Here is a 142775-nt window from a genome sequence, read left to right on the forward strand (position 1 = left end):
CCCCAGCTCTGCCGCTTACTAGCAGTGTGACACAGGACAGTTTCATTAACCTAAAGCCTCTGTGAACTGACCTGCAGAATGGCATTATTACCAGACTTGGGTCCAGACGAAATGGGGTGATGTGTTAAATGCTTACCACAACACTGGGCATAAGTATTCAGTACATATTAGCTATTATTATTGCCATTTTTCCCTAAGAAAGTCAGTATTGGAAGAGCTGCTAAAGTAACTCAGCACCCAAATGTACTACATATAAAATATTTTATTATAAAAAGCTCCATTGCATGGCATTTCAAAAAGAATAGAACATTTCCTACAGTTTTCCTTTTTTTTTGGCTGTTACACAGAAGAGACTAGTTAAGTGTACCAATTAAGACTATTATGCATCACATGCCTAAGTTCATCAGGCCTTAAGCCCTCAAAGAACCACAGCATCAGGGGCTCTGCGAGAGCAGCCACCTGAGCCTCACCGCTTAGTTCACAAAACAGCCCTGTGTCCTTTCTATAAAGCCAGGTCGTATTTCCTACCCACAGTTCAGGACTCCAGCGTAGACAGCACACACAAAGCTTGTTTCCTTTTTGAAACAAAACAGCTCTATTAGAAGCAAAACAAACAACCACAATCTAAACCAGCCAGGAGGAACCCTTTCCTAGCTGGAAAGGAGAATGTGTCGCCTGTGATTTGGAGTGAAGAGGATGGGGAGATGCCTGTGTCACACCCTTGAATGTGGTCCACAGATTCACCAGCTCCAAGACAGCATCTCCTTCCAAAGCACCTGCAGCAGGAGGCTGTGTGGGGCAACAAAGTCACTCCTGATACAGAGAATCCCCCCACCATCCAAATGGCTCCGTGCACAGCTGGCCCCTCCGCTTCTCAACCGTGGCTCACGTGGCTTTGTTAGAGTCTTGGGGGCAAAAGGTGTGAGAGACAGGAGGGACCGTGGCTCAAGTGGGGCCATTCAATCGGGTGGCCGGGTGTCGGGGGCCTTCTCCTGGACTTCGTCATACTGCGGTGGAGGAGTCAAAGGCTCTATCGAGGGAGGAGGGATGTTTTTGTCCGGGAGGTTGATCCTAAAGTCTTTGAGGTGAAGCTTTTCAGATTTAATCCTTCGAACTTTCAGTGGTTTCAGTCGTTTGGCCAACTTAGAGTTCTGCCTGTCAGGGGGGTTCCCAGGGCTGGCCTCCACATCAGCCCTGGTGGATGTGGGGGTGGTCTCATCAAGCCCCGTCAGTGACTCATAGGACGGGAGAGAGATGCTCAACCTCGGGTTCTGCTCCTCTCCCCTTGCTTCTGAGTAGTTTGTGTTCATCACTTCCTCGTAGCTGGGGACATAGTACCTCGAGGCAGCCTCCTCCTCCTCCTCTTCCTCCTGGCTGCAAGAAGACACACAGACAGGGAGAGTGTTAGCCTGCACACAAGTCATTCAAAATCCCAAAGAGATGGGCTCCAAAGAGTCCACACACAGCAGCCTTGTAAATAACAAATGGGTCTTAGAGGCAATAAAAGCGAACACTGCAAGTGTTTACTATGAGCTGGGCTCTCTTCTAAGTACTTTAACAAATATGAACCAATTTCAGACTCCTGACAACACTATGAGTTAAGTACTATTCATGCAGGACAGGTGAGTCCCCAAACTGGGGCTTAGCTTGGGAGGGATCTTGGCTTCATCCAGAAAGGAATTCAAGGGTGAGCCAGTGATGTTAGACCACAATCCTTTTTTTTTTTTTTTTTTTTGAGAGAGTCTTGTTCTGTCGCCCAGGCTGGAGTGCAGTGGCACAATCTCGGCTCACTGCAAGTTCCGCCTCCTGGGTTCATGCCATTCTCCTGCCTCAGCCTCCCAAGTAGCTAGGACTACAGGCGCCCGCCACCACGCCTGGCTAATTTTTTGTATTTTTAGTAGAGATGGGGTTTCACTGTGTTAGCCAGGATGGTCTCTATCTCCTGACCTTGTGATCCACCTGCCTCGGCACCCCCCCTCCCCAACAAAGTGCTGGGATTACAGGCGTGAGCCACCACACCCAGCAGACCACAATTCTTTTTTTTTTTTTTTTTTTTTTTCTTGAGACGGAGTCTCGCTGTGTCGCCCAGGCTGCAGTGTAGTGGCCAGATCTCAGCTCACTGCAAGCTCCGCCTCCCAGGTTTACGCCATTCTCCTGCCTCAGCCTCCTTAGTAGCTGGGACTACAGGCGCCCACCACCTCGCCCGGCTAGTTTTTTTTTTTTTTTTTGTATTTTTTAGTAGAGACGGGGTTTCACCGTGTTAGCCAGGATGGTCTCGATCTCCTGACCTCGTGATCCGCCCATCTCGGCCTCCCAAAGTGCTGGGATTACAGGCTTGAGCCACAATTCTTTATTGAAGGGCACTACTCCTTGTGGAGAAGGGCTAACTCATAGGCAGTACACCCAGAGTCAGCCACATAGGGGCTCTTGGAAATTGTATTTATACCCACTTTTAGTCACATGCAAATTAAGGGGTGGGTTAATGCAAATTGAGGAGCAAGCTATTTAGAACTTCCTAGGAAAGGTCACTTCTGGGTCGTTACCATGGAAAGGGATGGTAACTGCTGGGTTGTTGTCATGGCAATTGTAAACTGTCATGGCACTGGTGAGAGTGTCCCATGCTGATGAGCAAGGAGGGCAGCCAGGGATCACCCTCATTGCCGTTTGCTGGCTTTGGCTAGTTTTTTGTTTTTTTTTAACCTTATCTCATCTGGACCACATCCTGTTTTGGTCAGCAGGGTTATGACCAGAAAACAAGTCCTGCCTGTTTTCTATCTCACTATTACTATACCCAATTTATAGATGGACTGAGATACATCAAGATTAAGTGACTTGGTCAGACCTTTAGGAAATGGGAGGGTAGGAAGTGAACACTATACTCTCAACTACTCCACCGTGTTATCTGGGCGTTAAACCTCCTTTGCCTTATTTGAGCCTTTCCCACTTAGCGACATGCTGGGTGAGCTATTCCAATGCTCAGCTGGGTCCTTTGGCCAAAGGCAACACAAAAATGTACAAATTTGCAACCAACTTTCAGTAAAATGGTTGTTCCCAGGTAGAGAAAGAATATCTGAAATATAACATTTATGTGTGTCTCAAATTATTCTGTCATTTTAACTTCCAAGTTTATCCCAAGACTCAAAAAGATCAGGTCCTCTCAGCCATAGTCTCATTTGACTGTTGAAAGAGAAAACCAAAAAGTCAGGATATTTTCTACACATTTGTCAGAATTAACTCCAATAGCCACTTTCCAGGACCCTATACTTGAACCTGTGGAGTGATCATGGCCAACATCAGAAACCTCAAAGTCTGCCTTGGTTTTCCTCCCACCCTCCTTTAGGAATGAAGTCAAATGTGCTCACAGCTAGGGTGGGGAATGATGAGTGGTTGATATTCCTTCTTTGTTCTTTTCTATATTTCTCAAATTTTCTAGAATAAGCACATGTGATGGTTAATTTTAGGTGTCAACTTGACTGGCCATGGTTGCCCAGATTAAACATTGTGAGAGTGAGGGTGTTTCTGGAAGACATTAGCATTCAGCTCGGTGGGCTCTGTAAGGCAGATTCCCCTCCGCAGTGTGGTGGCACCATCCAACCCACAGAGGTCCTAGATAGACCAAAAGTCAGAGCAAGCAGGAATTTGACTCATTTCTCCCTACCTCACTGCTTGAGCTGGGACATTTCATTTCATCTTCTCCTGCTCTCAGCCTAGGATTTATACCCTCACCTCCCCTCATTCTCAGTCAGGCCTTCAAACTCAGAATGGATTATACCCCTTGCTTTCCTGGCTCTGCAGCTTACAGATGGCAGAGTGTGGGACTTTTTGGCTTCCATAATCCCGGGAACCAATTCCTCATAATAAATCTCCATTTAAAAAAATATATATCCCCCTGGTTCTGTGTCTCTGGAGAATCCTGGCCAATACAGCATGTATTATCTTATCGGAAAATGAGTTTAATTTGGGAATTGTATTTATACCCACTTACACCCACTTTCAATTACGTGCAAAAGTAAGAAGTGGGTTAATGCAAATTTACCATGGAAAGGGGTGGTAACTGGTAACACTGGAGGGCATAAATCACTTCACTATAATGAGATTTTCTTTTTTCTTCTGGCGTACACCCACAAATGGCATTGCTGAATCATGTGGTAGCTCTATTTTGAGTTTTTTGAAGAACCTCTAAACCTCTCCATAGTGGTTGCACTGATTTCCATTCCCACCATTAATGTACAAGGGTTTCCTTTAATCCATATTAAATTAAGAACAATTCTTAATTTATAAGATAAGAAATGCTTGTAGAAAATTCAAACAACACAGAAACATCTAATGAAGAAAAGAAAAACATCCCGAATCCTTCTACCTGGAGGCAAACCACTGTAACATTCTGGTGTATACCCTTCCTGCCCCTCTCCAATCCCACAGCCACAACATTTGATGGGACCAGAACCTGACCAAAGATGCTGTATTATATCCTCCCATTCTCACTGTTGTGAATATGGTCCCACATTAACAAATATAGATCAACAGTGGCTGCATAGAACTCCACTGAACAGGTACGTCATCATTTAACTCGGTAGGTGGTTTTTTAGATTGTTTCTAAATTTTTGTTATCCTAAACAATGATCTGATAAATATACTGGTACAAACTATTTTGCACTTGTGGGACTGTCTCCCAGGGATAAACTCTTATAAATAGAATCAATATGCACATCTTCAGTACTGCCCTTTATGGTGAAACTCTTGAGAAAGTTTCTGTCAGTCAACATTTCATCAGCAATCCATCTTCCCCACAACTCTCCAACAGTAGGGGTTGTCTATCTTGATCAATATGATAGGTAAAAAAAAAAAAAAAAAAAGACATCCTTTTGCTTGCATTGCATGACTAATGAAGTTGAACATCTATTGGTTGAACATCTATGGAATATTCATAACCTTTGTCTGTTTCCTATTGGCATATTCATGTTACATATTCATTTGTGAGAGCTCTTTTTATAACAGGGATATCAACTATTATCATATGTTCCCCAATGTATCACTTATCTTTTAAATTTGTTGGTGGCATTTTTGCTTAAATGGAAAATTGCTTCCCAGCCATTTCAAATCAAAGCATACACATAGCATGCTGGAGTGAAGGGACAAGAAAATGTGCTGGCCACCCCAGGCCTCCTTCAGCGACCCTGGGCAGGTCAAAATGTTGGTTCACTTAAGAGTAATGGCCTCCAGCTCTATCCAAGTTGCTGCAAAAGACATTTTTTTTTCTTTTTTTTTTTTTGAGACAGAGTCTCCAGTTTGTCGCCTAGGCTGGAGTGCATTGGCGCTATCTCAGCTCACTGCAACCTCCACTCCCCCGGGTTCAAGCGATTCTCATGCCTCAGCCTCCCAAGTAGCTGGGACTACAGGTATGTGCCACCATGCCCAGCTAATTGTTGTATTCTTAGTAGAGACGGGGTTTCACCATGTTGGCCAGGCTGGTCTCAAACTCCTGACCTCAAGTGATTCACCCACCTTGGCCTCCCAAAGTTCTGGGATTACAAGAGCGAGCCACTGCACCTGGCCCAAAAGACAGTATTTTATTCCTTTTTATGGCTGAATAGTATTCCATTATGTAAAAATATTGTAATAAAATTTTTAAAAATCTTGGTTTACCTGTAATCCATTTGTGCCATGCTATTTGGGAAGCTCTGGTAGAAAAGTCTAAAGTTATTTGTAAAATGATAAATTGTTTTGACAGAGCCTTCATGGGCGAACATGGGATAATAAAGCCTTGTAGATGACAGTCTTTTCACCATGGAAAAGTGTGAGCATGTGCGTGCATGCGTGCGTGCCCATCCCAGATCCGGGAAGGGAAGGGGACAGTCAGGCCTCACCTGTCTTCCTCCTGGGCGTGAGGCCCAGCACCTGTCGGGTGCTGGACATGGGCCAGGTCCTCGCCCTGCTGCTGCTTCCTCTTGTCCCTGATACTCAGGCAGATGGAAAGCAGCAGCAGCATCACCCCGGCCCCGACCAGCACGTAGGCCACGGAGAAGGTCTTGCTCTTGAGGATGCCGCCACCCACCTCGGTCTTGTTGCTGCCCTGAGCTGTTGGCTTCTCAGCCGCGCTGAAGCCGGGTACCAGGTTCCACATGGCCATGATCACCCCAAGGACCAGCATCCCCAGGCCGATGGCGGTCAGTGCATAGTGCGAGCCGTTGGCCTTGGACTGGGCCATCGTGTCAGTGGGAGGAGGGCGAGGCCCAGTTCCAAGAAAGAAAATAAATATATAAAAAGCAGTAGTCACAACAAAAACCCCTTAAATGGACTCCACAAAATCTCTCGCCCCACACTAGAAAAATATCAGCTGAACTCCTGCGGGATGGTTCCAAGCAATCGCGAGGCCTCCCGTGTGGATGGCTGTGGCAGAAGGGCCTGGAAGGAAAGCAGAAAGAGCAGAGAGGACCATCAGTTACGATTCCAGACACTTTGTGAACGTGGCGGCTCTGCTGTTGAAGGAGTTAAGCAGCAGCACCGAGCACGCCGGCTCTGACTGGGCTTCGCCTTTGATGCATTCCAGATGTCCTACGTGCTCAGGCTCCTCGTGCCAGGCTGCAAGAAGGGAGGCCGCCCCCGCTACTCCCTGAAAAGGAAAAGCCAGACCTTTCCCTGCAGGAGGCCAGAAAGGTCAGAGCTCAGGTCATTAAAACACTGTGTGGAATTTAATGAAGTGCAGTAAAATCTCAGCTCTTGCTGGAGGCTGCTGGGAGAGTGAGCGATGGGATGAATGGGCCACAATCGATGGTTGTAACAGACTCACCTGGGGGACAGGGCCTCAGCTAATGGTATGACCAGGCCAGACAGCCTACTGTCATCTGTTCACCACCCTCAATGGCTCCCTATTTCCTGCAGGAGAAAATCCAGCTTCTTAGAATGATGCTGCTCATGGTGGCTTTAGCCTGGCTCCTGCCTCTCCTACTGCATCTCTCAGCCTGCCTTCCTTTGCACTACCAGCCCCCAACCACCCTCCAGAACTTCTGCATTTCTCTGGTCACCCACAGCTCAGATGACCCTTTCATGTGCTCCCCAAAGCCTCCAGCAACCACTGTGGTGAGTCTCTTCCCATGACCACATCATCATCATCTCTAAGCCTGGCACACAGCAGGGACTCAAAAAATGTTTGCAGAGTTCACTCCTGTAATCCCAGCACTTGGGGACGCCAAGGCGGACGGATCACGAGGTCAAGAGATCAAGACCATCCTGACCAACATGGTAAAACCCCGTCTCTACTAAAAATACAAAAAAATACAAAAAAAAAAAAAAATTAGCTAGGTGCTGTGGCATGTGCCAGTAATCCCAGCTGCTTGGGAGGCTGAGGCAGGAGAATTGCTTGAACCTGGGAGGTGGAGGTTGCAGTGAGCCGAGATTGTGCCACTGCACTCCAGCCTGGGCAACAGAGCAAGACTCCGTGTCAAAAAAAAAAAAATGTTTGCAGAGTCAATGTTGGATGAAATGAATAGAGGCGACATGAAGCCACGGAGCAAGACAAGCTTCTCTGAAGCCACATCGAGTTCTCCCTTTGTTAAAGGTGACAGAGGCCTGCACATTCTTCCTTTTAGCTCCTGTGCCCAGCTGGACAAAATAAACCTTCTTTCCACGAAGCAGCTCAGAGACCCTGCGCTAAAGGGAGCAGCCAGCGGTCCTGAGATTCCACAGTATTCGTTGGTTCAGAGTAAGCCAGAGAAGCAGTCACTTAAGGCTTTAGGTTAGAACATTTTCAAGGACTAAGGAGGAGGAGCAAGCAATGCCTCTTGCTAAGTCGCTTCCCCATACATTATTCCTGTGACAGGAACCTTTGCAAAACAGTAAAATTTACAAGATGTTTAGCTGGGCAAGGTCTTGTTTTCAATTCTGCATTCTTTCCAGTCTCTCCAAAAGGATGACTGACCAGGCTGCTTGAAATCTGATGCTGCAAAGATATTTTCTTGTGGAACCATGAGTTTATCTGAAATTGGCCACTTTGTTAAAAGATACTGTAAAAATATTTGAAACAACATCCTTTATCAGCTTGAAGTCTGTTCCTTCTTTTTTTCACTCAACAAATATTTCTTGTGCATCTAGCTACCTGCTAAGCAGCATGTCAGGCACTGGAGCAATAGCAGTGAGCAAGTTAAGGATTAGTAGAGCTTCTAGGCCAGCAGGAAAATGATCTATAGGGAATACCAATAAAGTGGGAAGGAAGTACAGGAACTGTGGGATTAGACAGCAGTGTGTCCTAGCTCAGGGCGGTGGGACATACAGAAAGCCTATGTGGGAGAGGAGTCCCACTGGCATAATTGGGCCTGAATCCTGAATGCACAGCACTGTGTGTGTGCGCGTGTGTGAGTGCACTGGCTCTGCTCTTGAAGGAGTTAAGAAACAGCACCAAGGTACACTGGTGCATGAACACATGTGCATGCATGTTTATGCACACATAAGCACATGTGCATGCATGTGAGCACCTATGTACCTACGCATGCATATGTATGGCATATGAACAGGTTGGTATGGGCATGTGTGTGGGGTGCAGGGCATTGAATAGGGATCCCAGTGCAGACAGCTGCGGTAGGACGGGATGGGACTGTACACAAGGATATTTATTTCTTACAGTATCACTCATGGCCGGCAAAAGGAAGGATGGGGGCTCTGGCAGCCTTAGGAATGCACCAGTTCTGCCAAATGGATCTGCGCCAAGGTCAGACTCGGTGGATGGAGAAGTGCACAGCCAGGGGCTTGTGCTGGAAGCAGGAGTGATGAAAATACCACGTTCTGAACCCCTGCTAAGTGCCTGACAGGCAGGCCTTGTACCTGGGATGCTGGGAGTGTGTCTGGCAGACTAGTGATTTGAGCCGCTTTAACCCCCTCCCTGCCTGCTTTCATCCATTCTCCATTCCAGCTTTGCCTTATGCTGTACAAGAGAAAGACAAGCTCCAGATGTGAGTCATGGGCAGAGATAAAAATGTCAGGATTAATATTTTCTTTTTGTCTGATAAACTGTCAGTGATTAAAAACAGGTGATAATACTCAGTGTGGGGAAAGGTGTTGGGATGGCAATTTCAAGGCATTTTTTTAGATGGCAAATTTTGGCATTTATAGAACAAAAGTTTCAAAAATGGTTATGCCCTTTGGCTCTGTAATTCCAACTTCTTTTTTTTTTTTTTTTTTTTTTTTTTGAGATGGAGTCTCGCTCTGTCGCCGGGCTGGAGTGCAGTGGCCGGTTCTCAGCTCACTGCAAGCTCCGCCTCCCAGGTTTACGCCATTCTCCTGCCTCAGCCTCCGAGTAGTTGGGACTACAGGTGCCCGCCACCTCGCCCGGCTAGTTTTTTTTTTTTTTTTTTGTATTTTTTAGTAGAGACGGGGTTTCACCATGTTAGCCAGAATGGTCTCGATCTCCTGATCTCGTGATCCGCCCATCTCGGCCTCCCAAAGTGCTGGGATTACAGGCTTGAGCCACCGCGCCCGGCCTGTAATTCCAACTTCTAAAAATCATGTACAGAGATGTTCATCACAGCTTTATAGTGATGAGAAGCTAGAAACTACTTCAATAGCCAATAATCCAGATCAGGAACCATAATAAATTATGGTTCATGAATATTGGTTAATTAATAAATTATGGTTCATGAAATTATGGCTTATGAAATTATGGTCTCAAAGCGCTAATATATTTTTAAATCAAACAACAAGGTTAAAACAACAGTATGTTCAGTGTGATTCTAATTTTTAAAAAATTATCTATACACAGATGAATATATGGGGAAAAGCCTAGATGATTGTACTTACATTGAAATGAAAGAGACAATGTATTTATATATATATATACACGTATGTAAAAATCCCGGGCAGGGGGCCACCTTTCAGACTTGTACCAATGATTGCTTCTGGGGACGAAGGAAGCTTGGAAAGTGTATCCTTTACTCTCTCTTTCTCTCTTTTAAATTTTCACAATCTGATTGTATTGCTGCAGGGTAGCATAGCTGAGTGGTTAAGAGTGAGCTTGGGGCCCAGGTTTCCTGGGTTCAGATCCTCACTCTATTCCTTCCCAGCTGTGTGACCCCAGGCAAGTTACTTAACCTCTCTGTGCTTCAGTTTCCACAGCTGTAAAAGGGAGATAAAAACTCTCTAGTACCTACCTCATAGGGGAGTTATGATAAATTAAACAATATACGTAAAGCACCGAGAACAGTATGTGACCAGCACAACAGTAAGTTCTTAAACAGACAAAAAAATTGTTATTTAATGTTATTTAAAGTTTGTATTCTCAATGGGGTAAGATCACCCACAAGGGGCAAAAATTGTTTCTTGGGGACGGGATGAAAAAAATCTTGGCTATTACAATGGTTTGTGGCCCTCCGCAGGGCCACAGAATATAAATAGATACACAGGGCGTCCTTGGCATTAAATTTTTAAGTATTCCAGAAAGAATGTCTAAAAAGACTTCTCAGGGAGGGGAAGGTGGGAGAAAAGGTTGAGAAACACTATTGAATGTATCGTACTAAGTTTCACAACACTCGAATTATATATGATGATGTTTATAGTTATTTTCTCTGCGTGATGGGATTAACCATGATTTTCGTTTTCTTTTTGTTACTGGGAGAATAAGAATTAGAAAACAGAAATATCTATGTGTTGCTTTCCTAAAATAGTTTCGGTTTTTTCAGTTGATGGCAGGGTTACGTGTGCAACGGTAGCGTAAACTTGTTCTTCAAGTTCAGCCCTCTCTTTGGGGACCACGACCTTGATGGGTCGATCGGGTCTGTAGAAGCCCAGCTTCTAGTGGGGCAGCTGGTCAGCTGTTTGTCCCGTTCCTGACTTGTTGACCCTGGACAGCGCCCAAGCTATATTTAGCATCGTGTTCTTTTCCTTTCAAAAATATGGAAAGAAGCTAATTTTATGCTTAGAGGATTTGGACCACACAGCTTCCAGTATGTCACTAAAACACAGTAGGCTTTGTGGGCAGTCTGGGGTCCTGGCTTGGCCAAACTCAACCTCTAGACCCTGGGGTTGGCCCCATCACTGCTCATGTCTGAGGAAGCCCTAAGGGAGACATGAATGATTCTATATCTGAGTTTTTAAAGAAAAATTATTAACCAGCTAGAGACGTACCTACCTGTTGTTACTTGAGGAGACTCAGGGCAGGCCTGAAGGCAACTCTTCGTGCTAGAGTCTTGAGTTAAAGATCCACCTATAAAAACCACAGAGATGCAGCTTTCTAAGTAAGCTGTGAGCATTGCAATTGGAGTTACATGTTGGGGAGGCATGTGTTTTCTTTTTTTTTTAGGGGGAAAAGGGCAGGGTTAGGGTAGGTATCTATGCAAGACAAGTGGTACCAAAAGAAGCCAGAATTCTGTACAAAAAATATGAGTTGCAGAAGGATGACAACATGGTAGCTAACATTTATCAAACTCTTTCATGGTATTACCCATCTTAGACATGTGCTCCAGAGAATATCAGAGGAAACACTCTCAGGTCATCTTATAAGGAATGTATATACCTTGACACCAAAACTAGAAAAGAACAAGGCAGGAGAGGAAAATGACAGGCAAGTCTGACCCACCAGCCTAAACAAAAATCAGCAAATGGAATCCTTCTTTCCCTCCTTCCCTCCTTCCTTCCCTCCCTCCTTCCTTCCTTCCTTCTTTCATTTCTTCCTTCCTTCCTTCCTTCCTTCCTTTCTCTCTCTCTTTCTTTCTTTTCTTTCCTTCCTTCCTTCCTTCGGAATTCCTTCCTTCTTTCCTTCCTTCCTTTTCTCCTTTCTTTCTTTTCCTTTCTTCCTTTCTTTCAGTCTCACTCTTTTGCCCAGGCTGGAGTGCAGTGGTGCGATCTCAGCTCACTGCAACCTCCGCCTCCTGGGTTCATGCAATTCTCCTGCCTTAGCCTCCCGAGTAGCTGGGACTATAGGCACACACCCCCAGGCCTGGCTAATTTTTGTATTTTTAGTAGAGACGGGGTTTCACCATGTTGGCCACGCTGGTCTTGAACTCCTGACCTCAGGAGATCCGCTTGCCTCAGCCTCCCAAAGTGCTGGGATTATGGGCGTGAGCACCCAGCCCAACCATATTTTTTAAAAAGATAACACATCATAATCAAGTTGGGTTTATCTCAAGAATGCAGGGTTTGGTTCAACATTAGAAATTGGTCCCAGGAGAAAGGATAAACCACAACAATGTCACTCTGTGGACTATTACGTACCCAGCAGTGAAGGTGAGTAAACTGCAGCTGCGTGCACCAGTGAGGATGATCCTGACAAACATAATGTTGGACAGAAAAGCAAATTGCAGAAGAACACACACTGCAGAAGTCCACTTAAATAAAGTTCAAAACCAGGCAAAACCAAACGATATATTGCTCTATTTTTGTAGTATTAGGAAGAAATGCAAAAACTATAAACTAAAATTCAGGACAAATTCAGGCTACCTTCTGGCCAGGGACAGTAGCTCACACCTGTAATGCCAGCATTTTGGGAGGCCAAGGTGGGAGGATCACTTGAGATCAGGAGTTCGAGACTAGCCTGGGCACTAGAGTGAGACCCTGTCTCTACAAAAAATAATAATAATAATAAAAATTAGCCCAGTGTGTGGCTCACACCTGTAGTCCCAGCTACTTGGGAGTCTGACGTGGGAGGATCTGCTTGAGCCTAGGAGGTGAAGGCTGCAGTGAGCCTTGAGCACGCCACTGCACTATAGCCTGGGTGACAGAATAAGACCTTGTCTCAAACAAACAAACAAACACACACACTACCTCCTGGAGAAATGAAGAGTGAAGAATGGTACTGGAGAGGGGAACAGTAAAGGGGATACGAGCGTTTTATTATACTGTTCCTTACAATTCACATATATCTTATATATATTCTTTGGAATGACTGAAATAGTTTGTAACAAGAATGTCCAAAAGCCCATCGATGTGTATGTATTACTCTTAGCATAAAATCCAAACTCCTCGGCCATGACCCTCAAGCCCCACCAGCCTGGATGAGGCTCCTGTCTTGCTGTCCCAGCTCATATCTCTTGCTCACCAGCCCTCGGTGGTTTCCCTTCTGCTCCTCAGTGGCACCAACTACTTCCTACCACAGGGCCTTGGCACTTGCTATACCTGCTGCTTGAAAACACCCTTCCGCCCGTCTCTCTTATCTGGCTACTTATTTATTTATTTCTGTATTTAAAATTTTTTTTTTTTTTTTTTTTGAGACAGAGTCTCGCTCTGCCCCCAGGCTGGAGTGCAGTGGCCGGATCTCAGCTCACTGCAAGCTCCGCCTCCCGGGTTCACGCCATTCTCCTGCCTCAGCCTCCTGAGTAGCTGGGACTACAGGCGCCCGCCACCTCGCCCAGCTAATTTTTTTGTATTTTTAGTAGAGACGGGGGTTTCACCATGTTAGCCAGGATGGTTTCGATCTCCTGACCTCGTGATCCGCCCGTCTCGGCCTCCCAAAGTGCTGGGATTACAGGCTTGAGCCACCGCGCCCGGCCTAAAATTTTTTTTAAAATTATTTTTGGAGACAGGGTCTTTCTTTGTCACCCATAGCTCACTGCAGCCTTGACCTCCTGGGTTCAAGTGATCCTACCGCCTCAGCCTCCCAAGTACCTGGGATTACAGGTGCACACCATCACACCCAGCTAATGTTTTAATTTTTAATCGTTTTGTAGAGATGGGGTCTCGCTGTGTTGCCCAGGCTGGTCTTGAACTCCTGGCCTCAAGCGATCCTCCTGCTTCGGCCTTACCAAAGTGCTGGGATTGCAGGCATAAGCCACCATGCCTGGCTATCTGGCTACTTTTTAGTAGAGACCTCTGTCTCTCAGCTCAAATGCCACCTCCTCAGTGAGCACCTCTCTGGCCACTCAGTGGAAATGCCCCCTCCCTCACACAAATGCCCCCTCCCTCAGGGGACCCAAGTATAGCCTGGTTCCTTGCCTCTCCTTCCCATGGGTGATGATAATGCATTGCAGTCAGTAATAATCTCATTTCTGCTTTTTTGTTGGCTCCCTGTGTCCCCTACTGGAGTATGAACTCCCTGAAACACAGTTCTTGTCTGTCTTGTTCATTGTCTGCTCCAGTCCCCAGCACCGCATGCCAGGAACTTACCAGGTACTTAGTAGATATTTATAGAACAAACAAATGAATATCTGGCAAGTTTAAAAGTTTAACCAATGTCTCATACCAATGAGGGGAAAATCCCAGTCCAAGTCTGAAGGGGAGAGGATTAATAAAAGCTAACTTGCAGGAAGATCTGGATACCCAAATCCTGTATCCGTATGCAAATAATTTGCTGGCAACATGAGAAAAATATGCAGAATAAATGTGATTTCCACTGTGACCTGAGAAAGTGACTGTATCAGTATTCCCGGGTGGGGCCAGAGGTTTCAGCAGTTGCTTGGCGTTTGCAGGTGAAAGTCAGCAGGGGAACATGGAAGCCTTTAGCTTTACCGCTCCACGCTGGGTGGAGGCTCTTTCCACTCCTGTGCATACCCTTGGCCAACCAGAGCTGGCAGGGAGGGGCCGTGCGCTGGGTGTGGAGGAGGGGGGGCCGGGGAGGTAGACCCAGCTCCAGGCATCAGAGTGGCTGAGACCTGAGTGGCGCCATCACAGCCAGGCACATCTGGATTGAGTCTCCATGAACTTGAACATGAAGACAACCGCTGAAATAAGATGGGACAACGGAAGGCAGTGCTGCCCCGGCCGAAACGGGGTAAAGGGCCCAAGCATTGATGGCTGGGCCTTCCGCTGCCTCTTCTCGCTGAATTGCAGAAAAACTCTCCAGGACACAGTTTAGAAACCGGGAGTTGGATCTAGACCCTCACGCGGGCCACTGAGCTCTGTGCTGCGGCCCCAGAAGGTGCAGTTGCAGAAGCGGCCCGCCCAGTTGGCTTTAGTGGGAGGAGGGCTTGCCAGTCGGAGGCAGCTGGCAGTACTACCAACCCCTGCGACAAAGGAGCTCCTTGAGCATTCTCCCTGCACCAACCTCTTCCTGCCAAGCTGCATAATTGGAAAAGGGATCCCCGGTTCCACCGGGCTGTGCTACATTCACATCACAAAGGACAGATTCAGAGGGGCTCTCTCAGCCAAGTTTCAGCCCACAATCACTTTTGTCACAATTTCCAATCCCAGGCAGTGGGGGTAGGAAGAAAGGCGCTGAGCCCCTGCTCCTCTCCTGCCTGGGAGGGAGTTTCAGGCCACCTCCCCACGGACCAAGGTCAAAGGGTGTCAGGTTCCTGTTTCAACAGAGCACCAGGGATCTTTTAGACTGTGCACTCAGGAAAGACAAAAAGCAATGTGCAAATGAGGCATAAAGGCAGGGAAGCAGGGAGGAGGGCTGCCCAGCTGGAGAGAGCTGATGGGAAAAAGAAGAAAGGATGTTAAGTGATACACAAGGCAGGGTAAGAAGCATAATGGTAACAAGAATAGCAGTCCCTGCAGTAGCTATCATGAAGTCAGCAGCAGCTGATACTCAGCATGAATCAGGTACATTCCTAAACTCACCCGATCCTCATGGCCACCCATCAAGGAATGATCCCGCCCCACCATCTCAGAGTCTTGGACAGGGTAAGTAATTTGCCCTGGGCCACACAACCAGTAAGCGGCACCAACTCATAATCAAATCCAGCTGACTGTGAAGTCCACCTGTGCCTGCACTGTGCAGGTTCCCACCAAGCTGAGTCCCTGGGGGCCACTTTCTGGGCAAGGCACCCAGGTTCCCAGAGGTGTCTCAGGACAAAAGTGCGACGGGGTGACAGGTAAAGTTTTCCCTCCCTCCCTCCCTCCTTCCCTTCCTCCCTTCCTTCCTTCCCAGAGGTGTTTCAGGACAAAAGTGTGAGGCGATGACAGGTACATGTTCCCTCCCCTCCCCTCCCCTCCTCTTCCCTTTCTTCTCTCTCTCTTTCTTTTTTTGACAGGGTCTTACTCAGTCATCCAGGCTGCAGTGGCATGATCATGGCTCACTGCACCCTTGACCTCCCAGGTTTAAGCAATCCTCCCACCTTGGCCCCCAAGGAGCTGGGACTACAGGCACACACCACCATGTCCAGCTAATTTTTGTGTCTTTTGCAGACAAAGGGTCTCGCTGTGTTGTCCAGGCTGTTCTCGATTTCCTGGGCTCAAGCGATCTGCCTGCCTCAGCCTCCCAAAGTGCTGGGATTACCAGGCGTGAGCCACTGGACCTGAACATTTCTTTTAAAATGACTTGTTGAAAATTTTTATTTAAACAATTCCCGGTCCCCTACTGTATGCCAGGGACTTTGGGGGATACAGAGATGTGTGAGACGGACTTTTATAATCCAGCAGGAAGAGAGGCTATTCTTCCTAACAGAAGGGAAGTCAGAGTCAAAGAGTCAATGTGTGTTGAATGCCCATTCTGTGCCAGGCCCTCTGTGGAGCTCTTTACATGCATCATCATTTAATACTTATTGCTTCTATTTTATAGATAAGGACACAGGTTCCGAGAGGGAAAGTAATTTATCTAAGGTCACACAGTGAGTACAAGGCAGGGATAGCGTACGCCTGATTCTAAAACCCATGCTTTTAAACAGCAAGTAGCACTGCCAAAATGGAGCATGTCTGAAAAGCTTCCAAAAAGAGTGACGGATTCAATTTGAGGAGGGCAGGGAGAAGGAAGATACACACGCAGCTCTGTGGGGCTTTGAGGCCTCTGTGGCCTCCTGTGGGTGGAATTTGGGGGTAAGAGAACGAGGTATTCCAGGGTGAGGGCTCAGCCTCAGTAATCCCACAGCGATGAGAAAGTGGGCATCTTCCAGAATATGTCATGGCTTGCAGAGAAAAGAGGCAGCTTCCCTCCCCGACTCCAAACACGAGATGTTGGTGAATTGTATAAAACCTGACATCACCAGGGTCCTTGCTCATCCATGTAAGTGTTGGAGAAATTAAGGAAGACAAGTTCATCCTGAAGACTCCAGGGACCAGAAGCAGAAGCAGCGAGCTCATGAACCACACGTCTTTTCTTGAGGAGCTTGACATAGTGTCTTTCTTCTAAGCAGGTGGCTCGTGTCCAGCCTTATTTAGAAGGCTGGCACGGGGGACCCAGTCACGTGAATTCAGTATTTCTTGGGAAATGTGACATCTCACATTTCAGAGTCTTCCTCTGCCAGGATAGCACTGAGGGATCCAGATCTCCTGTCCCTGTCAGCCCAGTGTGAGCCTGACACCTCCAACCTTCTCCAGGCTCCGGCCATCGGTGTCTCTGGGGATGACAGCAGCAGCCCCCTGACCCTGGCAAACAAGGCTAAGCACAGGCTCTGACCACCAGCCAGACCCCCAGTACTCTAGTCCCCCAACCCCCAGCACATAGTTAGAGCACTGACACACCAGGCCCTTTACACAATTTAGCTCATTTATCCCACCCAACAATCATGTAAGGGAAGTACTGTTATCCCCACCTCTGTCCATTTTATCAAGGAATACGCTGAGGCACAGAGGTAGAGAAACTTGCCCAAAGTCTCAGCTTAGTAAGTGGCAGCCCTGTCCACAAAGCCCCCTTGTTTAGGCCATCCTCACACATGGAGCAGCAGAAAAGCCAGCCTTTCCACCAAGGCAGGGCAATATTCCCAGCAATGAGGTCTCGCTCTCTCATCCAGGCTGGAGTGCAGTGGCGTGATCTTGGCTCACTGCAACGTCTGCCTTCTGGGTTCAAATGATTCTCCTGCCTCAGCCTCCCAAGTAGCTGGGATTACAGACGTGTGCCACCACACCCGGCTAATTTTTGTATTTTTAGTAGAGACGGGGTTTCACCATGTTGGCCAGGCTGGTCTTGAACTCCCGACCTCAGGTGATCCAGCCGCCTCGGCCTCCCAAAGTACTGGGATTACAGGCATGAATCATCATACCCAGCCTAGGTGGACAACTTTGGAGGCTTAGCCCTGGAATCTGAAGAGTGGGAGGATTGGGGGCCTGGAAGAGAAGTGGGAGCCTGTCCCACGTTGCTGCCTGTGGTCAGTGTTCCTGGCAGCCAGCCAGGCTCGTGTGAACCTCGGCGCCATCTGGACTCAGCATTTGTCCTTGTGTGACAGGCAGTTCTGGACACTGACTGGATCCATTTGGTTTGTCTTCCCCAAGAGGCATTTTGCAGCAAAAAAGTAGAGAAGGGCAGAGATGAGAATTTATCAAATCAGGGACTGCAGAGGGTGCTGGTGAGTATACACTCCTCCTGTCATGCCGTAGGACTGGGAACCGGGGCTCCAGATCAGAGGCCGGGTTTGTATCTCAGTTCTGTAACTTAGTAATTACCTAGACAAGACAATTCTTAGGGCTCTCAGTCTCAGCTCTGTCATCTGTACAAAGTGAATTTTACTGGGATCTACCTCCCTGGGTTTATAAGTGACAAGCTCAGAGTTTTGATTACGGGTGTTTATTCATTTACACAACACAGTATTAACTGAACACCTACTATGGACCAAGGCCCGATCTAAGCACTGAGAATATAGAAACAATCAAAACAGACAGAAGGCCTTGTCCCCATAGAGCTCACATTAGAGCCTGTGGTATGGTAGAAGGTAATACAAGCTAGAAGAAAATAACAGAGCTGTGGGTAGTGATTTTAAAAACAGGCTGGGCGTGGTGGCTCATGCCTGTAATCCCAGCACCTTGGGAAGCCGAGGTGGGTGGATCACGAGGTCAGGAGTTCCAGACCAGCCTGACCAACACGGTGAAACCCTGTCTCTACTAAAAAAAAAAAAAAATACAAAAATTACCCGGGTGTGGTGGTGCATGCCTGTAATCCCAGCTACTCAGGAGGCTGAGGCAGGAGAATTGCTTGAACCAGGGAGGCGGAGGTTGGAAGTGAGCCAAGATCACGCCACTGTACTCCAGTCTGGGTGACAGAGGAAGACTCCACCTCAAAAAAAAAAAAAACAAAACAAAACTGTGGCCAGGTACACAGTCACCAAGAAAATGATACCTGAGCAGAGATTTGAAGGATGTGAGGGAGGAATCACGTGAATACCTGGGGAAGAACATTCCAGGCAGAGGAAGGAACCACAGAGCCAAGGCTCAAAGTCAGGAGCCTGCCCAGCAGTTTCCAGGGACCATAAAGCTGAAGAATCCATGAGTGAATGCATTGACCCAATGCCCTGCAGACAGAAGCTGCTCTAATTGTGCCAGAAATCTTTTACAGGCCTGTGGAGGCAGATTCATCTTTACAGAGGCCCAGAAGGGGTCGGAGACTAACTCAAGGCCATTCAAGTTAGGGGCAGAGAAGAAGCGGGGTCCTGCTCAGGGTTCTTTGCTGCTCACCACCCCGTGTTTCCTGGAATTTGGGAACAGGCATATGGGAGGCTGAATCATGGTCTTCAAAGATATCCAGGTCCTAATCAAAATTTGTAACTTTTAGCCTATATGTAAAAAGTGCCTTTTTGGGCATGATTAAGAATCTTGAGATGGGAGATTACGTTGGATCATCCAGGTGGGCCCAATTTAATGAGTAGTATCCTTATAGGAGGGAAGCGGAAAGGTCAAAGGAGGAAGCAGGAGATGGAATCATGGAAGCAGGAGGATGTGAGGAGAGAGTCACGAGTCCAGGGATGCAGGTGCCTCCAGGACCTGGAAAAGGCAAGGAGACACATGCTCTCCTAGAGCCTCTGGAGGAACCAGCCCTGCCCACATTGTGATGTTAGCCCCTGAAACTGAGGTTGGACTTCTGGCCTCTAGAACACATTTATTGCAAGACAATAAATGTGTGTTGTTTTTAGCCATGAAGTTTGGGGTACTTTGTTATGGCAGACCCAGGAAACTTCTACAGGTGGTGTTCCCGTTCACACCTGTGTATGGCGCCTACCGGCGCAGACTGTTTACCTACCCGATAGTTGATTTGATTAGGCACAGTTTCTCAATCCTGATAAAACCAATCGCTTGGTGAATTAGGCGCCCTTTCCTCGTGTGGCCAGGTTGGAGGGAGGCTCAGCATGGCAGTGCTCCTCTACCAAGTTTACATTTTAACCCAGGATTCTGCTAACGAGCCAAGTTTACACTTGTTCTAACATTGCTGGGACAAAAAAAACCTGATAAAGGTATTCTCATGCTTGAGTCAGCAGGCACCCCACTTCCTGGGGGCTCAAAACTGCACTTACAAAGTGCTGACGACAGGACAAGACTGACGTTTATTTTAAGTACTCATTATATGAGGGCTTTTAAGCCAAAACTTGAGGTACGTGGAGCAGCCAGCCAGCCCTCTGCAGGCCCATGAGTCCTGCAGAAGCAAGCCCTCCGTGTTCCCAGACTTTTCTTAGACCAGCTGTGATTCTGGAGATTAGGACACCGTTTGAGAAAGTTTGTCCTGCCCATATGTGGACATTTTCTTTTTTAGCCGCAGCAATGCTATCGCTATAGAAGAGGTTCCCAAACCTGCTGCCAAGAGCTCTTTTGGTATTGAGCCCAGCTCGCCCCCCTCCCCTCGCCATTCCCTGTTCCCTCGTCGCCACTTTATACCTGACTTCCCTACTTGAAGCATGTAGCCAGAGCTGCTTTCTCGAGTCCTGGGTTCCCTTCCTGCCTCCGATTTTCAGGAAGTCACTTGTCACACTTGATTCTTTTTCCACCTGTTACATTTTGGAATTGTGGCATCTACAGTGAACATTCTCCTAAGCTCCTACAAAGTGCCAGTGCTGGGTGCCTTTCATGTCTTTATTATTACTTATTACTTATTATTACTATTAATTTTATATATTCTATTTTGTTTTTATTTATACAATTTTAATATTCATTATATATTTACTTTATTAATTTTATGTATTCTGTTTTGTTTTTATTTATAAAATTTTAATATTTATTATATATTTACTTTTCTTTTCTTTTTTTTTTTTTTGAGACGGAGTCTTGCTCTGTCGCCCAGGCTGGAGTGCAGTGGCCGGATCTCAGCTCACTGCAAGCTCCGCCTCCCGGGTTCACGCCATTCTCCTGCCTCAGCCTCCCGAGGAGCTGGGACTACAGGTGCCCACCACCTCCCCCGGCTAGTTTTTTGTATTTTTTAGTAGAGACGGGGTTTCACCGTGTTAGCCAGGATGGTCTCGAACTCCTGACCTCGTGATCCGCCCGTCTCGGCCTCCCAAAGTGCTGGGATTACAGGCTTGAGCCACCGCTCCCGGTCTATATTTACTCTTCTTAACAATCTATTATGAATATTATTTACTTGATATAATCATAGTCTAATTTCTCAGTTATTTATTATCATGCTTAAACTTCCCAAGCTGATGGAAAGGTTTCTAGAATAAGCCCCATTTCACAGAAGAGGAGCCTGTAGTTAGAGAAGTTAAGAAAGTTGCTCAAAGTCACACGGTGAATGCTGCAGCGAAGAGTCAAACTAGACACGACTCACTCCGAACGATTCGTTTTATCAGGATGAAGGAACTGTGCCTGATCAAACCAACTACTGGGTAAGTAAACAGCCTGTGTGCTGGCAGGTGCCATATACAGGTGTGAGGTGCCTGTGGCATACCCCACTGCCCAGCGCCTCCCAGGCCTCCCACTCCCATGAGGAGACCCTCCCCAGGCTGCGGCTTCCAGAAACTCCCTAGGTCAATTTCAGTCTCTGTGGTCAGGAGATACAATTCCCTGTTTTTCTTAGTGTCGTTTTCCCGTCATAAGAACCAGCTTCCCCAGTGTGAGTCATTCAGTCCCCTGCAACTCTGATACTCATCTGGATGTGTTGTAAATAATTGACGCTGAGATGTTTAATCATAAAACTGGAATTAAGGTTAAAACTGGAATGCAGGGAAGGGGACGGGAGGAGAGATTAAGAGTTTGCATTAGTTTGCTAGGGCTGATATTATCAGCACCACAGACAGGGTGGCTGAAACAAGAGAAATCTATAGGCTGCAAGTCCAAGATCAAGTTGGTTCCTTCTGAGCAGGGTTGGTCCCTTCTGAGGCCTCTCTCTGTGGCTTGTAGACAGCCGCCTGTTCCCTGTGTCCTCATGTGGTTGTCCCTTTGTGTGTGTCTGTCTTAATCTCTTTTTTTTTTTTTTTTTTTTTGAGACAGAGTCTCACTCTGTTGCCCAGGCTGGAGTACAGTGGCATGATCATGGTTCACTGCAGTCTCGATATCCAGGCTCAAGCAATCCTCCTGCCTTAGCCTCCTGAGTAGCTGGGGACTATAGGTGCATGCCACCAAGCCTGGCTAATATATAATATATTATTATATAATAATATAAATATATTATATATATATATATATTTTTTTTTGGTAAAGATGGAGCCTCCCAGTATGGCCCACGCTGGTCTTGAATCCTGGGCTCAAGTGATCCTCTTCTTACAGGACACAAGTGATACTGGATTAGGACCCACTCATATGACTTTACTTCACCTTAATCCCCTATGTAAAGGCCTTATCTCCAAATGCAATCCCATTCTGATTACTGGGGACAGGGGGCTTCAACATAGGAACTTGGAGGGGGTGCAATCCAGCCCACGTTTGCTTCGCTTAGCCCCTTTCCCACTGTGTAATAAAAAATATCTACCCTGGACCGAGCGCTCACAACCTCCGTGGTATTGCTAATGTGTTTCACACATCACCTCCCAGCAGCCCCGAGAAGGAAGTGCTATGGTCCCCACTTCACAGAGAAGTCAGGGCTCATCAGCACACAGGAGGGAGCTAAATCCCACCTCTGTCCAGCGGCAGTTAGGATATACTATTGGTCTCATAGGGTTGAGGAGTGAGTGTGTTATCCACGTGGAGGGTTATCCAGCGGAGTGTTTGGCTGGCTGTGTGCAGATACCACAGGGAAAGCCACATCATTTCAGAGCTGGAGGGCCCTGGTGACAGAGAAACATGAAGATTGGGGAGATGGGGGACTACGGCAGCTGAAGGTCAGGACCGTGGCATGCATCTGCTTCACTAGCTGCTCCCTACGCGCCTCAGAGCCTCAGTTTCCTCATCTGTGTTTGGTGCTGCCAAGACATGATGCTGCAGGAAAAAAGCTGGCGCTATGATTCCCCCGACCCGTGGCTAGCCCACCCTCACAACCATCTGCTCTCCTGGGTTTTAAAATCTCTGTGAACCGGCTGGGCGCGGTAGCTCATGCCTGTAATCCCAGCACTTTGGGAGGGCAAGGCGGGTGGATCACCTGAAAGTCAGGAGTTCGAGACCAGCCTGGCTAATATGGTGAAACCCTGTCTCTACTTAAAATATAAAAAGTTAGTCGGGCGTGGTGGTGGGCACCTGTAATCCCAGCTACTCAGGAGGCTGAGGCAGGAGAATCGCTTGAACCCAGGAAGTGGAGGTTAAAGTGAGCAGCGATTATGCCATTGCACTCCAGCCTGGGTGACAAGAATGAAATTTGTCTCAAAAAAAAAAAGAAAAAAAAAGTCTCCTTGAACTAAACAAAGACACAATGGACTTTCTTCACAGCCAGCATGCCATTCAGAAGTGGTCTCATTGTCTATAGAGAAGCCCTGGTGAAACTTAAATGCTGGAAAACGATTTCACAGGGCTCATTGGACACATCTTGGGTGTTTTTCCCTCTGCCACATCAATCTGTAAACACCAAGCAGGTCCCAGCTAAGGGCCGGAAATGGGGCTGACCTTCTGAGGAATGCACCAGAGAGACCTGGCCGAGGTGAGATGTCACCTGTCCAGTACAGCTCACCTCCAGGCACAGTGAGCCTGCTGCTCTTTCCTCCTTCTCCCTGTGCTGGAGGGAGAGAAAGAAAAGACAGCGTGCTGATTCACTGGTCTGACGTTTCCATTTGGTCAGCAGGGTGGTTTAGTTTTGCCGATTGACCAGGTGGGGTGGCTCATGCCTGTGATCCCAGCACTTTGGGAGGCTGAGGTAGGCGGATCACTTGAGGTCAGGAGTTCAAGACCAGCCTGGTCAACATGGTGAAACCCCGTCTCTACTAAAAATACAAAAATTAGCCAGGCATGGTGGCGGGCACCTGTAGTCCCAGCTACTCAGGAGGCTGAGGCACCAAGAATCGCTTGAACCCGGGAGGCAGAGGTTGTAGTGAGCTGAGATCACGCTACTGCACTCCAGCCTGGGCAACACAGTGAGACTCTGTTTCAAAAAATAATGGTAATACTAATTTTGCCTATTTGTGGTTCCCAGTATCCATGTTCCCCTTCCTCCATAGTAAGCTGATGCTTGGCTGTCCATGACTTCCTAGAATAAAGATAGCAGTACCCAGCCTGTTAGGCAGTTCACTAGCTGTTGCATGTGACTAAGCAGGGTGTGTAAAGCGGGTGGGGCACATTCAGGAAGGGAAGCATTCTTAAATGAAGAGACATATCTCCGCCTGCTTCCCACTTCCTATTGGTTCTAGTGCAGATGTGATGGTTGGAGCTCAAGCAGCCATACTGGGGTATGAGGTAGAGAATGGCAGAGCAACAAGACAGAAGGAGCCTAGGTCCCTGAGGATCACAGTGCTGCCTTTTCAGCCTTGGACTGCTGACCTCTGGACTCTGTTTACATAAGAGAAAAATAAGGTCTATCTTATTGCATCTGATTTTTCTTTTTTCTTTTGTCATGTATAGCCAAAGCTAAGCCTGCCCACACAGGCTGAGAGGCCCACAATTGTGGGAGGAAAGGTGGCAGCTGGCTGGATGCAGATACCACAAGGAAAGGGACATCGTTTCAGAGCTGGAGGGCCCTGGTGACAGAGACACGCCTAGATCAGGGAAGTGGAGGGCTATGGCAGCTGAAGGCAAGGACCCTGGTGTGCATCTGCTTCACTAGCTGCTCCTTCCACCCCTGAGAACCTTGGTTTCCTCATCTGTAAAATGGCAATAATGATACCATCCTGACGAGAGAGTACACAGAGCCTGTGCCCATAATCGGAGCACTGGTCACAACACACGCTTGGCAGGAATGAGGTGAGTGATTCAGTACGGGGCTTTTGGAGAGAGCCTCAGCCAGAAGCAGGGTAAGAAGATGGCCTGGGTAAAGATGCAGAGAAGGCCTCTTCAGTCAGCGAAGCCAGGAAGCCCTGAAAACACAGGGTCCGAAGGTCACAGGAGGAGGTGTCCAACACGGAGGGGCACCGGTCAGTCTCAAGGGCCCCAGAGAAGTTGAGAGGATGCTGCTGTTTTACCTGCCCAGCAGCCACTCCCATCCTGCTGGGAACAGTGCCTGGTTTTCCTTCTTTAGGGCCCTCCCCATTCTCAGTCCATACGGTTGACCTTGATTCTGGCTCAAGGTTGCAGGCACATGCCCAGGCCTGGCCAGTCAGGGCGTTCCCACACTCTGAGGCACAGTGATAATTTCAAGATGGAAACGTAATCCACGCTGGGCCAGTGAGTTTCAAATTTCAACTTTCCCTGGAATTGCTGAGAAAGAGACACTCCTCCATTGCACATGCAGCTCAGAGTGGCGGGCAGAGAAAGCCTGCCAGGGAATGAATGAACACAGCAAAAAGCAGAACCAAATGACAGGGAGTGAGTCCTCATGACACTGTTTGCAAACTTGGATCCCGCTGTGTCTGAAGAACAACCCCTGGAGTGCTCAGTGCTAAGAGCTCATTCATTATATTGAGTTTTCTGTCCCCTGCATTTGAAAGAGTCCTAGAATGCCAAAACTAGAAACTGAATTCTAGTGAACACTTATGTTTAGAATTCTCCACTACATCTCAGGGCCAACTAGCTGAATTAATAAGTGACTTGAAATTATGTTGTCATTGTTTTTTAATGCACCTACTTGTTCACAAATCTCTTTAAATTGGAAATTGGGAAAACAGTTTTTTTGAAATGACATATAAAATCGGATGGCCATTCTGGTACCAGTCTGGAAGCACTTAATTCAATAAAATTAAAGGGTGGGTACAGTGGTTCATGCCTGTAATGCCAGTGCTTTGAGAGGCTGAAGTGGGAGGACAACTTGAGGTTGGGAGTTTGAGACCAGCCTGGGGCAAACATAGAAAGACCCTGTCTCTTGTTCTGTGTGCTGGTGGCACACATTTGTAGTCCCAGCTATTCAGGAAGCTGAGATGGGAGAATCACTTGAACTCAGGAGTTTGAGGCTGCGGTGAGTTATCATCACACCACTGCGCTCCAGCCTGGGTAACAGAGTGAGACCATGTCTCTAGAAAACAAAGTCTCCACATACCCCATCACAGTGGTATGCTGGTAAACTGGCTCTCTCTCCCTCCCCCTCTCTCTTTCACATGTGTGCATGTGCACGCACGTACACACACACAGATGCATACACACACAGCCCAGATTTGTAGTGATTGCCACTGCCCATCGCTGTGGTGTAAATACTCCCATCACAGCACTATTGAGCTACTGACACAATGTCACTGAATTCGGAGTAGGGAGGAGATGTGCACAACTGGCTGTTGCAAAATGGTCCAAGCTCACTCTGGCCCTGTTGCAAAGTAGTCCAAGCTCACTTTGGCACAGCACGGCAGATCTCCACCTGAGTTCACATCCCACACAGGGGGCGTGGGTAAGGCTGTCCACTGCAGATGGCTGGAGGCAGTCTGGGTGTCTCTGAGTGGGGGATGGATGGGTGGATGAGCTAGGTGCACACCATGCAGTGCCGTGCAGTTGTCAGATGCAGTGAGTGAGAGGCACACACAGCAAAGTCACCGGAATGAAAACTCAGGGCTGAGGACTGCCTCCATTTTTTAAGTGAGGGGGAGGGAACTTTTTGCCTTGAGTAAGCCACTGAGTTGCAGGCCTCTGAGGACCCACACATAATTGATACTCTCAGCACATCTCAGAAAAAGTAGCTCAGCCAGGACTGCTTGGGCTTCTTTCCCACAAGCCACGTCTCCTGGGAATCCTGCTGGGTCAAGGCCGAGGGCAGTCAGTTGGGCAGCAGATGCCGTTAGGAGCTGGGCTCTGTGCTCAGGCTGCTGGAGTCTGGAATCAGGCTCAGTACCCACTAGGTGTGCAACCCGGGGCCAGCTCTTCCCTGAGTCTCAGAATGGGGGCCATGTGAGGACAAAGTGACATGTGATGTGGCAAGCCCCAGCAGGTAGTAATCTCAGAACTCAAGGAAGAATCAATGAATCAAGAGACTCATCAAGGGACTCAGAGAAGGAGCTAGAACATCCTAGAGAATGAGGGCAAAACCGGTTCCTTTGAAGTAGCCTAGAGAAGATGAACGAGGGTGGGGGACTCATGGGAACAAACTTTGGGGACAAGCAATAAACTCTGTGGGACTCTAGATGTGGTCAGTCTGCATTGGGATGTGCTATTAAAGTGTAAAACACACACCAGATTGCCAAGGCTTATCAGGACAAAAAAAAATCTCACTAACATTTTTATATTAATTACATGTCGAGATGACATATTTTGGATATATCAAGTAGAGTATATTATTAAAATTAATTTTCCTGTTTCTTTGTCATTTTATAAAAAGATATGGTTACCAGGAAATTTAAAATTATATATGGGGCAGGCTGGTGCGGTGGCTCACGCTTGTAAGCCCAGCACTTTGGGAGGCTAAGGTCAGCAGATTGCTTGAGCTCAGGAATTCGAGACCAGCCTGGGCAACATGACGAAACCCCATCTCTACAAAAAATACACACACAAAAAACTAACTGGGCATGGCGGTGAGTGCCTGTAGTCCCAGCTACTTGGGAGGCTGAAGTGGGAGGATTGCTTGAGCCTGAGCAGCGGAGGCTGCAGTGAGACGAGATTGCGTGACTGCACTCCAGCCTGGGTGATACACAGCAAGACCCTGTCTCAAAAAAAAAAAAAAAAGAAAAGAAAAGAAAAGAAGGCCGGGCGCGGTGGCTCAAGCCTGTAATCCCAGCACTTTGGGAGGCCGAGACGGGCGGATCACGAGGTCAGGAGATTGAGACCATCCTGGCTAACACGGTGAAACCCCGTCTCTACTAAAAATACAAAAAAAACTAGCCAGGCGAGGTGGCGGGCGCCTGTAGTCCCAGCTACTCGGGAGGCTGAGGCAGGAGAATGGCGTAAACCCGGGAGGCGGAGCTTGCAGTGAGCTGAGATCTGGCCACTGCACTCCAGTCCGGGCGACAGAGCGAGACTCCGCCTCAAAAAAAAAAAAAAAAAAAAGAAAAGAAAAGAAAAAGAAAAAGTAAAATCATATATGGGTCTTGAATTCTTTCCATTTGATGGTGTTGCTGCAGGTGAGCTCTTGAATTTATGGTCGGGAAAATAAAATTGCTGGCTGAAAAAAGTGAAGTAGGGGATAGCCAATCAGAATGGGACAGAACCCAATATCATCCAGGGAAATGAGAAAGACACAATGTGCAAGACCACAGCCAACAACAGGCACGTGGAACATGTTAGGATGGGTGCCCTGGATGGAATGGGAGAGGGGAGAAAAGAGGAATAAAGGAATAACAACGAAAAGATAGGAAGCAGCTCTGTAGAGCCCACTAACAAAGACAAGGTACAAACTGAGAATTGCATTAACCTAGCCCTCTGCGCTGAGGCCCAGCACCTCTCCAAATCCACAGAGAAATGCTGGTTCCCCAATTCCACAGCAACAGGGAGCCACGGAGTCCACTGCTGTGGCCAGTGCAGTTCCAAGGGGCATGTGGCAGGAACAGACTGGTGGACAGAATGGGGGGCTGAGCTCCACCAGGTGGCCTGGTGACAATCACACGTGGCTTGCTGTGGGGTGGCCAGAGGGAACTATCTTTCATCAAGTTTCTGAGGCTTAGGAGGATAGGAAGAACACCTCACTAACATTTTTATATTAATTACATGTTGAAATGACATATTTTGAACATGTCGAGCTAAATATATTATTAAAATTAATTTTGCCTGTTTCTTCGTCCTTTTTAAAAAAGGTGTGGTTACCAGGAAATTTAAAATTATATATGGGCCTTGAATTCTATTTCTGTTGGAAAGTGTGGCTGCAGGAGGTAAGCTTTCAAGGGTGTGAATTTTTGTCATTTTTGTTCACTGCTCTCTCTGTCCAAGAACAAGCCTGGCACAGGCCAGAAGAGCTTAACAGATGTTTGTTGAATGAAGGAGTAGCGCAGCACAGTGGTATAGTGGAATTTGTTGTGTGAAATCAGTAGTTGGCTTAGCAGTAGAGTGGAATATAGATGGATTTGGAGTCTGTGTGATATAGATTTAATTTTGTACACCCCTTGGCAATGCACTTCATCTCCTCATCTGTTAAAAAGAAAATGGTGGCCAGGCGCAGTGGCTCACGCCTGTAATCCCAGCACTTTGGGAGGTCGAGACGATCCCTTGAGGTCAGGAGTTCGAGACCAGCCTGGACAACGTGTTGAAACCCTATCACCACTAAAAAAAAACCAAACACACATCTCTACTAAAAAACAAACAAACAAACAAAAAACAAAAATTAGCCAGGTGTGGTGGTGCACACCTGTAATCCCAGTTACTCAGGAGTCTGAGGCAGGAGAATCACTTGAACCCAGGAGATGGAGACTGCAGTAAGTGGAGATCATGGCACTGCACTCCAGCTTGGGCGACAGAGTGAGACTCTGTCTCAAAAAAAGAAAGAAAAAGAAAAAGAGAATGCTGTCTACTTCCCCAGCCACTTCTGAGAGTCCAGGTCCGGCACAGGACAGGCACACAACAAGCTGTTGTTGTCATTTGCTGTGGGAAGCCTGGGGAGGCCAGAGAACAGTGCCACAGGGCTGTTACCGTTCTGGGAGTGTGAATGATAACTCCAAGTTAGGTGCCAGCCTGTGATCTCAAGCAGCTGCTGAGAGGTTTATCCCAAGACAGAAGGGCCCATATCCATCCCACTGCAGGAACCGCAGCCAGTTTCCCCACAAAGACAGGCAGTGGCAGCCTGGAGAGGGAGGCCTAGGGTCGGCAGCAGGTGCAATTGGGGACTAAGGGAGGTACCTCCATGGGCCACCTGGAATGGCTCTAATTTAGAAACCCCCAAAGTGACAGGGCAGGCTGTTCTGTGGGCTTCTCAGATTCCTCCCCAGAGGGGCCCTCTGCGGGCTGCTATGCTGGTGCTGTGCCTTGGCGCCTCCGTGCTGGGCTAACAACCTCTGAGAGCACCCGCCCGAACGTCCTTGGGAGCCGGTGAGCGGCGGCCCTCATTGGGACCCTTCTGTGGGCCCAGGGGGACAAAAGTGGCTCTTAATCCAGCACATGCACAATGAAGCAAGTCAAAGGATTTAGTATGAAGCGCAGAAGCAAAACGTGACAAACAGCAAGCAGTAGGTGGTACACATTTGTGAGTGGGGCAGCATTTCCTTCTCCCACTGCTGCTGAGGTGGCAGAAATCAGTCGAATTCAATACGAAATGGAAGAGACCAAAGGTATTGGTCAGCGAATGAGGGTCCCAGAAAAGTTAAAAGTAGCACCACTGGCCAGGCACGGTGGCTTACGCCTGTAATCCCGGCACTTTGGGAGGCCGAGGTAGGTCAATCACAAGGTCAGGAGTTCAAGACCAGCCTGGCCAAGATGGGGAAACCCCGTCTCTACTAAAAATACAAAAATTAGCCGGGTGTGGTGGTGGGCGCCTGTAATTCCAGCTACTTGGGAGGCTGAGGCAGATAATTGCTTGAACCCGGGAGGCGGAGGTTGCAGTGAGCCAGTAGATCATGGCACTGTACTCCAGCCTGGGTGACAGAGCAATATTCTGTCGAAGGAAGGAAGGAAGGAAGGAAGGAAGGAAGGAAGGAAGGAGGAGGGGGGGAGAAAGAGAAAGAAGGGAGGGAGGAGGGAAGGGAAGGAAAGAAGGGAGGGAGGGAGGGAGTGAGGGAGGGAAGGAAGGAAGGAAGAAAGGAAGGAAGGAAGGAGAGAAAGAGAGTAGCACTGCCAAATGCTGTGTTCCAGATGCTAGTGTGATCATGCAGATTCTGGAGAGGGTTGGTGTTGCAAGAAATAATGAAGATATTCCACTTTCAAGACCAGCAGATTTTGACCTTATTCAATCAACTCCCTTTAACCCTTGGTGCTAAAAACACCACCTATGTACTCATGCTAAGTGAAGGACCACTAGATTTTCTGGATTTAGAAAGATCTCCTACAACCCCTGAAAATGAAGAAAGCTGTGCAGTCGGCAGACTAAAGAGAGCACGATCTATGAGTGAAAATGCTGTTCATCAAAATGGACAGCTGGTCGGAAACGATTCTCTCGGCCGGGTGCGGTGGCTCAAGCCTATAATCCCAGCACTTTGGGAGGCCGAGACGGGCGGATCACGAGGTCAGGAGATCGAGACCATCCTGGCTAACACGGTGAAACCCCGTCTCTACTTAAAAATACAAAAAATTAGCCGGGCGATGAGGCGGGCGGCTGTAGTCCCAGCTACTCGGGAGGCTGAGGCAGGAGAATGGCATAAACCTGGGAGGTGGAGCTTGCAGTGAGCTGAGATCCGGCCACTGTACTCCAGCCTGGGTGGCAGAGCAAGACTCCGTCTCAAAAAAAAAAAAAAAAAAGAAATGATTCTCTCCTCGTGTCGTGCGGCAGGCCTGCTCCCGCCACTTCTAATCCTCATCATGACGACGTCAGGTATGGCATTTCAAATACAGACGCAACAACTGAAGGGACATCGGATGACCTGACTGTTGTAGATGCAGCTTCACTAAGACGACAGATAATCAAACTAAATAGATGCCTACAACTTCTAGAAAAGAAAAACGAAAAACGTGCTAAAAGAGAAATGGTCATGTTATTGAATTACCGTAGCTTTCTGGCTGCTTAACAGCTGGCTCTGGTTTTGCCGCTAGAGTAACATCAGCTCTCAAAAATATTGTCTCAACAGCTGGAAATATGAAAGATTTGCAAACTTAAAAAAAAAAAAAAATTCCTCCCCAGAGAAGCAATGACTACTGAAAATATATTTGCATTTAGGATGAGTGATCTAGGCCGAGGAGGAGGAAGGGAAATTGGCAGTCATCTCACAGCCGTGCTCTGCTACTCATTAACATGAGGCTTTGGGCAGATGAAGGAACCTCTCTGGGCGTGAGTGTCTGTGTCTCTAGCATAGGAATGGCAGTGGTGGCTGCTCTTCCCAGCAGGGGCCTCCAGGGGCCAGGTGGAGTGACTCGGACCAGTGACTGTTCTTCAGCTGACTCTACGTGGGTGAAAACCTGATAAATGGCTATCTACCTTCCCAAGAAGGGCTGCGTTAATTTCATGTTGCTTCCCCAGCCACTTCTGATGTAGCAAACTGCCACCAACTTAGTGGCTTCAAGCAACACAAAGGTATTCTCTTGTCGTTCTGGAGGTCAGAGGTCTACAATAAAGGTGACCAAGGACTGTGTTCCTTCTGGAGGCTTCTGGGAAAAAATTCATTTCCTTCCCTCTTCCAGCTTCTAGAGGCCACCTGCCCTTGGCTGCTGGAACCTTCTTCCACCTTCAAAGCACATCCTTCCAGCTTCTGCTTTGGTCACCACACCTCCTTCTCTGACTCTGGCCTGCCTGCCTCCTCCTTATAAGAACTCTTGGGGGGCCGGGCACGGTGGCTCACGCCTGGAATCCCAGCACTTTGGGAGACCGAGGCTGGCAGATCACCAGGTCAGGAGATCACGAACATCCTGGCTAACACAGTAAAACCCCATCTCTACTAAAAATACAAAAAATTAGCTGGGCGTGGTAGCATGTGTCTGTAATCTCATCTGCTGGGGAGGCTGAGGCAGGAGAATTGCTTGAACCCAGGAGGTGGAGGTCGCAGTGAGCTGAGATAGCACGACTGCACTCCAGCTTGGTGACAGAGTGAGACTCTGTCTCAGAAAAACAAACAAACAAACAAAAAAACCAATAACAACAACAAAAAACTCTTGGCACTACATCATGCTCACTTGGATAACCCGGGATCAGGTTCCTGTCTCAAGAGCCTTAACTTAATCACACCTTTTACCATATAATGTAAATAGTCACAGATTCTAAGATTAGGATGTAGATCTTTTGGGGGTGGGGTAGGGGGCATTATTTAACCTACCACAAGGGCCACAGGCACAATCCTGCATAATTTAAAGGGAATTCACTGGCTTTTCCTGGACTGTCTCCCAGGATAAGATTCCCTGCCCCGGCATCTGGCGGCAGGGCTCTTGCAGCTTCAGGTGGATCTAGACAATGTGTGTCAGGTTCCAAGTTGGGAGGGGTACACATTTTATCAGAGGGCTTTCCGTTTTTAAAAGCATGCATCTTCACATCGTGCTCAGAACAGCTAACACGCATCAAATGCTTCCTCTGAGCCTGGATGACCTCATGTCATCACGAAGCAGCCACCACTGCCAATCCCATGCTAGAGTCACAGACACTCGGGCCCAGAGAGGTTCCTTAACCTGCCCAAGGCCTCATGTTAATAAGTAGCAGAGCACAGCTGTGAGGCAGATAGTGAGTCCAGAGTCCATCCTCTCAACCCCTCTAAAATCCTGTCTCTCACCTGCCCCCAAGCCCTGCTCTAAAAGAAGGAGTTTGTCATCTACACACCAGTTCCATGAACAAAGCAGTCCTTTATCTAAGGTCAGAAGCAGAGGTTTGCTTTGACAGAGAGAGGGAAGGGGACGAGGGGTTGTCCCAGGCCGTCAGTAGCAAAGACAAATGCCACTGTCTTAAGTAACGTGCCTTGGAAGACAGGGGTCAAGGCTGAATGCGGGAAAGGCCTCTCTGCCACCTTGGGTCAGCCCCTGCAATCCAGGGCTCGTGGGGCTGCTTGAAGCCTTATGTCCAGGAAGTCTCTGCCCTCTTTGGGCTCCACAGACGAATCTCAACCCACAGGCCTGGAGCCCTGCCCTGGTACCAGCCACTGAGCTGGACATTTTGCATGTCATCTTTGTAAATGGAATCATCCCAGCACTCCCTGGCTGCTGTCTCGTCCCTGCTGTAAGAGGAGGGAAGGGAGTGGAGATCACAGGCTCATAAACAGCACTGTGCAGATTCAAACCCAGATCATCCTCCTGAAAGCCCCATCGTGAGTGTTCCCTCAGGCCAGGAGCTACGCCAGCACCATCTCTACCCTCTGGGGTGTTTAGATCCAAACGATGAGCTAAGGAATTGTAACTCTACATGTTTAGGCATGGAATGGAGGCAGCCAGAGGGGTGAAGGCCAGCAAGGGTCAAGGCTGCTTCCTGAGCCTGGAGAAACTTCCAGGCTGAACAACCAGCACAATAACAATAGTAATGACAATGGCTGGGCATGGTAGCTCATGTCTGTAATACCAGCACTTTGGGAGGCCGAGGTGGGTGGATCACCTGAGGTCAGGAGTTCAAGACTAGCCTGGCCAACATGGTGAAACCCTGTGTCTACTAAAAAAAAAAAAAAAATAGAAAAATTAGCCGGGTGTGGTGAAGGGTGCGTGTAATCCCAGTTACTTGGGAGGCTGAGGTGGGAGAATCACGTGACCTGGGAGGCGGAGGTTGCCGTGAACCTAGATCACGCCACTGTACTTCAGCCTGGTTAACACAGCGAGATTCTGTCTCCAAAAATATATATAATGACCAAATATCAGCTGCTATTTCCTGAGTGCCCCCATGAGCTGGGCATGGATGGTTGGATGGTACTGCAGTGAGGGTGGGCTCTGGAGGGGCAGAGCAAAGCTGCTGACCTCTGGCTGTTGTCTCTCTCCAGACATCCATTCAACAAACATCATCTTTGTAAATGGAATCATCCCAACACTCCCTGGCTGTGATCTCGTCCCCGCTGTAAGAGGCAGGAAGAGAGCTGAGGTCACAGGCAGTGATGTAGAAGTCACCCAGGTCCTGGGGGACACAGCAATGGCATCTCGGGGAAATAACCCGGTGCCAGGTCCCCCACAGGTATGCCCTCTGTTTACAAAAGTCTAACACCAAATAGGAATGTCCCAAACAGGTAAACTGAGGAATGATTCTTGTTATCAGAAAAGAAGTCAGTGCAGGCAACCCTTCAAGTAGAATGCTATTGTCTTTCTGGAGTGTAAAGCTATCCAAGCCTGTTGCACACGTGATTCCCAACAAGGGCTTTTGGAGGCCCCGGGGTATGGCCATGCTGGGCTGGGTGAGCTGGGCTGCCCAGGGTTACCTTGCTGAGCACTCAGGTGATGTGGTGGCCATGCCATGTGCTTGCCTACCAGGCAGGGCCTCTTCCTTGCAGGTTCTAAGGCTGGGCGTGGTCAGGCCTAGCCAATCAGTTCTTCTGTGTTCTGGGGGGGTGGGGCTATGGCCCAGGCAGAACCAGTGAGGCTCAGTTCTTTGCTTTGGGGGAAACCCTGAGACTTCCTTGTCCCTCTGGGTTTGCAGGAAGGACGGGATGCAGCCTGGAGCTGCTGGTGGCCATCTTGTCATGGCAAGGGGAAAGGCTGCCTGAGGAGGGGACCAGCAGGGAGCTAACGCGAGCCGAGGTGGAGATTGAGAGAAACTCCAGAGGGTACCACTGGACCCAGAAATCCAGCTGGACCTAGCAATGTTTCTGTTGTATGAACCAAAAACACTCTTACACCTAATACAAATTTTTAAATGAAATAAGTGACTAAAACAGTAACACACACACACACACACACACACACACACACACACATCCCTTTTCTGAGGTCAGCTTGGTGCCAATAGCATGAGCAGCTCATGCCACCTGTGCCCATGCATCCTCTCAGCTTGCACAGTCAGGTCGCTCACACCTGCAAAATGGGGGCTCGGGCATGGGGGCTGATAGTCAGGGTCTGAGGGTTTTATCAGAGCTCTTTCCTTGGCCAGGGTGTTTTGAGGATGGCTGCTAAGATCACTCACGGAGAGAGGGCTATGGCCTCAGCAGTGAGGGAAGAAGGACAGAGTCCCAGGGCTGCAAGTTGGAAAACATCTAGGCCACTGCCCTAGAAGACGCCACCCCATAGAGAGGGTCATAAATCACCACCGTGGGAATGCCTCTGGGCTGTCAGCAGGAAATAGAGGGTGGAAGAACCAGGCCTGCCCTTGAAAACGTTATGGTCAAGGTTATGATCCATGTCCAGCAGACAGATACAGGAGTAAAAGGAAGGAAGCAGAGATGGATTGACAGAGCAGGCAGACAGTCCCTGGGGCTCCATCTCCTCCTCACGGGCTGCACATGGTGCTAGGACCTACAGACATCACCAGCCTCTGCCCTCAGCCTCCTACATGCCCAAGATGGGCAAAGAGAGAAGAAGCCGCAGTGAGACCACATGCTAGGGGCCAAGGGCAGGAAGGAACAGAGAGGCATGGACAGCACAGATGAGGGAAAAGCGAGCAGAAGTGCAGGGGACCCGCGGAAGTGCAGGGGACCCGCGGAAGTGCAGGGGAGGAAGAGATGAGGGCAGAGTGGTGGGAACAGGGTGAATTAAGATCCAGTCCCCTAGGAGGCATGGGGGCGGGGAGGATCCGACTTGGAGAGGGGTGGATCGGGGGTTGGGGGATAGGGGTGCTCTGTTGGAAGGAGGGTGACTCTGACTGGGGCCGCACACTCCCACTGGATAGCTGTGGCCTCTCTGGTCAAACAGCTCAGCCTCTGTTGTCCTGCAGCTGCTGGAGGGGCTGGCCCAGTGCAGGGTTTGTGTAGAGATGGTCCATCAGTCACACACAACTCCCCTCCAGTGGGGTTGCCAGGACACATGCTAGCCACCTCGCATTCCTCCCAGTGGTTTCCCCAAGCACAAAGGGGAGGAGGCACACAAGGAAGCCGGCCCGCTTCAGGATGGTCCCCCACTTTCTGCTTGGTCTGGACCAACCCCACACCTCACCGGGATACGGACTGCAAAGGCCTCCCCGGTGGTCTCCCTGCCCCCTGGCCTGCCGTCTCTCCACTGCTCTCAGAGAGGTCCTTCCAAAAGGCAAATGTGACCATCCCACCCTCAGGCAAGATCCCTCCATGGCTCCCTATGCCCCCCCAGGATACAGCCCTGCTCATAAGGCTCTTCATGGTCCTAGTGCCTGCCACTCCCCTCAGGCCTGGGTTAATATCCATGCACAATCTCATTTAATCCTCCCCACCACTCAGTACACAACCCCATTCTACAGATGTCTTAAGTGAGGCTGGGAGAGGCTAAGTAAACTGTGCCCATTTCCCACATCGGCAGAGTCACCATTTTCCTCATCTGGGGTCAAAACCAAGGTCATCTATGACCCCTGGCTCTCCCTCAATCAGAGTCAAGTCACAAACATCCATTAGTCACAAATGCCCATCTCTTCCCCCTTTTCTGTTTTCACTGCTGCCATTCTGGGGTAGACTCTCATTCCTCACCGTACCTACCGAGCTTCCTTCCCCGTCTTTCCTGTCCATCCAATTCACCCAGCACACTGCTGCCATTTTGATCCTCCTGGAATAGCCATTTTCTATTTGATTACTCCCTGTTTAAGAACAGTCAATGGCTCCCCAGTGCCAAAGAATCAAAGACCAGACTGCCTCACGCCCTTTACCCCCAACCTGGGGGGTCTGGGAAAATAAGTAGGGAGGCTTCCCAGGGTACCTTCCTAAGCCTCTCAAGAGACTCCCGCCTCTCTCTACTGGCTGAGTGGGACAAGGGGGCAGTGTCCCTTCCTTGGGCTCAGGGCACTGGACGGCGGGACTGGATTTCAGCTATTGGGGCCCTCATTGCTGCCATGGAGTCAGCCTCCCTGACCTGGCTTGGGGTTCTAATGGGGTAGACATGGTTCTTTCCACTTGGAGATCTCTGGGGGCCTTTAAAGAGATGACAGCATGGATAACGGGAGGATGGCCACAGGCTGCAGCATTCCACGTGTAAGCTTGAACTCAAAGCTGACTTCTGCACAGCTGTGGTACCCACGATGGGTATGTGAAAATGACGCTCAGTTCAGCCAGTGAAAAGAGATTCAACTGGTCTTCCCAGACTACAGAGTTCAAGTTTGCAGACTGGCAAAATTCCTCGCATCTTTTGGAGACCACCTGTCACAGCACTTAGGAAGTACAAAGTTAAGAATGTTCCTTTTGTCAGCCATTGTAACCAACCTCACCTATAGACATGACCAAGAAAAAAAAATCAGAAACATAAGCCATAACTGTGCATTACACTGAAAACCTGAAATTAATATCCCAGTAAATGAAGAAGAGACTACTTATTAAAAGGGGATTTCCCCGCTTCCAAGCAGTCTTGGGCCTCAGTTTCCCCACCTGTACAGTAAGAACTTGGGTAGGACTATATTATCCCAACATTTCTTCCTGCACTGAAATTCTCAGGTTTCATGAGTTAGTCCCAGTTAGAGAAGGCTGCCTAGGTCACAAGGATAGCAAGTTTTGGAGGGCTCTTTGGAGAAAAGAAAAAATATCACAACTGATAGAATGAATACAGTTCTGGGCAATGTGGCAGTAACCTTCCGCATGGGGTAGGAATAGAACGGATTTGACAAAATGAACAGATGTCTTTTCCTATGGTGGGCTCAGGGCTCCTAAGTTTTGAGCATTTCCCAAGCATTACTTCACTGGTGAGGAGGCTTACAGGAAATCTGCGTATATGCACAGAACAAAGTCTGGACCATCACGCACACTGGGAACAGTAGTTATCTTTGGGCTGTGGGGGTCAGATGGGGGTGGGGCAGGCAGGACATTTCTGCCTTCATATACTTCTTTTTTTTTTTTTTTTTTTTTTTTGAGACAGAGTCTCGCTCGGTCGCCCAGGCTAGAGTGCAGTGGTGCAATCTCAGCTCACTGCAACCTCCGCCTCCCGGGTTCACGCCATTCTCCTGCCTCAGCCTCCCGAACAGCTGGGACTACAGGCACCCGCCACCAAGCCTGGCTAACGTTTTTGTATTTTTAGTAGAGACGGGGTTTCACCGTGTTCGTCAGGATGGTCTCGATCTCCTGACCTCGTGATCCACCCGCCTCGGATTCCCAAAGTGCTAGGATTATAGGCGTGAGCCACCGCGCCAGGCCGCCTTCATGTACTTCTACCCAAGGTTTCTTTACCCTGGCTCCACTGACATGCTGGCAGGTAATTCTTTGCTGGGGGTGCTGTGCTGTGCAATGTAGGTAGTGTAACAGCATCTCTGGTCTCTACCTACTAGATACCAGTAGCATCTTCCCAGCTGGGGCAACCAAAAATGTCTCCAGACATTGCCACATGTCCCATGGGAGGGCAAGATCATCCCTGCTTGAGAGCTACTACTCTATACTATTGAGTTTTAAAAAATTAAGATAAGCACATATCTTATGACAGATGGCTTTATTTAACACCTCAGCAAGTGTGGTTGATTTTACCTGTCCAGACGTCTCGAATCCACCTACTTCCTGCTTCTGCCATCACTACCACCTTTGTCTAAGCCACTGTCACCTGGACAACGATATCAGTTTCCAACCTGGTCTCTCCGCGGTTGCCCTGGCCCCAAGTCTTTACGCAGCAGCCAAAATGAGTTTCTAGAAGCACCCTTCAGTCATGTCACTCCTCTGTCTGGCTTCCTACTATCCTGAGAATAAAATTCAAACTCCCCCCTTGCCTTCAAGGTACTCTGCCATGCGGATGTGGATCCAGCCTCTGTCCTCTGTCCTCTGCTAGTCCTTGGCCACTCACAGTGTGGTCCTGCAGTGTCGGCAGCCCTGGGAGCTGGTTAGAAATGGAAGGCCGGGCACGATGGCTCACGCCTATAATCCCAGCACTTTGGAAGGCTGAGGCGGGCAGATCTCGAGGTCAAGAGATCAAGACCATCCTGGTCAACATGGTGAAACCCTGTCTCTATTAGAAATACAAAAACTAGCCAGGCATGGCGGCACACGCCTGTAGTCCCAGCTACTCGGGAGGCTGAGGCAGGAGAATCACTTGAACCTGGGAGGCGGAGGTTGCAGTGAACTGAGATCGTGCCACTGCACTCCAGCCTGATGACAAAGTGAGACGCTGTAAAAAAGAAAGAGAAGAGAAGAGAAAAAGAAAAGAAAAGAAAAGGAAAAGCAAGCAAGGGCCCAAAGCAAAGCAGACACTCAGGGCCACCCCAAACCTGCTGGACTGGATCCTGCAGGAGGCACGTGCACCTTCATGTTTGAAATGAGCAGCTGCGGCCCCACTGTCCTCACTGGCTCCTTCTCATCTGTCACTTAAATGTGACCTCCACAGTGAGGCTTTCCAAACTGGATATTTGCAAGTAGTTGCCCACGCAGTTCTCTGTCCTAGCATCTTGCTGGTTTTGGGCATAGCTATGATCACAACATGTAATCATCTTGTTTATGTTATTTGTTGCCTGTTTCTACGTCCATAGCCCACATCCCCGGTTTAGGCTCTACGAAGGCAGACACAGGGCAGATGGCACCAAACACATAGAAGCCATTCAGAAAATAGTATTGGAAGGAATACTACCTATGTATATTGTGCCTTTACTGTGTGGTAGTAAGTTTTCTTTATAAGAATTATCTTCATGCAATCTATAGTTATCTTGTTTATTCTTCATGCAACCTGCAGGTGAGATAGATACTATGTACGAGAATCTCCCTTTAAAAACATGAGGAAATGGAGGCAAAGGCACATAAAGTTTTGCAGCTGGTAACTGGCAGAATCGGGGTACCTGGGGCTGGGTGGGGAGTGATCTTGCTCCCATAACTGTACCCTTTACCTCTGCACGATATTGCCTTATTTGTAAATCAAGTAGCATATTACGCATGTGAGGGATGCATAACATTGAAAGGAATTTCCTAGTGAATGCTTCTATAAAATAAAGAATTCTGCTGTTGGGGGATATTTATCCCTTGTGTGCTTTTTTGGTAAATGACATCTTGGATTCCGAATATGTTTAAGCGAAGTCCATAGATCCATATGTTCCCAAAGAGTGTTGATTCTACCAGCAGATGTAAAAACAAGCCCAACGGGGAAGATGCTGGGGCTACTCAAGTTTAGAAGCCATTGGCTGGGCGTGGTGGCTCACATCTGTTATCCTAGTACTTTGGAAGGCTGAGGTGGGAGGATCACTTGAGGTCAGGAGTTTGAGACCAGCCTGGCCAACATGGTGAAACCCCATCTCTACTAAAAATACAAAAATTAGCTGGGTGTGGTGGTGGGTGCCTGTAATCCCAGCTACTATGGAGGCTGAGGTAGGAGAATCAGTTGAGCCTAGGAGGTGGAGGTTGCAGTGAGACGAGATCACGCCACTGCACTCCAGCCTGGGTGACAGAGCGAGACTCTGTGCCCCCTACTCCCCCATAAAACAAGCAGTGGATATTTCTGTGTCCTCTGTCAGGCTGACCTTCCCTCCTCACAGCCACCAGGTAAATCATCTTTCAGCTTTGGGGATCCAGTACCTTCCTTCTATGGCCCTTCTTGCCTGTCTTCTTTCTTGCTCCAAGCTGCCTTAGGTAGTTATTTCCAGAATTTAATATGCAGGACAACGCATTTAGATAGAACATGGGGCCTCAGTTTTGCCACTGAGGAACCTGAAGCTCAGAGAGGTGAAGTAATTTGCTCAAGGTCACACAGCCAGTTGTCAAGAGACCCAGAGCTTGAACAGTTCAACTCAGAGTGGTCCTGGTATACTGATGACCACATAAGCTGAAGCTTGCTGAGGCTGTGCTAAAAGCTTGCCTGCTTGATCTTACAACAGTCCCATTGGGCAGGCGCCATGACTATGTCCATTTTACAGATGAGGAGACTGAGGCTCACAGAGGAAGAGTGACACATTCTCAAGGTCATGCAGCCAAGAAGAAAGCGGGGCTTTGACTCCAGAAGGGATGCTCTATTATGTACTGGCATTCTGCTTTCAGCCTGGTGCAGTTATTCATTTATTTATTTATTTGAGATGAAGTTTTGCTTTTGTTGCCCAGGTTGGAGTGCAGTGGCGCAATCTCAGCTCACTGCAAGCTCCGCCTCCTGGGTTCAAGCAATTCTCCTGTCTCAGCCTCCCAAGTAGCTGGGATTACAGGCGCCCGCCACCACGCCCAGCTAATTTTTGTATTTTTAGTAGAGACCAGGTTTTGCCATGTTAGTCAGGCTGGTCTCGAACTCCTGGCCTCAGATAATCCACCCACTTCAGCCTCCCAAAGTGCTGGGATTACAGGCGTGAGCCACCGCGCCCGGCCGGTCACACGTTTTAAATTTATAAACTAGCCCTCATGGAGTTTCACGCGGGCAGCCAGACGTCACGGTTTGATGGTTCACCTTTTATTTTCGTTTTCAACGCAAAGAAAACAGAGCAGCTTGAGAAACCCATGCCATGGTTCCCACAACACAGGCAAAACACTAAAGCAAGCATACAAAATAAACAAATGAAAAGGTTGTTTGTTCACCTTCAGCCCCGTCTGGTCGAGTACCTGCTGCCATGACCCGAGAGCCAGGGCAGTGGGGTGGGAAGCTCATCGTTTACTTGGACATGACAGTAACCATCAGCCCGAATCTCTTGCAAGGGAGTAGAGCCAGATGGTTAGGAACTGAAGCCTGGGAACGAGGCTTTGAGTTTTTAAAATGAGAGAATCCAAAAGACAGTTTAATTTTAGAGCTTACGAGTCCTTGGACATGGTTCAAAAAGGCTTTTTGCTACACCTGTTGCCACATGCCACCTGGAGGCTATCCTGTCACTTCCTCAAAGGCATGAAGGACAACTTCCCATCCTACTGCAACCTAGAGCCCCACCGAGCTCAGTCACAAACCTAGAGAGGTGGGTGACCTCGCAGATGACAGCAAATATCAGCTGACAAGTATGACAGGTTTATAGTATGCTGGGTGCCGTCTATACACCTTACACCTATTGACTCATTCCATCCTCACTGTAGCCTGTTAAGGCTAGTATTAGCACTCCCATTTTAAAGATGAAGAAACTGAGGCTTGAGGCACTAAGTAACTTGTCTAAGGTCCCACAGTTGGTAGAAGAGGGATGCGAAATCACTCTTGGAACCAGTGCACACAGTCTTCTGGAAGGACAGGCTCTCACTCAGCCAGCAATGGATTCTCCATCCAGTCTGTGGGGGGTCTTCTGTATTGATCCCCATCCCACAAAGCTGATGACAGCATGGTGCAGTGAACAGAGTCGGGAGTTAAGCAGACCCAAGTTTCAATCCCAGCTCCTCCATTTTCTAGCTGTATGACCTTGGGTGAGGGACTTGACCTTTCTGAGCCTCGGTTTTTGCTCTGCAGATAAGAATAGCACCTTGCCTATAGGGTTATTATAAGGATTAAATTAGATAATAATAGCCAACATTTACTAAATGCTCCCCGTGCTAAAGGCTCTGTGAGGGAAGAAGTACGGCCACTGTCTTCATTTTACAGATGAGGAGCTGAGCCTCAGAGAGGTGAGGTCACTTATACAGAGAAACACAGGCAATCATGGAGAAGTGAGGGGCTCTGAGCTCTAGCCCCTAAGAATGCATCCGCTCATATAATTAAACACGCACCCAAAACAACCAGCACAGTGTCTATAACACAATAGCTCCTCAAGACACTGCCAAAATCATTATCTGGAGGGCTTCCAGGGAGACAGAACCTGATCACAGAGTGCCTGTCTGGTTCTGCCCAACGCCCCATGCCTGATGGATGTCTGCAGCCCTGCAAGTGAGTACTGGTCTCTGTTCCCAGCACGGTGGGCCCTGTGATGCCCGGCACATGGCCAGGATCTGCCTGGTGACTGAGGGTGCTTTGTCTATAGCTTAGAGCTGGTCGTGCTGACGATCAGGAGACAGCCCCGGTACCAGACTTTGACCCCCACTAGGTTTATGCTTAAAAACAGACTGATGGTAAATACTCGACAGTTGCAAAGACTCAACCATCCTGCTAAAGCCAGAAGAGACTTTAGCAATTAGTGTCTGGTGGTGCCCACCGCAGGCTGGGCATCAACACTCAGCACTTGCTGAGCATGGAGACGCGCGTGGACCACACCCTAGGTCTGCTGACTCAGTTGCCAGGGCTGGGGCAGAGGTACCTGCCCTTTACTTATTTGTTTACTTAAGATGCAGTTTATATATAGTAAAATGCACAGATCTTAGTGCACATTTAGATGCACTTTTGAGAACCACATATATTCATGTAACCACTGCCCAGATAGAAGACATTTCCATGACTTCAGAAAGTTCCCTCGCATGTGCATGCCTTCTTTCAGTCTACCTTTCTACCTTATTTTACCAGCAGTTAGTTTTGCTCATATTAGAAGGTTTTGCGTTTGTTTGTGTTGCTTTTTGAGACAGGGTCGTGCTCTGTCACCCAGGCCGGAGTGTGATCTTGGCTCACTGCAGCTTCAACTCTTGGGCTCAAGCCATCCTTCCTGTTTCAGCCTCCCAAGTAGCTGAGGTTACAGGCGTGTGCCACCATGCCCGCTAATTTTTATATTTTTTGTAGAGATAGGGTTTTGCCACGTTGCCAGGCTGGGCTTGAATTCGGCCTCCCAAAGTGATGGGATTACAGGCATGAGCTATTGCACCGGCCAGAAGTTTTTAGCAGTGGAATCACCCAGAAAGTGCTCTTCTGTTTGCCTTCCTTTGCTCATCCATGGTGTGGCCTGTATCCTGGTTCCTTTCCTTCCTTTAACTTGCTGAGTAGCCGTCAGCTGTGTGGCTGTATCAGTTTGTTTAGCTGTTGGCCTGCTGATGGACAGCTGGGATGTTTCCTCCACTACAGGAAATGCATGATGTCAGGCATAATGCTGCTATGAACCTCTGTGTACCAGTCTGTGTGAAAAAGGCAGATGTTTGCCTTTCTCTCTAGAAATACCCAGAAGTGCAATTGCTGGGTCACAGGTAGAACTGTTATTTTATTCGCCTGTCCAGGTGCCACAGCTGCCCAGTTGGGGTACAATTTCCCCGTCTGTTCTCTTTCAAGCCCCATGTCCAGATGCTAAGCCCCTGGAGGTTACAAGATCCGCTCTGAGTCCCAGAGGATTCAGTTTTCCTACTGAGCAGTCCCTGGGTCATTCCATATTTTGATTCCCATTTAGCTTTTGAAAATTGAACCGATTCTGGGTGGTTTGTTCTGACTAATGATGTCAGCTGTTCACACGAGGGCTAAAAGCCCATGGAGATAACACAAGGAAAGTTCTGGCTGCCAAGGCATCAACCAGGTTTCATGCCCCTTTCCCCTATAGTCTACAGACTGAACATCCTGCTAAATCGCATCATTCTCGGTCCTTCCTGTAAACTCTCCACTAAGGGATCTCCAGGGCACCAATGCTTATTTAGCAGAGGCAGTAGAGCAAGGTGGTTAGAGTCAGTGGAGATAAAATTCCAGGTCTATCAGGATGGTTTTAGGTAAGTTGCTTCAACTTTCTGAGCCTCAATGTCCTCATCTGTAAAATGGGCACACCGCCAGTACTAACTCATGATACTGGAGGATATGAGGTATATAAAATGAGATGGTAGGTGAGCAGCAGATGGGGGTCAGGAAGCAAAGGGAGCAGCAGTTTGAGACCCGGCCGTTATCTGAAGACCCCGAAGCACTACCTTGTGGTTTGCTAAACATGCAGATTCTTGGGCCAAATGAAGGACTTACAGAATCAGAATGCAGGGTAAGGCCCAGGATCTGCTTTTAATTAGCCAAGTGATCCTGATGCTCACTAAAGCCTCAGAGCCCTCATCCTGGGATGCGGACCCAAGAGGAGTCTGAGGAATCGGCCGAGCTCAAGGATACAGAGACAGGTGGGGTGGGAGGACCAGGAAGGGAGTTAAGGCTTGGAAGAGCCACCATGGGCAACCGAAGGGACCGCTTTACTCCTCCACCAAGCCTGTCTTCTGGCTCTGCCCCAGGAATCCCTCCTCCACCCCTGCTCAGCCAGCAAGGCTCCAGCCTGGCCACACAGGTCTCCAGCCACAAGGACCTCATGTGGCCTGGTGGGTCAACTCAGCAAAGTGCTAAATGCCTGTGCAAGGCAGGCATTATTGAGCTAGGGTCAAAGATTTTGGTTCTAGGTTCGACTCCCAGCTGTGTTACTTCCTTCCTGGTTGGGTGAACTTAAGTGTGTTATTTCACCTGGGCCATGAAAAGGGTTTGATAAGTGGTGTCTCCCTAATGGAGTTGCCAGGACTCATCAGCGCATATGGGTTAGAAGACTTTACATGATGTTAGGCACGCTATGCGCGGTTGTTATGCTACAGCGCTGGGCTTATCTCGCTACCTCTTTAGGGATAGGGATGGGGTTGGTGACCACTGATAACCTGGGAAAATATTCTGCAACCCATTCTCTAAGGCTTAACACCAGTGTTCTTACAGTTGCTTCATACAAGGATGCAAATCATGCAGTCAAATTTAAAAATCCCCCAAATCTAAAACAATCAAATGCTTAAGAGAAGCATAGAGAACGTCCCAGCGATGCACTGCACGCCCATCACCAACTAACCACAGAGACAGACCCTCCCTCCAGTCTGTGACCAACTGCCTTTGGGATCCAGCTGCTTGCTCGGGATGAGCTGTTCTCAGTCTGTGTCCTCTTCTGTCAAATGACCATCCCCATTGCCGCAGCATCTTCCACTCCCTGCCCATCCTCTCCGGCCCCTGGCTCCTTCCGACTTCCCCATTCCAGTGAAAAGGCGTATCATTTTCCAGGTGGCATTGAAATCTCAATGACCTTGGGTATTCTCTCCCTTCCCCGACTCCACCCTCTAACACACACACACTCTCTGGTTTCAAACAGGCAGCTCCAGGGCTACATCTGGCCCATGGAAGTGTCTTCTTTGGCCTGTGAAGTGTTTGTTATTTATTTTATGTAATATGGAGTAATTGCCAATATTGAGAACATGGGTGATCTCGCATGCAAAACTTAAAAATCTGGCATCTCTGGCCTAAATTCTCATATGGTGCTGAGTCATGGCTCTGTCTTAGGGAAGGGGCCTGGCACCCCACTTTGCCACAATCCCCACCACTCCCTGCTGCCTCCCATCTGGCCAGACTCTCCTTAATATCCCCTGCTGGCTCCTTTTAGCCATGTGCAACTCCTGCCCATATCCATGTTCAGTTGGCTCCCAAATTTGTTGCTTCCTTTTCCCAAAGTCCTTTTCAGTGATTCTTCCTGCCTCATCCATCTCCTTCTCACTTCTCAGGCCTGGCTGATGGTGGTAACTGACTCCTCTAAGCCTTCCCCAGCTTCCAGGCCTGGCCATGCCAACCCTCCAGCCACTGTGTCTATCAGAACTTCAGTGTCCCTCATAGTGCACAGGAAAAAGTCCCAGCTCCCCAGGGAGGGTATGAACTACCTCATCCAACCTGAATTCTTTAATTCCTTGAACACCCATTTTGTGCAGGGCCCTGCACCAGGCACCAAGGATCCAGGGTGGAGAAAAACATGTTCTCTCTCAGGAGAAGACCAGGGTAATATCCTGAACATGTCCAAGGAGGGAAACAGTCCTGGATCTATCTCCCAGCTTCTGCAGCCCTCCACTCTCTGTGTCTTGCCTTTCTCTCCTCCCCCACCCCATCCTGAAGGCCTCCTCTCCTTCGACATCTGGTTCTGTTCCCCTTTCTCCCAGAAGCCTCCGACCACAGCCAGCGGGGAGTGGCTCTCAAGTTCTGTTCATGCATGTCGTTTGTATCAGCCAATTGCTACTCGCCATTTAGAGTCGTCTTGAATGTGCTGGTTTCATTCCTGCCTTCTCTCTCTAACTAAAGTTTAACATGCCAGGCGGAACACCTGTGTTCTCACTGCAGCCTCTGGGGATTTTTATATTTATCTGGGACTCCTCTAACACTGGGCATAGGAGTGCTCACAGGAAGCCACAACAAATCTCTGTTGACTTCATTCATTCATTTCAATAAACATTGACTGAGCAACCACTGGGTTGTCGGGCACTACGAACACAGAAGTGAAGAAGCCAAAGGCCTGTTCTCACAAAGCTTCTCTTTTCCTGAAAGAGACAAACAAGTAAAGCGATAACCTGTCACGAGATGTCCGGAAGAGAAAACAGAAGAATGTAAGAGTAAAGATAGAGGATGGTTCTTTTGACAGAGTGATCAAGAAAGGGCTTTCAGAGAGGACAACATTTTCACTGAGACTGACAAGGTAGCAGCAGACTGGGGAGGTGGGGAAGTCCCAGGCAGAGTGATACGGTTTGGCTGTCCACCCACCCAAATCTCACCTTGAATTGTAATGATTCCCATGTGTCAAGGGTAGGGCCAGGTGGAGACAAATGAATCATGAGGGCAGCTTCCCCCACACTGTTCTTGTGGTAGTGAATAAGTCTCATGAGATCAGATGGTTTTATAAATGGGAGTTCCCCTGCACAAGCTCTGTCTCTTGCCTGCCACCATGTAAGACATGACTTTGCTCCTCATTCACCTGCTGCCATGATAGTGAGGCCTCCCCAGCCATGTGGAACTGTGAGTCAATTAAACCTCTTTCCTTTATAAATTACCCAGCCTTGGGTATGTTTTTATTAGCTGCGTGAGAACAAACTAATACACAGAGGTAGCCAGTGCAAAGGCCCTGAGGCAGAAATCACCTTGGAGGATGGGCAAGATAGAAGGGGAACAGAAAACCACTTAGGAGGTTACAGCCCTTGTTTGTTTGTTTATTGAGATGGAGTTTCACTCTTATTGTCCAGACTGGAGTGCAGTGGTGTGGTCTCGGTTCACTGCAACCTCTGCCTCCCAGGTTCAAGCGATTCTCCCGCCTCAGCCTCCTAAATAACTGGGATTACAGGTACTCGCCACCACATCCAGCTAATTTTTGTATTTTTAGTAGAGATGGGGTTTTGCCATGTTGGCCAGACTGGTCTTGAACTCCTGACCTCAGATGATCCACCCGCCTTGGTCTCTCAAAGCGCTACGATTACAGGCGTGAGCCACTACGCCCGGCCTATGGCCCTAAATTAAAGTCAACGTTGACAAATGGAGAAGAACTTGTGATGAGTTTGATTCAAGCAGGAGAGATGAAGGAGACAGAGGATTTTAGTGTCAGCAACCAAAAAGATGGTAGGGTGCTGTTACAGACTGAGTATCTGTACCCATCCAACATTCATATGTTAAAGCTCGAACTCCCAACATATTAGGAGATAGGGCTTTGGGTTGGTAATTAAGGTTAGACGAGGTCATAAAGGTGGTCTGATGGGACTAGGGCCCTCATAAAAGAGATTCCAGAGAGCTCTCTCTGCACACGTCCATCAAGGAAAGGCCATGTGAGGCCACAGTGAGGAGGCAGCCATCTGCAAGCCAGGAAGAGAACCCTCGCCAGAAATTGAATGCTGCTGGGTCTTAAACTGCACCCCCCAGAAGGTCTTAAACTGCACCCCCCAGAACTTCAAGAAAATAAATTTCTATTGTGTAAGCCACCCAGTGTATGATATTTGTATGGCAACCTGAGCCCTTTACTGACATAGGAAAATCTCAAATAATGAATGAATTTGCCTGGGTCTTCAGGTTGAAACATTTCAGAGTTGAGACCGATATAGGAAAATGATGGGATTGGGTGTGGTGGCTCATATCAGTAATCCCCAGCACTTTGGAAGGCTAAGGCAGGAGGATCACTTGAGCCCAGGAATTTGAGACCAGCCTGGGCAACATGGCAAGACCCAGTTTCTACAAAAACTAAAGAATAGCCGTGCATGGTGGCAGCATGCCCACAGTCCCAGCTACTCAGGAGGCTGAGGTGGGGGGATTGCTTGAGTCCAGGAGGTGGAGGCTGTAGTGAACCAAGATCAAGCCACTGTACTCCAGCCTGGACAAGAGAGTGAAATTCGGCCGGGCGCGGTGGCTCAAGCCTGTAATCCCCAGCACTTTGGAGGCCGAGACGGGCGGATCACGAGGTCAGAGATCGAGACCATCCTGGCTAACACGGTGAAACCCCGTCTCTACTAAAAAGTACAAAAAACTAGCCGGGCGAGGTGGCGGGCGCCTGTAGTCCCAGCTACTCGGGAGGCTGAGGCAGGAGAATGGCGTAAACCCGGGAGGCGGAGCTTGCAGTGAGCTGAGATCCGGCCACTGTACTCCAGCCTGGGCGACAGAGCAAGACTCCGTCTCAAAAAAAAAAAAAAAAGAGAGAGTGAAATTCATCTGAAAAAGAAAAAGGAAAATGATGGGATTCTATCAATGAAGGCTACAGAAGCGTATCTAAGGCACAGAACCCTGCATGTCATTCAGAGATCCCCAATGCTCACCTGCCTCAGCCTTTGCCCAGTACTGACAGCTGCTCTCGAAGGTCCCACCCTGATTTCTGACCTTCCCCATCCTCCTTCCAGCGGAACTGCAAAACCCTGTTTTCTTTACTGCCGCTTTCCCTTGCTGTGGAAATAACAGCTTCTTTATAAGCCACACTTCAAAGTTACCACTCCCTTTATCAGATGGCCTGGCCCCGGAGCACTGCCTTGACCCACTGAAGACCAGGTGTTATGAAACCTTTCAACTAGTTTCTTGAAAAAGTAGCTTGTTTGCTGGGCGCGGTGGCTCAAGCCTGTAATCCTAGCACCTTGGGAGGCCGAGACGGGCGGATCACAAGGTCAGGAGATCGAGACCATCCTGGCTAACACGGTGAAACCCCATCTCTACTAAAAAATACAAAAAACTAGCCAGGCGAGGTGGCGGGCACCTGTAGTCCCAGCTACTCGGGAGGCTGAGGCAGGAGAATGGTGTAAACCTGGGAGGCAGAGCTTGCAGTGAGCTGAGATCCGGCCACTGCACTCCAGCCCGGGCGACAGAGCAAGACTCCGTCTCAAAAAAAAAAAAAAAAAGAAAAGAAAAAGTAGCTTGTTCTACTCAGCAGACCACAACCGTCTTACCTAGTTAAGGTGACAACTCACATCAAGGTGATAGACACAAAGAGAAAGTCATAGAAATGTTCAGCATGGGCCGGGCGCGGTGGCTCAAGCCTGTAATCCCAGCACTTTGGGAGGCCGAGACGGGCGGATCACGAGGTCAGGAGATCGAGACCATCCTGGCTAACACAGTGAAACCCCGTCTCTACTAAAAAATACAAAAAACTAGCCGGGCGAGGTGGCAGGCGCCTGTAGTCCCAGCTACTCGGGAGGCTGAGGCAGGAGAATGGCGTAAACCCGGGAGGCGGAGCTTGCAGTGAGCTGAGATCCGGCCACTGCACTCCAGCCTGGGCGACAGAGCCAGACTCTGTCTCAAAAAAAAAAAAAAAAAAAAAAAGAAATGTTCAGCATGTGGCAAAATGTTCATGATTCCAGATTGAAGAAAGGATGTTTTTAGATAAACAGAACTGGACGTTGAAAGGCTCTTCTTTGACAGATGATTTTTTTTTTTTTTGATGGAGTTTGTGAAATTTGCTTAAAGAAAAAATAAACAGATGATATTTATATAAAACAATGCCTGGAATATGAACTGAGACTCTAAAGACTTTAAAGCAAGTCTATTTTTCATGATGGCAGGAAAACAATCTGTGTTAAGAATACTATCAGGTTGGCCAGGTGCAGTGGCTTATGTCTGTAATCCCAGCATTTTGGGAGGCCAAGGTGGGTGGATCACTTGAGGTCAGGAGTTCGAGACCAGCCTGGCCAACATGGTGAAACCCCGTCTCTACTAAAAATACAAAAAATTACCCGGGTGTGGTGGTGTGTGCTTGTAATCCCAGCTGCTCGGAAGGCTGAGGCAGGAGAATCGCTCGGACCTGGGAGGCAGAGGTTGTAGTGATCCAAGATTGCGCCATTGCACTCCAGCCTGGGCAACAAGAGTGAAACTGTGTTTCAAAAAAAAAAAAAAAAAAAAAGAATATGATCAGGTTAAAGCCCAGATGCCTAAGTAGAAAGAGGAGATGCTGGGCCCATCTGACCTACTCCCTAGGCATGTCTAGGTACAACTATTGACTGGATTAAGCACAGTAATATTTCACCTGCCAGAAGTTTGTTACACATGGCCTCATTCGGTTCCCACAACCCTCCAAGAAAAAGGTAAGCACTGGCCCATTTAATAGCTGAGTACATACCTCAGGGGATACGTTCCAAGACCCCCAGTGGATGCCTGAAACAGATAGCACCTGACCTTACACGTGTGACGTTTTCTGATCTGATAACCCAGACTGCTCCTAAGTGACCAATGAGCAGGTAGTGTCTACAGCACCGATCTGCTGGACAAAGAGACGATTCACGTCTGGAGAAGGACAGTGTGAGATTTCATCACGCTACTCAGAATGGCATGCAATTTAAAACTTATGAATCATATCTTTCCGGAATTTTCCATTTAATATGTTCAGATTGTGGTTGGCTATGGGTAACTGAAACAGTGGAAAGTGAAATGATAGAAAAGGAGCCACTCTTGTAGACAATATAGGATCATAAAGGGTTAAGTCACTTGCTCAAGATCACAGAGCTGGCAAGTGGTGGAACCAGAATTCTAACCCATGGCTGTCCAGCCCCAGAGTTCACTTACTTTCTCTTTTTCTTTCCCTTCTTCTGTCTCTGTCTCTCTCTCTCTCCTTCTTCTTTTTTCTTTCTTTCTCTCTCTTTCCTTCCTTCCTTCCTTTCCTTTCTTTTTTCTTTCCTCCCTCCCTCCTCCTTCCTTTTTTTTTGAGACAGGGTTTCACTCACTCTGTTGCCCACACTGGAGTGCAGTGGCACAATCTTGACTCACTGTAACCTGGACCTCCCAAGGTCAAGTGACCCTACCACCTCAGCCTTCCAAGTAGCTGGGACTACAGGCACGTGTCACCACGCTCCACTAATTTTGGTATTTGTTCTTTTTTGCAGAAATGGAGTTTTGCCATGTTGCCCAGGCTAGTCTTGCACTCCTGGGCTCAAGGAATCCACCTGCCTCAGCCTCTCAAAGTGCTGGGATTACAGGTGTGAGCCACTGTGCCTCGCTAGAGTCCACTTTCTTTTCCATACATCATAAGTTCCAAACCTGGCTAGATATCTTAATCAGCTAGAGAGCTTGTTTAAAAATCTGATTCCTGTGTCCCACTGCTGAAGTCTGACTTGGCAGGCCTGGGCTGGGCCCTGGGAATCTGTTTTTATTAAGTTCTCAGCTGATGATCTGAGCAAGGCATTGCTGGGATGGACCACATCTGTGTCTGCTAGAAGGTCCTGTCAAGAGAGTCAGGGAACCCCCAGCAGAGCCCCAGAAACCAACTGTGGGCTCAAGGAGGAGGTTCCATGGCAAAGACTGTGGTAGTTCCTGTTGTGCCAGCTTGGTTAGGCTGGAACTACTTTTCCCACAATCCCCTTCTCTGACTGGTTCTAGGTTTTAATTGGTCAAAAGAGGAATCTGTGGAAAGCTGGGAGATGGAAGTGAAGCAGTGGCCATTACACTTTAGAGGTCATGATGACTGGATGCGGTGAGAGACAGCACAGTGGGTGCCAGCACATTTGAGCCTGTTCTCCATTCTGCATCCAGCTGTTTCTCCTGACTGCTGGTCCTGTTAACCAACAGCAGCCCAGGCCCACCCCTGGACACTTGGCTGAGGATGAACCAGACAAGGGGCTGGCTGTAGACTTCTCCACCAGCTTGCCTGTATACCCAGGGCCAGGTGGTGATGCCCCTGACCTAAGATCCAGGTGGTGATGCCCCTGATAAGATCTAACTCCTATAATAAACCCCTTGTCCCATAGGTCATAGAAGTTTGGCTTCTCTCACTGACCCTGAAGGATGCCATCATCCACTCTGTCCTGCAAACTTTTTGATCTAAAACAGCAGTCTTCCAGGTGTGGCCCCAAATCAACAGCATCAGCCTCACCCAGGAGCTGGTTAGAAATGTAAATCCTGAGGCCTCACTCAGACCTACTCAATCAGCAACTGGGGTTGGGGGATGTGGCAGGGGATGGGGGGAAGGGAGGGCCCAGCAATCTGTGTTTTAATAAGCCCCCCACCCCAGAGGATTCTAACACAAGCTGAAGATGCAGAACCACTCATGCAGGCATTTAGAAAACCTGCCTCTAGGGAGGCCGAGGCAGGCGGATCACGAGGTCAGGAAATCCAGACCATCCTGGCTAACATGGTGAAACCCCGTCTCTACTAAAAATACAAAAAATTAACCAGGTGTGGTGGCGGGCACCTGTAGTCCCAGCTACTTGGGAGGTTGTGGCAGGAGAATGGCGTGAACCCAGGGGGTGGAGCTTGCAGTGAGCCAAGATCGCGCCACTGCACTCTAGCCTGGGTGACAGAGCAAGACTCCATCTCAAAAAACAAAAACAAAAACAAAAAACCTGCCTCCATTTCTGTTTGGAATGATGTAGTAGTTCTGGAAAAAGACAGTGGCGATGGTCACACAGCACTGTAAATGTGCTTAATGTCCCTGAATTGTACACTTAAAAATGGTTAAAATAGGCCAGGTATGGTGTTGACTCACGCCTATAATCCCAGCACTTTGGGAGCCCGAGGTGGGCAGATCACCTGAGCCTGAGAGTTTGATACCAGTCTGGGCAACATGGCAAAACTCTGTCTCTACCAAAAAATACAAAAATTAGCCAACGTGGTGACACACGCCTGTGGTCCCAGCTACTTGGGAAGCCAAGGTGGGAGGATCACTTGAGCCCAGGAGGCAGACGTTGTAGTGAGCTGAGATCATGCCACTATACTCCAGCCCAGGTGACAGAGCAAGAACTTGTCTCAAATTTTAAAAAGGTTAAAATAATTTACAAACAAACAAACAAAAAAGCTTAGAAGCCATACACAAAAGGTCACATATTATGTGATTCCATTTACATGCAATGTCCAGAAAGAGAGAAAGGAGATAGGTGATTGCCAGCAGCAGGGGTTGGCAGGGGAGGGTGGAGATGGGGAGGGAATGCTTAATGGGTACGATGCTTTTTGGGGCCATGACAATGTTTTGGAACTAGATAGAGGTGGCAGTTGCACAACTCTGTGAGTATACAAGATACCACTAAATTGGTCATTTTAACATGGTTGATGTTATGCTTTGTGAATTTCTGGGGCTTGCCATTGTATCTCTGAGAGTTAGCATTTATTGAGATGCTATGCTAAGGCTTCACGTGCAGTGTCATTTCATCCTCACCCCAATCCTGGGAGGGTGGCATTATTATTCTCCCCATTTAATGGATGTGGAACCCAGGCAGTCTAACTTCAGAATCCATGCTTTGAACGAAAATGCCATTATGCCCAGAACCATGACTTATTTCTTTGTGCAGAAGACAGAAATGAGACATCAGCCAAAGCTGCCCTAATCACACTTAAAAGCAGTATCCTGGGCCAGGCCTGGTGGCTCATGCCTGTAATCCCAGCACTTTGGGAGGCCAAAATACAAAAATTAGCCAGGCGTGGTGGCACGCATCTGTAATTCCAGCTACTCAGGAGGCTGAGGCAGAAACTCCATTTCAAAAAAAAAAGACAGATTAAAAAAAAAGAGCAGTATCCCAGTCACCTAGCTTTACCTTGCCCTGCAGCAGAGGGCCAGGGGAGAGGAGGGAAAGGAGGAAGCTGGCTTGCTCACGGGTCCATACTCCCAGGCATTGAGATAAAGCCTCGCGACTGTCAGGTGTGCTTGGCTTGGATTTGGAATGAACTTACTAGAATGGAAAGATTTTCAAAAATAATTATGACAGTAACACCTAAAAACGTATTGAGCATGTACTGTTTTAAGTACTTTTATAGTTTAATCTTCACAAAATCCTACAACTATTCTCCCCATTTCGAGAAAGTGAGCTGTGGCTCAAGGTCACCCACATCATTAGAACCATTTGCTTAAAGCTGTTACTTTAATACAAAGTCATACATGTTTCTCTGTGGGAAACTCAGAAAGTACAGGTTAGAAAAGAGAAAACAGGGAGAGAGGATATAAAAATTACTTGTAATCCATTAGGAATAATCATTGGAAACATTATATTAAATAAATTTTTATTCTTTGTGTATTTTTTTGGAACAAAAAATGGACAGCTTCATAATCTGCCTTTTTACATTAGCAAATTAGACCCATCTTTCTACATCTTTCAGAGCCTTCTGCATCATTGCCATTTTGAATGGCCATGTGGTGTTCCCCTTGTGTAACCTTGTAGAAACCATAGCAGATTTTCCAGGCTTTTATATGGGACATTTGGGTTGTTTCTACAAGAAGACATTTCAACTGGGAAAAAATGTTTTAATCAGGTTGCTGAGATGTCTCAAACTTCCTCCCCTGCAATGAGCAGTGTCATGGTGGAAGGGCGATCAGCTTTTGGGGTTGATATTTGCTAATGGAAAGACCCAAGCACCAGGCAACACAGTCTCATGCACATTTATTTCAGGGGCAAACTTTTGGGGGGAAAAGGGTCTCATTTTTATGTGTGGAACCTGAAAATTCTCACCTGAAGACAAAGTAAAAAAAGTCTCTCAGATTTACCCATCTCACTCCTTAAAAAGAAGAGCTTGATTCCTTCTCAACAAGGAACAAACGTTCCTGAGGATCCCAAGTTATCTCCCACTTCCCAGTTCTGAAGTTACATGCCGGGTAGATCTAGTTAGATGCCAGTACTTTTGTTTCCCACCATAGCACAGTAGTTCAGAATACAGACTCTGGAATGAGACTGGCTGGGCTCAAATCCCGATTCCATCACTTTCTAGCTGTGGGCCCTGTCATTAGCTCACTAAACCTTTGGAGAGGAAGTGCTGAAGATCCAAGACCCCACCTTCCCACCCAATACATGAAAATGTAACTGGAGTGCCTTAAGTCCTTGAGATGTGGGGTAGTTTGCACCGTAGCTAGCATACTCCTGCCTCGGTTTCCCCAACATAGAACTGTTTTGAGCATGAAATGACTTAAGAGTCATGGGAAAGCTTGGTTGCTCCCCACTTCAACTCCAGATATTGACTCTAACAAGGATAATCCCCAAACATCTGTAACTTTTATCATGAGCCAGATATGGCTCTGCCTCCCAGGAATCTCCCTAAACTCTTCTTGAATATTTTTCAGCCTGAAGCCCTCTTGTTGGAAGCAATTTTGTCTACTCCTTTCTGTGAGAAGTTCCCAGTCACTGGCTCGCCCTGGGAGAGAGAGTGCATGTGTTGCAAAGCTACCAACAGACTTCCTCAGACACAGTGAGTCAGTCTGAACACACAGGCAAGGTTGCAGAACTCCATGGCCTTCATCTCTCTTGGCTCAGCCAGGCACAGTTCCTCTTAGCCCAAGACAAAACTTAGCCCATGCTGTTAAATCAATGGTTCTACCGGCTTCCAATCATAAAGCCAAGAGGCAATAGTACATAAAATGGGAACTTATACATTCTGAGTTACAGCTAATTGCAGATGTATCCAAGCTCATTCTACATTTATCTACCATTTGTCTGTAAAACACTGCCTCTATGGTCCTTCCTTCCTTCTTTTCTTCCCTACCCCTCTTCTTTCTTTTGGTGCACAGACCCCTTTGAGAATCTGATAAAAGCTACTGACCTGCCACAGGTAAATGCAGAGATAGAATACTTGACAGAGGCCGGGCGCGGTGGCTCAAGCCTGTAATCCCAGCACTTTGGGAGGCCGAGGCGGGCGGATCACGAGGTCAGGAGATCGAGACCATCCTGGCTAACATGGTGAAACCCCGTCTCTACTAAAAAAATACAAAAAACTAGCCGGGTGAGGTGGCGGGCGCCTGTAGTCCCAGCTACTCGGGAGGCTGAGGCAGGAGAATGGCGTAAACCCAGGAGACGGAGCTTGCAGTGAGCTGAGATTTGGCCACTGCACTCCAGCCTGGGCGACAGAGCGAGACTCCATCTCAAAAAAAAAAAAAAAAAAGAATACTTGACAGAGAATACTTGACGGACAATTTCAGGTGGTGAGCGGGTCCTTAAAGGTGATTGAAGACCCTCATAGAAGTTATTACAAGTTTGAAATTACCCAACAATTTCATAATGATCCTGACCACTATAATACTTTATTGCTTTGATGACCAGGCAAACATCTAAAAGCAGCATATAAAAGCATCATTATATGCAGAGACAATTTCTAGAAGTATATACAAGAAATCGCAGGTGGTGGCTACCTCTTGTATAAGAGACTGGGAGCCTGGAATGAGAGGGAGACGGATATTTTTTCTTTGGACATCCTTTTACACCGTTTGATTTTTTATATCATGTGCATATATTCGTTTCCTAATTAAAGAAAAAGAGTTAATGAAAAAGTTATTTAAGTTAAGAACTATCACTACTCATGGTCATTTCCATGCCTGTGATATGGGAAAGGGAGGAGTCATCAATGGGGAGGCGGTCAACCTCCTCCCTAGCAGGGTGAAACCCACATCAGCTGGCAAAGTGAAAGCGTCACTCCAGAAAAGACAGATGGTTTCTACCGGGTCTTCGACATAAGTCACTGAAATTCCAAATGGGAGGGGAGGATATTATCAAAGTTTCATCAGGTCCCTGCATAGCCCTGGTGCTGGCCGGAGGAACTGGCCCAAACCTTCTAAGTTTGGTCATTTCATATAAAGACAAACATACACTCACATACAAACCCAACAATTCCACTCCTAGGTATTTGCCCAAGAGAAATGAAAACATATACTGATACTAAAAACCTCTGAATGTTTAATCATAATCACCAAAAAGTAGACACAATCCAAATATCCTTTTAACAGGTGAAGGGATAAGTAAACTGTGGTCCTGCACATTTCTACCATGGAATAAATGCAGTGTGGGGAAATCTCAAATGTATTCTACTGAGTAGAAGCAGCCAGACTCTAAAGGCACCATACTGTATGATTCTATTTACGTGATATCCTAGAAACGGCAAAACTATAAGGACAGAAAACAGATCAGTGGCTGCTGGGGGGTGGAGATAGGAGAGACTACAAAGAAGCAGCAGGAGAGAATTTTGGGGGGCGATGGAACTTTTCTACATCTTGATTGTGGTGATGGTTACATGACTGCCTGTGTTTGTCAAAACTCATCGAACTATGTTCAAATTGAAAATTACATACATGTATATAAAATACAATGCTGGGCGAGTGTTTTCTTTCCTTTCTTTCTTTTTTGAGATAGAGTCTCACTCTGTCATCCAGACTAGAGTGTAGTGCTGTGATCTTGGCTCACTGCAACCTCTGCCTCCCGCGTTCAAGAGGGTTCTCCTGCCTCAGCCTCCCAAGTATCTGGGATTACAGGCATCTGCCACCACGCCCAGCTAATTTTGTATTTTTAGTAGAGATGGGGTTTCACCATGTTGGCCAGGCTGGTCTTAAACTCCTGACCTCAAGTGATCCACTCGCCTCGGCCTCCCAAAGTGCTGGGATTACAGCGTGAGCCACCGCGCCCAGCCTTGGGGTGAGTATTTTCTCACAGTTGCCTATGGCTGCTGTGGCTTCCACCATGCTCCTATCTCAGCTTCCTAAGTCTAAGAAGGGAGGCCCAGATACTCCAAGTCTGAAGGGTAAACCAGCCACCAGGAGCGGCAGCTGATGTCTTCAAAGCTCTCTACAGTTCCCAAAGCACCTTGCCTGGCAGTAATCCCTGTGGGATGCGTAACAAGCCTATGGGTCTTCAGCACAGGTCACTAAAGTTCCAAATGGGAGGAGAGGGTGTTATCAACAACAGTTTTCTCTTGTTATGAAAACAATGCTTGTTTATGAAATAAAAATTAGTTAAATATAGACCAGCAGAAAGAATATCGAAACTCCCCATGGCCACCCCATCCATAACTGCTGATAAATATCTATGATGGTCTCCATGCTTTCTTGTGTGCTATGTAAACAAAATACTTTTTTGTTTTTTTACAAAAATGGGATATTGTTGCAATAGTTTTATAACCCTAACTTTTTTTTGAGACAAAATCTCACTCTGTCACTCAAGCTGGAGTGCAGTGGTGCAATCTTGGCTCGTCGCAACCTCTGCCTCCCAGTATAACCTTAATTTTTAAAAATTTGATATATAATGAACAATCTTTCATATCACCAGTATTCATCAACACTGGAATTTTTAGCGATTGAGGACCACTTCAGTATATGAAAGAGCTGCAATTTATGTCACCAATACCCTGTTGCTGCAAATATATTTGATTTCTAGTTTTATTGCTATTATAAAAAATAGTGTTGAAATTAACTCCTTATCCAACCATAAATTGTTACCTCGGGATAAAATCTTGGTATTGAAGATTTTAATAACAAGGTTAAAATCTTGGAATTGAAAGTGTTTTAAAGCTAAGTGTTTTAAAGGTTTGGACCTGAATTTTCAGACTGTTCTCCAGTTTATACTTCTACGCTGAGCTCCTGAAAGCACTACCTCCCAGTTAGCATTATTTAAATTAAAATTTTAAAACTTTTAAAACATTCTAGATTCCCTATGTGACAGACGGCATTGTTTTAATCGGCATTTCCTTTAATACAATGAGGTTAAACACTGATTCTTCTTTTTTCCCATGTTCTAATTGGCCACCAGCATTCCTTCTTTTTTTTTGAGACAGGGTCACCCAGGCTGGAGTGCAGTGGCACAGTCACGGCTCACTGTAGCCTCTACCTCCTGGGTTCATGTAATCCTCCCACCTCAGTCTCCCAAGCAGCTGAGACTACAGGTGCATGCCACCATGCCCAACTAATTTTGTTCTTTTTTTTTTTTGAGGCAGAGTCTCAGTCTGTCGCCCAGACTGGAGTGTAGTGGCGCGGTCTTGGCTCACTGCAAGCTCCGCCTCCTAGGTTCACGCCATTCTCCTGCCTCAGCCTCCCGAGTAGCTGGGACTACAGGTGCCCACCACCACGCCCGGCTAATTTCTGTGTATTTTTAGTATAGACGGGGTTTCACCGTATTAGCCAGGATGGTCTCAATCTCCTGACCTTGTGATCCGCCCGCCTCGGCCTCCCAAAGTGCTTGGATTACAGGTGTGAGCCACCGCACCCGGCCAATTTTGTTCATTTTTTATAGAGACGAGGTCTCACCACGTTGCCCAGGCTGATCTCAAAGTCCTGGGCTGAAGCGATCTTCTTGCCTCAGCCTCCCAAAACGTTGGGATTGCAGGTGTCAGCCACTGTGCTCAACCTCAGCATTTCTTCTTTAGCCCATTTCTCAACTAGGGCATTCAGCTTTTCCTTACTAACTAGAAAAGCAAGCTGGGTGTGGTGGCTCATGCCTGTAATCCCAGCACTTTGGGAGGCCGAGGAGGGCGGATCATGAGGTCAAGAGGTGGAGACCACCCTGGCCAACATAGTGAAACCTTGTCTCTACGACAAATACAAAAACTAGCTGGGTGTGGTGGTGCACACCTGTAGTTCCAGCTACTTGGGAGGCTGAGGCAGGAGAATCACTTGAACCCGGGAGGTGGAGGTTGCAGTGAGCTGAGATCGTGCCACTGCGACAGAGCGAGACTCTGTCTCAAAAAAAAAAAAAAAAAAAGCAAAAAAAGCAAAGCTCCTGCATGTATTCAGAACACAATCCCTTGTCTGTTCTGTGTTGCAAATATTGTCCCCAGTTTATCATTTGATATATCAAAGTTTTTAAATTTTAGGAGCCTGATCTAAAAATCATTTTCAGTAATCTCTGTTATAATGTTGCCTTTCACTCTCATGTTAAAGAATACCCTTCCAAAAAGGGGCTGTAGTAAGTTTACAGTGGAGAAACATGGCAGATACCACCTTAACCAAGAGACCAAGGCTGATGTCATCAATAAGAAGTTACACTGGGCCGGGCGCGGTGGCTCAAGCCTGTCATCCCAGCACTTTGGGAGGCCGAGACGGGCGGATCACGAGGTCAGGAGATCGAGACCATCCTGGCTAACACGGTGAAACCCCGTCTCTACTGAAAAATACAAAAAAGCTAGCCGGGCGAGGTGGCGGGCGCCTGTCGTCCCAGCTACTCGGGAGGCTGAGGCAGGAGAATGGCGTAAACCCGGGAGGCGGAGCTTGCAGTGAGCTGAGATCCGGCCACTGCACTCCAGCCTGGGCGACAGAGCGAGATTCCATCTTAAAAAAAAAAAAAAAAAAAAAATTACACTGATATTATTTCCATTCTAACATGATTCAATGAGAAGCACACTTCACCTTTGTAGGATTCTTTCCCAAAACCCAAAGGCCTAGTACAGTCACGAGAAGACATCAGGAAAACCCAAATTCAGGGAAGTTCTACAAAACACTAACCAGTACTCTTCAAAGTTCTCAAGGTCATGAAATTTAAGAAAAGACTGAGAAAGTGTCACAGTTCGGAAGTTACTAAGGAGACAAGATGACCAAATGCAATGTGGCATCTTGAATTGGATCCTGGAGAATAAAAATGCAGTGGGAAAATGGGTGAAATCTAAATAAAGTCTGTAGTTTAGTTGTGATGTCAATTTCTTAGCTCTGATAAGCATAAGACGTTTATATAAGATGTCAACATTAGGCTGGGAGTGGTGGCTCACACCTGTAATCCCAGCTCTCTGGGAGGCCAAGGTGGGCGGATCACCTGAAGTCAGGAGTTTGAGACCAGCCTGGCCAACATGGTGAAACCGCCCGTCTTCACTAAAAATACAACAATTAGCCAGGCATGGTGGCGCATTCCTGTAATCCCAGCTACTCGGGAGGCTGAGGCAGGAGAATCCCTTGAATCCGGGAGGTGGAGGTTGCAGTGAGCCGAGATCATGCCACTATACTCCAGCCTGGGTGACAGAGTGAGACTCTGTCTCACAAAAAAAAAAAAAAAAAGGGCCAACATTAGGGGAAGTTGGGTGTGAAGGGTAGACAAAAATGCCCCATATTACCTTTGCAACTTTTCTATAAATCTAAAATTATTCCAAAATTAAACAAAAATGTATTTAAAGAGTCTTGGCTAGGACTGTCACTGGACAGATTAAAAACAAAGAAAATGGGTTTCTAATTTTGTTGCTATTATTACAAAAAATAACAGTGTTGAAACTAACTCCTTATACTCATTAATTGTTTTCTTAGGATAAACTTCAGGAACTGAAACTTCTGGGCAGTCTAGAAAGAAAAGCAGAAAGAACAGAAAGGAAAAAAGCCACCAAAGTTGCTGGCTTTGAGCAGGGGTACCAGGTAGGTGGGGGTGGAAAGTAGTTCCTTGTGACTGATGCAGTTAAGTGGGGGGTAAGGCAGCAGTAATAGGTCTGGAAAGATTAACTGAGGCCGACTCTAAGAAGTCCGGGCTTTATTGAAAGTTAAAGAGCTTAGCCTCGGCTTGATCCTGCCAGCAGTAGGGAAGTGGCAAAGATTTCAGATCAGTGCATTTGACATGTTATTGATTTGTTATTTTACTTGTTGGTTTCCTACTTGACTGACTCTTCCCTACTGCCTAATAAGGTGTAAGCTCCAAGAAGGCAGGAACTGAGCCTGTCTTAGCACCGTTTTCCCCCAAAGCCTGGAAGAACACCTGGTCTGTAGAGAGAACGCAATGAATGACATGGCCGAATGACTATCTGAGTCTTGTTTCCAAAATGACTCCCCGCCACCAACTTTTTATTGTGATAAAATGCACATAACATAAAGTTGACTATCTTAACCATTTTTCCATGAACAGTTCAGTGGCATTACGTACATTCATACTGCTGTGTAACCATCACCATCATGCATTCACAGAACGCTTTCATTTTACAAAACTGAAACTCCTTACCCATTAAACCCTAACTCCCCATTGCCCTTCCCCCAGCCCCTGGCAACTGACATTCTACTTTCCATCTCTATGATGTCGACTGCTCTAGGTTCCTCATACCAGTAGAATCATATAGTATCTGCCTTTTTGTGACTGGCTTATTTCACTAAGCATGATGTCCTCAAGGTTCGTCCATGTTACAGCATGGTGTCAGAATTTCCTTCCACATGGAGGCTGAATCATATTCCATTGTATGGATAGACCACATTTTGTTTATTCATCCTTTGATGGATACTTCGGTTGTTTTCATAGTTTAGCTACTATGAGTAATGCTCATATAAACATGGGTGTACAAATATCTCTTCAAAAACCTGTTTTCAATTCTTTTGAGTATTGATATAGTTTGGACATTGGTCCTCTCCAAATCTCATGTTGAAATTTGATCCCCAAGCTGGATACAGTGGCCACACCTATAATCCCAGCAGTTTGGGAGGCCAAGGCTGGTGGATCACTCAAGGCCAGGAGTTCAAGACCAGCCTGGTCAACATGGTGAAACCCTATCTCTACTAAAAATATAAAAATTAGCTGGACATGGTGGCACATGTCTGTAATCCCAGCTACTCGGGAGGCTAAGGCATGAGAATCGCCTGAACCCAGGAGGCAGAGGTTGCAATGAGCCAAGATTGTGCCACTGCACTCCGGCCTGGGTGACAGAGTAAGACTCTGTCTCAAAAAAAGAAGAGAAATTTGATCCCCAATGTTGGAGGTGGGGCCTAGTGGATGTTTGGTTGATGGGGGTGGATCCCTGTTGAATGGCTTGGTACCCAAAGATCTGGTTGTTAAAGAGTCTGCTCCCCACTCCCTCTCTCCTCTTCTCTCTCACCACATGATGCCTGCTCTCCTTCCGCCTGAGGCGGAAGCTTCCCGAGGCCCTCACTAGAAGCAGATGCTGATGTCATGCTTCTTGTATAGCCTTGTATATCCGTGGGCTACATAAACCTCTTTCTCTCTTTTTTTGAGATGGAGTCTTGCTGTCGCCAGGCTAGAGTGCAGTGGCTCCATCTCAGCTCACTGCAACCTCAGCCTCCCGGGTTCAAGTGTTCTCCTGCCCCAGCCTCCTGAGTAGCTGTGACTACAGGTGCCCACCACCACGCCCAGCTAATTTTTGTATTTTTAGTAAAGACTGGGTTTCACCACATTTTCCAGGATGGTCTCAATTTCTTGACCTCGTGATTTGCCCGCCTCAGTTTCCCAAAGTGCTGGGATTACAGGCGTGAGCCACCGCACCCGGCCAATAAATCTCTTTTCTTTATAAATTACCCAATCTCAGGTATTTCTTTATAGCAACACAAACGGACTAAGACAAGTATGCACCCAGAAGTGAAACTGCTGGATCCCACAGTGATTTGATTTTAATATTTTGAGAAACTGCCAGAGCCAAAATGACCTTTTTTATTTTTTTTATTTTTTTTTTTGAGAAGGAGTCTCAATCTGTTGTCCAGGCTGAAGTGCAGTGGTGCCATCTTGGCTCACTGCAACCTCTGCCTACCAGGTTCAAGCAATTTTTGTGCCTCAGCCTCCCGAGTAACTGGGGCTACAAGTGCGCGCCATCACACCCGGCTAATTTTTGTATTTGTAATAGAGACAGGGTTTCACCATGTTGGCCAAGCTAGTCATGAACTCCTAACCTCAAGTGATACGCCCTCCTCGGCCTTCCAAAGTGCTGGGATTACAGGCGTGTGCCACCATGCCCAGCCCCCAAAATGACTTTTAGGAAGAAACTATATAAAATACTTTTTCCACCTGTGCCATCAGCATCTGCTCTGAGGGTAGCGTTTCTACACTCAGTATTGGCCTGTGTGAATGAAGCTGTCTTACACCTTGGGGCCTTTGCACACGCAGTTGCCTTCCCAGGTAGACCTTCGGCGGCGGCTGTACCTCCCCTCCCCGCTCCCCGTTTCAGCTCAGACTGCACTCTTTCTGAAAATCCTTCCTGACTCTCCAAGTTTGGGTTAAGCCTCCTCCTTCGTGGGCTGTGCTTCATCATCTTTATTCACATGTTGTTAAGGTACAATCCCTGTCGTCCTCACCGGAGGATCAGCTCCATCGGGGCGGGGGGCAGGGCCTGACTCTCCCTTGTTCCTGGGCTCAGTGCCTGGCACACCATATGTATCAGAAGATTTGTTTAAAGTGATGGCGTCTGTGTTTAGCTACAGGCAATTTTCCCCAAAAGAAGAGAATTACTGTTTGAAAACAATAATTACCCACAGGCAGTTCCAGTACCTAATGGCTTCTCTCCAAATTGTAGGCGGTTTTAATGAAGCTGTAGGTGAGGTATCTTATGGTAACTTAAGAAAGTTTGCATGTTCATTTTGCTTTTTAAAATCATGTTCTGGCTGGGTGTGGTGGCTCACGCCTGTAATCCTAGCACTTTGAGAAGTCAAGGCAGGGGGATCACTTGAGGTCAGGAGTTCAAGACCAGCTTGGCCAACATGGTGAAACCCTACCTGGACTAAAAATACAAAAATTGGCCAGGCATGGTGGCATGTGCCTGTAGTCCCAGCTACTCTGGAGGCTGAGGCAGGAGAATCGCTTGAATCCAGGAGGCAGAGGTTGCAATGAGCCAAGATTGCACTACTGCACTCCAGCCTGGGCAACAGAGTGAGACTCTGTCTCAAAATAAATAAATAGATAAATAAATAAATAAAATAAAACAAAACAAAGTCATTTTCCTGCACCAAATATCAACAAACCATGCCCCACACCCTAACCAGCACAGGTCTAACGAGGAAAACGTAGGATAAGGTAAGGCAAGTAAATCCCACCCCCTTCTCTGCACTCCTCCCTAGACCAGATGTGAGGAGAAAAACATGGAAAAGACATAAAATTCCCCAAGATTTAGAGCCACCTAATTTTACCTGTTGAGTAGAGGAAATAGCAAAACCTCCTGGAGACATCTAAAACTGCATATCATGTGAGTCCACGATCTTAAAAAAAAAGAACTTGCCCCATGTGGTGAGTTCTCATTCTGCCAGGTTCTGCCAGGATTTGGTGATTCTGGGTTTATCACCTCAAAGGCCTCTCAGGCCTGGGAAGCCTCCATTGGTAAAGCTCTGGGGACATTAAAAAAAGAAGAAAGCTAGGTGTAGTGGTTCATGCCTGTAATTCCAGCACTTTGGGAGGCTGAGATGGGCAGGTCACGAGGTCAAGAGATCGAGACCATCCTGGCCAACATGGTGAAATCCCATCTCTACTAAAAATACAAAAATTAGGCAGGGCACGGTGGCTCACGCCTGTAATCCCAGCACTTTGGGAGGCCGAGACGGGTGGATCACGAGGTCAGGAGATTGAGACCATCCTGGCTAACACAGTGAAACCCAGTCTCTACTAAAAATACAAAAAATTAGCCGGGCGTGATGGCCAGTGCCTGTAGTCCCAGCTACTCAGGAGGCTTAGGCAGGAGAATGGCATGAACCCGGCAGGTGGAGCTTGCAGTGAGCCGAGACCGCGCCACTGCACTCCAGCCTGGGTGACAGAGTGAGACTCCGTCTCAAAAAAAGAAAAAAAAATTAGCTGGGTGTGGTGGCGTGTGCCTGTAATCCCAGCTACTCGGGAGGCTGAGGTAGGAGAATCGCTTAAACTCGGGAGGTGGAGGTTGGTGTGAGCCAAGATTGTACCACTGCATTCCAGCCTGGCGACAGAGTAAGACTCTGTCTCAAAAAACAAAACAAAACAAAACAAAAAAAGAAATGCTAGAACAGTGTTATTAACACTTCTTTGTTTGAAATGTGGCATTGAAAAAATTAATGCTGGCCGGGCACGGTGGCTCAAGCTTGTAATCCCAGCACTTTGGGAGGCCGAGACGGGCGGATCACGAGGTCAGGAGATCGAGACCATCCTGGCTAACACGGTGAAACCCCGTCTCTACTGAAAAGTACAAAAAAATTAGCCGGGCGAGGTGGCGGTTGCCTGTAGTCCCAGCTACTCGGAGGCTGAGGCAGGAGAATGGCGTGAACTTGGGAGGCGGAGCTTGCAGTGAGCTGAGATCAGGCCACAACACTCCAGCCTGGGCAGCAGTGCGAGACTCTGTCTCAAAAAACAAAACAAAACAAAACAAAACAAAAAAAGAAATGCTAGAACAGTGTTATTAACACTTCTTTGTTTGAAATGTGGCATTGAAAAAATTAATGCTGGCCGGGCACGGTGGCTCAAGCTTGTAATCCCAGCACTTTGGGAGGCCGAGACGGGCGGATCACGAGGTCAGGAGATCGAGACCATCCTGGCTAACACGGTGAAACCCCGTCTCTACTGAAAAGTACAAAAAAATTAGCCGGGCGAGGTGGCGGTTGCCTGTAGTCCCAGCTACTCGGGAGGCTGAGGCAGGAGAATGGCGTGAACTTGGGAGGCGGAGCTTGCAGTGAGCTGAGATCAGGCCACAACACTCCAGCCTGGGCAGCAGTGCGAGACTCTGTCTCAAAAAAAGAAAAAAAAAAAAAAAAAAGAAAAAATTAATGCTTTGTGCATCTCAGCAATATAAACTGGGCTGTTGGTAGGAGAGTGACAGGCTTTGGGATAAACGTGAATTCCTGGTGCACACAACAGTGGGGCCTATAGGGGTCACAGCCTGCATCGTGAACGTGTGTTTTGAGTCACTCATTTGTGGAGGGGTCAAGGGTCTACATTTGTAGGTTCTCCTCAATGTGAGGCCTGAGGGCCACCTCCTCCCGCAGCAAAGGCCCCAGCCTCTCTGTTTTGTGGCCTCAGTTTCTTCTTCTAAGAATTGAGGAGGCTAGATGAACAATGGCTTCCAACCTTTTGTTTTTTTTTTTTTTTTTTGAGACGGAGTCTCGCTCTGTCGCCCGGGCTGGAGTGCAGTGGCTGGATCTCAGCTCACTGCAAGCTCCGCCTCCCGGGTTCACGCCATTCTCCTGCCTCAGCCTCCCGAGTAGCTGGGACTACAGGCGCCCGCCACCTCGCCCGGCTAGTTTTTTTGTATTTTTTAGTAGAGACGGGGTTTCACCATGTTAGCCAGGATGGTCTCGATCTCCTGACCTCGTGATCCGCCCGTCTCGGCCTCCCAAAGTGCTGGGATTACAGGCTTGAGCCACCGCGCCTGGCCTGTTTTATTTTTAAAGTCACAGAGTTTTAAAAGTGGATGTTTTGTATCCTTAGCATAAGCCAAGCTTCCTTCCTGTTGGCCCCACCTCCACCACTCAGCTCTGTCCCTGCAAACCCCTGAGTGGCTTCTAGGACCCATCCAAGGTTTCCCAGGATCACAGTATAAAAACCAGTGAACCGGAGCTACATTGCCCAAGGTTCTTACCGTGCAGTAGGAGAGACGTTTTTACCTAGTGACTCAGTGCACATCCACAAACAGATAACAGTGCACATCCACAAACAGATAACTGAAAATTTTACTAGTGAATATTTCTCGCCACAGGAAATGCATTCTATTTTCTAGTCCACTGTCTTCTACTTCACTTTTAAAAAGCCAGCAGAAAACCACTTAACGATGCCAAAATCTACTAATAAGTGGCTGTCCACAGTCTGTAAACATGAGCTTAGAAAATCTCCAAGACACTAGTACTTCCAGTACTGACGATTTATGGCATTAACAAAGCTGTGATCCTGGTAGACAGTGACAGAGACCGCACCCCATCCTGTCCCCAGGGTGGGGTGTCCTACCTGAATCACCCGACTAGGAAACAAATTCTCTGCACATCTTTGCCATTGAAACACCTGCAAGAGCCAGGGTTTGGAGATGAGTATCCCAAATACCGATTTTTCTAGAGACCTGCACTTGCCTAACCCCATGCCTAATCCCAGGGAGATTTGGGGCAAGGGGCAGTGATGGTGGGGTGGCAGCACTTGGATGGGTTAAAACAAACACAGCAAAAATAAATAAATACATAAAAGTCAGAAGCAACAAAGCTCTCTCCCTCCCTGTGTGAATCTGGGTCACACCCATCACGCCCATGGCTTCCATTTCTAAGAGTTCAGAGAGAATTGCTTTCCAACCCCACAGTGATGCAGAAAACTGGCCCTCTGGACTCCCACAGTGGCGAATCAGAAATGTCTTTGCACTTTGCACAGCGTCACAGGGTTTAGGCCACAGGAATACCTGCTAGCCATCAAGGGGTGGAAGCACGTGAGACCCACAGGTTAGACCCTGTGTGAAGTCACTCATATTATCACATGAAGATAACAGGCACCGTAACAGTGAATTGAAAAACCAGGATACGGGCTGGGCATAGTGGCTCTTGCCTGGAATCCCAGTACTTTGGGAGACTGAGGTGGGAGGATCACTTGAGCCCAGGAGTTCGAGACTAGCCTGGGCAACACACAGAGACCTTGTCTCTATTTTTTCAAAAACAAAACAACAACAAACCAGGACATGAAACAGCTCAGCAAACAAAAACCTGAATAAAACGCCACAATATTAACGGTGGTCGCCAGCCTTCACGATGTCATCTGCTCGTTTTTTACAAGGAACACGTACTTCTTTTGTAATCTGGGGACGAAAACAACTTTAAAAGCCTGCCATCCGAAGGCACATTATCAAGTCTGGCTAAGGGAGTGCCAGATAAATGCACTCACTAGCTCCCGCTATGGTGTTAATGCCAGTTTGAACAGACAGGACCTGGAAATGGGCAGATACACTCCTCAATGTGCACACCTCATCTTTCAGGACCCTCAGCCCTTACTCCTCCTGGTCATGTCGCCACGGACACCACAAAAACACCTGGTAGTGTGGAGTGCAGGGAGAAAGGGGATCTTGGAGGGGGAGGGAGCTCTGTTTTGTTTTTCAAGAATCATCCTCAAAATCATTCGAGACAAACTCCGGAACCTCGGATTCTGGTCCCAGCTGTGATCTCAGGCGAGTCTCCTCTTCCCCAGGTCTTGGTCTCCCCAGTTGTCAAATAAGCAGAGTGGATTTTCTGATGACTAAGATCCCTCTGGCCCTGATATTCTAAGATCTAAAGCTACCAGCATTCAGGTTTAAGGGCTGCTAAGTCTGATAAATCCAGGGCAAGAGAGAATGTGGAGACTTTAGGTTGCTCCGCCCAAGTAAGCATCACAGATAGAAGGTGAGGACAAACCAGCAGTCTTGAGACGGGAGCTGAGGGGAGGAGGAGTCAAGGGTCGGGGCTGCTTAGGAGAGACCCTCAGAGGGCTATCTCTGGTCAGCATCTTGGGGCCGTCTGGGAGGGACAGGGCTATGTGGCCTGGTACTGGGAAACCAAACAGGCGGCTTGTTTCTTCCAAACAAATGGCCTGTTTCTTTCTCAGGAGCAAGAGCTCCCAGGAGGGGTGGCCATGGCAGCGAGGGCTCAATCCAGGCGAAGGGAGAATAAAACATTGGCAGGGTAGGCTGGGCCACCTGTCCAGCCTGGGGAGGAGCTCAACTCCACAGAGCCACTTGAAAGACTGAGAGGTTGAGAAACCTGGGGCCCAAAAGAGTCTTGGTCCTAAATGTGGCCAGGCCTCCTGGGTGAACGCAAAGGACCCTAGAAGGGAGTCAGGAGGGCTGGGTTCCAGTCCCAGTTCTGCTGCTGAACTGCTGTGTGTCCTTGGGTAAGTTCCATCCCCTCTCTGAGTTTTGTTTGTCAAATGAGAATGATGTCTCTGAGGACCTGAAGGTCCTCCGCACCTGAGACATTCTAGAATCTTCCTCTTCCCTCCAAGCAAAGGGAGACTTAAAGCATGGAGGATGATATTCTCACAGCTTTCACGGCAAGGAGGATTCCTCCAAGCTTCAGAGCAGAAACAAAAGCGAAAGCAAAAGTCAGCAGCCAGAAGCAGCCCCCATACCACATCCCACGTGAGAAGGCATCTAAACTTCTGCAACTTTCCCAGCACCGAGGGAGACAATGCTTCTCGTTCCCATGATCCCCACCTTAATTTGGGGCCAGGGGAAGAGAATCCACACTAAAGCTCCTCACACTCTGGCCTCTTCCAGCCCAAGAGGTGGAGGGGTTTACAGCCAGCCCTGCAGAGGGAGGGAGGAACACTGACCAGAAACACATCCTATTAAAACGGAGCCTCAGAAGCTCCAGCTGGCCTCTGCCTCCAGCTTTCCCATCCCTCACGCAGACAGAGAAACTCCCAGGCCTTGTGACATCTGGAGTCAGAGAACCAGAAAGTCGCAGCTGGAGGGGCTTGGGTCCTGCCAATATCCCAGACACTCACTCACTACTTCTCTGTGGCAGAAGACCAGGCTGGCAGTCTAGGCCTCATGTAGAACCCCAGAATCTTACCCTTGACCAGCAGTCATGAGTGAAGGCCACATATTACTCTCTGCTTCCTGTATTGGCCTCCCATCCAGCTCCCCCATTCATTCCCACCACCCCCACCAACCCACAGGCCAGCCTCTCTCTCCTAGGAGTCTTCTCTAGGATCCTCACCAACTTCCAGGCAGCCAGGATTATCTTTTTAATGTATGGATGGGATCAGATGACTTCCCTGCTTAGAGAACTTGAATGAAAGGGACATCTTTCTCCATGTCGTTCATCTTTGTTGAGCACCTAGAACAGTGCCTGGCCCACAGAAGGTGCTCAGCCAACATACGTTGAATGATTCCAAGAAAGGCCCCACCTGTCCAGTCCAGCTCACTCCAGACCCTCCATTCCCTTTACATTTCCGCACCCTCCACTGCCTGAGCACCTTCCCCAGCCCAGCACACCCCAGGCACTCTTCTGTCTCTGTGCCTTTGCCTGTGCTTTTCCATCTGCCCAGACACCCTTCCTCCCCTGTCCCCTGGGGGGACTCCAGTTCCCTGATGAATACTCCAATACTCTTTTCTTAGCAGGACCTCCTGAGTTATTTCCTTTCTTCTGTTCTCGCCTAAGCCCTGTGACATAACTTACTATAGAGTACTAAATGTGCTAGACACAAATACCCCACCTTGCCGTTGGAGGTCATCATCCCATTTTACAGATGAAGAAACTGAGGCTCAGAGAGATCAGGTCACACAGCCAGCAAGTGGTGTGGCCTGACTGTATCGCCAATTCTGCAACACTTGTCATGAGTATCCCTGACTCCCTCCCTAGGCTAGGGGCTCCCTGAGGCTCCTGGGCTCTGGATCAGTGGGGCAGACCCCAGATACCCCAACAGGGAGCTGTCAGCTCCGAAGCCATGAGGAGCAGATTCACCACCAGCCTCCTCTCTTTTTCTTTGGCCTTTTCTCCCAGTCTGGGGGTACCTCTCAATTGGTGGAGTGAGATATTTGGAGGGACAGGGGCTCTGTCCCAATAGGTCAGGACCCTCTTGCGACAGGTTTCCCGGGTGTGAAAGCTGTTCACGGTTCCAGGGCCAACAGTTCCCTAGACAAGCTGTTCTCCAGGTAACCCATTCAAAAGGAAAGCCAGAAGCCGGCTGGCCCTAGAGGGGCAACCCTTCCACCCGCTGACCTACCTCCACCGGTTCGGGTCCCGGCCCCGCCCACCTCGTCCCAGCCCAGCCCACTCCGGCGGCGCCCAGGTTCCCAGCAGCCAGACCTCCCGCTCTGTTGGGAAGGACCTGCAGTACCACTGACCGTCACAGGCACCTCGGAACGCTGCGCAGGGCACCCCACGGCTGCTCCCTGGGGAAACCATAGGGGAGGGGTCAGGTCTCTCGACCCCACCCCTGGTTGGGAAAGAGACCATTATCCTGTAATGCAGACCTGGCGAGCCAGGCCAAGTGCCTCCCCTTTGTGCGCTGATTTGAGATCTGATTTATGCGTAACCTAACTTACCGCGGAGTGCTTGCTGGGTGCTGGGCATGAATGCCCCGCCGCACCCTAGGACGTTATCATGTTCATTTCACAGATGAAGAAACCGACCGATGCGCTCAGGGAAGGACTTTAAATCCACTTTGTTGGATTTTCAAACCACTTTTTTCACGCCCGATTCTTTATCCCCGTGTTTGCTTGTAGAGCGACACACACACACACACGCACACACACACGCACACACATACGAATCTAAATCCCTAAAAGGACCCGACTTCCATAGAGTAAGGGGTGCGCGAGCAAAGCGCCAAGGTGGTTTCCTGGGACCTACTAGGAAGTTCTGCTCCTAACCACGCGCTGAAAGCGCTTCTGACGAGGCCAAGGGTTCGAAACCCGCCGGGCGGAGAGCACCTGTCCCCGCCAACAGGGGGCCCCCAAGGCCAGCTGCCTTCCCCAGCCGAGGCCAGCTGGCCGGGCGCGGTGCCCGGGAGGCGGGAGTGTCCCGCACCGGCGGGGCGCGGCCGCAGAGGGTGCGGGGTGCAGAGTCCTCCAGGTGGTCGATCCCAGACGGGAAGCACTCGGCGGACGGACGGACGGACGGACAGGCAACCCAGACGGGCCTCGACCCCTTACCCGGCCCTCAGGGGAACCCACAGCGCTCCGCGGGAAGCGGCGGGCGCAAGGCGCGGCGGCTCAGACTCACCCGGGAGGCGGCGGGTCCGGCTCCGTCTCCGCTGGGCGGCCCGGGACTGGGGACTTCGCGACCCCCACGCCCCACCCGGGCGGCCTCCTCGGGGGGCGCCACGATCGCGGGGCTGGGATTCGGGGGATTCTCAGCCGAGGGAACGCGGTGGCGGAGAGGGCGCACTGCCCTCTCGGGGACCGCGATGGGGACGCAGGAAGCGCGGCCTGGGAGCGCCGGCGTGAGGGAGGGAGGGACCGCGGGAGGCGGAGGGCGGCGCCGGCCAGGAGCAGCCTCCAGCCCCGAGAAGCACCGCCCACCGGCCGACCCTCCCTCCCGGCTCTCGGCGCCACCCCCGGGCCCGAGGCGGGGGATCGCAGCTGAGCGGGGCCGGTACCCACTCCCCAGCGTCCGCCGCTGGAGTACGCTGAGTGCCGGCCGGGGCTGGGCCTAAGTTCTTCCCCACCCTTGCCAGCCGAATTGGATAAGATGGGGCCGGGAGAAAATAGAGCCCTGATTCCCCCTCCTCCCTAGGGCCCAGATAATCGGTGTGTATGCGTGTGTGTGCGCGCGCGTGTGTGACGGGTGGTGGTCGGGGAATGTCTCAAGCCAGAAGTCCCAGGTTTTAGGAGTTTAAGTAGAGCTGGGAGACCCGCTTCTCTCCCACACCAGGCGCAGACGCCGAGGCACAGCTCCGCCAGCCGCCCAGCGTTTACCTGGCGAGACACTCACCTCTCCTCCCTCCTGGGGAGGCCACCGCCTCCTTCTCCCACTTCTGCCCTGGGCTGGTGCCCAGCTAGGTGAGTGACGGGCAGAAATAGGGAAGGAGGAGGCGAGTTTTTAAAAACCGAGTCAGCTCACCCCCTCGTCCAGGGTCCCCACCCGATGCCTGGTCCCCAGGGAGCTCTCGGGATCGCACGCCTGAGTCCCGGTCCAGGTGGGGACCATTCCGGGTTCTTGTGCGCGGGCACTGGATGGGGGCGCGCTCCACCGGGAGCTTCCCCTGCTGAGGGCTCATCCCCAGCTTTGCCGAGAACTTTCCTGGCAAGGCACCGGCTGGCGTTCTCCCAGCCCGCGAGTGGCAGATTCGGATCCATGGAGGCCCAGAGCTGCCGCCGAGTCCTGGCTCCGGGGAGGGCAAATCCGAAGTCGGCGCAGACGCCTCTTACCCGCGGTTCTGCCTCCGCCCCCTGGAGATTTGCCCTTGGAACCACGTTGCTCTGGCGCCCAAACTAGGGTGGGCTGGTTTCAGCCAGACCGCCAAAAAACGTGGATTCTAAACACAGAGGGAAGAGCCAGCTCCCATTCCCTCGCCCAACCTTAGATTTTTTTGAATTCCGAGAGAGGTCAGGCCGGGGTCCCCTTCTTGGGTGAGCGTTCAGCCCTTTGGAGTTCAAACACTGAGAAGCAGATAGGCAGCTGGCGGGCGTCACAGGATCGAGCCGAGGACTGAAGGCGCCTCCTACCGGGAATCCACCGCCTCCAGACGAAAATAGGCTGCAATCAAGTTCACTTCCAAAGGCGGAATTCATGGGTACATATGGTGTCCACGTGTGTATACCTGCAGAGTTGAAACGTGGGCATTTCTCCCCCCACCCCGCTATTCTGACTTCTTAACTTGCACCCTAACAGCTCGACAGAACCTTGGCGTCCACAAAAAGGCAAGTTTGGGTCTGCCTTATGATTTGGGGGTGGGAAGACATTTGGGGAAACAGTCTCCATGTCTGTAACAGCAACTGCTATTCCTCACTTACTTACTATGAACCACGCACAGGGTTACCACCGACATCCCCTGAACCATCTCATTTAATCCTCATAACCTGGGAGGCGGTTATTGGTCATGCCCACTTTATGGAAGAGAAAGCTGAGGCTTAAGGAGGTGAGGTCATTTTGCCCAATGAAAACACGGCTGGGAAGTGTCAGGATCTAGACCCAAGTTGGTCCACACCAGAGCTTCTGCTCTCCCTCCCATAGCATAGTTCCTACTGTCTGCACATACTCTCCACCCTAGGAGAAGTTTCACCTTGCCTGGCCACCTGCAAATGCTGAATAAATATTAGTTGGATGAATGAAAGCCCCAAATAATAACCCATGATTTTAGTGAATGGGGAGAACCCTTTGTGTAGGCAGGTACTTATAATAATACACTCCCATTTAAGACCTGTGTGTATTCATCCCAAAGTTTAGACAATGCATGTGGGGACCTTCCCAGGCTGCAAAGGAGTGACAGGAAACAGTCACGTAGCTCTCAGATAAGACCAGGAATCTGGTTTTCATTTGACTCTGCAAGACGGACTTTGGAGAGGCGTGGGGTGGGGGCAGGAGGGTGGTAATGTCAGAACAGCTGTCCCAGCTCCTAATCTGAAGGCAAAGAGCTGCTGTACTTTTCCATGCCAGGATCATCCCAGACCCGCCCTACTCTGCTGCAGACCCAACTGGGCAGGTCTTGTGTATCACAGGATATCATCTTCAGAGTGTTCCATTTAAGCAGGCTCACCCTGGCTGATCTGGGGAGAGGCTGAGGAAATTCTCAGCCAAAGTTGAGGCCCAGGCAAAACTAAAGAAGCTACCAAAGAAAGCATGTTTCTCCTTATCCTCCTCCCCTTCATAGCCCTCTCCCTCTACATGTTAGTTTCTCTGAAACTTCCCTACCTTTTATTGAACACTGTGTTTCACGTGCACTTCTTTTTTTTTTTTTTTTAAGACGGAGTCTCGCTCTGTCGCCCGGGCTGGAGTGCAGTGGCCGGATCTCAGCTCACTGCAAGCTCCGCCTCCCGGGTTCACGCCATTCTCCTGCCTCAGCCTCCCGAGTAGCTGGGACTACAGGCGCCCGCCACCTCGCCCGGCTAGTTTTTTGTATTTTTTAGTAGAGACGGGGTTTCACCGTGTTAGCCAGGATGGTCTCGATCTCCTGACCTCGTGATCCACCCGTCTCGGCCTCCCAAAGTGCTGGGATTACAGGCTTGAGCCACCGCGCCCGGCCTCACGTGCACTTCATACATTGTGTTACTTGATACTCAAAACGGCCCTAAAGGAAGATTCTATTATTCCAGTTTTTCAGGTGAGGCTGTTAAGACTCAGAGAAGTTAGGTACTGGATCTGCTAGTAAGTGATAAAGTATTTGAATCTGGGGTCTTTGCAGGGTCCTCGCTCTAAATCACTCTGCTAGGAACCCCCTTGGGTGACAGGCAGAATAATAGCTTCCCAAAGATATTCACAACCTGATCCCCAGAACTGGTTACGTGGCAAAAGGGACTTTGCAGATGGGATCCTGTTAAGGATGTTGGGACAGGGAGGTTATCCTTTATCTTCCTGGTGGGTCCAATGTTGTCACAAGGGTTCTTACAAGAGGGAGGCAGGAGGGTCACAGTTAGAGAGGGAGACCTGATGATGGAAGTAGAGATCAGAATGCTCTAGTTCCTGGACAAGGGTCAATAGCCAAGGAATGTGGGCAGCCTCTAGGAGCTAGAAAAGGAAAGGAATGTAGTCTCAGCCAGAGCATCCAGAAGGAGCTCTTGGTGTCCACAAAAAGGCAGGTTTGGGTCTGCCTTACGATTTGGAGGTAGGAAGGCATTTGCAGATCCATTTTGGACATCTGACCTCCAGAACTGTAAGAAGATAGTTAATTGTGTTGTTCTAAGCCATGAAGTTTGGGACAATTTGTCATAGCAGCAGGAGAAAACTAATACATCCTGCAAACTCAGTCACCTAGGCCGATGTTCACTTCACCTGCTTTTTTAGCTAACTGTCCACGGTAAACCTCTGAAGAGGCACCATGATATAGCCTATGTCATGGATTTAGAAAGAAGGCAGGATTCCATCACCTTCGTCTTTGGTTTCTGAATCCTCTGCCATTTGTGAGCTGTGTGACCTTGGGCAGATGTCTTGTCCTCTCTGAGCCTCAGTTTCCTCATGTATCAAAAAAATTATTAGCATTTCTATGCTAATAATACCCATTTTCCAGGGCTAACTCAGGGATCAGGTGAACTAGTATGTGACAAAGTGCCCAGTGTGGCCTGAACGTGAGTTGTTGGGAGCGTTAGCCTGTCTAGTTCTGAAAGCCTAAATTCAAAGAGGAGAGGATGCTGTTCTGAGAATTCCCATGGCATTACATTTTTATTCTTTCTGGCTGAATGGGTAAATAATGACAGTGTTTAAAAATATTCAACTGTCCCTGGTCAGTGACCAAGACCCAAGTCTGTCATGCTACTGACTTTCCAGGCACATCAATGAAAGTGAGGCTGGAAAATCAGTTTATAGAAATAGATCATCATGCAGAACAACTCACACATGTGCTCAGGAATATACGTCCAAGGGTTTTCATTGCTGATTAATTTTAATGGTGAAAAATGGTCACCAACCTCAATGCCCAGCACTAGGAGCTATGCTAAGTAAATTGTGGCATAGACTCATGCTGGCACACTGTGAAATCACCAGAAAGAATGAGGTAGAGCTATCTGATGTGAAAGAATGTCCAAGATGTATCATTCACTGAGAAAGACACTAAATATGATGATACTACACAAACAACTATTTATTTATTTATTTATTGAGATGGAGTCTCACTCTATCACCTAGGCTGGAGTGCAGTGGGGCTATTTCAGTTCACTGTAACCCCCGACTCCTGGGTTCAAGTGATTTTCCTGCCTCAGCCTCCCAAGTAGCTGGGATTACAGGCGTACACCACCATGCCCTGCTAATTTTTTGTATTTTTAGTAGAGATGGGGTTTCACCATGTTGGCCAGGCTGGTCTTGAACTCCTGACCTCAAGTGATCCACCCACCTCAGCCTTCTAAAGTGCTGTGATTACAGGCATGAGCCACCATGCCTGGCTCATAAATGACTTTTTAAAACGATGTAGGCATATATATACACACACACATATATATGTCTACATCTTTTAAAATGTGTGTATATATATATACACACATATATACACATATATGTGTGTGTGTATATATATATATATTTGATTAAGTACAGAAAGACTATGGGAGGAATCAAACTAAACAGGTTACCCTTAGAAATTAAGGGGTGTGGGCCGGGCGCGGTGGCTCAAGCCTGTAATCCCAGCACTTTGGGAGGCCGAGACGGGTGGATCACGAGGTCAGGAGATCGAGACCATCCTGGCTAACACGGTGAAACCCCGTCTCTACTAAAAAATACAAAAAACTAGCCGGGCGAGGTGGCGGGCGCCTGTAGTCCCAGCTACTCGGGAGGCTGAGGCAGGAGAATGGCGTAAACCCGGGAGGCGGAGCTTGCAGTGAGCTGAGATCTGGCCACTGCACTCCAGCCTGGGCGACAGAGCGAAACTCCGTCTCAAAAAAAAAAAAAAAGAAATTAAGGGGTGTGTGTGTGTGTGTTGGGGAGGTAATTTTATTTTTCAGTGAGGATGTGTTAATAATAAAGTTGGCTGGGAACCACCTGTATTGTCCACCAGGAGCATATCCTCCTATTATCTGTCCCTATGTCCTCCCTTGCTTGCTCTGTTCTCTGCCATCTGTTACTCTTTTCCCTTGCTTGGTTCTGAGCAGGTCACTGTCTCTTCCCACTGACTTTTTTTTTGAGACAGGATCTTTCTTTGTCACTCAGGCTGGGGTGCAACGGCATCATCTCGGCTTACTGCAGCCTCCACTTCCTGGACTCAAGTGATTCTTCCATCTCAGACTCCTGAGCAGCTGGGACTAAAAGCATGCGCCACCACACCTGGCTAATTTTTAAATTTTTTTGTAGAGATGGGGGTCTTGCTATGTTACCCAGGCTGGTCTCAAAATCCTGGGCTTAAGTGATCCGCCTGCCTCGGCCTCCCACAGTGCTGGGATCACAGGCGTGAGCCACTGTGCCCGGCCCCGACTTACTCTTCATGTGGACTCATTTCTAAACCTATGAGGAGCTGAGCGACGTCTCTGCTGTATGACTCTTGTGAAAGTCAGCAGTAAATCACATATGTGCACTTTCAACCTGGCCTTTCCTGAAACAGTGCACATGAGTCACCGGGAAGGGATGTGTCTTGCATGTAGGTTTCACTGGTGACATACTGGCCCAGCCCCGCTGAAGGCTGAATCAGGTCTGTGTGGCAGACAAATTATGCTCACGTAGCACAAAGCAAAATTGGATAGTTGGACCATTAGTTTAAATAAAACAGTTTTGTCCCATTTCCTGAAAAACGTTGATTCTGGAAATGTGTTTCTACCTGGGTTACCGGTGTAACTGGACGTGTGTGGACAGCCAAGAGTGGAGCTTCTGAGGACATCATAGCATTGGGGTACAAGTTCTTGAGACCCCTGGGAACAGACAGCCAGCAATTCTACCTCCCTATCACCCCATCTCCTCTTGTGCTGCAGCTTGTACAAACTTCCCTCTAAGCCTCAGCATGATTGCAATTCATCTGGCTGCTTCCTAACTGGCGTCCTGCTCCCAAACCCTCCCCCTTTAATCCATTCTCTATATTGTAAAGTCAGCAATTCAGTGGGTCACCGTTGTCCCCTCATGCAGTCCAGGCTTCTCTGCAAGGACATGCCGGACTTCCGAAGGGGGTGGGCTCTTCTCATGAGCTCAGCCTCCTTACTCACCATCCCTCAGGCTCCATGCTCTCTCATCTTCCCGTGGGTCTCCTTTTCATCAGCGACGAAATCTTTCCCAGAAGCTCCCAGTAAACTTCCTTGATACCTCCTTTGCCGGAACTGGGTCATATGCCTGTCATGGGCAAGGACCCTCAAAATGGGCGTAGACTCTCAGGACTCACCTGGAGTCACCTGGGGGTTGGTGAAGACACCTGGACCAAATGGAGGCTTTGACAACAGGAAGGATGCCAGTGACTGTCAGAAGCCCCCAGCAGGTCCCTGCAGCAGGTAACCTCGAGCCCAGGGAAACTGCCACGTTGGACTGGCACACGCTGAAGCAGGAAAGCAACCTGCAGAGGGAGAGGAGAAAGAAGCAACCTGGATTACTGCTGGCCCTCCAGTTCTCTTTTTCCCAAGAATTTCCTTTCCTGATGAGTTTCTGTTCTTGCAATAAAAGGGCACTAAGAGAGTCCCTTTGAAGCTTTGATAGGCAGCTGAGGAGTAATGCCAGAGGCCAGGCATGGGTGCCCTGGCCCTCTGCTAATTTACTAACTGCCCAAAGGTCCTGTGTGATGGGATTCCAAGGAAATCCACTCACCCCTTGGATAAGCCAATGACAACAATAATAGCAGCCAACCGTCATACAGTGCTGACCAGGGCCAGGCACTCTGCTATGCACTGTACAAGGCCTGCTGCATTTGATCAGGCTCATCACCACACGAGGAAGGTACTATATTTCCCCTTTTCACAGATGGGAAAACTGAAACACGGAGAGGTTAAGTGACTTGACGATGAACACTGAGCTGGCAAAGCTGGGGTCTGGGCATGCACCCAGGCTGCCTGGAGGCTGTGTTCTCGCAGCTTCTCTACCCTGGCCCTCACTGGTGCTTGTGACACCCTTCAGATGGGACTCCTTGATCCAGGTTTGGAGAATGGGTCACAAACCTGGGGACAGAGAGGCCCAAAGGGAGAAGCAATGACAGTGTCTTCCATACTGCCATGGTCCTGGTTGCCCATGTACTCCACCATGCTGCTGTAGTGGGATAATATTTCACTTGATGTAAGTCTTTTTTCCTCCCTTTTGTTCTTTCCAGACAGTGGCTCTTCTTCAGGGTAAAGCCTCGTCCAGCGGAAAAGCAGAGATGCTTTTGAGTTTCAAGAACCAATTCTTTGGCATTACAAGAGCCTGGGCTTTGAGTTTCAAAAGTAGAAGTCCTAGAGGCTTCTAGGAATAAAACTGTGTGTCATTAACAAGACACCTGGAAGACTGAGCAAGATGCAAGAGTCATTTCCCCATGACCGAGATGAGGTCAAGGGCCCTGGGCCAGGGGTCTGGGCAGAGATCTAAGGAGAGTGGATGAGTCACGATGAAGTGGCGCTAGGGAGGTGAGTGGTGGCCAAGCAGCAGCCCCACACTAGCTTCATAAGTGTGGCTTGCGGGCAAGCTCAGCAGAGCGCCTGCTCCTCCCCTACCAAGGCGCAGATGCGGTGGGGGAGGGAGTAATTGGCAGAGGGGTGACGCAGCCTTGCAGAAGGTTACCAAGCTCTGCCAACATCTCCCATGTGCCCCAGAGGAGGGAGGAAGAAGCTGAGAGGAGGAGAAAGAAGCCAGGCACAGAGACTTCCAGGAGGCCTAGGCAGCTGCGTCTGCCGCCAGGAAGACGGAAGTGAGGCCAAGACAGCAGGTGTTAGGGGACACCAGACGCTGCCCCCTACCCAGGCCTTAGCACTTTCCGAGCCTCCTCTACCCCAACAACAAATTTACATACAACCCAGGGCAAGAGGTAGGGAGGCCCTGGTTAATTACTGCTAGGTGTCTTCCACCAGCAGGATGGGGACTTGAAATAGAAATTCAGTCTAGTTTTGAGAGTGGAAGTTGTGTTTCTTGCACATTCAGGATGTGACTGAAGATCCTTCTGGTTTCCCTGCTGTTCCTCAAAGGGCTTTGCATGTCCTGCTCTGCTTTCTTGCTCATTTCTACACAAAGGAAGGAGGTTACCAGGGTTCTTTAGGAGAAACAGATGAGGCAGAGTCATAGAGCGGAGGTCACAATAGTCCTCCTGCCCTTTCTGCATCCTCTTGTGAGCAGCCCACCTGTCTCTCCTTCCTACCATCCAAACTGTCTCAATCCCCTCCCCTGCAGAATAGCTTCCCAGTTTTTTTTTTTTTTTTTGAGATGGAGTCTTGCTCTGTGGCCCAGGTTGGAGTGCAGTAGCCAGATCTCAGCTCACTGCAAGCTCCGCCTCTCGGGTTTACACCATTCTCCTGCCTCAGCCTCCCGAGTAGCTGGGACTACAGGCGCCCGCCACCTCGCCCGGCTAGTTTTTTGTATTTTTTAGTAGAGATGGGGTTTCACCGTGTTAGCCAGGATGGTCTCCATCTCCTGACCTCGTGATCCACCCGTCTCGGCCTCCCAAAGTGCTGGAATTACAGGCTTGAGCCACCGTGCCCGGCCGCTTCCCAATATTGACATAGCAGAGTGGATGGTTCTTTGTACCTACTTCACAACAACCATAAGCCCTCAACCAACAGTGTACCTGCTCTTACCCTACCTGTCATTGTGTGTACTTGGGTGGAATTTCAGTATTGTGCAATGTTGTCTGGGTTGCTGTCATCTTTGTTGTGACTCTTTGAAATATTTAGATTAGAGTTTTGCAGTTTGGGCACTATTGACATTCAGGCTGGGCAATTATTTGTCGTGGGAGACTGTCTGGTGCATTGCAAGATGCCAAACAGCTTCCCTGGCTCTACTCTCCAGATGCCAGTAGCACCCCTTTCCCCAGCTGTGACAACCAAACTGTCTCCAGACATTGCCAACTGTTTCCCCTGGTGGCAGAGGAATCAGCCCCAGTTAGTAATGGCCGCTTAGCTGGGCGCGATGGCTCATGCCTGTAATCCCAGCACTTTGGGAGGCTGAGGCAAATGGATCACTTGAGGCCAGGGGTTCAAGACTAGCGTGGGCATGGTGAAACCCGGTCTCTACTAAAAATACAAAAATTAGCTGAGTGTGGTAGCAGATGCTTGTAGTCCCAGCTACTTGGGGAACTGAGGTGAGAGGATGACTTGAAGTTGGGAGGTCGAGGCTGCAGTGAGCTAGGTGGCGCCACTGCACTCCAGCCTGGGTGACAGAGTGAGACCCTGTCTAAAAAATAAAAACCAACCAACCAAACCAAAGAACTGTTGCTTAAAACATTGAACACAGGATCTCCGGCATATGCCGTTTGCTCTGGAATTGATGTCCAGGATAGACAACAAAATTTGGTCAGAAAATCGGTGGCCTCGAGGTCAGAAGACCTGGGTTCAACCTCCAGTTCCATCACTTCCTTCTTGTGTGATTTTGAGCAAATCATATAGCTTTTCTGAGCTTCAGTTTCCCTATACGTGTATTGGGGAATAATGAATGAGGAGAGGGATTTTCATTTGTTTTGTTCACTGCAGTACCCCCAATACCTAGACTAGCGCAGGGCACGTAAGAAGTACTCAATACAGATGGGTTGACTGAATAACTCTCTCTGCTCTGCCTCCCCCACCCCCAGGACTTCTCTAGGGTTCAAATGAAAAAGTCTGTAAGAACTTCCATGACTGAGGGGTCCCAGGAAATATTGCACCCCATTCAAACTCAGAAAGCAACAGCCGCTAGCTGACACTTTCTAAATTAATTTTATAAATCATGAAGATTCATCATAGTCAAAAACTAGGAACAAACCAAATGTCTTTCAATGGTAAATGGCTAAACTGTGATGCATCTATACCACGGAATAATACACAGCAAAAAAAAAAAAAAAAAACCCAAATCAGCCAGGCAGGGTGGCTCATGCCTGTAATCCCAACGTTTTGGGAGGTGGAGGAAGGTGGATGACTTGAGGTCAGGAGTTTGAGACCAGCCTGGCCAACATGGCAAATCCCCATCTCTACTAAAAATACAAAATAATAATAACTGGGGGTGGTGGTGCACACCTATAATCCCAGCTTCTTAGGAGGCTGAGGCTTGAGAATCACTCGAGCCTGGGAGGCGGAGCTTGCAGTAAGCCAAGATCGTGCCACTGCCCTCCAGCCTGGGCAACAGAGCAAAACTCTGTCTCAAAAACCAAAACAAAACAAAACCCCCAAATCATTGATATACGCAACAACCTGGATAGATTTGAAGGGAATTATGCTAAGTAAAAAAACACCAATCTCAAAAGGTTACATACTGTATGATTCCATTTATATAATATTCTTGAAATAAACAAATTATATAGATGAAGAACATTGCCAGGAGTTGGGGATGAAGGTGGCCACAGTGTGGTCACCTGAGGAAGCTCATGTTGATGGAACAGTTCTGTATTTTTAAAAAATGTCTTATTTTTAATTTTATGGTTATATAAATAGGTGTATATATTTATGGGGTATGTGAGATATGTTGATACATGCATACATTGTGTAATAATCACATAGTAAATGCGGTCTCCATCACCTCAAACATGTATCATTTCTTTGTGTTATGAACATTCTCATTCTAATCTTTTATTATTTTAAAATGTACCATAAATTATTATTGACTGAAAAAGTTAGCCAGGAGTGGTGGCGGGCACCTGTAGTCCCAGCTACTTGGGAGGCTGAGGCAGGAGAATGGCATGAACCCGGGAAGCAGAGCTTGCAGTGAGCCGAGATCACGCCACTGCACTCTAGCCTGGGCGACTGAGCAAGACTCCATCTCAAAAAAAAAAAAAAAAAAATTACTGTTGACTGTAGTCACCCTGTTGTGCTATCAAATACTAAATCTTACTCATTCATCTTAATCATTCTAACTATATTTTTGTATCCATTACCCACCCCACTTTCCCTTCACTCCCTATTACCCAGCCCAGTCTCTGGTAACCATCATTCTACTCTCTGTCTCTATGAGTTCAATTGTTTTAATTTTTAGCTCCCACAAATGAGTGAGAATAGGTGGTTTGTCTTTCTATGCCTCACATATTTCACTTAACATAATGACTTCCAGTTCCATCCATGTTTTTGGCAAAGGCCAGGATCTCATCCTCTTTTACGACTGAGTAGTATTCCACTGTGTATATGTACCACATTTTCTTTATCCATTCATCTGTTGATGGACACTTAAGTTGATTCTAAATCTTGGCTATTGTGAATAGTGCTTCGATAAACAAGGGAGTGCAGATATCTCTTTAATCTACTGATTTCCTTTCTTTTGTGTATATACCTAGGAGTGGAATTGCTGGATCATGTGGTAGCTCTAATTTTAGTTTTTTGAGGAATCTACAGACTGTTCTCCATAGTGGCTATACTAACTTACATTCCCAACAACAGTGTGTGAGGGTTCCCTTTTCTCCATATTCTCCATATTCTCTCATTAGGTTTTTTTGTTTGTTTGTTTGTTTGTTTTTTGAGTGGGGGACCAGGGTCTTTCTCTGTCCCCCAGGCTGGAGTGCAGTGGTGTGATCTCGGCTCACTGCAACCTCTGCCTCCCGGATTCAAGCAATTCTCATGCCTCAGCCTCCTGAGTGGCTGGGATTACAGGTGCCTGCCACCATGCCTGGCTAATTTTTGTATTTTCAGTAGAGACAGGGTTTTGTCATGTTGGCCAGGCTGGCCTCGAACTCCTGAACTCAAGTGATCCTCCTGCCTTGGTCTCCCAAAGTGCTGGGATTGCAGGTGTGAGCCACCACAACCGGCCCAGTTCTGTGTTTTGATTGTGATGCTGGTTACACAAACCTACACAAATGATAAAACTGCACAGAATCACACACACACAGGAATGTGATCTGCACAAATGATAAAACTGCATAGCATCACACACACATGAATATAGGTGAAGCATGAAACCAATGTTATAGAATAAGCTCTGTGGATTATACCAATGTCAGTTTCCTGGCTGTGATATTGCACTATAGCTATACAAGATGTTACCACTGGGGAAGGCTGGGTGAAGGGCACAGAAGATCTCCCTATATAACGTTTTCAATTTCCTTTGCATCTGTAATTACTTTAAAATAAAGACTTTTAACCCATATAATAAATCCTACATAGGGAGATGGGCAAAAATTATCAAAAGCATGTGCAGTGTCGAAAAAGTTAAATTCCCCCAAATTACCAGAGGACGTTCGAGACTCAGACCACAAATCAAGCTGCCAGGAAATGGAACTAGTTTTCCATGACTCAGTCTAATTTAGCTCATAAGCCTCCATTCTGCCAGGTGGTAGAAATGTTCCCCTCCCCCTTTGGCTGGAATGGCATCTAAGTTCTGAAGGCCTTATGCCGTGCCAAAGTCCCCCCCTCAGGGGGACACCTGGTCCCTGTTCCCAGGCTGGCTGCTGGCCTTCGGTCTGTGCAAGCCTCTGCCAAGCTGTCCTTCACCCCAAACCCAACACCATGCTGTGCCCGATGGAAACCTGGCAGGAAGACGAGCCACTACCTGGTGTCCTGCAATTCAAACGCAGTCCTCAGATGTTTTATTTGGCCCATAGAGTATTTTAAATCACTACTTGCCAATATTTGAAATGGGGCATTTTCACATGCGAGTGTAGATATCTGGGCTAGTCCTCATTTCACACGTTCCCTGGGGCAGCAATCGACTGGACCTCACTGTGTAGCAGTTGCCACTTGAACCTGGGCACGCCTCCTTGTGGGTTCATCACAGTCCCCACCATTTCTGACCCCTTCATTTGGCTGGATTCACTCTTTTACAAAACCTGCCTGGCAACATGGAAGCTCAAGGTGGCAGCCCTCACTCTTCCTCACTTCTGTCCCATTTTGGGGTCTCTAGGGATCATTTTTCTCCTCCTGCTCCTTGCTGGGGTGCAGAGAAACTTTGCGGTGCTATCTCAGACCCACCTGCTGAGGGATGACCCTTCCGTCTAGGGTCTTGCTGCCTCCTATGCCCACCCCAGGCTCCACACAGGAACGGGTCACCATGGGATATGGCCCAGGGACCTCGTTCTTGGTTTGCCTTGCTTGCTTTTCAGACCTCATCCTCCTGATACGGAAAGTTTTATTTGATCTCAAGAGGCTGAAGCCTTGCCGGTCCGGCGTCTGTTTACCCTTCCCCGCCATGCCACATCTGTTCCATTGTCTACCTACACCAGTCCTTTCTGTTTCTCCTCCTCTTCTAGACTGTTGAAAATCAAAAACCAGGACACTCTGATTCCCTTTTCCTGCTCTTCACCCCTTCCTGGAGGCAGTAAGCTAACAGCTGCCTGAATTTTAGGATGTCGGGGCAATAGACAAAACTGGGAATGAAAAATGCATTGGTTAATTCAAATATATCCGCCTCATCATAGTTCTTCCCACACCGGACACTGCACTAAGCGCTTACATGCATTCTCTCCCATTTCCTCGTCAAAGAGGAAATGGGGCTCAGGGAGATTAGGTGTTGGTCCGAAGTTGACAGCTAGTGAAGGGACAGAGCTGGTACTTGAACCCAGAGCCCATCCTCTTCACCACTCCCTTCCCACAAAGGTGTGGCTTTATTTCACAGCCCCCCCTTCTTGTTTCGCATACTCCCAGGTCCCCACGCATCTCCACAGGGCAGGGACCAGTGGGAATCCTTACCTGGGTGACAGTGAAAGGCTACTGGTTGAGCTTTTCCTAAAGCCCACCTCTGAGGGTGGCTCACCCATCCCCAGCTGACTGGGGTGGACAGGGTTCCAGTTACTGACACTGTGAAATGTCCTGACCCTGGACACCCCTCCCTCAACCCCAGCAGGAGAGTCCAGGCAGCCGGAGCAGATAGATCAGCTCCCGGGAGAAGGGCAGGGATCAAAATGGAAGGACAAGACCAGAAGCTGAGTCACAGCCTTGGCAAATCTAGTTATAGGGTCGGGGGAGAGGCTGGCGGCCATCAGTTCGCAAATCAGCAGTCCTCCCTGAAACCTGGACAAAGCCATTTCTTGGAAAATCCAATTAGAATTCAGAGCCTTGAGGGCCACCCTGGATTTTCTGCTGCTCAGCAACCTGCAGAGCCTGGCCCAGCTGGCCCGTGGGCCGTACCACATCAGAAGGCCCTGAGAGCAACAGATGAGCTTGTTAGTCAGTGGGTCCCCTGACAGCTGCTGTCTCTTTGTACTCCAGCAGGAAGGCATTCCTTTGTCACCCCTGGTAGGCAGAACACCTGATAAGCCATCTGTCTGGCCAGCCCTCTGTGCGCCAGGGGGCTTTGCTCGGAGGCTGCTATTCCAGGCCCTGTGCAGCCTGCGGGACTGGGAATAGTGGCTGAGTCAGTGCAGCCCCAGGCACAGACAGACACACTCCGATGTTTTCGGGTTCTCTTATGGATGATATTGTTGGACCCTTATACCTGGGACTGATTTGGATGGCGCTATTGACCTACTGACCCTTTATTTGACCAGAAAGGAGAATGGGTTTTTTTTGTTTGTTTTGTTTCTTTTGTTTGTTTGTTGTTGTTTTTTTTTTTTTTTTTTGAGATGGAGTCTTTCTGTCACCTAGGCTGGAGTACAGTGGTACAATCTTGGCTCACTGCAACCTTTGCCTCCTTGATTCAAGCAATTCTCCTGCCTCAGCCTCCCAAGTAGCTGGGATTACAGGCATGCACCATCACACCTAGCTAATTTTTATATTTTTAGTAGAGACAAGGTTCCACCATGTTGGCCAGGCTGGTCTCTAACTCCTGACCTCAGGTGATCCACCGCCTCGGCCTCCCAAAGTGCTGGGATTACAGGCATGAGCCCCAGTCCCCAGCCAGAATGTTTTTCTTTCTTTCTTTTTTTTTTTTTTTTTTTGAGATGGAGTCTTGCTCTGTGGCCCAGGCTGGAGTGCAGTGGCCGGATCTCAGCTCACTGCAAGCTCCGCCTCCCGGGTTTACGCCATTCTCCTGCCTCAGCCTCCCAAGTAGCTGGGACTACAGGCGCCCGCCACCTCGCCCGGCTAGTTTTTTGTATTTTTTTTAGTAAAGACGGGGTTTCACCATGTTAGCCAGGATGATCTCGATCTCCTGACTTCGTGATCTGCCCGTCTCACCTCCCAAAGTGCTGGGATTACAGGCTTGAGCCACCGCCCCCGGCCGGTGAGTGGTATTTAAAGGGCTTTTTACATGGGTCTCATCCAATCCCCCAGCAGCCCAGGGAGACAAGAGGACAGCTACTCCCATGCCCCTTTTCCAGACAAAGCAACTGAGATTGGGTCATCATCTAGGCCCAGGTCATGCAGGTGACCTGCAGAAGTGGTGGCACCAGCCCTGAGGGCAGGACCCTGGGTGAAGCCTGATCTCTTTTGGTTGGGCTGGTAGGGAGGGGCAGGGGCTGATGACAGGGGAGCTTCCCTGGCCTGCTCAGAAGTCCCTCCTGGTCAGAGCTGAGCCATGGCTCTCTTTCCCCTAGAGAGAGCTTGCTTGGGGGTTCCTCATTGCCCTTTGGGGTTCCATGGAGCACCGTTTGACAACCTCTGCTTTGAGAGTTTCTTCTTTTAGCAGTGATTATAGAGCTGTTCTGTTTACAAGGATCAGGAAGAGTGAGGTCCCTGTATGAACTCTATTCCTGGCTCTGACCACAGCAAGGGACATCTCTTTGAGCCTTGATGTCCTCATCTGTGACATGGGCTTCTCCGACTAGATGACCCCACTGTCCATAAGAAAGAAGGAAGCCCCGCTAGCCTGCTGTGTGTTCCCGTGCTGCCCCATTTGGGAAATGATGCACTGGCCCCAGTACACTCTGCTGTTTTTGCTGGTTGGGAGAGTCTTCTGGTCTTGTTTTTTCCGGAAGATTCTGGAAAAGCCTCCAGTTCTGCCCCTGCGGTGGTTCCAGAGCAAGGTGCTCCTCCAGCCGAGACAAGTCCATTCAGAAGCTCAGGGTGCAGCAGGAAAGGAGGCAGCTGCATCTGTCGTGCTGAGAACAGGTGAGAGGTCGGCCCCGAGGGTCTCTCCTTTGTCTGGCTCCTCCCTGAAAGTCCCACATCCCATCTCTCTGGGCTTCTCGACCGCAGCTTTTCTCAACAGGAGGAACCCAGGGAGCCACTTCTTGTTAGAGCTTCACCCCAGCCCCTTGGCCTCAACCTGGAGGTGATTCCTGCCCCCAGAGGCAGCCATCCTCCCGCGGACTCCAGGGGCTCACTGGGACAGCACTGATGATGACAATACGGATAACAAGCGCTGCCACTGATAGTCACTGATACATCACAACCAGCCCGTGCAAGACCCTGTGCTGAGTGCTTACGTCCACCTTCCCATCGCATCCTCCCAACAGCCCCATGGGGGTTACTGTCACCCCAGCCTAGAGAGGCTAGGTGCATGCCCCAGGTCACACTGCTGGTAAAAGGGATGCAGGGCAGCTGCGGAGCTCCGGGTCCTAATCACCCCATCCCACTCAGTGGAGGGGGCGCATTTTGCTCAGAATTTCACCTGAAGTTGGACTCGAAGCAGTAATTTGGAGGGATGTGGCTCAGTGATTGCATGCACCCGTCTGGAGCAGGGAAGGTGGACTTTTCTGTCCCTAGATGTCCTTGGGACCTGTCGGGATGGCCCTGGACCCCTGGCCACTGCTTGGAAGCAGTTCATAGGAGCAAGACCCATTGGCAGATATCAAGAAAGAAACGAAAAACATTTTTTCCTTTTTTGAAAAGTGGAGTTCCTCTCTCGGGTCATACTGGTGTGACATTTATCACAAATGTCCCTCAAATCTTTGTTGACGTCTGTTCCCCTGTGCCATCAACTCCCTGAGGGCAGGAGCCGGGGTCACTTTGGCTCAACGATGAATGCCCAGTGTCCATCATGGTACCCGGCATGTGGGAGGCATTTGATGAACATTTGTAGACCAGTGCCTCAGCAGTGAGAATGAGGCTGCCAGGTGAAAGCATCAAGCACCGTGTGGGGGTTTTTCTTGGGTGGGGTACTAAGGTGTTCGCCTGCAGCGCTGGGTCGTGGCTGCTGCTCGGGAGGTGAAGATCCCAGGCTCCCTCTGAGTCACACGGTTTCAGGCCTGGGGTATCTGTGTCTGGGCGCTATGCTGTGAGGGCTGGGGGTCACCATCCTGGGCCACGACTTCGTGCAGACACCTGCTCAGCCAGGCCAGAGGCCCCAGCAGCCAACCAGCTGCTGTTTCTCAACCTGCTCCCTGCCCAGACCAAAGCAGAGACAAGAGAGGGGACAGGTGCCCTTGGGAGATGCAGTTGAGAGCAGGGATGTGCTTAGCCAGGGCTGCACCCTGGCAGGCAGACTTGCTTTGAGATACTGCATTTTATCTTGAACAAATTCATGCCACCTTTGCATTCCAGCCAATAAAACTCTTGCCTTTGCGGGGCACAGTGGCACATGCCTATATTCCTGGTTACTTGGGAGGCTGAGGCAGGAGATTTGCTTGAACCCGGGAGTTCAAATCTAGCCTGGGCAACATAGTAAGACCTTGTCTCTAGAAAAACCAAACCCAAATGATTTGCTTTGTTATATACAACTTAACACTTCTGTGCCTCAGTTTCCTAATCTGTAAAATAGTAAAAATAGCAACACCTGCCTTGTAGGTTTGCTGTGAGGACAGAATACATTTCATTATATTTAAAGAACTTAGAATAATGCCTGTTACCTAGTAAGTACTACACAGGGTTAGCTATTACTATTATCAACGTTATTATTATTAATTTCATTAATTTACTAGTTGTCTTGAATCAGTTGCATGGGGGTGGCCCCTACTCTGGTTTTCAACACACTCTTTAGAGCCAACTGCACACTCTGGGGGAAGAAGGGCAATGTTTCTGGAATTGTTGTTCCCTTGGCATATTCGTTAATCTATTCCCATGTTACAAATTACGCCAAAACTTAGTGGTTCTGTGAAAAACAGTATTTATTATTTCACAGGTTCTGTGAGTCAGGATGAAAGCTGGTGCCCCTGGTTCAAGGTCTAGCACAGGCTGCAGTCAAGGTGCCAGACAGGCTGCATTATCTCAAGGGTCAACTGGGCAGGGACCTGCTTCCAGGCTCACCCATGTGGTTGTTGGTAGAACTCAGCTCTTTGCGGGCTGTTGGCCAGAGACCACTTTAGTTCCTGGTCAAATGGGTCTCTTTATGGGATGGCTTACAATTCAGCAACTGGCCTTATCAATGCAAGCAAGTAAGGAGACACACACAGAGAGACAGAGAGAGAGCCCACACATACACAAGCAAGATGGGGGTCACAGTCTTTCATAACTTAATCTCAGGAGTGACAGCCAATCATTTTTGCTGGATTCTATTCTTAGAAGCAAGTCATGATCAAGGAGAGGAGACTTCACAAAAGGTGCGGTCATTGGGAGCCATTCAGAAGCTGCCTGCTCTGTTGAGGGCACACCATCTTGAGATCATGGGCATTAGAAAGAACCAAGTTTGATGCCGACTTTAAAACAATTTTATTATTGGTCTTGAATTCCTAGCCTCAAGTGATTCTCCTGCCTTGGCCTCCCAAAGTGTTGGGTTTACAGGCATGTACCTCCATGCCTGGCCCAATGTGAGCTGTTTCTCTTACCTAGTGTTAAAATAAAATGGGAGGCCATTAGGCTGAGGTGGCTCCCATGCCCTGGGTTCCTAAACAAACAAGGTGAAACTTAACCTTAGCCAATCATAAAAGACCAGCTAAGCATTAATTACATAATCAGGAACTTTCCACCAGGATCATCTAAATGAGGCAACTGCCCAAACCTTAACCAATCAAATAATTTCTTTATTTTCCACATTCCTTATTTAATTTCTCTGATTTTCCTCATTCACCCTATCAAAGCCCTCCCTTCAAACTCCTCTGGAGGAGCCCCGAACCACCTTTGATTTGGTGCTGCCCAGTTCATGAATTGCTGTTTGCTTGAATAAACTACTTTTTTTTTTTTTTTTTTTTTTTTGCTATGGAGTCTCACTCTGTCACCCAGGCTGGAGTGCAGTGGCGTGATCTTGGCTCACTGCAAGCTCCGCCTCCCAGGTTCACACGGTACTGCTGCCTCAGCCTCCTGAGTAGCTGGGACTACAGGTGCCCGCCACCACACCTGACTAATTTTTTGTATTTTTAGTAGAGACAAGGTTTCACTGTGTTAGCCAGGATGGTCTCGGTCTCCTGACCTTGTGATCCGCCCATCTCAGCCTCCCAAAGTGCTGGGATTACAGGCGTGAGCCACCGTGCCTGGCCATAAACTTTAACTTTTTTACATGCCACCATTGATCTTTTAACACCAGCAGTGTGAGTCCCACACGTTACTCTACCTCACCCAGCCTCGTCCCCAAGGATCAAATGTTACCCACCTTGATGAGCCACCTTGCCCAGTGCGTGAGTTTCCTGTGGCTGCTGTAGGAGATTGCCACAAATTTGGTGGCTTATTCTTGCACAGTTCTGTGGCCAGAAATATGACATGGGACTCACTGGGCTAAAATCAAGGTGTCAGCAGGGCCGTGTCCCTTTCAGGAGGCTCTAGGGAGAATCTGTTTTCCTTGTCCTTTCCAGCACTGAGAGACTGCCCGCACTCCTTGGCCTGTGGTGCCTTCCTCCATCTTCACAACCAGGAAGGGAAGCTGAGTCTTTCTCACGTGGCATCATTCTGATCTTTTCAGTTGCCACACTTACCTCTGACCCACTTCCTTCTCCTCCTTCACCCAGTATTAAGAATCCCTGTGGCTACATTGGGCCCACTAGATAATCTAATCCAGATATTCTTCCTATTTTTAGGTCAATTGATGAACAACAATCATCTCACCGGCAACCTTAGCTCCCTCTGCCATGTAAGGTATCACAGTCACGGGTTCTAGAGACCAGGGTATGGGCCTCTTTGGGTATCCATTATTCTACTGACCAGAGAGTCCTTCCTTGAATCTGTTTTCATGTGACCCAAGGGCCTCCCCTTTTCCACAGGCCACACCTGGCTGCCTGATTGTCCCTGGGGGGGTCCTGGCACCCAGAGGAGGAGGCGCTTCCCACATGCCCAGGGGCCAGGAGGAAGGCTCATTAATTCTGTAGGAACATGAAGAGGAGGCAAGTGGTTGGACAAAGCGATGTTCAGGGTCGTGCTTTGAGGTTCCCACGTGTGTGTCTGACTCCCTGGGGCTGCCCATGTGGTCCTGTGGTCCTGTGATTTTACTCCAGGAGACCACCTGCCTGCCACCCCTCCGAAGAAGCGGAAAAGCTGCTGTTTCATGTTGGAGCTGCACACACAGAGGAAGACCTCGTGCCTGGCATCAGGCCATTCCTCAGCTTGTCTCCTGCTGGGTGGTCTATCATCCTCACAACATGCTGGGCTCAGGATCCGGGCCTCCTGGCTGGAAGGGAATCTGGAAAGACAGGTTTTATTTGTCCTGAGGCCAGCTTTCAAATTTTGCCAACTCCACTGATGTTCCTAGCGCCCGACACTCATAAGGCCTTAGTTCTCCCAGAGCACAGGGAAACTGTGGCTTCAGAGCAAGGAAGGAAGAGCAAGCCACTACTCCGTGTGCCCCTGGTGGTGTAGTGGCTAGGATTCGTGGCTTTAACCCCCGCGGTCCGGGTTCGATTCCCGGGCAGGGAATCGTTTTGCACTGGCCGCCCTCCCACAGGAATCTTGCTTTACTAGGCGGTCAGCTCCAAGGACCGGATGCAGAGCCCTCTCCGCAGCGAGGGGCAAACCCGGGCGAAGAAGCGCAAGTCCTGGTAGACCACCTCTCATGGCACACCGCTCCTATTTATCTCCGTGTCCCTCATCCGCAGAAGCGGCTTTAGAGACCGACTGAGCGTCTCGCTCAGGTGTACACAGCCTTGCAGAGATGCCAGCCCCCGTGGAGCTGCACCCAATAAGGCCCTTTCTTTGCCGCAGCCGCCCTGGAGGCGCCTATCGGGCTGCGCTGCGAATAACTAAGAGAGAGGCCAAGCCAAGTCGTGGCGTTTGTGCAAGCCCTGGACACGGGCACCGGCCAGTCAGCGGAGCCTCCTCGCCTCCGTTCGCCGCTAACGTGCTCGTTAGGCCTTGGGAAGAGGCGACCGGAGGCGATGCCCGAGAGTTGGGAGGTGAGTGAGAGGCGGGTGAGGTCCTGGAGTGAGGTCCCATTTGCTGATTGAGCGGTAGAGGGAGGCGATGTTTGCTGACCCAACAAAGACAGCAGGTGAAGTAGGCACAAATGGAAAACTTGCCGGTGCCCTAAGCAGAAGGCAGGTGTAGAAATCAGCACTAGGACGTCGAAGCAATGGTAAAACAGTCAAATCCCACAATGTCTACACTCTACCAAGAACTTGCGCCCTCTCCCCCTTTTCCATTCAGTGCTCCCAAGAGGGGTTCGGAGAACCCCGCGTCCACTGTAAGCTCAGGGGGGAGCGGGAGTCAGGGAAGTGAAGTGCACAGACTGGGCAGAGGCGGCGGGCAGAACCGCGGGGGTGAGAGGGCGCGGTGGCCGCGGGCCGGGAGCCGCTGCTGAAAGGCGGCCTGGGTTGTCGTGTGGGGTGACTGTCGGTGGAATCTTTGGCGGAGAGTGGTTTGGAAGAATGGCGAGGGGCGGCAGTGGGGAGGGTGGTGACCCTGAGCGTCCGGCCCGGGCGAGGGGCCTGTGCTGTCCCGGCAGGGCATGGGCTCATTCCCACTTACCTGGCAGGGGAGAAACCGTGGTCACGAAGGGGGTTCTCCCAGAGTGAAGCTTCTTCATCGCGCTCTAGAGTTGCTGATCCTGTGATTTCCTCAATGTGGGAAACGGTGTTTGTGCTAGAAGAGGGCTGCGCTCTTTACCTAACATAACGGGATTCAAGACTGACTGCCTCACGCCCACCCTAAAACGTTTACGTGGCTTCCTTGTCTTTTTTTTTCTGTCCTAAAGTCGCCTCATCCTCACACCCCCTCATTTTTTTCTTCCACACTCGAGTCTCTCTCTCTCATTAAAAGCTCCACCAAATATTTGAAATATCTCAACCAGAAAGACTGCAATACATTATTTTATTCGTGGAAGCTACAGACCAGCTAGGTTGAGAGTTGCTTGATATTTTCTGCTCAACGGTGAGGCATAGGGCACTTGGAAGGTTTCTCTTTGGGCAGTTGTTTGTGTACTGTTGGGTTTCCTTCTTTTCCCCAGACAGTATGGCGCTGTGGGGCCAGCGGTAAACCCTGCTTTCTGGCTGCAGATAAAGGCCGCAGCTGGTGCAGGAATTAAAAGCAAACCAGAAGACACATGGGTTCGCCCCAGTGGGTCCAAGATAGAGTCTGACTGTAGCAGGATTCGGATTGGAACAGAGGTTGCTGCAGGTACAACGCAGAGTATTAACCACTATAGAATCCCAGTGCGCCCCACACTTACTGCTCGTCGTTTCGCTTCCCCACCCCTCTTTTATTTATTTACATATTTTTTTGAGAGACAGAATTTCGCTTTGTTGCCCAGGCGGAGGGCAGTGGCGCGATCTCGGCTCACTGCTGCCTCAGCCTCCCGAGTAGTTGGCACTACAAGCATGCACCAAGACGCCCAGCTAATTTTTGTATTTTTCGTAGAGACGGGCTTTCACCATTTTGGCCCGGCTGGTCTCGAACTCCTGACTTGAAGTGAGTGATCCACCCACTTCAGCCTCCCAAAGTGCTGGGATTATAGGCGTGAGCCACCGCGCCTGGTCCCCCGATTTTTTTTTTAATGTAAAAGGATTATGCGATTTTTACTTCTTTTTTCTTGGGCAGCTACAGGTTCTCCTGATTTTCTCACGTGTTCTCCCCGTTTCCCCCTCTCCATTCTGATGCATGTCCCATCTTCTCTGCATCCAGGCGGTGCCCTCTGTACGGGCATCCTGGCTGTCCCATTGTCTCGACCTGGTGTCCCCTGCTTCTCCCGCCCCCTTTTCACTTTTTCTCTTTTGACTCCCCTGCCTCTTGCCCGCTCCCGCCCCACCAACCCCATCTACTGAAGCCGAGTTGAGTGAAGGGAGAGCAAGCGGAACAGATGATTGCCTGAAGGCGGCGCAAGAAGACAGAAAGAGCTATCAGGAGAGCCGTCGGGGCCTTCAGCTTCCCCTGGGCCCTACCAGGCTCAGGCTAGGGTCGCAGATCCAGGTATTTTCAGAGGCACTGGCTTCTGAAGTAGGCGAGGGTCAACGCAGGGTGAAGGCCATTCGGCCGCCCTTCTGGCTTCAGAGGGACGCAATGCGCGCGTTTCTAACGTGCAACAACACGATTAGTCGACTCAGCCTTTCCCGTTTTCTGAAGCTTTGTTGTCTGCACACTTGTCCTGCAGAGAGCGAACGGCAACCCTTAAAGTTCAGTGATTGCTTAATCTATGTTGAGATGAAAGCAATCAGTTGAGGTTGTCTCTGTGGCGCAATCGGTGAGCGCGTTCGGCTGTTAACCGAAAGGTTGGTGGTTCGAGCCCACCCAGGGACGTGATTTTAAATGTTGGTAGTTGTGGCCAGGCGCGGTGGCTCACGCTTATTAATCCCAACACTTTGAGAGGCCGACGTAGGGGAAGCCTCGCTTGAACTCAGAAGTTCAAGACCAGTGAGAATCCCATCTCATTTAAAAAAAATAAAAAATTGCAGTTGTTTCTCCTCAGGCCTATCACTGTATTTAAAAGTGAAAGACTGTTCCATTGTGTCTTGTGCATCCCATGAGGACACAAAGCAGAAGGTTCCCCTCCGAGCCTCCTAGAAAATAAGACCCCTCCAGAACAAACTAGGTTGTATGTATTGGAACCTGAAAGTACATGAAGAGAGAAACTTCAAATATTCCGCCTTCCTTTCCACAAAAATTAACCCATCACAGTCTCCTTCAAGTGGTACCATACCTCTTCACATTACTCCTCTCCCTGCCTTTATGCTATTGTCATGCATTTTACTTTACACATGTTCTAAACCTTCCAATCCATCTTTATTCCTTTGTTTAAAGAGTCAGATGTATTTTTGGTTTTGATTTGTTTGTTTGTTTGCTTGTTGTTGTTTGTAAGATAAGTCTTGCGCTATCAGACAGGCTGGAGTGCAGTGGCACAATCTTGGCTCACTGCAACCTCTGCTTCCCGGGTTCAAACGATTCTCCTGACTCAGACTCCTGAGTAGCAGAGATTACAGGCGTGGGCCACCACACCCGACTAATTTTTATATTTTTAGTAGAGAAGGGGGTTCACCATATTGGCCAGGCTGGTCTCGAACTCCTGACCTGAAGTGATCCCCGCCCGCCTCGGCCTCCCAAAGTGGTGGGATTACAGGCATGAGCCACCACGTCCGGCTAAACAGTCAGATATTAAAATTGTATATTTGCTTATGTAGATGTCATTTCTAGTGTTTTTTTTGTTTCCATCCAGATTTTCTTGCCGTATCAGTTTCCTTCTGTCTGGAGGACTCCTTTAACTTGCTTATTAGATGTCTTAAACTTGCACTATCATTCACTGATGCCCTGTTCATTTAAAAAAAAAAAAAATTGTTTGCTGGGAGCAGTGGCTCACGCCTGTAATCCCAACACTTTGGGAGGCCGAGGAGGGTGGATCACGAGGTCAGGAGATTGAGACCATCCTAACTAACACAGTGAAACCCTGTCTCTACTAAAAATACAAAAAATTAGCTGGGCACGGTGGCTGGCGCCTGTAGTCTCAGCTACTCCGGATGCTGAGGCAGGAGAATGGCGTGAACCCTGGAGGCGGAGCTTGCAGTGAGCCTAGATCACGCCACTGCACTCCAGCCTGGGCGACAGAGCGAGACTCCGTCTCAAAAAACAAAAAAAAATTGTTTCCATGAGTTGATGAGTTGTATTTTAGATGTTTCAATAATTCGTGGCTTTGTGTTTCTTAATCTTTTTTTCTGCAGCGTCTAATCTGCTATTAATTGCATCCAGTCAATTTATTATCTCAGCTGTTGTAGTTTTTAATCTCAAAAGTTTGATTCTGACCATTTTGATATGTTCGATACCTCTGCTTAATTCTTTGGACCCATAAAATATTGTCATAATAACTGTTTTAAAGTCCTCTGTGTTCTTCTTCTTCTTGTTCTTCTTTTTTTTTTTTTTTTTTTTTTTAGGATGCAGTCTCGCTATTGTTGTCCAGGCTGGAGTGCAATGCTGCAATCTCAGCTCACCGCAACATATGCCTCACCAGCTCAAGCAATTCTCCTGCCTCTGACTCCCGAGTAGCTGGGATTACAGGCATGCACCACCATGCCTGGCTAATTTTTGTGTTTTTACTGGAGAAAGGGTTTCACCATGCTGACCAGGCTGGTCTCAAACTCCTGACCTCAGGTGATCCACCTGCCTCAGCCTCCCAAAGTGCTGAGATTACAGGCGTGAACCACCGCTCCTGGCTGTCCTCTCTGTTAATTCTAACATCGTGTTAGGTCTGGTTCAATTTTGATTAACTGATTATATCCCCTCTTTATGGGTCATCGTTTCCTGGCTCTTTGCATACTTGGTATTCTTTAATTGGATACTGGACATTGTGAAATTTACCTTCGTGCATACTAGCTTCTTGCATGCCACCAGGAAGTTATATTTTATAATTCCTGTAAATTGTCTTGAATTTTTTCTGGGGTGCACTTAAGTGACCTGTAAACAGTTGGATCCTTTTGGATCTTGCTTTTATGAACTTTTACGTGGTTCAGCAGTAGTGCTCAGTCCAAGGCTGATTATATCCCATTACGAAAGCATTATGAATTATGAATAATTCCAGTCTGGCTGGTGTGAACAGATACTGTTTTCTGCACCGTGTGAGTACCAGACACAATTCCAGGATTTTCTTGGATGTTTCTTTCCCTGGCACTAGTCAGCTACTCTTTTCACAATCATGCACTAACTAGTGCTCTGCAGAATACTCTGGTGGCAGAACCTGTACATATGCCCCGATTCTCTCTCTGCTCAGCTCTCTTCTCACTGTATCTTTGTCCTATGAACTCTGTCTTGCTCTCCCCAGACACTTAGCTTCACTTCCTCAATTCAGGGAGTCTGCCACCGATCCTTTTCTTTGTGCCTAGCCTGGAAACAATTCTGCACCAGGCTGGCATTCCCTTCCATCCCACATGGAATTGGAGGTTCAGTGTAACTGAAAACAGCTGGGCCATTACATTCAGTTTGAACCAGTTGATTTGCATGTCTGTAAAGGAGTCTGGAAAATGAACCCTAGGGCTAATGTGAATGGTGGACAAAATCAGATCTAGAAGCACTGAATGTATCATAAGCTAAGCAGAATTTTTTAAACTAACAGCATTAGTGATTCAGGTGGAATTTCTTCCTCTTCCCTAGGTTCAGTTTCTGGCCAAGCATGTAGTTTGTTTTGTTTTGTTTTCTCACTGTCAACATAACCTCATTTGTTGCATCTGCTGGAGTCTTTATTACTCACTTGGTGAGTCTTGTCTACATAGAGATTCAGCAGCCAGGAGCAGGGCCACTGTGAGCTGAGGAAATGTGGGAAAGAAAAATTCCATTGGCTTTTTTTTTTTTTTTTTGAGATGGAATCTCGGTCTGTCCCCCAGGCTGGAGTGCAGTGGCACCATCTGGGCTCACTGCAAACTCTGCTTCCCAGGTTCACACCATTCTCCTTCTTCAGCCTCCCCAGCAGCTGGGACTACAGGCGCCCACCACCTCGACCTGCTAATTGTTTTGTATTTTTCAGTAGAGACAGGGTTTCACTGTGTTAGCCAGGATGGTCTCGATCTCCTGACCTTGTGATCTGCCCATCTCGGCCTCCCAAAGTGCTGGGATTACAGGCTTGAGCCACTGCGCCCGGCCGGCTTTTTTTTTTTTTTTTTTTTTTTTTTTAGAGGGGTCTCACTCTGTCCCTCAGGCTGAAGTGCAGTGGTGTGATCTCGGCTCACTGCAACGTCAGCTCACTGCAATCCCCACCTCCCAGGTTCAAGTGATTCTCCTGCCTCAGCCTTCCCAGTAGCTGAGATTACAGGCACCCGCCACCATGCCCAGCTAATTGTTGTATTTTTAGTAGACACAGGGTTTCACCACGTTGGCCAGGCTGGTCTTGAACTCCTGACCTCAGGCGATCCACCCACCTCCGCCTCCCAAAGTTCTGGGATTACAGGCATGAGCCACCGTACCCAGCCCCAGTGGCATTTTTGGAATAAAAGATGGTAATACATTGTCTCCTCATCAACGTGTCTGCCTTGCGTGCAGGGTTGCGATACTGGAGGAATTAGTGCTTGGCCTGAAGTGAAGCAGCAACCCCTCCAGCCCACTCCACTCACCTTCCAGAGTGGGAGGTAAGTTCCAGTGTGTTTCTATGGGTTTATAACCTTTAGAACTAGTAACCTTTTCACATTAGTCTGTATTCCTGGTGGATCCATGAAGTCTTGGCAAAAAAAATCATAAAGTCACGGTTGATCCATGACATTTGTGCTGGGCCTTAGGCAGAAACTGAACCTCCAGGAAGACGTGTATATCTGAAGTGAGCTGCTAGAAAGCTGAAAGGAGAGCCCTTGGACCTTTGACCTGGGTAAAGGGAAAGTCCCTGAGGATTCAGATGCCTTGGTCTGCAGCTACAGCAGTGCTGGCCACTCAGTGGTTCCAAGCAGCATTCTGGCACCCAAGTGCCTAAGCGCTCCCTCCAGAGAATAGAAGGCAAAGCAAGCCCTGGATGCAGTGACCCCAAACCTGTCAAGGAGAATAGAAGGCAAGAGCAGGAGAAAAGGGTGAGAAAGTGGGTGAGAGCCTTCCAGGACCTGTACACCACAGGAATTGTGTCTATTACAACTGTTGGTTCCTGAAGCCTCTGGAGGGTGGTTTGGGCAATTACAGTTTTCTGAGAAAGATTATTTGGGGGTAGGGAACAGTATGCATTGTTAATATAAAAATATTTGAGACAGAGTCTGGCTGTGTCACCCAGGCCGGAGTGCAGTGGTGTGATCTCAGCTCACCACAACTTCTCTCTCCTGGGTTCAAGTGATTCTCCTGCCTCAGCCTCTGGAGTAGCTGCGATTACAGGCACACACCACCATGCCTGGCTAATTTTTGTATTTTTAGTAAAGACAGTGTTTCATCATGTTGACCAGGCTGGTCTCAAATTCTTGACCTCAAATGATCTGCCCACCTCCATCTCCCAAAATGCTGAGATTACAGGCATGAGCTGCAGAGCCCGGCCAAAAAATATTACTTTTCTGGGGCACAGTGGCTCACACTTGTAATCCCAGTTATTTGTGAGGCTGAAGTGGGTGGATCACCTGAGGTATGGAGTTCGAGACCAGCCTGAATAACATGGTGAAACTCCCATCTCTCCTAAAAATACAAAAAATTAGCCGAGCATGTTGGTGCACACCTGTAATCACTGCACTCCAGCCTGGGCAACAGCGAGATACCATCTCAAAGAAAAAAAAATTCAATCTATCTATCTATCTATCTATCTATCTATCTATCCATCCATCCATCCATCCATCCATCTATCCTTAATTGGTGTGAATATGGAATATTGACTCCATATCCTTGGCTTGAGATCCAGATGCAGCTTCTGATTGGTTTTCTCAGGCAAATTAACCTGTTCCACATCTGTGCTCTGAGATGGAGGGCAGCCAAGCAGGACCCCCAGGAAATAACTCCTGAGCTTTCAGAGCTGTAATCACATTGTCAGCCCATGGAGAAATTCCGGCATTGGAAGAGAATGAAGAGAACTTTGTGAGATTTCCTGATCTAAAACTTCCCATTGTTGTGTTGCCCTCAACCTCCCTTGCTGAAATGACTGCTGGGTGACAAATGTGCCCTTCCCTCCTCACCACTCTGACTAGCAGGACAAGGAATGAGGTTCGCTGTGAGCAGGTTTGTTGATTAGCAATAGCATTCCTTTCATGTTTCTTTAGAATCACCTACGTATTTCCAACATTCAGGAAAGCAAGGATGTTGCCGCCCGATTTCAAACTGGGGCCCTTTCACATGTGAGGCGAACATGTGATCACTCCACTACACAAACCCCTCCCAGCTCCTGGCACAAGACACATTCCTGAAAATGTTAGCATCTGCTGTTTTTAACAACTAGACCTTCCAATATAAGAAATTCGACTGCTTTTCAAAATTTGAGTGAAAAAGATGCCAGGAATCACAATCCCTCAGGCAGACAGGCTGAACCCTCATTTATGGTTCCACGCCTAACCCAAAGCCAAGACCCTAGGGACCCCCAGTCTGGCTTCGGGATCCTGCATCTTATACAGGCTTTCCAGGAACTGAGTGCCCGTGTGTGAGATTCTCATGGCTGACTCTCTCTGGCTCCCAGAAGCTTCAGGAGCTGGTGGGTTTTGAGCGTCGGAGCCCTGAGTGCCCCGTGCTGCACAGGAGTGTTACTTTCATAACACTTTGCTACCTGAACTTACATCTTCTCTGCAGGAGGTGGGAATTTGAAAGGAAAAGTAACTGGGGTTTTGCTAGACTTAGAAAACCTGGCCGGGCGCGGTGGCTCAAGCCTGTAATCCCAGCACTTTGGGAGGCCGAGACGGGTGGATCACGAGGTCAGGAGATCGAGACCATCCTGGCTAACACGGTGAAACCCCCGTCTCTACTAAAAATACAAAAACTAGCCGGGCGAGGTGGCGGGCGCCTGTAGTCCCAGCTACTCGGGAGGCTGAGGCAGGAGAATGGCGTAAACCCGGGAGGCGGAGCTTGCAGTGAGCTGAGATCTGGCCACTGCACTCCAGTCCGGGCGACAGAGCGAGACTCCGCCTCAAAAAAAAAAAAAAAAAAAAACCTTCTGGGTGTAGTAGAGATCCTTGTTAGACGTGGGGACAATGGCAAGCATCCCAAAGGATTCCCCACTAGGGTGTCTTTAAAGCAATTGGAGCAAATTCAAATTAGATGGCTCAAAGAAAAGAAAACACATTTTCTTGGGAAAACAAGAAATTTGGCCTGAAACTGGTTCTTTACATTGTAGTACCATTTTACAATTGGACTTATTCAGTAAAAAGGAAGGAAAGTGGGGAGAATTTCCTTATGTACAGGCTTTTATGGACCCCTACCAGGATTCTGACCTAAGAGTCAACTGCAGGATGTGTCTGGCTCATGTTACTTCCAACTGTAGGATGTGTCTGGCTCATGTCACGCACTAAGAAACTGCGTGGGATATCCCCGATGCTCCCTTCCTAGCGGCACCCCCTGGAAGACCCATGCCCTCCCCAGGGTCTTCTCAGTCCCCCAGTTCTGAGAGGGGTCCTGCCAGTTCTCCAGTGCTGGATTCCACCCCTCCACCCCAGTGTCATCAGGAACCCCTCCCTTTTATTCAGCTAGCTCCAGCCTATACCCCCCACTGCTCAAGGGAAGTAAGCCCAACCAGTACCACCAGGAGTGGAACTCTCTATCAGCCCCTGAAATCGAATCTGTGTCCATTGTGGGAGGTAACTAGCAGAGATAGGGGAACAATCACAGTATATGTGCCATTTCCTATGTCCAAATTGGCTTTATTCAAGGAGAAATTTGGCTGGTTTTTGAAAGCTCCAAGGAAGTTTATAGAGGAGTTTGTTAGGTTGATCGTGTCCTTTAACTTGACACAACTTTCACATATTATTATCCACTTGCTGTACTATAGAGGAGAAGCAAAGGATTCTGGGTACTAGCCTGTGACTGTACAGAGAGAGTAGCTGCTCATATCCAAGGCCATGCCATTTATGTAGGAGGAGATGCACTTCCACATAGAGACCCTCAGTGGGATTATCAGAAGGGTTCCTAAGAACTTGAATGTAGAAATCACATGCTAACTTGTTTAATAGAAAGTATGAAAAGGTGTGTGATTAAGCTAGTTAATTATGACAAGGATAGAGAAGTAACTCAGTGGAAGGATGAAACTCCATTCTGTTTTAGGGCTGCTTGGTTGAGGCACTCAGGAAATATACTAATGTAGACCTAGACACCCCGGAAGGGCAGGCTCTTCTGGGCATGCATTTTATTACTCAATCTACCCTTGACATAAGGAGGAAGTTACAAAAGGCAGGAATAGGACCCCAAACTCCAGGAGCCAACTCTTAAACGTGGCCTTTGGAGTTTACAACAATAGGGACAGGGCAGAGGAAGAGGAGAAAAGTCAAAGAAATAGCCAAACATTGCTATTGTTAGCAGCTGCTTTCAGCCTCCTACTGCTTCTGAGCTACCCATCCTGGGAAAGTGGTGCAAGAGTGGCCTTGGGATGCCCAGACAAAAGCCAGCTCGTCAGCCCCTGGGCTGGAATCACTGTGCCTTCTGTCAGCAAGAGGGCCACTGCAGGAAAGACTGCCTCAGGCTCCAAAGGGAGTCTGAGCTCCCTGGACCACTGTTGGCGAAGAGAACAGAGGACTGACAGGGCCCAACGTCCCCCAAAGCTTCCACCAGACACCTTACCATCTCTGCAAAGGAGCCTCAGGTAACTCTTGACATGGTGGGTAAAAATATTGAGTTATTGGATATGGGAACCACCTTCTCAGTTCTGATCTAGTCCTTGTGGCCACTGTCTTCCCGCTCCTGTACTGTAACGAGGATAGATGACCAGCTGAAAGCTAGGAGATTCACCCATTCCTTTAGTTGCGCTGTGGGAAACCATATGTTTTCCCACAGATTTTTGCTTCTTCTTGAGTGCCTTCTTCCTTTACTGGGAAGAGACTTACTTTCCCAGTAACAGGCTGCAGTTCAATTTGTAGCACCTCAAGGGAAGGCCACAGGGCTTCCACAGACATGGAATGAGATGGGAAATGAAGAATGCCGATCACTAAAGGGGTAGTCAGGGGCCTCTCATCAAGATCCCTGCCTTTCACCATTCTTTTACCAACTTCATCTTCTCATTGGAGAACATGAGGCAACTGTAAGAGCTCTTAAGGTTTCAAATAAAGCAGGGCCAAGTGCTAAGCAAACTCCACAGGGATGCCTCCCACATGAAGATATGGGAAGTATAAGGCAGGTTGACAGGAGGCGGGAAAACACTGAAGGTCTCTGAGTAGGGCTTTTCTAGCATTAGGAAAGGTGTGAGCACCTCCTTGAGCTGACTTATAGGTACTAGGGAGTATCTTCCTCTCTATAAAATATCTCTCCTGTATGTCTTTTGTTGTTGTTTGACAGAGTGTCATTCTGTCACCCAGGCTGGAGTGCAGAGGCACCATCTTGGCTCACTGCAACCTCCGTCTCCCAGGTTCAAAGGATTCTCATGCCTCAGCCTCCTGAGTAGCTGAGACTACATGCATGCACCACCATGCTAGGGTAATTTTTGCATTTTTAGTAGAGACGGGGTTTCCCCATGTTGGCCAGGCTGGTCTTGAACTCCTGACCTCAAGTGATCCAACTACCTAGGCCCCAAAGTGCTGGGATTACAGGTGTGAGCCATTGTGCCTGGCCCTGAACATCCTTTACAGATGGGGAAGACCTTCTTCTGCACCTTGTGGTGAAATTCGAAAGAGAAATAAGGATGCATTTGTCAGAGGATGGTATGAGTAATAAAAGCCACATACTTATACCCACCACTGACTAAATGACAAGCCTAATATGGTTTATATTACTACGAAAGCTCAGTGAGTGAATTAATATAGTCTCCTCCTATTGCCTAGAAGAGTGTGTAAGGCATATAGTCCCCTAATAATCCAAACTTTTGCCCCCAAAGTCAAACATTCAAGTGAGAGAGAGGAGATATAGGTCAAGGTTTTAATCTACACACACACCAGTGAGGCTACCAACCCAAAGGCTCTTATATACCTGGAGAAGCTCCAATGGCCAGCATGGAGTTCTTCTGGGAAAAGAGCATGCTGGTGGCATTGCTGTTAGATTCAGCCTTTTCTCCAGCAGATAGCCTTGCTGTTTGTGTAGATTGAATTACAACATTGAGACTAAACTAACAAAGATCTTAAAAATACTTTAGTGCTGCACAAAGATTGAGAACCCTGGCTATTTGCAAAAGGTTGCCAAGATCAGAGTCTTGTCTCTATAGAAATCCCCTGATATTCTCGTAGTCAGATGGAACCTTATGGGAAAGCAAGCACCTGAGGGGAGATGGAGACCGGAGCTTCAAACCCAGGAACCATTACAATTGCACCTTCAAACATACGGACAAGCCTGCCAACATTCTTGGGATGGCTAGAACAGCTTGGAAAAACTGTTCTGGAACTATAATTATCAAGAATATTTCAGGAAGGCTGGGTGCGGTGGCTCACGTCTTTAATACCAGCACTTTGGAAGGCAGGGGTGGGTGAACTGCTTGAGCTCAGGAGTTTGAGGCCAGGCTGGGCAACAAGGCAAGACCCTGTCTCTAAGAAAAAGGCAAAAAAAAAAAAATAGCTGGGAGTAATGGCATTCATCTGTGGTCTCAGCTACTCAGGAGGCTGAGGTGGGAGAGTCATTTGAGCCCCAGGTTGTAGGTTGTGGTAAGCTGAGATCATGTCACTGCACTCCAGCCTGGGTGACAGCACAAGAGACCCTGTCTCAAAATATATATATATTTCAGGAAAGATAAGATGTCCCACTTTAAAGAAGGAGAGCTGTTCAACGGATTTGCACATGTGCTGCAGTAGTAGCCGAGAGTCTGCCATAATCTCTTCACTCTCTCCATTCTGGCCTGCTTTGAGTATACCAGCGTGCAGATGCCAGTGGGGGCCAGAGTGACTGAGGTGAGGACAGGAACAGAGCAAATTACCTAACCCACCAGGGACCTGTACTTGAGACTTGATCCCAGAGCTGTGTTCAGCCTAATCACTTTTTTAAAGTGAATCTTTAGGGCCTGCCTGCAGAGAATGACGTCTATCAGTTTAGACAGAGGTGCTGAGCATGTAGAATGTAGGAGCTACTAAGAGATTGATGGAGCTTTATTTTTCTTATAAAAGGAGCACTCACTGCCTCTATCCAGAGCAGAGGGATCTTCCTGTACATGAAAGAGGAAGGCATTGCTACTGGGAAGCTGGTGGGAGTTATGGTGGCTGGAATGAGTCAAACACTGTTGTTCATATAGTGAGTCCTCCAGGACTTCATCCATTTCTTCCTCCTGGACCTCCCTCCTGAGCCTGGTGGAGTAGGCACGACAAGGGATTAAACCAAGGCAGCCTGGAACCACAGCTTCATAGCTAGTTCTGATCTGAAGCTCACGGAAGAGGCACCAAAAACCAAAGGAACCATCATATCCAAGAGGAAGTATACAATCCACTTTTGACTGGGAGTAGAGTGTGCCTAGAGTTAGTATAGAAGTGAGAACAGCAAGTGATCAGTGCATTGACCTCATAACACACAGATAAGGCAGCAGACTCAACAACTACTCTAAGATACATTCAGGGCACACAGGACACAGAGACCCATATGGTTGGCTTCAAAATGCTGTGTTCACATTTTATTTAATATTATGTGGAGTGGTCCATTGAATACTGGCTCTTGAGACAACACAACCTCCCAGGGCTTTAGCAGATTTTAGAACCCTAGATCTAAATACCTGGTATGGTTTCAATGTATTTTTCTTTTCTTTTTTTTTTTTTTTTTTTTGAGACAGAGTCTGGCTCTGTAGCCCAGGCTGGAGTGCAGTGGCGCGATCTCAACCTCGGCTCACTGCAAGCTCTACCTCCCAGGTTCACGCCATTCTCCTGCCTCAGCCTCCTGAGTAGCTGGGACTACAGGTGCCCACCACCGCGCCTGGCTAATTTGTTTTGTATTTTTAGTAGAGACGGGGTTTCACCGTGGTCTCGATCTCCTGACCTCATGATCCACCCGCCTCGGCCTCCCAAAGTGCTGGGATTACAAGCGTGAGCCACCGCGCCCGGCCAATGTATTTTTCAAGGTAATTTCCTGGCTATAAAATATCTGCCAGCATAATTCAGGACAACTGTGCAGAAACCAGATACGCATCTCACTTTGGTTTTTAAACATACAAGTTTTAAAGATACAGAAACCAGGGATCCCTGGTTAGTTTACGTTTGGTAAGACTGTCTACTTAACTAAGTGTGAGAAATTGCTAGGACATAGGAACCAATACAAGAACTGCAAAGAGAACAGAGAACCATTTTTAAAAGTACACATTGTATAATCAGTCAACAAAAAAGTAACAATCAGCAGTTTCTGATTTTTCTAGATCTGGGACTCTTTTTTTTTTTTTTTTAGACGGAGTCTGGCTCTGTCGCCCAGGCTGGAGTGCAGTGGCCGGATCTCAGCTCACTGCAAGTTCCACCTCCCGGGTTCACGCCATTCTCCTGCCTCAGCCTCCCGAGTAGCTGGGACTACAGGTGCCCGCCACCTCGCCCAGCTAGTTTTTTGTATTTTTTAGTAGAGACGGGGTTTCACCGGGTTAGCCAGGATGGTCTCAATCTCCTGACCTCGTGATCCGCCCGTCTCGGCCTCCCAAAGTGCTGGGATTACAGGCTTGAGCCACCGCGCCCGGCCAGATCTGGGACTTTTAACCTCTTGAGCCCTTGACCCTGGAATCTTCTCTAGAATTGGTCAGTCCACCATCAACCCCTTCAACATGCAGAGGTACCTGGGAGCCAGTAGCTTTTGCCTGTCTTCATTTTTCTTACTGTTTTGATTTTCTGCAAACTAAAATTAGAAAGAGCTAGTCAGAAATTAAGCAGGTCCCATTTCACACATTGCACACATGGGGCCTATATGATCAGGGACATAACATTTTACATGTGTGTTCAGAATGCTCTGCGAGAATTACTGCAGGAGGCCTCAGGTTGTGTCTTTAGAGAAGTGGCCTGGCAGGCTTGCCTGAGTCCACTGGACAGGGTGTCCCTGATGTGGTGAATCATCACCATGACATCAGCTGCCTGAAGCAGAGCAAAAAGTTGAAAATGTCTTTTGCTCCCCAGCTCAAGGAATACTTGCCTGCTGCCCTTTGGACTTCTCCAGCTGTAACCTTCCTTCCTGCCACAGGCTGGTTGCCAGACCATGACTGTGCGTCCCATTGCTGTTCATACACAGAACCTGCTCCAGTCTCGGAGACGACAAATAGCCCTGTCCTACCTTTGCTCCAAAACCAGAGGACGGCCCAGGTGCCTTCAAGTCTTTCCCTGTTGTGCTTCCTCAGATGTTCTTGGAGGTAATACTTTTTTTTTTTTCCTCAGTTTGTTAGTGAGAATTCGGGGTGATTCTATGAAAAATATTCCAGTATAAATCAAGTTTTCCAACACCAGCTTCTACTATATCCAGTGCCTAAACTAACCCCAAAAGATTTGGACAATTTGTTGGGACCTGAAAATAAATAAATAAATAAATAAATAAATAACCCTGAAAGAGAAACACACTCATGAACATTAAGATACTCCTTCAACTGATGTGTACAGCAGCCATGGAATTATGATTTGACCCACTTCACAAATGAGGAAAAGAAATTCGAGAAGGTTCAATCACTTGCACAATGTGAGTAAATATAGTGCTGAGACTAGAGCCTAGGTGATTCTGATTCTTAGTCCAGGGGTCTTCCCATTCTAACTAGCTGCCTTCTGTCATACTCTTCTTTCTGACCACAAAGATTGAATGGAGCCTTCTGCTTCTGGCCAAGTTGGTGTAATAGGGACCAGATTTGTCCTCTACCTTAAACAACTAAGAAACTGGAAAAAGAATTTTAAACTATAGCTTCAGCATTGGATATAGTGCAGTACAGTACAGTGATCCCTGAGAGAGAGAAAATAAAAGAGGTGAGCCCTGTGACTGCTCCAGTTTCCTGCCTGAGATTGTCAACTGCAGAGCAGGGAGGGAGGACCCAGGCAGAGCCTGGTAGTAAGTTTGAAGAAGTCAGAGTGGCTAGACATCACAGGACAGACTAGAGAGTAGATTGCTGCACAGACAGAATGCCTTGGATATCTGTCTTCAAGCTTCAGCGAAGTACTGATTAGTACGTGTATTTGAGGCAATTATGCAAAGCAGGGAAGAAAACTTCCCAAAAGGAATAATCTCTGTAGCTCATGCAGAGCTTATAACACTTGATGTTTCCATCAGCTAGAGTGAAAATCCCTTTTAATAAAGCAAGCATTGGTTAGAACAGGGGTCCCCAACCCCCAGCACTGGTCCATGGCCTGTTAGGAATAGGGCCGAACAGCAGGAGGTGAGCAGCTGATAAGAAAGCATTCCAGCCTGAGCTCTGTCTCCTGTCAGATCAGCGAAAGCATTAGATTAGCATTGGAGCACAAACCCTATTGTGAACTGTACATGCCAGGGATCGAGGTTGCACGCTCCTTATGAAACTCTAACTAGTGCCTGATGATCTGAGGTGGAACAGTTTCGTACTGAAACCACCCAACTCCCAACCCTACCAACCCACCCCCACCTCGTCTGTGGAAAAATTGTCTATCATGCAACCAGTCCCTGGTGCTAAAACTGTTGGAGACCACTGGCTTAGAATCTTCAAAAGACTATTGCCCCCAGTGCAAACTATGGACTTTATGTGATAATGACATGTCAATGTAAGTTCATTAACTGTAACAAATGTACCATTCTGGAGAGAGATGTGGATAGTCTAGGAGGCTATGCATGTGTAGAGGCAGGGGGTATATGGAAACTTTTTGTAATTCCTGTTCAATTTTGCTGTGAATCTGAAACTACTGTAAAAAATAATGTCTATTTTCTTAAAAGGCATATTGCCTCCATAGTATGAAAAAAATAGCCGTTGACTAATAGCTGCTCTTATCCTGCCTAAAAAAATTAAAAAGCCAGCTTGAAAAGATGCAAATGTTTTTAAGTAACTTTGTTGTATACCAAAACAAAGCTAAAAGAATTTTAACACAAAATGCAAAAAATCCAGCACTAAGTTACAATTCGCAATGTCTAACACCAAATCAAATAATGTTAAGAATGCAGAGAGATAGAAAACTATAATCCATGATAAGAAGGGAAAAAAAAATCTATCTACTTAAACTAACTTAGAAAGGACACATCAGATGAGAATTAAAAAACAATAGAAAGGACCCAGATGACAGAGTCTGTAGACAAGGACATTGAAACAAGTATAACTATATTCCTTGTATTAAAGAAGCTAGGCCGGGTGCAGTGGCTCATGCTTGTAATCCCTGCACTTTGGGAGTCCAAGGTGGACAGGTCAACACTTCAGGAGTTGAAGACCAGCCCAGCCAACATGGTGAAACCCTGTCTCTACAAAAAATACGAAAATTAGCTAGGCATGGAGGCACACGCCTATAATCCCAGCTACTTGGGAGGATCACTTAGGAGATGGGAGGGTCACTTGGGTCTAGGAGTTTGTTGCTGCAGTGAACCAAGATTATGCCACGGCACTCCATTCTGGATGACAAAGTGAGACCCTGTCTCAAAGAATAAAAACAAAATAAATAAGAAAAGGATTTTGGTCAATGTCTTAATATTGCTGCAAACCAATGTTAAATGTTATACTGGCATCTTTTCCCCCACTCGGAAAGCACGTTGGTTTTATTTTTTGTTTTTTGCTGCTGTTGTTGTTTTTAATAGACAGGGTCTACCTCTGCTGCTCAAACTGGAGTGCGATGGCGTGATCACAGGTCACTGCAGCCTCAAACTCCCAGGCTCAAGGGATTCTCCTGCCTCAGCCTCCTGAATAGCCGGGCCTACAGGCACATGTCACCACACTCAGCTATTGTGTGTGTGTGTGTGTGTGTGTGTGTGTGTGTGTGTGTGTGTAGATGGAGTCTCACTATGTTGCCCAGGCTGGTCTCAAACTCCTGGGCCCAAGTTATTCTCACACTTTGGCCTCCCAAAATATTGGAATCACAGGTGTAAGCCACCACACCTGGCCCATGTTGGCTTTTCACTTAACTTGAGGACAAGTTTGATATTCATGACTCCTAACCCCACTCTCCTCTTCTATGTGTGAGTTGCTTTGTGTTATAATCTCTATATACATATTTTCTGCTTGTCACTTACGATTTTCATTTTAACTCCACAGAGTTTCTTTCCAATCTGTCACAATCACTGAAATATTTTACGTATATCTCTTTAAATCCATGTAGGGGCCACCTAATTTGGAATGACTTATAAACTGTTACTTTATGTTTGAAGCAGTTTTTATGGAACACTAATGATTTGCATTGAGCCAAAGCCATTTGCCTGAGGATATATTCTCAGATAGAGCATGGTAAAAACCAAGGTCATGAGTCTGTGCTGGTTGGTGGTGATCAACAGCATTCCTGTGCAATGGGGATTAGTGGGATAGAAACTGAGGTTTTAAAGATGGGCTTAGATAGGCAGAAGAGAAGTGATCCCCAGATGTACCTCTTCACTTCCTATGTATCAATTCCTCCCTGGTTTTGTGAGACTGAGATAGGGAGACTCTTATGGAATATCTGTCCCTTCCCTTCAGCTGCCTGATCTTTCCTGGGCTCCTGGCTGGCCTACACATGTGTAACGATGGTCACCTCCACATTCATGGCAAATAGGACGGAGAACCAACAAACTGCATATCCTACGTGCTAACCTGAAACTAGACTGTGTGATAGTATTAGTTTGTGACATATATCAGAAACTATATGATTTTAGTCCTTTTAAATTTATTCAGATTTATTTTAAGGGCTAGCATATGCTCTATCCTATAGAACATCCCAAGTGTACTTGAGAGGAAGTGTATTCTGTTTTTGCTGAGCGGAGTATTCTATAGATGTCTGGTAGGTTACGTTGTTTAAATCTTTTATTTCTTTACTGATTTTCTGCCTAGTTGCTCTATCCATTATTGAAAGTTGTGGTATTAAAGTCTCCATCTACTATTGTTAAATTGTCTATTTCTACCTTCAATTCTGTCAGTTTTTGCTTCCTGTGTTTTGAGGCTCTGTTAGATGCATATGTATTTATAATTGTACTCTGTTCCTGATGGATTAACCCTCGTATCATTACAAAACATCCCTCATTGTCTTTGGTAACTTTTTTGTCTTAAAGCCTCTTGTTTATTTTGTCTGGTATTAGGATAGTTGTTACTGAAACACCAGAAGTTTGATTTAAGTCTTGCTGCTCACTGCACAGAAAGACCATTCACTGAGCCAACTAGTATTGCCAGGGAAGAAGACTGCAACTTAGGAGGTGGGAAATCAGTCTGAAACCCATCTTGCTGACCAACAAAATTTCGGGGTTTAGACAGCAGGGAAGAAATGTAACTACATGCAGGAAAACAGGAATTAGGGAGAAGTAAGAAGGAAGAATTGTTCAACAGGAAGCAGGTGGTCACTTAGGCAATTATGATGGGGTGAGGGGTCTGACATCTCACTGTCCAGAAGTGGTACTCTGGTAAATTTCAGTTCTTTGATACTATCTGGAAGGCCCCATGGTTGGTTTCCTGAGAAAGGAACTCAGATAACACAAATGTAACTTTCTCAAATTTCAAGACTGAGAGGGTCAATTTCTATGTTGATTCAAAATAAACCTTAAACATCAGTTCTATGGGACAATTAGATTGTCTTAAAAGTCATTTCAGGCCGGGCGCGGTGGCTCAAGCCTGTAATCCCAGCACTTTGGGAGGCCGAGACGGGCGGATCATGAGGTCAGGAGATCGAGACCCTCCTGGCTAACACGGTGAAACCCCGTCTCTACTAAAAAATACAAAAAAACTAGCCGGGCGAGGTGGCGGGCGCCTGTAGCCCCAGCTACTCGGGAGGCTGAGGCAGGAGAATGGCTTAAACCCGGGAGGCGGAGCTTGCAGTGAGCTGAGATCCGGCCACTGCACTCCAGCCTGGGCGACAGAGGGAGACTCCGTCTCAACAACAACAACAACAAAAAAGTCACTTCAGGTTTCTTATGGTTGCTAATTACGTAATTATGTCACATTGTATGGCAAAGGGATTTTGCAGATACAATCAAATTAACCTTAAAATGAGGAGATAATCCAGGTTGACTAATCTAATCACATGGGCCTTTAAAGTCTGGGTCTAGAGGTCAGAGGTCAGCAAACTAGGAAGTCAGAGAGATTCAAAACATGTTAGTGATTCAATGAGGAAGAAACTCTTCATTGCTGACTTTGAAGATGGTGAGAGTCACAAATAAATAAATTCCTCAGTCCAACAACTTCATAATTAGTGCTACCTGCAATTATGAACTAACAATATTTTTAAGTGCATTTACAATATGTGGTGAACAGATTCACATTGTCTCTGCCTAGTCTTCTCTTTTGCTTTGTCCCTGCATGCTACTATGTCTGTCTAGATGGGGGGACACAAATGCCAGGCCTTTGTGCAGCCTTCTCTCCTCTCCTGGAATGCTGTGGCTCTCTAGAGCCAGATAGCACTGCTGAAGGTGAATGAGTACAGGCAACTGATGGTATTAGAAGCCACAGGCCTTTGATTAATCCAGGCTCTAACCTTCACCCACCTAAAGTCCTAAGAGTCCTCCTTATAGCTTCCTATCGGATTTATACAGATTATTACCCACAAACCTTGCTCTTCCTTGGACCCCTAAGGCCAGGGCTTCTAATATCTTCATCACTTTTGAGGTATCTAGTAACTCTTCTTTCTGGAGTTTCAGTTACTTCATCCCCACTGCCTAGTGAAAAGTTACCAGATGACCAGTCCAAAGCCTCATACACACATCACGGCTAAACAGTGACTGGATGATATTTTGTCTAGATCAGCCATGGGTATTGTCAAATGTGACAAGGTGATCAAATCCAACAGAAAATCCCAAATTATGGGGACAGGGCCTCTGAATTGGATAAATCCCTACAGAAAAATAAATAAATAAATAAATAAAATTTTAAAAAGGGAGAGTAGGGGAAAAAAAATGCAGCCATGAAGAAAATAAAGGTTTTGGCCGGGTGTGGTGGCTCACGCCTGTAATCCCAGCACTTGGGGAGGCCGAGGCGGGTGGATCACGAGGTCAGGACATCAGGACCATCCTGGCTAACACGGTGAAACCCCGTCTCTAGTAAAAATACAAAAAAAATTAGCCAGACATGGTGGCGGGTGCCTGTAGTCCCAGCTAGTCGGGAGGCTGAGGTAGGAGAATAGCGTGAACCCGGAAGATGGAGCGTGCAGTGAGCCCAGATCGCGCCACTGCACTCTAGCCTGGGCGACAGTGTGAGGTTCCATCTAAAAAGAAAAAAAAAAAAAAACAAGGAAAAAAAGAAAAGAAAGGTTTTGTCTACCTGAGGGGCTTTATTTATATAACAAGGCCACGTTTGCTAGCCAAACCAAACTAAAAGAGCAATGGTTGTCACCTCATACCCCAGACTGCAGTTCAGTAGCTAAGGTTCTGCCCCTTTTGCCACCATGACAACCTGGGTTCGCTTCCTAAATCAATTTCTTTCCAGTTTGATATTTGTGTTACTTTTGAACATTTTTTCCAGGAAGTTTTTTTTTAGCAGGATCTTTGTTGGCTTTCACTCCAGCTGTTACAGAACAGCTTGACTGAATTCAAAATCCAGAAGGTCATAGGGTATCCTGGGAAGATGGTGGAATGAGAAGTACCTGGAATCTTGACAACAACTGCTTGGGCAGGATTTGTCTGATGTAAATATTTCTGAACACTGGAGCCTACTGAAGGCTTGCAACTTCCAGAGGAAGGCCTAGATGACAAATTGTAGATAATTTCAATTTCAGCCCTTAGCACAATAGCAGGTACCCAACACTGCCTGCAATGCAGTCAGCTTGTGTTCCTACAGTAAGCTGCACACATCTTTGAGGATCCAGAATGGGCAAAAAGGATGCTGTCTCCAAATATTGGGGGTCTGGGCCAGGTGCAGTGGCTCATGCCTGTAGCACTATGGGAGACTGAGGTGGGTGGATTACCTGAGGTCAGGAGTTCAAGACCAGCCTGGCCAACATGGTAAAACTCTTGTCTCTACTAAAATTAGCCAGGTGTGGTGGCAGGCACCTGTAATCCCAGCTACTCAGGAGGCTGGGGCACAAGAGTCACTTGACCCAGGAGGCGGAGGCTGCAGTGAGCCGAGATCACACCACTGCACTCCAGCCTGGGCAACAGAGCGAGACTCCCTCAAAAAAAAAAAAAGAATGATTTCATCCAATGCCCTCAGTAACAGAGGAGGTCCAAGTCCAGTGAGGGGGTGAAACGAACATACAGTGGAAAGGACACGAGACAGGCGCTGCCGGGTTGAGTCTTGCGAACAAACTGAGGCCACAGTGCCTTCCTCAGGGCTGTACCTCAGTTAGCAAAACAAAGGCATTCTCTCCGACGGGTCAAGTCACCGAAGCCTCGGGATCGTCGCTGGGGGCTGTGACGGGGCTGGCATGAAATGTCCCCTCTGTCTGGCTGGGCGAAGGGTCAGTGCTCAGGAGTTTCAGGCCTTTAAGGCCAGGCCAGACTGCAGGGGGACTCTGCAGCCGGGTGGGGGTTTCGATCCTGCACTGTGGCCTTGCAACTGCGAGGCCTTGGGGGTCGTGCTTCGTTCGCCTGAAATCCTAGTTCGTGCGTGCAGGAGGCGCCTGGCTTGCCCGGCGGTGCGAAGCAGCAAGCCGCAGGGCGCACTAGGCGTGTCCGCCCAGGGCTGCCTCAGTAAGCCCGGCAGGCGCGCGGCTCCCGGCTCCCAGCCCCGCCTCCGCCCCGCACCCGCCCCGCCCCCGCCTCCGCCCCACTCCCGCAGCGGCGCAGGCTCCGCCCCCGGATCACACTGCCCGGTCTGGCCCCCTTGGCCTTGGCGGCAGCGGCTGCGGTGAAGGCGCGCGAAGGTAGGAGGCCGGGGGCGCGCGCGTGCGCGGGAGCGGGACGGACGCGCTCCCGACGGAGGAGGCCGCGCGCCTGGGGACGGGCTGGAGCCACGTCCCGGGTTTGGGGGCGCTGTGGGCGCCTCACCTGCCGCTGCTCGGCACCGGAGGCCAAGTGAGCGTTCCCGACGGGATCCGCGGATGCCCCGCCGCGTCCTGCCGCCCATACTGCCCGGATTGTCGCGGGCCGGGGGCACGACAGGAGGCCGGGGCCTGCTCGGGCGCAGCGGCCTGCAGGGCGCAGCCGTCCCTCCGCCGGCCGGGGTCCCCTCGCTCCGCGGGCGGCTGTGGGAGGCCTTCGCGACGGCCGCTGCCCCCCGCAGATGCCCTCTGCAACTCCTGCGTGCGGGCCCCGCTCTGCACTGCCCTCCTCGTGTGGGACGCGGTTTCGTCTTCATTGCAGCCCTGCAGAGTCGGAAGCATCTCCATTATGCGGATGGGGAAACTGAGGCCCAGAGCGCGCAGTTGGGCTGACCACGAAGGCAGGGCCGCCGGATGCTGTGCCGGGATGGGGCCCTGCAACCCTTGCGCCTCTCACCATGCGGCCTCAGGCCCCTGGGCCCGGCAGCGTCTCTGGAGTGGGCATTTTGAACGAGCTCCCTCCTGATTTTCACACAAACCTAAGCCTGACGACCATGCTGGGGCGGATGTCTGCCCCTCTGGTGACCAACTCACAGCTCCCTCGGGAAGACGATTGACTGGGGAATCGGGACCCTGGGGAAGGGGCCTTTACGGTGCCATCTGTCTGTTTACGCCAGAAAACAGAGATTTCTGTTTTCTTTAGCTGGGCTCACAGCAGGTGCTTAACAAACAGATGTTGTGGCGGGAGCAGAGGCCAGCGGGATTCAGGCAAGACTCCAGGAGTCAACCCCTGGATCTCAGAGGCTCCCCACCCGCGCACATTTCCCTGACTTAACCCTCCCCTCCCCAGTCTTTCTCTCAGCCCTTGGAGGGGAGGCCCCCTTTCCACCCAGGTGGCCCCTGTGGGGGTCACGGCCTGGTTTTCACCCTGAACTTCTGGGATGCGGGAGATGCTGGATGTGTTCACTGGTGTCCTTCCGTGATCCCCGTCTGTGGCTGACACCATCTGTGGCCCAACATGACCCCAGCCAGAGCCAAGGGGAATCATTTCTTTTTCCATTTAACATCCTACATTATTACTTGACTCTTAGCATTCATTAATTCATTCAGCAGCTCTTCGTGGAGCTTTGTCCTTCGCCCATGCACTGTGGAAATGGCAGTGAACTAAGCCAACCTGGCACTTTGGGAGGCTGAGGTGGGAGGACCGCTTGAGCCAAAGAGTTGGAGACTAGCCTGGGCTACAACATCTCTACAACAAGTAAAAAATTAGCCAGGCACTGTGGCCCCAGCTACTCAGGAGGCTGAGGTGGGAGGATCCCTTAAGCGCAGGAGGTCAAGGCTGCAGTGAGCCATGATTTTGCCACTGCACTCCAGCCTGGACAATAGAGCAAGACCCTGTCTCAAAGGGAAAAAAAATGAGGAGACAGACAACATACATGTTGTAGAAAACGGAACAGCCACCGGAGGGACCTCTTTAGCTGGGAGTCAGGGATACCTCCCTCAGAAGGTGATATTTTTGAGCTAAAATCTGGTCGGGAGTCCGCTGTGCAGAGGAAGGGGGAAGAGTGTACCAGGGAGAGAAAATGGCAGTGCAAAGGCCCAGAGGTGGGAGCATGCCTGGTGTCTGAGGAATCAAGAAGGCCATGAGCAGCCGGGTGTGGTGGCTCATGCCTGTAATCCCAGCACTTTGGGAGGCCAAGGTGGGTGGGTCACTTGAGGTCAGGAGTTTAAGGCCAGTCTGGCCAATATGGTGAAACCTCATCTCTACTAAAAATACAAAAATTAGCTGGGCGTGGTGGCTCACGCCTGTAATCCCAGCATTTTGGGAAACCGAGGCGGGTGGATCATAAGGTCAGGAGATCGAGACCATCCTGGAGAACACGGTGAAACCCCGTTTCTACTAAAAATACAAAAAATTAGCCGGGTGTGGTGGTGGGCGCCTGTAGTCCCAGCTACTCGGGAGGCTGAGGCGGGAGCATGGTGTGAACCCGGGAAGCGGAGGTTGCAGTGAGTGGAGATTGCGCCACTGCACTCCAGCCTGGGCGACAAAGCCAGACTTTGTCTCAAAAAAAAAAAAAATTACAAAAATTAACTGGGCATGGTGGTGCTTGCCTGTAATCCCAGCTACTCAGGAGACTGAGGTAGGAGAATCGCTTGAACCCAGGAGGTGGAGGTTGCAGTGAGCCATGATCGTGCACCACTGCACTCTAGCCTGGGTAACAGAGCAAGACTCTGCCTCAAAAAAAAAAAAAAAAAAAAAGAAGGCCATGAGTCAGGGGGAGAGAGAAGGAGATGAGGTGGGAGAAGTGGGGCGGGGCCAGATCTGGTGGGCCCTGTGAGCCATGGAAGGACTTTGAACTTCATTTTAGGTGCGGTAAGAGCTAGTAGAGGGCTTTGGGCAGGGGAGGGGTATGACCTGTACTGTGTGAAATTGAGTGGGGTGAGGGGATGAGCAGCGAAGCAGAGAGACCCTTGGGGAGCCACTGAGCAGTCCAGGCAGTGGCTTATGTAATACACATCAGAGTCCTGGGGTGGTGCCAGGCACACAGCAGGCGCTGCAGGATGGCAGTCATTGCTGTTACTGTTTTTGTTTATTTGAGACAGGGTCTTGCTCTTTCACCCAGGCTAGAGTGCAGTGACACAACCGCAGCTCATTGCAGCCTCAACTTTCCAGGCTCAAGCAATCCTCCCGCCTCAGCCTCTCAAGGAACTGGGACTACAGGAGGTATATGCCACCATGCCAGGCCAATATTTTTGTGTTTTTTTGGTAGAGATGGAGTCTCACTATGTTGCCAGGGCTGGTCTCAAACTCCTGGGCTCAAGCAGTCCTCCTACCTTGGCCTCCCAAAGTGTTGGGATCACCCAGCTTGCTGTTATTATTTAAAACTCTGGGCTGGGCGTGGTGGCTCACGCCTGTAATCCCAGCACTTTGGGAGGCCAAGGCAGGTAGATCACTTAAGGTCAGGAGTTTGAGACCAACCTGGCAAACATGGTGAAACCCTGGCTCTACTAAAAATAAAACAATTAGCTGGGCGCGGCGGCGCATACCTGTAATCCCAGCTACTCAGGAGGCTGAGGCAGGAGAATTACTTGAACCCAGGAGGCAGAGGTTGCAGTGAGCCGAGATCGTGCCACTGCACTCCAGACTGGGTGACAGAGCGAGACGCCATCTCCAAAACAAAACAAAACAAACAAAACCAAAAACCCTTTGGAATCAGGCACACCTAGGTCGCAGCTGTGACTTGAGCTCTCTGTGGCTGGGTGCATTGGAGCCAATTATTTAACTTCTCTGAGACTTCATGCTGTCATCTGTAAAGTGAGTAGAGTGGTGCCGGGAATGTTAAAGCAGGTAACGGACAGATGTAATGTTTTGGGCACAGGGCCTGGCTCGTGGTTGGTTCAATATTTTTGTCACTGACCAGTACTTCAGGAGGCCGAGGCAGGCGGATCACCTGAAGTCAGGAATTTGAGACCAGCCTGGCCAACATGGTGAAACCCCCATCTCTACTAAAAATACAAAAATTATCCAGGCGTGGTGACACACGCCTGTAGTCCCAGCTACTGGGGAGGCTGAGGCACCAGACTCGCTTGAACCCAGGAGGCAGAGGTTTCAGTGAGCCGAGATGACACCACTGCACTCCAGCCTGGGTGACAACGTGAAACTCTGTCTCAAAAACAAAAAAAAAAAATTCACAGATAGTCTTCCTTTAGTGTTTTCTTTACAATTTGTTTGAATCCAGATCCATAGACATTCACAAAATGTGAGTGGTTGCTTTGTCTTTTTTTTTGTTTTGAGATGGAGTCTCGCTTTGTTGCCCAGGCTGCAGTGCAGTGGTGCCCTCTTGGCTCACTACAACCTCTGCCTCCTGGGTTCGGCAATTCTATGGCTGCAGCCTCCTGAGTAGCTGGGATTACAGGCGTGTGCCACCACGCCCAGCTAACTTTTGTATTTTTAGTAGAGATGGGGGCTTCACCATTTTGGCCAGGCTGGTCTTGACCTCAGGTGATTCACCTACCTTGGTCTGCCAAAGAGCTGGGATTACAAGACCGAGCCACTGTGCCCGGCCCCTGCTTTGTCTTTTAAGTTCCTTTTAACTTGTTCAGGACACTGGGCCAATTGTCCTTGGAGATTCTCATGGTCTGGATTTTGCTGGTTGCATCCTTATGGTGTCAATTAACATGGTTCTTTATCCCATGTATTTCCTGTAAATTGGATGTTGGATCTAAAGCTAGGTCAGATTCAGGTTCTTCTGCTTGCTTTTCTTTTCTTTTTTTTTAGTCAAGACTCCACAAGTAGAATGTATTCTTCCATCGGAATGTCCCTACGCCTGGTGTCTCTCTTTTCGAGATCCAACCCACTCATCAGAGGCTGCAAAACTATGAGCTTCTCATTTAGTCACTCCTTTGTATATTAATTAGAATTCTGGAATGAGGCACTTTCCCTGCTTACTATTGGATAACCAGTGGTACAGTTCATTCAGGGAAGGAAAGGAAATGATTTAACTGTATTACGGACTTAAAATACATTTTTTTTTTTTTTGAGACAGTGTCTCTCTGTCGCCCAGGCTGAAGTGCAATGGCACAATCACAACTCACGTTAGGCTTGACCTCCCAGGGTCAAGTGATCCTCCCATCTCAGCCTCCCAAGTAGCTGGGACTATAAGTGTGCACCACTATGCCCAGCTAATTTTTTATTTTTTTTTTAGAGATAGAGTCTTGCTATGTTGCCCAGGCTGGTCTCGAACTCCTGGACTCAAGCAATCCACCTGCCTCGGCCTCCTAAAGTGCTGGAATTACAGAAATGGGCCACCATGCCTGGCCTTAAAATACATTTGTCCTTTATTTTAAGGCCAGGCGTGGTGGCTCATGCCTGTAATCCTAGCACTTTGGGAGGCTGAGGCAGGTGGATCACCTGAGGTCAGGAGTTCAAGACCAACCTGGCCAACATGGTGAAACCCTGTCTCTACTAAAAATACAAAAATTAGCTGGATGTGGTGACGTAGTCTGTAATTCCAGCAACTTGGGAGGCTGAAGCAGGAGAATCACTTAAACCGGGCAGGCAGAGGTTGCAGTGAGCCAGGATCACACCACGGTACTTCAGCCTAGCCGACAGAAAGAGACTCCGTCTCAAAACAAAAACAAAACCAAAATTTTAAGTAGCCTTTTAATATTTTATATTTTACTTTTGATTAAGTCACATGTTCACAAGGTTCACATTTCAAAACGGTACACAGTAAAACGGCTCCCTCTCCCCGCTGACCCCAGATGTTCCCCTTCTCTCCTTGGAGGCAAGCAGCATTATCAGCTTGTTTTTCTTTTTATATACACAATTTTTTTCTTTTTTCTTTTTTATTTTGGCCACCAAGTTACTAGGAGACGCATTATCAGTTTCTTTTTTTTTTTTTTTTTTCCGAGATAGAGTCTCCCAGGCTGGAGTGCAGTGGCACGATCTTGGCTCACTGCAACCTCCATCTCTCAGGTTCAAGCGATTCTCCCACCTCCACCTCCCAAGTAGCTGGGATTACAGGCATGAGCCACCACACCCAACTAATTTTTGTATTTTTAGTAGAGGCGGCGTTTCGCCATGTTGGCCAGACTGGTCTCGAACTCCTGACCTCAGGTGATCCTCCCACCTCGGCCTCCCAAAGTGCTGGGATTATAGGCGTGAGCCACCGCGCCTGGCCTATCAGTTTCTTAAGTGACCTTCCAGGGTTATCTTATATAATCAAATAAAGTAGATCACACACACACACACAGACACACACAGACACATGCACACTTTTTTGTATATACGCCTGGTAAAATTTCATCTTCATAGTTCTTGAAGACGCTTTCCTCACCTACCAGTTTTAACTGGGAAGTGACTCTGTGTCAGACCGGGAGGAACTTTTTCACGGGTTTTCTTTGACCACAGAGTGTTCCACTGAATAGATGCACCATCATGTACTTAGTAGCAGTCCCCTTTTGATAGACATTCAGGTTGTCACCAGGATTTTTTACACGAGCAATGCTGCAGTGAACCTCCTTGTCCACAAGCCATGTCCTCTGTGCTGGGGTATATCTTTGGATACGTTCTTAGAGGAGTGAAGGGGTGGCCTGCCCCTCCACACTTGTGGGTGTTTCTCGTTAGGTGGAAACGAAAGACTTGAGAAAAGGAACAAAACACAGAGACAAAGTGTAGAGAAAGAAAAGCGGGGCCCAGGGGACCGGCGCGCAGCTTCCAGAGGACCCACACCAGCACCAGTCTCTGAGTTCCCAGCCAGGGAGGTGGATGTTAGGGTCCCTGCCTCGGGTTTGGAGAAGCATGGTGGACACAGAGCTAGTGGATTTGAGAGGCAGGGGTGGTCCCCTATTCACCCCTGTTGCTCCCCCAACTCCAGAGTGACAGAGCTGGGCCTGGCAGTGGAGCATCTTCAGAAGCAGAATCTGGAGAAGGATCAGGTCAACAAGGACATCACCGAGAAGCTTGAGGCCCTGGTGAGACGCAGCCGCCCCTGAGATGTGGCAGGGTGGGATGGGGTACTGGCCAGATCCATGGACGCAGGCTTAGGGCTGGGCTGCCTGGGCCACCCCTAGCATCCCACTCACACTCAGGTTCAGGTCTCACAGGTGTGCAGTCTTCGTGGTAAGCACACTCACCTCCCCCATCCCATTTCTTCGCCCCAGCAGCCCTGTAGCGTAATCCTCATGACACAGATGGGGAAACTGAGGCCCAAGAGGGGAAATGCTTGTCCAGTCTCAGAGCCAGTAAGCAGGAGAGTCGGGACTTGAACTCCCATCCGCGCTCTCCAGGTCCAGATGCTGCCTCTGGCAACCCAGCTACTCCCCCTCCCCCACCAGTGGGACACTCACTACCCCAGGGTACAGCCTGGTTTGGTCACCCCTCTGTGTGGGGCCTGGCCTGGGTTCTAGGTCCAGCTGTCCTCCAGTTGACTGTGTGACATGGGGCAGGACACAGCTCTTCTCTGGGCCTGGTCTGTTCAGTGAGGGCCTCGGGCTTGCTGCCCCTCGGGCCAGGTGGCTGGCCTATGGACATGGCTTCAGAGGCCACCTGGTCAGTGGTGAGCCAGGGAGGGAAGGGAAAGGGAGGTTTCAGATAAGACAGAACCTGGACCACCCTTTGTCTCCCTAACCGCACTCCAGGAATCCATGGGGGCTACAGGAGCAGGCGGCCCTGGAGACAGAGGACGGAGAGGGGCTACAGCAGATCCTAAGGGACCTGGCACAGCTGTGAGCCCAGAGAGGCAGGAAGACAGGGCCCTGCCAGGCAGTCCTGGGCTCCCCCACCACGCCTTTCGTTGACCTGGGACTGAACTGCAAATGGGTGGGGGCCTGGAGCCCAGGCTGTAGCTGCTCAGCACCCCTGCTAGCTCACCCGGCCCCTGCCCTGGGGAACCCCCAGTGTCAGAGGGGAGGCACGGCCCTTGCGGAGCCCACCTGTGAGCAACGCCAATGATGTCTTCGCAATAAATCGGAGGCCTCAGCTGCGAGCTGAGAACTGAGCTAGTGGAGGAGGTGAAATCAGGGAGGCTTCTTGTAGGAGGCAGCATTTGGAATGAGGCGGCCCCCAGCCTCGCCTGGGCATCTTTACCAGCTCACCCCGCGGTTCCTAACTCTGCGGCCTCCTTCTGCCTCCCTCCCCTCCCCTCAGGCCATCCTGTGCTTTGTTGAGAGCCGCGTCCAGCTGAGCGTCTCCAAGTGTCCCCCAGTGAGAGCCTGCGGGGGCTCTCGGGCCAGTGGACCCCGTCCCCACCGCGGCGCTCCTAGCCAGGCCGAGGTCGTTCACCCCGCCGAGGCCCCTCTCCCCAGCCTGCTCAGACTCCTCCAAGCTCGCCCTAATCCACTCCGCCCTGCACAAGTGCCAGCTGCAGGTCCAGGTAGGAAGGGGCTTGAGGGTTCTGGGCGCAGCCAGAGGCCCGGGGGCGGGAGGGGGAAGGGGCTCGCGCCCTCCGGGTCGGGGTGGGAGAGGGGGCGGGGGCGGGTCCGGGGGAGGAGTCTGAGCGCCGCAGGGTGCAGCCAGAGCCCTGAGAAATAGTGTCTGAGGGTGTCATGACCCCGAAGGAGGTGGCCGAGAGCTTGAGGTGAAGCCGAGCCCAGAAGTGGGGGTGCTTGGGCAGCTGGTGGAGGGAGGAGACTGCCGCAGTGTTAGGGTCATGGTAGAGAGGGAGACATGTCCCTGGTCATACAGAGCCAGGATTCTGGGAAAAGTTCTAGCAAGGGGAATCAGAGCCTAGGATGAGAGGAGCTCGGGAACTAGGGGCAGAGCCAGGATAGGGAGGGGTCTGAGAGTGGAACCAGGATGCAAAGGGGAGGGGCCTGGGAGCCCTGGGGGTGGGGTCAGAACCCAGGAGACGAAGGTGCCTGGGGGTTTGTCTCGCATCCTGGGGAGTTTGACAGGAATTGTCCGGGACCCCAGGGAGGTGAGGGCTCAGAGGGTGGTGAGGGCACATAGTAGGGGAGCGGAAGTGTGGCTCTCAGGCCTAGGCCCCTATCCTGTCCCAGGCAGGTCCAGGCCCTGGACCCCGCCTAGCGTAGGCTAGTGTGTATCCCTGGAACCAGAAGAGAGTAGGGGGGCTCTGGAGGCCTCCCAGGACCCCCGTAGACTGTGATCCCTAGGCCTCAGAACATGGGTGGGCGCTATGAGGCAAGCCAGTCTGGGCACCCTGCGGAAGCAGCTTAGCGACAGCGAGAGTGAGCGGCGGGCCCTAGAGGAACAACTGCAGCGCCTGCGGGAAAAGACCTACTGCGCCATGCAGGCCCAGAGGACGCCTAGCGCGAGGTGCAGCGGCTGCGGAGTGCCAAGGAGCTCCTGAGCAGGTGCCAGGGAGGTCTGAGTTGGGGGTGCTGAAGAATAAATCAGCGTCTGGGCATAACACCAGTTGAGCCTTATGCGTGTGGTCTGCACTAATATGGTCGCCCTGAGCTGCATATGCCTATTAACATTTTATTTATTATTTTATTATTTATTTATGAGATGGAGTCTCGTTCTGTCGCCCACACTGGAGTGCAGTGGTGCGATCTCGGCTCACTCTAAGCTCCGCCTCCCGGGTTCACCTATTACCCTGCCTTAGCCTCCTAAGTAGCTGGGACTACAGGCGCCCGCCAGACCACCCAGCTAACTTTTTTTTTTTTTTTTTTGAGACGGAGTTTCGCTCTGTCGCCCAGGCTGGAGTGCAGTGGTGTGATATCGGCTCATTGCATTCTCCGCCTCCCTTGTTTAGGCAATTCTCACCTCAGCCTCCCGAGTAGCTGGGATTACAGGTGCACATCACCACACCCGACTATTTTTTTTGTATATTTAGTAGAGATGGGGTTTCACCATCTTGGCCAGGCTGATCTTGATCTCCTGACCTCGTGATCCACCCTCTTCGGTCTCCCAAAGGGCTGGGATTACAGGCATGAGCCGCGCCTGGCCAACATTTATTTTTTATTATTCAGTTTTGTTGTGTTTTGTTTTGCTTTGTTTTGAGTCACACTCTTGCTCTATTTCCCAGGCTGGGGCACAATGGCTCCATCACAGCTCACTGTAGCCTGGAACTCCCAGACTCAAGCGATCCTCCCACCTCTACCTCCCAACTGTCCCTAGTTGGGGGCCGGGCCTGAGCCTGGCCTGGGGAAGGGTAGGGGACCGATGCCTGAGAGTTAGGTTTCCACTCCCTTCCTCTGTGCCCTCACCACCCTCTGAGACCTCACCTCCCCGGGTTCCTAAGCAACTCTGATCTCATCCCTGAGGATGCTAGACAAGTCCCCAACATTTCTGAATTTTTGGTAGAGATGAGGGGGGTGTCACTATGTTGCCCACACTGGTCTTGAACTCTTGGCTTCAAACACTCCTCCCTCCTCAGCCTCCCAAATTGCTGGGATTACAGGCATAAGCCACTGTAATCTTGCCTGGCTCTTTTAAAATTTAATTAAAAAATGTAAAAAGTGAAAATTCAGACTGGGTGTGGTGGCTCACACCCAGCTGACTGACCAACATGGTGAAACCCTGTTTCTACTAAAAATACGAAAATTAACCAGGCATGGTGGCATGCTCCCGTAATCCCAGCTACTTGGGAGGCTGAGGTGGGAGAATCACTTTTACCCCGGAGGCGGAGGTTGCAATGAGCCAGGATGATGCCACGGCACTCCAGGTTGGGAGATGAGGAAGACTCCATCTCAAAAAAAAAAAAAAAAAAAAAAAAAGGCTGGTTGCAGTGGCTCACACCTGTAATCCCAGCACTTGGGGAGGCTGAGGTGGGTGGATCACGAGGTCAGGAGATCGAGACCATCCTGGCTAACATGGTGAATCCCCGTCTCTACCAAAAATACAAAAACAAAATTAGCTGGGCATCGTGGCGGGCACTTGTAGTCCCAGCTACTGGGAGGCTGAGGTGGGACAATGGTGTGAACCTGGGAGGCAAAGCTTGCAGTAAGCTGAGATCACACCACTGTACTCCAGCCTGGGTGACAGATTGAGACTCCATCTGAAAAAAAAAAAAAAAAGAAAAAGAAGAAAGAAGAAAATTCAGTTTTTTAGTTGCCGTAGCCACATTTCAAGCATTCATCAACCATACGTGGCCATAGAACATTCTGTCATGTCAGAGAGTTCTATTGACAGCACTATTCTGGACTGTATTTCTAAGCAGCATATTTTGCCCCATCACCCCCGGGGACATCTGGCAATACTTGGAGACATTTTGGTTGTTACAAGGGGTAGGCTTCGGGGTTAGAGGTGAGAGATGTTGTTAATATTCTACCATGCACAGGTGGCCCACCCCTGCCACCTGACATGAAATAGATTTGTCCCATCCAAGAAATCAATAGTGACGAGGCTGAGGATGCTGCACCAATGCTGCCTAGGGTGTGAGAGGCTTTGGGCCGGACCTGTGGTGGGCAGCTGCCCAGTGGCAGTCAATCTCATTTTTCTGCTCACCTGCAGCCTTGTTGCAGGCAAGCAGGCTGGCAGGCAGTCATGGGCAGACTCAGAAACCCCCAGCAGTCTCCGTGTTCCCCTGCCCCTTGCTCCTGCAGCTGCCTCTGCTGGGCTTTCTCCTGGTAGCCCTGACACTCCAGATGCTGACAGACTGCACGGAGGTCCTCTCATGCCTGGTTAGAGACCCTGTCCTGGGCTCTGAGAATTCAGTGCTTGGCCTCAGAAAGCAGTTTGCTCCTTTTTCTCTCACATTCCCGGGTCACAGCCTGGCCTGAGGCCCTAGGAGTACGGGAAAGCTGGGTAATCCGCAGGGCACAGCGTTCATGTCCCACTCTGCTTATGCTCTTTTGGTTGATGCCCAGCACAGATGATCAAGTCCAGGGTAGCCACAGTCAGGCCAGGGTTTGTGCCCTCCCTAGGCCTCCCCGACTCTCAGGACTTGCTCTCCCTCAGCTCTGAGGACAACATGGCCTTGTGGAGCAGGAACGAGGGAAGGGAGAGAGGGTGGAACGTCCCCTGTCCTGCCGCTGGATGCTCCAGCCACTGTGGATGCACCACACATACTGTCTCCACCGCTGGACTTCTCTGGCCCCCTCCCCCGGATAACACCACCCCAAGTCCCATCCGTGCTTCAAGCTCCCTCCAGAGCCCTCCAACCCCCAGCCCATGCTCAATCTCCCTTGCCATCCTGTGGCACTAATGGGGCGCATGGCAAGGTTCGGTCTTCAGATGGCCTCTCCCTGGAAGCACCGCCTCCTTAACCAGCTGCAAGCCGAGGGATGGCAGAGCCACGTGCCCCTCCCAGAGACTCACACGTGCAGTGAGTATAATGTGTTGAAGACGGTCTGCACATAGGGTCCCTTGCCAAGTGCTCTCCCTGTGTGGTCACAACAGTCTCATGAGTGATGATGCTGTCATCTTGACTGTTTTCCATAGCGGCTGAGGAAATCAGCGACTTGCAGAGTCATGGGCTGGTGCTTTGACAGAGAGGCGAGGGGATAGGGGGATTTCCCTGTCCCTGGGGCATTCGGTCCATTCCCTCAGTTAGGCCTTCTCTGGGACCGCGCAGTCCCTAACCTGCTCGAACCTTTATGCAGTAGAGCCGGCCAGGTCCCTTTAAGGCTCCTCCGCGCCTGCGCCTTGGGTTCTCCTGACACGGCCAAGCCGGATCCTGAGGAGCCAGTGGGGCGCAGGCGCGGCGGCGCGGGGCTGGCTGGCGGTTGAGACCGCGGCGGTACTGGGAGGGGTATGTGAGGGTCGCGAGGCTGCCTGAGCTACTGCTTGAGCATGGCGCTTTTGGAACGCGGGACGGGCGACCTGCGGCGCCAGGAGCTGGGCCAAGGCGGGGCGGCGCGGCTGCCCGCTGCCCTGTGGATGGGAAGTTATGGCCAACCCAGCCTTTCCGAGGTGAGGGCGCCGCGCCTGGCTGGGCGGGCGGTGAATCCGCGACCCGCGGGCGCACAGCTGGGTTGAGGCGCGGCTGTGGCAAGTTTTGTTGCGCGAGAGGTGGTGGGTGTGGGGGGTGCACGGCAGGGGCCTGAGTTCCCTGAGCTCCATTCTTCCCCTGCTGCTGCCGCCCGCAGCCCACCTCTGGTGCGCACTGGGGAAGAAACTCGCTGGCGGGTGTTCTGTGGCATCGCAGGCGGTGGAGGGACGGAGCAGCTTCGGGGTCACGTCCTCCTATATCCTGTAGAGGACTCTGACCCCGGACCCGACCTTCGAGTCCAGAAATCGGTTCCCTCTGCTTGCAAAGTTGGAGTCTTTATTTGCCTCGGGGATTCTGCTTCTGGCGGTGTCTCCAGGCTGGCGATGGGCAAGCCAGGTGTGCCAGGTCCAGGACGCACATGAGGAGTGTTTGTGGCCATCACCGAGTCACCTCATGACTAGCGGGGCAAGCCTCAAATTAACCGCAGGATTTCCGGTCGGATGGATTGTGGGGTTGGTGTTTGCACTGCAAAGAGTTGCTGTGATTTCCCTGTGCCTGTCTGTCTGTCTGTCATTTGGCGTCCTTTCACCGAAGAGTTAACCGAGATGTTTGGCATGGTTTCCTTGCTTTCCTCCTGTCTTTTGCTCCTAGAGCCACTTTCGAAAAGAAATCTTTTCTTTTCTTTGGGTTAGAGTGTTCATCCTTTCTTTGCCGAAAGAATGAATCCCAGTGCATCACGAAATTAAAGAAAGATCTGCTGGTAGTGTTTAATCTTTGTTCGGAGCTGATATGCGTTGGTAGCTTTTTTTTGTTTTTAAATTTTATTAGTAAAATTTCAGCAGTGAACCAGGATCTGTTTTTTTCTATTGTGAAATGCTAGCTTTAAGATTTCTGAGAACTTTGTGTCAAAGAAATCTTTGAAAAGGTACTGAAGTATACAGAAGAAGTTCACAGTTTTAAATGTGCGGGTGGTCCGGGCGCAGTAGAGCACACCTGTAATCCCAGCACTTTGGGGAGCCAAGGTGGGTAGATCACTTGAGTCCAGGATTTCCAGACCAGCCTGGGCGATGTGGCAAAACCCTATCTCTACTAAAAATACAAAAGTTAGCTGTGTGTGGTGGGATCCCAACCCAGTAGGCTGAGGTGAGAGAATCACCAGAGCCCGGGAGGCTGAGATTGCAGTGAGCCATGATCATGGCATTGCACTCTGACCTGGATGGCAGAGTGAGACCCTGTCTCAAAAACAAAAACAAAACAAAAAACCAAAAGGTAATGAATTTTTACCAAGTGAACCACCGCAGATCAAGAAATAAAACATTGCTAGACTGGGGTATATTTGTAGGAGTGGCATTGTTGGTTTTAGAGGTATATGAATGATAAACTTTTTTCCCAAAATGGTTGAACCATTTAACAGGGATGTTCTTGTTACCCCACGTCCTTGCTGATACCTGTCAGTTAAAAATTATTTTGCCATTCTAGTAGGGGTACAGTAATGTATGAGTGTGGTTTCATTGAGATTGAGTGTCTTTTATTGCCATTTATACGTCCTGTTTTGTGAAGTGCCTGTTAAATCTTTTTATCCGGTTTTCATGGATATGCTTGTTTTTCTGTTGATTTGTAATACTTTATTTTGGATATGCGTCCTTTTTAGGATATATATATATTACATTTCCCTTTTTTCAATCTGTAGCTTGCCTTTTTACTCTTTTAATGGTGTTTTTTCATGATGGAGATACTCTTTTTTTTGTTGTTTTTGAGACAGGCTCTCACTGTGTTGCCCAGGCTGGAGTACAGTGGCACAATCACAGCTCACTGCAACCTTGACCTCCTAAGGCTTACGTGATGCTCCTGCCTCAACCCCCAAGTAGCTGGGACGTACAGGGGAGCATCTCCACACTCAGCTCTTTTCTGTGTTTTTTAGTAGAGATGGGGTTTTGCCACGTTGCCTAGGCTGGTCTGGAATTCCTAGGTTCAAGTAATACACCTGCCTCGGCCTCCCAAAGTGTTGGGATTACAGGTGTGAGCCACTGCACCCGGCCTGAGATTCTTAATTTTAATGAAATTATACTTTATCAATCTTTTCCTTTATGGTTACTGCTTTTTGTGTCCTGTTTAAGGAATCAATGCCTAACCTAAGAGTATGAACAGATTTTTCTGTGTTAACCTTATAACAATTTTATTTTAGTTTTTGCCTTTTTTTTTTTTTTTTTTTCCAGTCAGGGCCTCACTCTGTTGCCCAGGCTAGAGTGCGGTGGCAGCATCTCAGCTCACTGCAACCTCTACCTCCTGGCTCAAGGGATCCTCCCACCTCAGCCACCTGAGTAGCTGCGAGTGTAGGCGTGCACCACCATGCCTGGCTAATTTTCGTATTTTTTGTAGAGATGGGGATGCATCATGTTTCCCAGGTTGGTTTGAAATCTTGGGCTCAAGTAATCTGCCCGCTTCAGCCTCCCAGAGTGCTGGGATTACAGGCGTGAGCCACCCCACTTGGCTGTGATTCAGTATTTACCACATGGATGTGTCTGCTTGATCCAGCACCATTTATTGAAAAGACCATCCTTTTCCTCTTGCATCGTGTGGCACTTTTTTTCATAAATCGAATGACTGTATTGTCATCTGATTTCTGAAATTAATGTGGGTCTGTTTCTGTTTCTGGACCAACCTGGGTAACATAGTGAGATCCTGTCTCTACAAAAAATAAAAATAATAAATAAATGAATAAAATTTAAAAAATAAGTGCGTAGAGCTGATGGAGTCATAGCTGATAATTTAAAAATGATTGTTTCTTGGCTACATATGGGTGTTGGTCATTCAGAGGTGTTGGGCGTTCAGGCGAAATGTATTAAGTGAATTATGTGGTGTTCAGAATGATTGCTAGATGTTCATTGTGACTTGAGTGAGATATTATTTGAGCCTCACAGAGCTACAGTTTTCACTCTTTTATTTATTTATTTATTTTTTCTTTTAAAAATTTTTGTGTCTTCCTGTCAAGACAGTAACTTTTTCATACTGAATTGTTCTTAGGTGTACTTAGTTCCCAGGAACACTGTATGGATTGCACTGAAATAAGTGTTCAGCCATTGAAAGGGCTCATGTGATGTGATGTAAATAATAGTATTCTACATAATAGTTTGAGGACACATCGAATATATGTATATTTTTTTTCTTGAGACAGTGTCTCGCTCTGTCACCCCGGCTGGAGTGCAGTGGTATGATCCTGGCTGTCTACAGCCTTGACCTCTCAGGCTCAAGCAGTCCTCCCACCTCAGCCTCCTTAGTAGCTGGGTCTACAGGAATGCACCACTATGCTCGGCTAATTTTCTATTTCTTTGTAGACAGGGTTTTCCTGTAGCGCCCCGACTGGTTTCCGATTCCTGGGCTCAAATGGTCCCCCCACCTTGGCATCCCGAAGTGTTGGGATTACAGGCATCAGCCATCACACCTGGCCATTTTAGTTGTAATAACTTTTATATTTTTCTAATTTAAAAGATTTACTAAAAAGTCTTAGAGCTATTATTTATGAATATAATATTCATTGTTGTTATGATTTTGATTAATCTTATTTTCAATATTAGCTCCTGGAAATTAGAGATTCTGTCTCTTTTATTCACTACTGTATTCTTAATACTTGACCTTGCCTGGCATGAAAGAGATATTGAATCAATATTTGTTAAATGAATGAATGAATGAACATACTAATACCATATTCAGCAATCTCCAAGTATCACAGTTTTCACCATCTAACAAATAAAATAGCTTGTATAGAGCAGAGTCACAGTCAACCTGCCATAAAAGGAAATATCAATGAAAAATAAACCTTTGTATGTGTAGCTGCTAAGATTTTTGGGGCTTTTGTTACTGTAGCATAACCTAGCGAAAGCTCAGCAAGACAGCATATAGAATATATGTGTACAGATAGACCAGATAGAGCAGTAGATGAGATTCCAAAGATAGTTCAGTAAGCATTAACTAACTACACCCACACTCTATTCCCCAACAGAAATAATGGAATTCTCGTTTACTAAGATGTGCCTCAAATATTACTTACTTTGTGAAAACTTCCTTGGCTAGTCAAGTATTTAGTCAGGGCTCTTTATTATTTTCCCCCCAGGCTGGAGTGCAGTGGTGCCATCATAGCTCACTAACCTCTAACTGAAGGCTCAAGGAATCCTCCGGCCTCAGCCTCCCGAGTAGCTGAGACTCCAAGTGTGCACCACCATGCTCGGCTAATTTTTCAGTTTTCATTTCCAGAGACGGGGTCTTACTATGTTGCCCAGGCTGGTCAGGACTATTCATTACACATGACAGAAACCCAACCAACTCGCGTTTCACACCATCTTTCAAGCTGCTCTTTCCTGGGTCTTCCCAGTCTCCGTAAATGGCAGCTCCATCCTTCAAGTTGCTGAAGCCCCAAATCTCAATGTTAACCTTGATTTCTCTCTTTTATCTCACAGGCAATGTGAAGGCAAATCCTGTTTAGACCCAGGCGAAGGTTCCTGGTGTTCCAGGCTCTTACCAGCCAATTCTCCCTTCCTGTCCTCCTGAGGGTGTCTGGAGCTTCCAGTGCTGTGTACTCTTGGCCTCCATGCTGGGGTGCTACTGACCCCCACTGTCCAGGGCTTCCGGTGGACTCTCCGAGGCACTGATGCAGAAACTTCCCCATTCGGTGCACCAAGAGCAGCCTCACAGGGTGTGGGCCGACATGAAGAGCTGCCAGATCCAACAGGTGAAAATCCCGAGGCATTGCCGGCTCAATGGGGTCACAGAGTCCTCTTTCTATAATGACTCAGATGTGAAGGGAAGATGCCAAAGTCCCTAAATATCACAGGGCCTTGCCTGGCATGAAACAGATATGAGACAAGTATTTGTTAAATGAGTGAACAAATATTCACAGCGTGTGCTGCCCACGACCTGCAGTGCCGTGGTCAGGTGGAAGTGATTTTACTTCAGGAGAGGACAGTGTTCCCTCCAGGACTTCTCCTGAGTAGCTAGATCTGCATCCCTCTCCTCGCTCTTCCCCTCTCACCCCCCATTGTCTGCCCCCTTTTCTCGCTGTTTCCACCCTGCTGTCCCCTTTCGCCTACTTTCTCCTCTTTAGCTTTCTTGGCTCATCCCCTCCCTGTCCCCCTGCATCCCCCAGGCTCAGGCCGCTACTGTCTCCTGGATGGGGAGATGTGTCTGGTTTTAGGCAGTGCCCTCTAGATGTGTCCAGGATGGGGAAACATGGCTCAGTTGACAGTCTAATGGGTTAAGAGAGTGGCCACTTTTGAAGGCTTGTCCCATCTCCCCTTCCAGAATCCTGTAGGACTTAGAATTTATGGGCCACAGTGGAATTCTTGGCTCCCCAGGACCTTGTGGTAGATGCCTTTTTTCCCTGAGCTTTCATGGGGTGACTATTAGGTAGCAGGCCCTGCTCTTGGCTAGAAGCCCCATAATGAATAAATCTCTGGTCACTACGCCACGGAACCCACGACTGCAGGCATTGAGGGGGAGAAAGAAAGGGGCATGGCCTGTTTGTGTCCTTCTCACGGGGCCGCCTACCAGGTCCTGGGGGAACGGGAGCCAGTGCAAGGAGAGAAGTCCAGTGAGAAAGGCAAATGGATGACATCAGACCCAGGGACTGAGGCCCCCAAATGCAGCCAGGTAGATTCTGGAGTCTCTGGCAACAGTGGGCGAGAGACAGAATGTGTTTCAGAGGAGGAGGAAGGGGTTGTACCCCATGGAAACAATATATGGTTTTACGGTCGTGCGTCTTTCTTTAATCACTAGTTAGCGTGTTCCTGTTAATGGAAAATATTGGTGGTGTACGTTCCCCAATGTTCTCATCTTCGTGTAAATTTGTTCCCTCCCTCCCTCCCTCTCTCCCTCCCTCCCTCCCTCCCTTCCTTCCTTTCTTCCTCCTCCCTCCCTCCCTTCCTTCCTTTCTTCTTCTCCTCCCTCCCTCCCTTTCCTTCCTTCCTTTCTTCCTTCCTTCTTTCTTCGTTCCTTCTTTCCCTACTCCCCTCCAGCTGTCTTTCTCTCTGTTCTTTCCCTCCCGCCCTCCCTCCCTCCGTCCCTTCCTTCCTCCTTCCCTCCCTCCCTTTCCTTTCTTCCTTTCTTCTTTTCTTTTTCTTTCTGTCTCATGCTCTCTCTTTTTTTCTTCCTTTTCGTTCTCCCTACTTTTTTGAGTCGATCACACTGTATTGAAACCCGCATTATCTACCGGAATCTCTGGAGCTGCTTCTGTGTTGCAGGCGGGGAGCTCGTCCAGTAGCCCTTAGCTCCTCCCAGTCCCTCCTTTGATTTGTGGGTTCCACTGGGGCAGCTGCTGAGTCTCAGTGGTTTCTAGTCTTCACCAAGGTCTGCCCACCCAGATGGTTTGTACCTGTCTTTACCACAAACCTGCACTATCTAGATTGCTGAGGCTGCTTCTCCCTAACTGATCTGCTGTTTTCCGGGGCACCCCAGGATTCGAGGTAAATGGCACAGGCCTGGAAATCTCCAACTGCTCTGACTCCAGGTTGGTGCACTTCAATGCCAAGTGCTAACCACACAATAACAGGATGCCACCAAAACCTTGATATGGGGCTGCTGCAACCTAATGAAAAAAAATTAATAGACATTATTATTATTATTTTTTTTTTTTTTGAGATAGAGTCTTGCTCTGTCGCCCAGGCTGGAGTTCAGTAGCCGGATGTCGGCTCACTGCAAGCTCTGCCTCATGGGTTTATGCCATTCTCCTGTCTCAGCGTCCCGAGTAGCTGGGACTACAGGCATCCGCCACCTCACCTGGCTCGTTTTTTTGTATTTTTTAGTAGAGATGGGGTTTCACCGTGTTAGCCAGGTTGGTCTCAATCTCCTGACCTCATGATCCGCCCGCCTGGGCCTCCCGAAGTGCTGGGATTACAGGCTTGAGCCACTGCACCCGGCCAATAGACATTATTTTTTAGAATAGTTATAGGTTTACAGAAAAATTGAGTGGATAGTACAGAGAGTCCTCCTAGGCTCCCCTGTCCTCCAGCACACAATTTCCCCTATAAGTATGCTGTATTAGTGTGGTCCATTCGTTACAATTGATGAACCACTATTGATACGTCATTATCAACTAAAGTCTATAGTTTACATTAGAGTTCATTCTTTGAGTTTCACAGATTATGGGTTTTGGCAATTACATAATGTCCTAAATCCCCAATACAGCATCATGTAAAATAGTTTCACTGCTGAAAATTCCCTGTGCTTCACCATTTCGTGCATCCGCCTCTCTTCCAATCCTGACAACCACTCATCATTTTACTACTTCTCTCTTTTTGACTTTCCAAGAATGTCCTAGAGTTGGAATCGTACAGTATGTAGGTTTCCAGACTAACTTCTTTGTAGCATTATGTATTTTAAGTTCCTCCATGTCTTTTCATGGCTTGATAGCTTGCTTTTTAAAATCACTGAATCAGATTTCATTGTGGGGCTACAACACAGTTTATTCATTCATTCACTTGGTGAAAGACATCTTGCGTACTTCCAAGTTTTGGCAATTATGAATAAATTGCTGTAACTACTTATGTACAGGGTTCTAAGTGAACTTAAGTTCTCCAGAGTGACTGTACCCTTTTGATTTCTACTGGCTATGGAGAGTTCTGGTTGTTCCTCATCTTTGAGAGCATTTGGTGTGTTCACCTTTTTGCATTTTAGCCATTCTAATAGGTTTACACTGATATCTCATTGTTGTTTTAGTGTGCAATTCCCTAACGCCAAATGATTTTGAGCATCTTTTTCATATACTTATTTGCCATCTGTATATCTCATCAATGAGGTGTTCAGATCTTTCACCTATTTTTTTTTTTCTTTTTTTTTTTTCTTTTTTTTTTTTTTGCTTTGTGTTGTTTAGTTCTCAGAATTCTTCATATATTTTGGACAGCAGTTTTTCCATCAGAGTATTTTGTAAATATTTTCTGCCAATCTGTGACTTGCTTTTTCCATTCTCTTAGCAGTCTTTCACGGAGCAGAAGTTTTTCATTTTAACGAGGCTCAACTTCATTTTTTTTCATTAGTAGATTGTGCTTTTGATTTTGTATCTAAGAAGCCATCATCAAACCCAAGATCCCCGAGACTTTCTCCTATGTTATCTCCTAGGATTCTTATGGTTTTGCACCTTACATTTACATGTAAGTTTTATTTTATAAAGGGTATGACATGCATAGCGGGATGTATTTATATATTTTTTGTTTGTGGTTATCCAGCTGTTGTAGCACCACTAGTTGGAAAGGGTACCTTCCCTGCTTTAAATTGTCTCCAAACCTTCATGGAAGATCAATGGACTGTAGGTAGGCCTGTTTCTGGGCTCTGTATTCTTTTCCATGGATCTGTTTGTGTGTGTGTTTTCTCTTTTCACCAACTTCACACTATTTGGGTTACTGTAGCTTAATGTAAGTCCTGAAGTTGGTAGTGCCAAACCTCAGGGGGGTTTTCAGAACTTCATCTTGAGAACCTGGTTGAGATCATTGTAGTAAAACTTGGAAATATGTGAGACTCCCCCTTAGTCTGGTTCTCAAGGAGTTTTTAATGCGCTAACCAGGCCACCCTCAGCTTCTAGTGATCTGTGAATACCATTTAAGTTCTTTTCCCACTTGCTATCCCCAGTAGCTTCTCTTCCTGTGAGCTCTGACTCCTTGTGTGTTCGCCTGTCTTTCTCATTTTTAGGGTGGCAGTTTTCCCTGTGACTTCAATTCTCTGGTCCACCCTAGAAGGGTTGACTTTCAGTTCCTTCAGCCTTTTGCTAGCTGTGAGGACGAGTGATGACTGCCTAGCTCTTTCCATGTTGGACTAGAAACCCAAAAGTTCATTTAAAGAATTACTTGTTATAAAAGTCACCCATTGTCAACATACAATTCAATGATTTCAGCTGATTTATGGAATTGTGCAGCCATCAGCAGAGTTTCTACTTCAGCACATTTTGTTGCTTCCCCAAATTCCCTTGAACCTCTTTGTAGTCATTTCCTAATCCCTGGTCCCCATGACTGGTCTGAACACAATGAATATTTGGAAAGCAGACTTCATTGTATTTACATTTTCATGTGTTTAGAACTTTATATAGTGGACTATTGTGTTCATTTTGTGACAAGTAGAGAAGAGATTGCATTGTAGGGACGGTTTTTTTGGGAAACATAATAGTAGTCCTGTTTATGGCTCTCCTTGAATTGGTTCATCTGTGTTGGTGACCGGTATTTGCTACCAGACCTTGTCTGGTGAGCAAAATAAAAGCAATTTTTAAAAATCTGCTATTAAAATTGAGATGATACATTTTCACATAATAATATGTGGAGTGAAGTAATGAACCATCTTTATTAATTAATTTATTTTTGAGATGGATTTTTTGCTCTATTCCTCGGGCTGGAATGCAATGGCATGATCTCAGCTCACTGCAACCTCCACCTCCTGGCTTCAAGTGATTCTTCTGCCTCAGCCTCCTGAGTAGCTGGGATAACAGGCGCCCGCCACCATGTCTGCCTAATTTTTGTGTTTTCAGTAGAGACAAGCTTTCTCCATGTTGGCCAGGTTGGTCTCTAACTCTTGACTTCAAGTGATCCACCTGCCTTGGCCTCCCAAAGAGCTACGATTACAGACATGAGCCACTGCCTGACCTCAACCATTTTTATTCTTTCAGAAATGTGATTGATAACAGTAAAGCTGCACTCTTCACGTGCCTGAAATACCTCTCATTGTCTTCTTCAGTTGGCAAGGGCTCTGGAACCGCCATGTAAAGGTGAGGGCAATATTTTTTTTCATTGATTGATTGGTTGATTGATTTTTTTCTCTTAGAGGGGTTAGCATCCATGTATCTGAAATTTAAATTCAAGAGGAGAGACAAGACACCTGTACTAGTTTTCTCTTGCTGCCAATTATCACATTACCACAAACCAGTGGTTTGAAACCACAAAAGTCTGGAATGAAGTGGCTGGGTTACTGATCAGAGTCATGTGAGGCCAAAATCCAGGAATGGGCTGGCTGTGTTTTTTTCTAGAGCTCAAGCTATTTTTCAAAGTTCAATACAGATATTGAAAGAGTTCCTATTCTTGTTTGTGGGGAACTGAGGGCCCTTTGTCTTTGCTGACTGTCAACCAGGAGACACTCTGACTCCAGAGGCCACCTGCTTTCCTCCTTACCTGTCTTTTCCATCATCAACCAATAATAACTCTTGGAGTCTTTCTCAAGCTCCTACCTTCTCTGACTTCATCTTCTCCAACCAGTCCCAGAAAGTTGTCATGTATGGAGTGATGTGATTAGATCCAGTTCATGCAGGTAACCTCACCAGCTTAAAGTCATATAACTGGCATATAACAACATAATCACAGGAATGGTGTCTCATCACCTTAACGGGCTTTAGAGACAAGGGTGTGGCATGTTTGGGGACCGTTTCAGAAATTCCATCTACCGCAATATTCACATTCCCCCAACTGCGAAATGCATTCACCCTCTCCCCTAAGGTTTCCCAATTTCATGTCATGAAAGCATTAGTTCAACATGAAAAATGTCATTAAGACCACATCAGATGAAAAGTTTAAAATCCCATTTAAAACATCCACACCAAGTGTGGATGAGGCTTCTGAGGGTGTCCATTAGGTACAGATCCTTGACATAATTCCCTTTCCTCCGTTGACCTGTGAAACTGAAGGAACAGCTTATCTGCCCCTAATGTGAAATGACGGGACAGACATGGAATAACAACTACAGTGATTCTAGTTCCAAATGAGGGAACAAGGAAGGGACAAAGAAGTCACTGACCCACAATAGTTTGGAAATGGAGCTGGGCAAAATCCAGCAGGAGTTTCTTAATTAAGATCCACAGCCTGGGACCGATCCGCTGCCCTGTGAGTCTTTGCCTCTGGGCTCTCTGCTCTGCATTTCTTGAGACCAAGATTATTTATCTTTTTTCTCACACTCTTTTGTGTATGGCTCCTATTGCACTCAAAATGGTTTTGAGATTCATCCATGTTGTTTTGTGTGTCAACAGTTTGTTCCTTTAGCCTTTCCATGGAATGAACGTATCACAGTTTAGTGATCCATTCTTGTATTGACAGATGCTTGAATGTTTCCAGTTTTTCCTATTATGACTAAAAGTGCTATGAACATTTTGTATAAATCATTTTCTGGACATATGTTTTAATTTCCCTTGGATAAATGCTTAGGAATTACTGAGTCATAGAGTAGTAGATAGTTATTTAGTTCTGTAAGAAGATGCCAGACATTTTCCCCCAAAGTGTTTATACTGTTGTACATTCCAAGCCTTAATATATGAAGGTGGGAAAGCTTTTGCTACTTCCAAAGAGGCCTGTCTATATACATGTAATTTTTTCTAACTGGAGACAGGCTGATGACTTCAGGGACATGAGCATGGGATACAGGACACCTGTCATCACCACCAGCATGAAGTTGGGATTGAGGAAGGAAGTTAATCGTATAAGGAATCCTGGGACCAGCATGAGCTTCTGTCAGGGCACAAAGGGCACTGAAGTGAACAGGGCATGGGGGACCTGGTGTCATAGTAAGAAAGTGTCTCATTGGTAAAACCTTTACCCTTGGGGAGGTAAATAAATTCCTTGTTCCTTCTTGGTTACCCTTGAAGACAAGGATGGCCAAACAAAATAATATCGTATCTGCAGAAACTCAGATCTTGGTAAGATTTACTAGTAGGGAATCCAATGTTAATGCCAAGAAGCAGCCGCCAGTTGGGATCAAATGTGAGCCTGTGGATGAAGGTGCGTACTCAAACACAGGGAGCTTTTTCAAAGATGCTACCAGTAGTTTTCCAGGGCAGAGATGGGTCCTCTATCTTTCTCTCTAACCTAGCCCATATGCTCAGCTGAGAAGGTTTCTTCATATCACTTTAAATGATGATGTCCCTTGTTCAGCAATTTTCTAAACATTCTTTAGATAGGAATTGTATGGGCATTCTTGATTGCATTAAGCTTAAATTTAAAGCATCTTATGGTTTTATTGCAAAATGTTTCCTTGTTTCCTTTTTAAGATGATACAATTTATAACATGGAAGTTTGCTACCCCTCCCTTTATGTATATATAAAATGAACAAACATGTGGCCATGAAACAGATGGTCATAGAATTGGTTCAGTGGTTGTGAGTGCAGCAACTCAAGAGTGTCTTATCTGAAATCCCACCAGGAATGCCTGGACACAGTAGACAAAGTTTGTTCAACTAGACTCCTTAGGAAGCATGCTTCCAAAAACAAAGTAGCCAAAAACAAACCAGAATAATAGAATATCAGAGCCAGAGGAACATTTGGTGGTAGTTCAGTACGTCCTCCTTTTCAAGCTACAGGGGACACAGTGGAACAGAAGCAGGGATGGGCCTGCCTGCTGTGCCCAAAATTCACTGGAGATTGTTGCGGTGAAGAATTTCATTGATGATGAAGGAGAAATAAACCCCCGTCGGCTTCAATTCAGGCAAGTTTATTGAAAAGGTGAAGAAGCGTCTTGCAAAGCACAGCATGGCTGAGGCTTGTGGGCTCTGTCTGGGAAAATGAGCAGCCGACAGTGGCTGATACTGCCCCTGACTCTGGGGCTGTGTGGTCTCTTGTTCCCTGAGAGCATCTCTTCTGTTCTCTTGTGTCTTCCCTCCACCTGGCAGTCTCTGTGTACTCTCCAACACATAATTGAGCAAGGCTGTGCCAGCCCCAATGCCACCTGGTACTTTAGGTCAAATTAGAAAGGCATGACATAAACTGGCCCTTTATAATACAGCTGTTGGAACAGCAGTTGAAAATACAGTATCTTGACTCCTGGTTTAGTACTTTATGCTGAACTTTCTTTTCTGAATATGAGCACAGACTTTGGAATGTTAGTGTCACCTAGCATTATGAGCTAGTATTCTCCTTTTGTTTCCCCATAACATCCCGTCCTGCTTCTCACAGATCCACTCTCCACTCGTTTCCATCCTGTCTTATGCCACTTGGTGCTTGTCCCT

At 48.4% G+C, this 142775-nt stretch overlaps 2 protein-coding genes, 1 long non-coding RNA gene, 1 other non-coding gene and 2 pseudogenes across 8 annotated transcripts; 5 read left to right on the forward strand and 1 right to left on the reverse strand.

The window, feature by feature from the left end:
• Positions 1 to 242: 242 nt before the first annotated feature.
• TMEM51 (transmembrane protein 51) lies at positions 243 to 73695 on the reverse strand. Of its 4 annotated transcripts, XM_033228253.1 has the most exons (5): positions 73469 to 73671; positions 11117 to 11191; positions 6791 to 6876; positions 5868 to 6405; positions 245 to 1374 (listed from the first exon to the last, which is right to left on the reverse strand). In XM_033228253.1, the coding sequence occupies exons 4-5, from the start codon at positions 6206 to 6208 to the stop codon at positions 960 to 962; spliced, it is 756 nt and encodes a 251-aa protein (XP_033084144.1). In that variant the 5' UTR covers positions 6209 to 6405; positions 6791 to 6876; positions 11117 to 11191; positions 73469 to 73671; the 3' UTR covers positions 245 to 959. The 4 variants fall into 4 exon arrangements, with proteins under 4 accessions (XP_033084146.1, XP_033084145.1, XP_033084144.1 ...); XM_033228255.1 differs by lacking the exons at positions 6791 to 6876; positions 73469 to 73671 and adding an exon at positions 30425 to 30438 and having other exon boundaries at positions 243 to 1374; XM_033228254.1 differs by lacking the exons at positions 6791 to 6876; positions 73469 to 73671 and adding an exon at positions 27870 to 27882 and having other exon boundaries at positions 243 to 1374.
• Positions 24629 to 31664, forward strand: LOC117093584 (annotated as a pseudogene).
• CUNH1orf195 (chromosome unknown C1orf195 homolog) lies at positions 52384 to 61874 on the forward strand. Its single transcript, XM_033228276.1, is given in 2 exon segments — positions 52384 to 53318; positions 61522 to 61874. Coding segments are annotated over 2 exon segments (216 nt in total). The 5' UTR covers positions 52384 to 53220; the 3' UTR covers positions 61640 to 61874.
• Positions 73696 to 79222: 5527 nt separating the features above from the next.
• Positions 79223 to 91768, forward strand: LOC117093279. 2 transcript variants are annotated; one of them, XR_004441084.1, is made up of 4 exons: positions 79223 to 80933; positions 81105 to 81396; positions 89462 to 89856; positions 89957 to 91768. It is a non-coding gene; the product is annotated as an uncharacterized LOC117093279 (long non-coding RNA). The 2 variants fall into 2 exon arrangements; XR_004441083.1 differs by having other exon boundaries at positions 79223 to 81396.
• A 3735-nt stretch (positions 91769 to 95503) lies between these two features.
• On the forward strand, positions 95504 to 95647 carry LOC117094096 (annotated as a pseudogene).
• A 1554-nt stretch (positions 95648 to 97201) lies between these two features.
• On the forward strand, positions 97202 to 97275 carry TRNAN-GUU. Its single transcript has one exon. It is a non-coding gene; the product is annotated as a tRNA-Asn (tRNA).
• Positions 97276 to 142775: the final 45500 nt, after the last annotated feature.

This window comes from Trachypithecus francoisi, unplaced genomic scaffold (assembly GCF_009764315.1).
Source record: "Trachypithecus francoisi isolate TF-2019V2 unplaced genomic scaffold, Tfra_2.0 Lachesis_group12, whole genome shotgun sequence".
NCBI lineage: Eukaryota > Metazoa > Chordata > Mammalia > Primates > Cercopithecidae > Trachypithecus > Trachypithecus francoisi.

Coding starts and splice junctions, on each gene's coding strand:
- TMEM51 (XM_033228255.1), bottom strand. CDS start 6,208: ATGGCCCAGTCCAAGGCCAACGGCTCGCACTATGCACTGACCGCCATC. Junction 1,375..5,867: donor CACGCCCAGGAGGAAGACAG/GTGAGGCCTGAC, acceptor GTCTTCTTGCAG/CCAGGAGGAAGAGGAGGAGG.